This window comes from Colossoma macropomum, unplaced genomic scaffold (genome assembly GCF_904425465.1).
Source record: "Colossoma macropomum unplaced genomic scaffold, Colossoma_macropomum, whole genome shotgun sequence".
NCBI classification, from domain to species: domain Eukaryota; kingdom Metazoa; phylum Chordata; class Actinopteri; order Characiformes; family Serrasalmidae; genus Colossoma; species Colossoma macropomum.
In genome coordinates, this window is record NW_023494792.1 from 29,737,928 (window position 1) to 29,874,986 (window position 137,059).

The following is a 137,059-nucleotide window of genomic DNA, read 5'->3' on the forward strand; positions in this document are numbered from 1 at the left end:
CTTCTTGTCTAAAGATCTAAAAGCATTTACTGCCAGTATGCAGTAATAGTAATAGGGGGATAATGAAATTAAGAAAAATATGTTTACTGGCCCCTTTAAAGAACCAAAAACACCTGAGGTTCTGTCTCTCCTATTAGTCTTACCCTAGCACATAGTGGCAAAGGAAACCTTCATAATCCAGTTAAGCGTAAACATGACCTCAGGGCTGCAATGTACCTAAATGAGCTTCATCATCAGGAGCTTTATGGCCTTTGCTGAAGCTCAGAATAATTCAAATGAAAGTGAGATTAGATTAGATTGTTACAGCTTTGTAATTGTAAAATCGTCCTTTACTTGACTGAGTTGCAGTGAATAGGGTGATATGGCATGCAAGGCCAGTTATACGGCTCATTTACGCTGAATGTCATGGGGACTGGATTGGTGTGTGTCTTGGCTAGAACTGTGGGTTGAAATGTAGCGTTGTGCAGAGTAACTCTACAGGGCAATGAGCAGACTGATAGAAGCACTGACTTTTAGAAGACAACCAACCAACTGTCAGTCTGCAATCTGCAGTGATAGCTAGTTTACATAATGCTTCCAGTGCAGCTATGGAGGGTGGATTGATGATGGCAGGTTACATGGCAGTGATTTTATTTTTGAACTCTGGCTTCTTCACAGTGCATTGCTAAAATGACAGGGTGATAAGCAGCTGTCTCGCTCATGTTTATGTTCAATACTTGCAGGCAATCTGATTGTATTCAGAATTGTAGTAGCTGTGTTTTAGTATTTTTTTTACCCTGGATTTGACCACATGCTCGCTGTCCAAGGTACTAGAGTTCTGAATCTATAGGCTGCTGGGCAGTGGAGGATTTTTTACCTGTAAAGTGGCTCAGAGAAAGAATCCTGACAATATGTTATATACAGCCTGAAACTTTTCATTTGCACTTTTGCAAAGTCTTTTCATTCTTCTATTTTTTTTCAGGGAATCACAGTTGGGGTAGGTTTTTTTCTGGGTACTATTGTCTTTGGTTTTGTAGATACCTGTGTGTACAGTAAGACTCATCTGCACAACTGTAGTCTCACAATCAGAAAAGAAGTCACTTACATATACCAGTCTTAAAGGCGCAATAACAAAAACCTAGTTTAACTGTAAAGGATAAAGAGACGATGAAAAATGACCATGTAAAAATGAACAATGACGGTCATAATGCATACATCTACACAAACCTTATATAATGACATCAGTGGAAAAAATAAAATACAAGAAAATTGTACATGAGCCCGTTAAGAGCTTTAAAGAAAACTCTTGAATAACTTTTACCTGATGCCGTAAACTTTTTTCAAACTAGTATCTATAAAAATAGACAGGGACACATGGATGTGCAGACAGCCAATCAGAATGCAACTCACGAAATTACAACAGTTGAGGCCAGCTTAGCCCACTATAGGTATCAGATGCTCCGTGTATATCAAGGGGTGTCAATACCCGATGTGCATCCTCTGACCAACAGTGCACCACTGTCACGCACACGTAGAGAACATTTACAGGTACTGTTCTACCCATCAAGTGGTCCTACTGAGCATGTGCATATCATTACTATAGCATAGTAACTTAATGTTCAAACATTTTATAATGCTAATTAATGTTAATTCAGTACAGACTCAGCTTAACCCCTTAAATTCTCAGGCTTATTGCATACTTATTACATGCTTATTATTTAGAAACTACAGGGACTTTAATGCAAACTGGCTGAGCTATTCTTAGGTTAGAGCAGTGTGTAAAAAAACTCTGGACCCGTCAGCTGGTCCTGGCCATTTAAGGGGTTAATATTACTATTTAACCCCTGATAAGATAATCTAGGCTCTCTAAGTATCCTAATTATTCTTTTATTGCTGGTAATGTTTTCTGATAAGGACATTTAAGCTATCAAACTATCCTACCTATACATTTCAATGCTGACAGCTTTTCCTGAATGGATTATTTAGGCCATCCTACCTACAGTTTTATGTAAAGTGCTGCATATAAATATGCACTATGGGCACTCCCTGGTCTACACCACATACATTTTAGTATTTTTTGGCAGTTAAAAATTGTAGTTGAGTTGTAACAAAACAGCCATATTCTTCAGCAGTAACTACATGTGGACTTTGCACTCTTCTGTGCTTGGTTGGCAGGGCTATCCTACCTGCTTAAAACAAGTGACAACACATAGTTTTAAGGTGTGATTATCAACCTGAGCAGTTTTGCTTTTTCTAAGGCAGCATTCTTATGGCTTCCTAGTCTCTATGTAGTGCTCACTATTTACGTCATTTTTGGCCTCTAGACATAAACAGTGCATTAAATTTCTAAATAAAATCCATTTGAATTCAATCATAGCTACTTGTCTTGTATAATATTAGGTGCACTATTTGGATGTAGAAGCCATGGTTTCATGACCTATGCAGCGCACTATATAGGGAGTAAGGAGTCATTTAAAATTTAGCAACAGTTTCGCTCTCATACTAAACCAAAATGGCAGTAAAACTGAGCAGGATTTTGTCCACATCCCTCTTGTCTTCCTGTGCTTGAATGTTTTCACACATAGAAAGAAACGCAGTACTTTCCTAGTTAAACTGAAACTGCTTATGTAGTGGTTTCAGCATTAAACAGCCCAAACTAATCCACTAATATGATGTCATAAAAAGATGTGTTCATGTGAGGTACAGATCGTCATAAAATGCAAAGCAGTGTATGCATGCATGACAGTGGTGCACATATGCAGTGCAAACTGGACAGGGGCCACAGATCAGGTAGCGACAGGAGTGTCTGGTCTCATCCGCAAAGGGCCGATGTGTCTGCAGGTTTTATATGCCCATAAAGCAGGAGCTCACATGAAGTGCTGTTTGAAGACAGAGACTAACTGATTAAAGAAGTGGAATCAGGTGAGCTTCTGCTTGTTTGGAATGAAAACTGCAGCCACACCAATTTGGGCACCCCTGGTGCACATGTGGGCGGAGCATCTGAGGCTGAGACCAGTGTGCCTGTGACTCTCTTCATGCCAGATCTAGGATATGCTGCTCTGTCCGTAAACTATTGCCAGAGGTGATTCCATTACTTGACTGTTTAACTCTTAACTTTGAGAGTCCATATACTTCAGTTCATCATACATAAACTATATACATATTAGTTTCATACTAATTACTGAGAAATAAGTTTTAAAGTTAATAAGTCAATAATACGCCTACAGCATTAGGGCTAAATCCACTTTCTGGCTTCATGACAGTGCACTCTGCAAGTTAAACAACTCACCAGTGAGCTTTGCAAAACTTCACGCTAATTAGGCTGAAGCAGTGGTAAGCCCACATATTTTCCTTGTTGCCTTGAAAAGCTGTTGTGTTGGAGCTTCCAGCAGCAGGAAAATGGCCCCGGGTCTAATATACACTGCTCTTGACCTTGTACCTGCAAAATGCTTTGTTAATTTTTCATGAAAACGAAAGAATTGACTGTTTCCCCCCCACTTCCCAACCGTGCCTATTGTTTGGACAGCAAATAATGAATTAAATATAAATAAATAAGCAAACAGCAGTGTGTGTGTGTGCGTACACCAAGATCAGCTCGCTCTGCTTTTTCCAGGATCGTGCTGGATCATCATCCCCCTGAAGAGAGATCTAATGGAGGATGAGGCGGAGAGGCAGTGCTGTAAATAAAGCATGATCTCTGATCTCAGACTGACGCTGTTCAGCTCCACTCTACAAACACACAGGCCAAGATAACAGCAGCATCAGGAGACAGAGAGAGAGAGAGAGAGAGAGAGAGAGAGCGAGAAGGAGAGAGAGAGAGAGAGAGAGAGAGAGAGGGAGGGAGAGAGGAGCGAGTCAGAGATAGTAAGAGGGAGAGAGAGAAAGAGAAAGAGGAGCAAGTCAGATAGAGAGAGAGAAAGAGACATGGACAGAGAGGAGTAAGTCAGATAGATAGAGAGAGAGAAGAGGGAGGGGAGCAAGTCAGAGATAGCGAGAGAGAGAGAAAGAGAGAGAGGAGCAAGTCAGATAGTGAGAGAGAAAGAGAGAGCGAGAGAGAGAGGAGCAAGTTAAAGAACGAGAGAGAGATGAGAACAGAAAGAGAAAGAAAAGAGCAAGAATTGGAAGAGAGAAGACAGTAAAGAGAGAGTGAGCAAACAGAGGCAAAGAGAGAGAGAGAGAGAGAGAGAGAGAGAGAGAGAGAGGGAGGGAGGAATTAAAAAAGAGACAAAAGAGGAGCAAGTTTGTAGAAAGGGCAAAGACAGATGCCCAATGTGAGAGCGAGAGACAGACAGAAAGAAGAGAGAGACAGAGGAGAGAAGAGAGAAACAAAGAGTAAAGAGAGAGAGTGAAGTAGAGCAGTGTGTGTGAGAGAGTAAAGAGAGAGAGAGGGGGAAAGAGTAGTGTGTGGTTGTAAGGTTGGGGATAATGATGGGCTTCGGGTGTGTTGGGTCTGAAAGCACTCTGACAGTGTCCATTTAAAGCCCCCTTTTCTTCCTGGAGCAGCAGAAAGAGAGAGCAGCCATCTGTCAAGATGCCTTACACTGCAATCTTCCAGCTATCTGACATGCTGCTGCAGAGAAAAAGGCCTGACAGCTCAGTGTTACACCAGCATTAGTATTCAGAGTGCACAGAGATCGAGAGCGAGAGACAGTGACAGAGAGACAGAGAGAGAGAGAGAGAGAGAAAGAGAAAGCGAGAGAAAGCAGCGTGGGGTGTGTGTGTAAGGGCAAGTCAGAGTTCCGTATCCTGCTGACATTACAAGCTGACTTTGCGCACAAATTATTCAAAAGAGGCTGCTTTGTGAGAACCCTCCTGCCCCGTCCACTTAGCCTCCAGGGGAGACAAACACTCGGCACTTTGTCTTTGTTCCAAACCTTTATTAAAATGCACATTTCAATATTGTGCATATGAAAGGCAGGATTGATAGTTCGCTTCTCCTTCAAACGGCACCTCCAAGGCGCATGTTGCCAGCCAAGGAGATTAAGTGATGCATCGACCTTACACTCAAAGTTAAAATGTAACTAGGGGTGCATGATCAGAATCACAGCTCCAAACATGCGACCGGCAATCGGTCGGTTTATTACTATTACTTTAAACTTTAAACTGTAAATAATGTGACATCAAAAAGGGCCAGTTCCCTCATATTTTGATGTAACACATTGATTCATATTTTTTTTTAAACTCTTTCAAATCTGAGCCTTGAATCCAGTTTCTGGTCCTGGATTTTAAAGTTATTAATAATAATCATTAATAATACATATGACACTAGGGGTGGATCTCAAACCTCTAATTGATGTCTCCTTGATTCTTCTCTCCTCTGCAGATGTGTTGCCAGGTAGTGTCCAGAGGGGGTCAATGCCACCCTAGCATGAAGCATGCATGGCATTCTGGCCTTCCTAGTACTGGAAAGTGAGACAGCCAGCCATCCTCAATAAGGCATCAATTACACTTTATGATGAAAGTCTGCCATGAGGGTAGCTGCCGATCAGTTATGAGAGTGTGATGATGCGGCATTTAATAATTAGCATATCTTGCTGTGATTGGCTAATTTAAACAGGTGAGTGAATGTGCACTACGTCCTTTAGTGCTGCTCTGTGAGCTACACTTCATGAAGCAGATCATGTGATGGTAAGATAAGTTAACTACCAAAAATGAGTCAGCTATAACTGTTGATCATACTGACTAATCATAGGTTAGCTTGTACAGTGCTATCTGCTAGCTTTCTAATCATAAGTCTCATGTATAAGCCTGTCCATAAGAAATGTTTTACTTAATGTTAATGCTGTCCACTGAAGTAATGCATTTAATTTACTTGATTCGAATACATCATTTCCTCATGCATGACAAAACATGATTACAGTTTTGTCTTTCAGTTTACTTTTGGCAGTGATTGTATTGATGTAATATTTTATTCATGTGTTTTATTCATGTACAGAGAAAAAAACAACACTTTTAACGTAGTTTTAATACAGTAGCACTCTTTTTTTCAGCTTTGTTTTCCCTAGCTAGCTTCTCTGGTCAGCCCATTCTGAAAGATCTAGCTATGTCCTTGCTCTCCTCCCTCTTGCTCCTGACCTGGAAATCAATTGAATCCACCATCTTTAAGAACTTATCAGTTCTTTAAATGCATTTGGATGAACATGCATCCTGCACAGAAGACTTCTTATTGCAGCACGTGACAGAGATCTGTAGTACTGCAGTCTCTGCCTCCCCTTTTTTCAGTTGATTTCAGTTAATGGGAGGGAACTGTGAAAGGTTGCTGAGAGTTAATTAAACTGTAGATGTATTTGAATTTTAATAAAGCAGATGTGAAAAGTGGTCATATAATAGGATGTAAGTGTTTATTATGAGCAGATCCAGTAACAGGTAATAAAAGAGACAAGTGACTGAAGGACATCTCATTTGACAAACACGTTTGGCATAGATTCCTCTGTCCTCACATCTCCTCCTTGCATGCTTTCCTTGTTTCGTCAGTGGGAGGAGCTAAGATGTGAGGAGAGGAGGAAAGGAAAGGAAATGAGGAGGAGTGATTAACGATATGAGATTCACCCTAGGTGGCCAATTACATCTGCACTTCAGTTAACTATGAGTTATCACAAAATCTAGGACTGGAAACTGGATTAAAGGTCCAGATTTGAAGACCTCAGGCTACTGATTTTTCATTTATGAATATAAAATGCCAGTTTGGCCCAATGATGAGCAAATAATGTGTTTTATATTGTGACTTTGGATGACAGAAAGTGCTGGAAATGCTTCATGTGTTCATTTAGCCCAAGCAGTGTGAGCTTCTAGTTAAAAACATTATTTGGCTGTAAATAAATAAGAATTGGACAGAAAATTATAAACAGTGCATTCCCAACTGATACTGATCTAATTTTTCTTTTTTAAATACTAAGCTTTAAAATGAGCATCTAAAAGTAGGCTATCATGTTATCATGCTACTCAAACCGGAAGAAACACACAGCTAACAACATCACATCACACAGGGTATAAGTGGCCTATTTCAGCACAGATTTGTTGCAGTATTTGGTCAAATTCATTCTTTTTACCCTCTGATATTCAATTCAGCAGTTTCTGCTGATATTGGCCTGATACCAATCCCTGCGATCAGATCAGTACCATCCCTAGAAAAGAAGTAAGAGTAAACTGAAGCAAACAAGTAACGAAGATGCTAAGAGTAACAACCTTGAGTTATTTCAGCGATCTTATTAAGCACCAGATTTTTCAGCTGTGTGCTGAGAGTGCATGCCCCTGGCCAGTGAAGTTAAACTGCACTGCAGGATTTAGTGCGTACTTATTAAAAAAGTCTTATTTAAAGAGTCTCCACCACTTTAAATCAGGTGCTGCTGGAGGAGTGCTGCTCTGAAATACACTTTAATGCAGTCTCATTGTCTGACTGCCTTGACACTGATTGATGCCTGTAGATGGACAGCCTCTATCGATAAAAATGACAGTAATGATTAATCTTCTTTTTCCAGAAAAAAAAGACTGACAGGTTCTGACTCTCTCATGAGAGAATAAATCCATATATACAGGACTGGGCTGATCTCTTCCTTAAGCTCCAGCGCTCCATTGTAGAAAAAAAATCTGTCTCAAAGCAAGTGCACATGCTCACGTGACAGTGAGCACAGACAGAACTTGGAGAAATATCCAGAGTAGAGATGCCACTGACTCCAAACCCAGAGTCAGTATCGGGTCGATATCAGCGGAAAGTGCTGGACTTGATAGAAGAAGAAAAAAGCTAAAATGAAATTCAGTTGTCTTGAAATACACTATATGGCCAAAAGTATGTGGACACCTGACTATCACATTTATATGAGCCCTTTGTGCACATTAGCATTGTAAATGATATTGCTGTTTAATGAGAGTTTAACTGAATAAAAAAGCTGAAGTTTGGTATAAATCATGTTGTTAAGGACATACATGAACACATTACACCAATATTAGAGAACTGCCTATAAAATTCTCCTTCTAACTTTTCAATGTGTTCACGGAGCCACACTGGATTATCTCAAGGAACTTCTTACACTCTGTAATTCTAGTCGCAATCTCAGGCCTAACACTAATCATCTCCAGCTTCCCAGAACTGAACTGCATACGATGGGTGATCATGCCTTTTGTTCAGTGGCCCCTCGCCTTTGTAATATCCTGCCTGATTGGCTGAGGGCTCCACTGACACTGTCTTCTTTTAAGGCAAGCTTAAAGACATTTTTATTTAGAAAGGCCTTTTTTAAATGTTATTTTATTCAGAAATACTAATCTAATGTTATGGAGGTTTGCTGTGTTTATTATTTACTAACCACACTGTAAAAAGTGGCTTGTCAGATCAACCTAAAAAAATACTTCATGTGGTAACTTGTTTTATTCAACCTAAATGAATGCTTTGCATGAACGATTCTTTCAATCAATGTAGTTTTTAAGTAAAATAAAACTAGTTCAATTGCTTGTTACCACATTAATTTTTAAGTAGATCTGATGAATCAATTTTTACAGTGTACTGTCTTTTTTTGTCTAAATATTATGCTTTTATTATTGTATTGAATTTACCTTTGTAGCACCTAAATTAAAGGTGCATTGTAAATAAAATGCATTCTTCTTCTTCTTATTATTATTATTATTGTTATTATTATTATTATAAGTAGTAGTAGTAGTATTGTTGTTGGCTGTTTACAGAGGGTGAGAAATTAAAGAAAAAACTGACTGGAAAACATAAGACATGATATTGCATCATATGACTACAACTAACATCCTACCATGCTGTGTGGCAGGTATAAAATGCAGGGCCCAGTTGGCCTCCATTTTGGATTAAGACTGCAACACTGTAAAAAAATGAGAAGACAGCTCAACTTAAAATGATACAGTAACTGATTTCATGGCTTTTCTTGAGTTGACTGAACTTGAGGACACCACAGTTCACCCAACTCAAACTTCTTAGTTGAGTCAAAAATTCTCCCAGCTACTGTTTCTAGGTCTGCATCTCACTTCGATAAACAAAACTGAATTTGCATTCTTTTCCCTCAATTTTACCGCTAGCGGACACTCCTTCTATCACACAGTCCCATCTGGCACATTTTTCTTTGGGGTTTTGGATATGGACAGCTATGGCATCACTGGGATTCAAACTCACGATCTCCGGATGTTGAGATGAATTACTAGACAGTTGCACCACATGAGACTACGCCATGTCTTTAAGTGAAAACAACAAATATTTTTTTCTTCAGTGTATTAAACATATGTAGACACAAAATCTGAGTTCCTTCATGCATTCCTGAGTGGTGCCGTGGACTAAGCCAACATCCCAAGAGTTTGAGCCACAGCAACGGCATAGCCATCCGTAAATGTGTACCCAAGAGGAAGAATGTCTAGCAGTACTGTGTGATGGAATGAGTCCTTGCTAGTGGGGAAACTGATTATGAAAAAACAAGCTCATCTTATTTATCTAACTGAGGTGCCAAACTAAAAAAAAATAAGAGAATTTTTGACTCAACTAAGAAGTTTGAGTTGAGTCAACTCAAGAAAAGCCATGAAATAATTTGCTATATCATTTTGAGTTGATTTTTAACAATGAAGAGGAAAACTTCTAAATGATTTTATGACATTATTGGGGTGCAGATAGCAGCAGCTTTAGTCATGAACGCTGCTCCACTGTTTCAGTAGGAACAGTGACTGAAGTGAGATCGGCATTTAGATTTATGGGAAAGACATCAGTAAACAGGGCTGGAAATTGTGACTGTGAGTGTGATGCTTGTGCATTAGTGTAATATATTTGGAAAAACAATCAAATGACTGTTCCTCAGGTGAGTGACGATATCAATGCAGGATGTAATCAGACTGTCTGCGAGAATGGTCCATCCACAACTACATAGAGATGGACATTATAGTAGGACTGCAGTGCATAAAGCCCTCATACACAAACGGACATGTCAGAGCTCAGTGAGCAGTGGTGCATAGGCACTGCTTTACAGAGATGTAGAAAAAAGTGATCTGGTCATTTGTGTCTTCTTTCATCATATTCTCCACAAGTGGGAGAGCGTACGTGTGGCCTACACCAAGGGAACAGTATAGACCTCAATGTTTGACCCCCGCAATGGTGGCAGATCTGGTGGCTCTGTTATGCTGTGGGGGATATTTTGCTGGCATGATTTGTGTCTACTAGTTCCCTTAGATCAGCACAATGAAAAGATCTTCTTTATCCTGTGAGGAAACACTTCTATACTGATGAGAGTGGTCTCTTCCAGGATGACAATGCTCTGACCCACAGGGCATGAGGAGCCACTGAAGAGTATTAAAATGATATAAATTATATACTGTGGGCTTCTCAGTCACCACATCTTAACCCAGTTGAACCCCTATAGAAGATTTTGCGCCGACAGTGCTCTCCACTACCATTCTCAAAACACTAATTGAGGGAAAATCTTTTGAAGGAATATTTCTCCATCCATAATGTGAATTATCCTTGTATTTTCTCATTTGTAAAGCACGTTCAATGACTGCAGTTTATGAAAGGTGCTATATTAATAAATTTGCCTTAGCTTGCTTATGCAATAAAAGCACTGAAGCATGAAAAATAAATGAAAATCTTGTTTCCTGACACACTAAAATAATTTAACATTTGTCTTTCAATAAAAATAAGAACAAAAACTGAATCAGTCAGTGTCAGCTGCTACTCAAAGTTTCAGTCTCAGTATCAGTGTTGGATCTCTAGTGCTAATCCTTATTTTATGAAAGGTATGCAAGTTGAACAGAGTCTCCTCCTTGTTATATGCTATATTAAAGTGTGACAATGGTACTGTTATTTTATTTTTTCCATCACCTGTAAATATGGAACGTCAGATAGACACGCAACAGAATGTCCAACTGTCAGACACAGAGACTGAAAAAGCCTCTTGAGAGTGAAATAAGAACAGGATTCATGTATGTTAGTATATTGTTTTGAGTTTTCCAAAAAATGCCAGAAAGCACCTTTTTTCTTGCTGCTGCCAGGTTCACTATTGGTATGAAGAGTGGAAACTAACTAAACTTAGCTCCTCTCCTGTTGATGTGCATATTGTTGATATGGCTGTTGGAATAAAAGGAGATTCAATGTACAATTTATAGACACTGATTTATAACCACAACAGTAATGCAAGAATGCATGTTGTGTATGTATTACAGGATAGGTGCCCCTTCATTGCATTGGCTGGGTGTTTTCATTTGTGTTTGCATACTTATGGACATAAAGGGCTTCATTTGTAGGGTAGCTTCCTGTCTATGATTTTCCTGGACTGTTCTTGAATTTGGTTGTATGAATTACATTCCTGGGTGCAGGATTTTTATCCAATCAAACTAAAAAAAACCAAACAAAAAAAAACTAAGAACCGTATATTTACCTTTTTCTACAGCACACTACTGAGTGCTGATTGGTTGGCGAGCTAATCAACTTACTGGCTGAGTTAAGCGGTTCATGCTCACTGACATCATGAATGTACATACCAACATTGTTCGAAAGTCCTATAACTGGAGCTCACAAATATGAGAGCGGCATTTAAATATTTTATGCTGTTCTGTGTCGAGAAGCAGGGTGGCACAGTGGCACAGTGAGTAGCACTGTCATCTTCACAGCAAGAAGGGCCTGGGTTCGATTCCCCAGCTGGATGATCGGGTCCTTTCTGTGTGGGATTCCTCAGGGTGGTCTGATTTCCTCCCACAGTCTAAAGACATGCTAAATTGCCCTTAGGTGTGGGTGTGTGTTAATGTATATGTCTGTCTGCCCTGCGATGGACTGGTGACCTGTCCAAGGTGTATTCTGCCTTTCACCCAATGACTGCTGGGATAGTCTCTAGCTCTCCCTACGACCCAGAAGGATAAGCAGCTTACAGGACTTTTCAGTTCATTTTCTGTATGTTCTGGTTTGGACACAGCCCCTTGTGCACACGTTCATATTATGTGAAAGTACGCTAGCAGACTCCTATGCAAAGATCTACGCGCAATGCTCATGTTCGCAGATACACAGATGCAGACGTATAATTCGGCCTTGACTCTGCTACGTTCGCTAGCTAGCTAAATAGACTTCAACTGCAGAGACATGGCAGGTAGGGATACCCAAACAGAATTCTCTTAGGGCCCCAGGATTGCACTGAATATTCCGAAGTATAGCTTTCTTTGTGATTAAAAGTTCTGCTCTGAGTACACTGCATCCCCCCCAGCCCTAAATTCACTTCACCGACACCTAATACCAATTAGCCTTCAGCTTCAGAAGGGCAAGTTGAGCTATTATAGCTGCGTCTCTCTCCTCTCTTCCTCTGCGCTCCTATTCACCTTCAGCTGAGTGCTTCCTGCATAACATTAATGTCCTGTCACGGCGTCCTCCCTAAAATGACAAACATTTTCATTTGGACGAACCAATCAAAGCCCTCATTTTCTCCCCTGACGGCATGACGATGGAGCTTCTCGCTGCTCATTTATATATTTACGCTGTCGCCAGTGAAGGCTTCCATGCTGCTCTATTGCAAACTGCTCAGTTGAAGTGTTGCTTCTTTGAAAGCCAAATCACACAGCCGAGGAAAGAACATCACGACGGCCAAAAATGAATGAGAAAGAAATAGAAGGCAAATGCTCTATTCAGTGTTCTATTCGTGAAACCCCAGAAGCTGATCACAGGCTTACAACAGTAAAAGATTGGAGCTCAGCAGGTGCTGCAGTATGTCAGTAACTATTGAGATTGGACTAACCATCCTTATATCCTCTGAAGGACACAATCTCACACAGCACTGTGCAAAAGTCAGAGACCACCCTTCATTTAATTTGCATTCAAAATGGCCATTAAGTACAGTTAAGTTATTCAAGCACAAGGAGTGATTACTGAGAAGACTGGATATATGATAATCCACTTGCAAGGAGCAAGTCCAAAGGAAAATAAATGAAGAAAAAAACAAAACCGGAGTTCAAAAAATGGTTAAAAGATGTAGAGAAAATGGGACTCTTAACAACTGTACAAGACCACCAAACCTGTCCCCCTCTAATAAACAGTACTTATAGCTTTCATCTTTGAGAGAGAGGAGAAAATCAAACTCCACTCTTGCTTCAGATCTGAAAAAATCCATATGTGCTTCTGTCCATCCTTCCACTGTGAGAAGAACAACTCAACACTATGAGTCTGAAAAGATGTGTAGCTTACAAGAAGCTGTTACTGAGAAAAGGAGCTAAAAAGCAAAAAGGAAGAAAATTTGCAAATCAAACAAAGAAGCTGCTGAACAATGGACTGACCACCTCCACATCACTGAATGAGTTTGGGATTATTTGGATTGTGGGAAGGAGAAAAACGCAACCAACTTTTAAGACTGAACTTCAGAGGTGTGGAAAAATATCCCTGAAGATTTCTTTGGAAAATTGAAAAATAAAACACATGAAAAAAATCGTGTGTTGTAATAAAGGAAACAGGTGGTACATACTAACTGCTGCAAAAAAATAATATTATATTCAGTTGTAGTTAATTAATATTATTAATATTATATTCAATTGTGCTTCTGCACAATTTTCTGTTAAATATGTTTATGAAAAATGAATTGCTTAAACATGATGTCTGTTTAGACTAGTAAATTAAATGAAGGATGGTCTTTGACTTTTGCACAGTACAGTATGTGTACTGAGTGTATGTGCACATACAGTCTAAAGTTTATCTTTTGCACCCTATAACCTTTCGAAATGCCAGTCTTGCCAATATTTCAAGGCTGACCTATATCGATGAACCACAGCTGAGCACAACCTCCAAGAAAGGACATGCGTGTTCTGCCTCTTGTGTCTCGCATCCAACCTTTGAAGTCCTACCCTTCTGTTGAGAATGCATGAATACTGCTATCACTCATCAGATCAAGCTCATGGACGTCTATAGCCTGCAGGCAGAAACAGTGATGTGCAAAATCGCATGATTTTGCTGAATAAAGCACAGCTCTTCAGTGGCGTCAGCCGGGACCCATGCCTCTTTGAAGCCCAGTGCAAGTTAATGCAAGGCTGCCATAATCATCCAATCATCAGTGCGAGCCCCTCGCATTCAGTTTATTCTGCTGTGTTTTGAAAGCACAGCCTTTATCGTAACCATCTTGCGCAGCTCTATATTCCCACAGGCTCTCTCAGTGCTTGGCCTTCGCAATTACTGTGTTGTAATGATTGATAAGCCTCTACCGCACAAGCTCATTCAGAGACTCAGAGCATGTGGGGGGGGCTCTGCTCCAGTGCATGACTTGAGCTGATTTAATCTACAGAAACAGGAGAATAGAAGGACTCTCATATTCATCGCTGATTCCCTCCCATGTGATTAAAAGAGAGAGAGAGAGAGAGAGAGAGAGAGAGAGAGAGAGAGAGATGAATACATGAGCTTTGGACCTCATCAGTGCTCTCAAAAAAGGAAAGTCAAATCAGTTATTCCTAAAATAAGAGCATGCACCCACTGGCCACTTTATTAGAACCCCCTACCTTGTAGATCCACCTTGCTGGTTTATTGTTACAGATTATTTTTTTTTTCTAATGCACAATTTGTCTTAGTCATCCTCTAGAACAGAACATTCTCAATCCTGGTCCAGGAAAACACTCAAATGGGCAGAGCAGGGGATGCTCCAGGACCAGGACTCAGCACCATTAATCTACCCCTTCATCAGTGGTCAGCCACTCTTGGCTGGTGGACCACTTCAACCTAGCAGTGACACTGACATGCCTGATAATCTTGTACCAGCACACACAAACCACCACATCAGTGTTACTGCTGTGTTGAGAATGATCCACCAGCCCAAAATAATATCCAATGAACAGCAGTTCTGTGGTCAGAAACTGACCAAGGATGAATGGGATAGGAGGGACTGATAAATTTTGCAGCAACAAATGGGCTATGGTAATTTTTATTTATTATTAATTATTATTATTATTAATTAGCAACAAAAGTGACCTATAAAGTGGATAGAGCTCAAAGTGGCCACTCAGCGGAAGAATCGAGGTAGTGTTTCTAATAAAGTAACCAGTGAGTGAAAGTATCATGGCAGTGTTTCTAATAAAGTGGCCAATGAGTGGAAGCATCGTGTTAGTGTTTCTAATAAAGTGTCCAGTGAGTGAAAATACCATGTTAGTGTTTCTTGTACCAAGTGATTCTGAAGCATTTCTATTGGTCTACTCATTTTGAAATATTAACACAATGTAAAGGACAGCTTCTCTGTTCAAAAGACAACATGAATGTTGGCTTCCAATTATTCAGTGTGACCAGACAGCAGAAAATATGAACTGAATTATATCAGTTTAAAGGGCCCAAAGCACAATGAATCATTTTTTCACATTTTTAATACATGAACACTACCTGGAGTAGCCAAGGCCGAGACAAGACCAAGACTTTGTAGTAGTCAAGTCTGAGTTAAGACCAAGATCAGGAGTAGCTGAAGCCGAGATGAGACCAAAACCAGATTAGGGTTTTTCTGAATAATAAAAATTAAAAAGAAGTAAGGGAGGGAAAAAACTGGAATTCAGTTGTAGTTCTTTGTAAATTCATTATTATTCATGATACATGATATATGCTAAAAATAACATTTTATAATGTATTAGGTAAAATATAACATTAAATAAGATACAGCCTAAATAATTATTCATTATTATTATTATTATCATCGTTATTATTATTATTGTTATTATTATTATTGTTATTATTAGTATTATTAGTAGTAGTAGTATTATATTACAATCTTAGTTCAACTGACAGAAACAAGTTCAGCTTCCAGTTACCTCAGGCGTTCAGCTGGTCTCAAAGATAATTTCCAAGCGTACTTTACCCAGAGACTGAGACAAGACGGAATCAAAATGACGTCGAAACCGAGATAAAACAGAAACCATACATTAACGGTCTCAAGACCAAAATCGGACTGGAGTACTACAACCTTAGTAAACACTGTTAGAAGTTTCAAAACGTACCATTCACTCTACAGTTAACTCAGTGTATATATATATAAACTAAGCTAAAAACTGTCCGCTAAACAGGCTGTTTTTGCATGTTAGTTTCCATATAAACTATGTAATTGCATTTACAGCCTTCATCAGTTTAGCTCTGCCCAATCATGCTGAAGCTATTCAGCTCTGAGCGCTTTTTGAATGAGGCACAATACAGGGCATCAGAACAGAGCTCATTTACATATATCAAAAGGTACAGTAATTAGGTACAGTAAAAGGTAGCTTGTGTAATTCTAAAGCATGAAGACAGTTTGGAAGATGGTTGTGTGAAAATGATGACTGTTTTTACATAAAACCATTCAACAACAAACATAATGAGTGAAAAAACAAGATGTGGGTCTTTTAAGCAATTCACGAAATAAACTTAAAATAAGCCTGCTGTCCCTTATTTACCAGAAGAATACTCTACATGGTCCTGCAGTCCTGACCTTGAATACACCGCCAAGGACTGGAACATGGAAATACCAAACATTCTTCAGTCAAATCTTATTAGTCCTGTCATTTCCGACAAGGTCATTCGAAATAAGGATAAAGAACATTCTCCTGATGAGAAATACCTGCAGACAATGACTCTAATTAGTCACAACATCCACATCTTTCCTGCACAGCTCCTTTCATCTAGCCTAGTGTCTCCACTGGACCCTTTATGCAGTGAATTCAGTGGTCTGGCATCAACACGACCCTGCAATCTAAACAGTACAAGGCATGGAGTCAAACTGTGGAACAACTGAATGAGGCAAATGGCATGTAAGGGAAATCTTTCTCTGTCTGTGTCTATGCTGTGAAATGAGATATTGATTTCCTTTTTTTTGTACGCTATCTTACATGGGGAGGAAGAGAGGTGAGAGGTATGAGTTTAGAACAGGGGAACAGACTTCCTGAAGAAAGACCAAAGCTCAGTCCTGCAGTCTTCACTATCACTGCGACTCAAACACCTTTGAAGTTGGACGAAAAGGCAAGAACAGGGGAAGCCTAGAGAGAGAGAGGGTGGGAGGAGGGGTGGTAATGGGTAGAGAGAGAGAGAGAGAGAGAGAGAGAGAAAGAGAGAGAGAGAGAGATTTCACAAAGTGACTTCCTTCATTCAGTTGAGATCAAAGCGGACATGATTCCTTTTCTTCTTTCAGATCACAGCAAAGCTTCGCCTCTCTCGTACAGTAAAGCAGCCGCCGTGCTGGTGAGACCATCACCCTCATTACCAGCAAATGAACATTTTCTTTTTCAGAAAGAATTATATGATCTGAAGCACTGCCTGTGTGAAATTCAAGTGAAAGCTCGACACTCCTCTCACCTTATTACATGCAGTTACACTCTGTAAAACTGCCCCTTACCTAAAGGCCGTCCGAGACTAAGGCTGTCGGTACACAGCAGTTTAGTGCCTGGGTGGCATTTCATAAAGTAGGATTTCTCAGTAGGCTGGATAACTTAAGCCAAAAGCTGAGGATTATCCAACAGAAACATTTCTTAGCTCTTCTGCTATTGGGCAGGCTTACTTTTTTGGCCTAAGTTATCAGGCTAATGGAGAAATCCTGCTGTGAATGAAATCCCCCCTGATCTGTAGCAGATTTAGTTTACAAATAAATCTGATGTTACTGTGTTGGACTTTGAGAGTCGCAAACCTTTCCTGCAGGGCCTGACTGATATGAACATTTTGTCACTGTTAACAGTTAGGAATTACACTGATTTATCAAAAAACCTGCACAATAAATAAAATAAGATGTAAAGAAAGCCATTTAGAGTGGTTTGATGTAAAATGCTCCATTCTAGAGTAACGTACAGAATCAGAATTGCTCATAGTGCTGGTGGTATAAATACACATTCTTATACGATTATTTTTTTTAAGCCATTCATGGTGAAAAGATACATGGAGGGTGTTGTAAGGCAAAATAATCCCCCCAAAAAATATTCTTCCACCACTATTTTACCATTATCAAAATGACATATGAAAACTCTGAAGACAGATATTTGTGTTGTAGACATTGTGGGCCCTGGTTAAAGAAATATGAGTCTGTAAGTTTCTCTACAAATGAACCACACCAAACCACTCTGAATGACTTTCTTTACATCTCAATGACTGAACTATAAAGGAACCTTGAAATATCGATAGAATTTTATAACTGAAAACTTCAATAATCAACATCAGCCAAAATGTTTTTATATTTAAAAATATTAAAACGCTTTACACAGTGCCTTTACTGACTGATTTGATTATCACATCCTAATTGTCAAAGTTCCTAAAAGCAGTAAACAGCAGAAAGTCTAAAATAATGTAAATATTGTAGTGCAGGGGGTGGAGCTCTGCAGAATTCTTTGTTCTTTGTTTGGTGTCCATTAGTTTGTCATTTTTCATCGGTTCTCTTCACATAACGTTTTTTGGGGAGTATACCATGTCTTATGACTATGACTTGTATCTTTATCTTAAAGGTTGGATTTGGACCAAGACCATCTTGGTCTTATTTTAACCATGATGGTGTTTTGCGTTTCTTTAAACTTACCAGTTCAGCTTGCACTGCTGTAAAGAGGTTGAGAAGTTTGTTAGCCTTGCAGTCTTTGTAAAGTTAGGCCCAAAAACACAAAGCCATAAAATCTACTCTTTAGAGCAGCGTGTTCATTACAAAATATAAAACAAGCCACATGTGTTTGATATCAATTTTGCTGTGGAAGCTTAATACTGGCTAATTTTATCAGCAAAATGATATATCAGTCAGGTCTTACTTTTCATATGTATGATAACACTCCCTTTAGAAGCCCTGAACACTAAGCACTTCAAGCTTATTCCTCCTACACCAGCCAAAATGAAAGTCCCTGCAGATTCTCACAGACACATGTATTGGAACTGCTGACAGAAGAACTCTACATGTATTTTCTGAATGCATGTGGTTTGGAGAAGTACTGCAATGATGTTTGGTGCTACTGGCGTCTCCCAGCCTCCCTCACCCGCCTGCTTTTGAAGCGTGGCTCTCTCTGCAGCTCTCTTCTCGCACAGTGGAATTCTTCTCAAAAAGAAAGTGCACTGCATGCTCTCCTGATCTACCAGTAATGAATATCCTGATCTTCCTGCTATTTACAGGAAGTCATCTGCTAGGTTTCAGCGAGAAAACTATAAAACCAACAGACTAAAATTACAGCCAGTGGCTAGTTTACTGGAAAGACTAGACCACTCTAAACACAGTGGTCATGTCCTGTCAGTGTCACTGCACATTGTGTTTTCATGCGCTTTATTGTTTACTGTGTTTATTGTTATATTGTTATTGTTATTTTTAAATATTCATATTCTGATAAACTAATTATTTGTTGATAGCTATTAATGGTGAGTTAATGGTGTTTTAATGAATAAATAAAAACAAAATGTGAGTAACATAGGCATGGAGGCAGGATGCAAGGGCTAGGTAGAGTTTACTCAGATTCACAAATGCTAACAAATGTAACTGAGGTTAATTCATTTTACAAAGACAAACAACTTTCGGTAACACTTTACTGTAGGGTACTGTTCATAAGGCTACATGACACCTACATAAGCATGTCATGACAACTGATATAATCCTACATAAATGTTTACAAATGCTTATTCCAATAGGTATCATTCAGTATAAAGGTTACGTTTGCCAATTTTGATCAAAGTTAGCTAAACTATCTTTATGACAAATGATGCCTATTGGAATAAGCATTTATGAACATTTATGTAAGGTTATGTCAGTCGTCATGACAAGCTTACGTAGGTGTCATGTAGCCTTATGAACAGTACCCTTCAGGAAAAGAATACACAGCTTTCTCTGTTACTCCAGGTTTAGCTACTCAGGCTGTGATTAATGCACATGAATGCGTGGCGTTTATGATGAACAACAAACCAAGGCGTCTAGTGCCTTATTTCTCAAACTACTTAAATATGTATAAAGTAAAGCATTTACAGGTTAAGCATAAGAGCATGAACTGCTATAATTACTACTCCCCCGAAACACCTGAGGTGTCACCAAATTAGCACAACTGTGTATAGCTGGGGATGTCTTGACATTTTGATGTTTGCAGCAAATATCCCGCACTGTCACACACAGTCTTATTTAAATGGTAGGGTCTGTTATTTCTCTTCTGTTACTTTGCTATTATAAATTTATTCTTTCTTTACTGCTGCTGTTTGATGAGTTCATTCTAGGCTAAACAATAAATCTCGTCACAGGATTGGCTCTGCACGTCCTTAGGTGCCATTAATGTTTACTTTTCACTGCTATTGCATGAGCTAAAGTTCTAAATAATGCACGCATCAACTCCTGCTGGGCCACAATAATGGAGTACGCCTTCTCCAACCAGACTGAAATCTTCCTAATGTAATAAATGCAATTTATCATTTTGGAGTGAGATTGATTCATCTATCACCCAAACACATAAAAACCTTCACTGTTTTTCCCCCATCACTGGTACAAGAGAATGCCATAAGGATATATTGAAACATCTTTTGTTTAGTCTGTCATCTACAGCATAGATCCTCATAATTACTAGACTTTTCTGAGTATGCTTCCTCCAAAACACGTGATGTAAGAGAGTCAGTGAGAGGAGCTCTCCTTAGTGCTGAAGAGTGGCACTCCCTGTTCCGGGGGTGCTTAGGAGTCAGCAGGATGTCCACTCCACATGGACCTCTGTCATTTCCCCCTCTCATCTCTTCTCCTCTCCTTTTATCTCCTCCCCTCTCCACTCCACCTCCCCATTCCACTCTCCCCCCTTTCACCATCATTTGAAATAGGCCACTTTCGTCCAGGATTCACTTTCCGGTGAAGTCTTGGACAGGCGCCAGGCCTGTTTCCTGTCCCCGGCCTAGACGAGCAGACAGATACGGTGCCAAGAGCTCTAGCGTCACTGGGGGAAGGACTAAGTGCCAGGGTTTGGCAGGAACCTGATTCACCACTTCAGCAAGACTCCATACTGTGTTGAAAAGGGCAAAATGATTAAAGGATATTTACTCGGCCAGGGAAGGACAAAGGGAGAGAAATAATGAGCCCTTGGCTACAGCAAACGCTGATGCAATAAAGAATTTCACTTTAAACAAGTTACAGACAAAAGCAAACCACCTAGCCATCTATTCACTGCATAGTGTAAAGCCTGATTTGTCATTTTGACTGAAACAGTGCATGGACGTTCAGCGCATGAGCTTATTTGAGCTGTCATTTCAGCTGCTTTTCCACTGCATAGTATGGCTAGACTTTATTCAACTCTTTGGTACCAGTACTTTGCTTTCCACTTCAGATGCAGCCCCCTCAACGTAGATGGTCGTCATAGCGATGCTGGATAAAACTGCCATGACATCAACAAGACAAATATTGTTCAGAAAAGGCAGTAAGAAAAAAGACCTTGAAGCAAACAGAGAGTTAAAGAAATACTACATCAGAGTTCAGATGACAAGATGATTCTGGTTGCTCAAAGGCATCGCAAGAGGCTATGGCAACCTAGTAGCTAATATTAGCATATTCGCGTAGTGATTCTTTCCGACCAATCAGTTTAGCTCGTCTGGAACCACGATGGAGGTGATACAAAAAATAAAAAAATGGTACCCAGTACCAGGTCCCAAATTTGCCTATTGGAAAACCAAAAAAGGCAAGTGAAGTCAAATCGAGTCGAGCCGGTGCCATGTAGTGGAAACACGGCTTTATAAATACAACTACTTGCGATACAATATACTGAGCAAATATAGTGAATTAGAGCAACTAAGGGGAATTCACATAAATCCAAGCAATGGAAAGCATTGTTTACAAAAACCATCATACAAAAAATGAGCAAACCCACGTGTCACCATTATTGGCACCCATAGAAATTCTTGTGAACAAAATGTAACTGAAGCACGTTCCTATTTCTATTTCTATTTCTGAGTGTAAGTAAGTAAGTAAGTAAAGTTTATTTATATAGCGCTTTTTACAACAGGTGTTGTCACAAAGCAGCTTTACAAGGAAATGAGCATTACAAAAAGAAGTCCGGGTCCGAGCCCCCATGAGCAAGCCAGTGGCGACAGTGGCAAGGAAAAACTCCCTAAGAGAAACAGGAAGAAACCTTGAGAGGAACCAGGACTCAGAAGGGGAACCCATCCTCCTCTGGTCGACACCGGATAGTAAACATTGTTAGTATAAAGTATTACAGTACAAAAACAGGGTAAAACGTGAAGGAAACAATTAATTTGAATAGTTCAGTTCATGCAGCAGAAGCAGCAGCATCAGTGGGGTCAGGACCTCTTATGTGGCTATCTATGGCCTTTTTCACTGGGGTTTAAATATGAGGTGACACAGATGCCAAACAGCCTTAATCATTCATAAACATGGGGAAGATTAGAGGAAACAAAAATGAAAAGAGATGTGTCCTGACCTTCATAAATCAGGTGATGGCTATAAAACACCATTCGCTTGAAAATGCCCATATTACACTGTTAGGGCAATAATTAAAAAGTTTAAAACCACCTGTAGCTGTGGTCAACCAGTCTGGAAGAGGATGCTAGAGTATTTCACCCTACGCACAGAGAGGAGGATGATTACTGACGCAAACAGTTCTCCAAGGTTCATGGTTGGAGACTTTTGGAAGATAACAGCATTTTTGGGTCTCCAGAATACAATCAGACAGCACCTCCATGCCAACAAACTATTTGAAAGGTGCGCCAGATTAAAGTCTTTTCTTTTATCCAACCACAAAAGTAAGTAACTTAAGTTTGCTAGGCACTATTGGATCCTTTACTGGAAACAGGTTCTATGGTCAAATGAGACAAAAACTGAGCATTTTGGCAATGGGATGGCTTTACAGTAAAGCACCTCATCCCCACTGTTAAAAATGGTGAGGAATCTGTGATTTTTTGTGGCTGTTTATCCTCAGAAAGCCCTGTAAACCTTGGTAGGATATATGCCCTTAAGGATTCCATGAAAAACCAGGAGATATTAAATGAAAATGAGGCTGCCTTTGCCAAAAAGTTCAAACTGGGTCGTGTTCTGATCTTCTAGCAGAACAATGATCCAAAATCAGGTATACATACAAATCTATACAAGAATGGTTCAATGACCACATTTTCAAGTTTCTGACATGGCCATCCCACTTTGCTGACCTAATCCCCATTAAAATCATGTGGGGTAAGCTAAAGAGGAGAGTACAGAACAGAGGAGCTAGAACCCTGGAGGATCTGCAGAGATTGTGTATTGAGGTCTCAGATTTCTTGCTCTGTGTTCTCCAATCTCATCAAATATTATAGAAGACTCCCTGCTGTTATGTTGGCAAAAGGAGGTTGTACAGAAAGTACTAAATGTGGGGGTGTCAATAATTGTGACACTTCTCATAACTTCATTTTTTCCCCTTTTTTACACAATTTGAAAACACCAGCTGCTTGTTACACTGTGAGAACATTTCACGATGAATGGGCCAATAGAAATGGTGCAATATCCTATAGATTCTGGTTACATACATTTTTTTCTTTGCTTTTTCTATAAATTCACCATTTCTGAGATACAAAGTTATATCTACAGTGACTACACACAACTATCTGTATTTAAAACTAATTTTAAGCCCTAAAAATGCACGCACACACACAAAGGAACTGTGTATGTCAGTTTGTGAGGTCAAGCCTGCACGGTCAATGATCTGAAAGCTGGTTTGCTTCTCCCTGACTCTAGGCTACTACTGTAGAGGAATGTGCTTGGATAAAAACAGAAGGTAAAGAGCACACGTGAGAGAAATAGGCTGAGTCAATCTACTGGACAGTCAAGGCCAGCAACAACCATTTAGCACCCGTAAAACTGTTCCGAAGCAATTTACTAAGTAAATGAAGTGACCAACAATAGCACTGCTGTGAAGTGGCGCATGGTAGCACCACAGATTAGACTCTATATGTGTGTATGGAGGAGGTTTAAGATTGCGACAGACAGCAGGCTGATAGAAGATAGTTTGGCTCAGAGATAAACTGACCTCCGCAGAGAACTAGAGGGCATCAAAGACAGCAGAAAAACTTTAGCAGAAAACATTGTGCTGGGAATGGTGTTGATCATGGCAATGTGTTTAATGGATCCTCTCTCTTGATTATTATGTCTCATTACTTATTTAATCATCACTGTTACTAATCTTCATTCTGCATTAATACATGCTCAGCACTGGACATAATAAACCTTTATTTTCCACAAAGAAAAAACAGCATATCCTCAGAATTGTAACAAAACCTCATATTTCCAAAAGGAAGAAGGAAATAACTTTAAATTTTAATGTGTGTTCATGTAACAAGATTTTAGTCTAAGTCATTTTTGCCCATTTCTACTGACCATCTGTCATGAAATGGTAATACAAATTAAAGACCAGCAGCTGGCACCCCACTTGAAATGAGAGAGTGTTAATATGAGAGCAACAATAAATTGGTGCATGTTGTTCAAATAATTGGACTGAAAACAACATTTTTTTGATTTTTTTTTTTTATTGGAAAAGGACATCTGAGAAAGCACGAGTGGTCAAGATGAGCCAATGGAACTGTTTTGAACCCCAGTGATGTCACAACCACTCATAGCCAGGAGTCCACAAGTGAGAAGACAATGGATGTGTAGCTGTCAAGAAGGTACTGCTGAGAAAAGGACATAGACAAACAAAAGGAAGAAAAATGCACTAGAACATCAAAACTGAACATCTGAGATGTGGAGTAAAGTTTTAGGGACTAATGAGTCTGAAGTTGAGATCTTTGGACGTTACATAAGACTCTTCAAACCATCTACAACCTTCAATCAAGCATGATGGAGGATCAGTGCAAGTACATCAGTACATCAACGTCTGCAGTTGGTGATTTGTTTTTGATTGAAGGGATCATGTTTTCTGCTGTTCTTCCTGAGGTTGTAAAATAAATAACTTGTATTTAGTGACCATCTTGACTGGGAATTAAATAAATAAAGGGTGGTTCTCTGATGTTTGAACAGTACATGTACATGGACACAATTTTGCCTTTCGATTTACTTACTTTGAGCAGCTACTGTGTTGATGTAATATATTTTACGTGAAAATGAGGCACACATCTGAATCAAGTAAATTTAATGCATTTTCTTTTTTCACCGTAGGATGGCTTGGTTCTCTCTCCCTGTCAGAGTGGCACAAATGACGGTAGACCATGTTGGGCATCTGTTAGATCACATATACAGAACTGAGCAGTTAGTGCAGGTTCAGCTGTCCTACGTTGATGCGTGAGCGGAGGCTCTGGAAGATGCAGCGACTGCCTACACACGTCAAGGAGGAAGCACGTGTTACCCATCGCTCTGCCAGGTTGGAAGATATAGAGCTGTAACGGAGGCCCCCAGTGAGTGAGAACTGGCAGTGACTAACATTGGCAGAAAATGCAAAAAAATAGAAGTAGTAATAGCAGAGTATATCTTCAAAGGATTTGAATAATCAACACAAATTAAAAGCAGTTACTTTGAAAGCACAGAATAACTTCTCTGGCCAAAAACAAAAGGAAACAGAATTAGAATTTTAATGGAAATCTTTATTTCACCATCACACGACACCAAGCCACTGAATAAATTAAACATCAATTTAACAAAAAAAATGTACAGCATAAAACATCAAAGTATAGACAGATTTCTGAAAAGACGTGAAAACTCAAACAATGTAAACTAGCCAAACACCAAAGGTCTTTCTTTTCTCTGGAACAGAACGATCTGCAATACTGCAAAATAGTCAACACTGGATACAATCATGCCCATGGAGGTATGTATGTGGTTCATTTACAGTGGGACTGACTGCATGGGACTCTGAAATTTCTTCATAATTAAATCCAAAGTCATTCAGAGAGGGTTAATGTGAAATGAGCTGTTCTAGAGAAACATACAGAGTCAGAATAGTTCACAGTGGTGGTGATAGGAACCAGACATCTGAAGTATTTAATGCCACTAAAAGCTCCCTCAAAGAAAGTTGCTAAATGTAATGGTTATGAATACATTGTGTGATGCTTAAAACACTGTATTAGGATAGTTCTGAGATAAAGTTTTGGCCTGAAATCTATTTTTTTAAATTGATTAATGGAGGAGAGGTACTTACAGGGTGCGCGGCAAGGCAAAATAGTTTCCAAAGAAAACTTATCTTTTTAAACTTAACACTATTTTACCACCATCAACAATACATATAAAAATTCAGTAGCCACGTGTAGGTTCGCTGGTGGTTTTGGACAGTAAAAAAAAAATTGCTATATTTGTGTTATAGACATTGTGACTCCTGGTTCCTGTCATTACCATAGTAAACAAATTTGACTGTTCATTTCTCTATAATAAACCATTTCACATCAAACTACTCTAAATCTCAACCATTTGACCATGTAAAAATGTTAAAAATCAGTGGAATGTCCCATTAAGCCTTCCTGCCTGGGATACACACGCATCAAGCATCTCAGAGTAAGAATGCCAAGAAACTTTCTTTTAGTCTGAGTAATTAGATTTGTTAGAGTATCACAAGCAAAAGCTGTTCCTAGGTCTGCCTACTTAGACTGAGAAGTCTGACATATGCGATCCACTGCTGAGCAACAGCTGCGTCATGTGTGTTCCATTATGGTACATCAGTAAAAAACAACAAAAAAAAACAAAACAAAAAAAAACAAAACAAATGAAATTAATGAAAAAAAAAAAATGATGAAAAATGACACTGTACACCAAGATAAGAGGAGATATTAAGACAGAGAGAGAGAGCAAGGAGCAGTGAGAGTGCAAGAAAAGAGAGAGAGAAAGAGAAAAGAGCTGTAACAGAGAGAGTTGCCTTTTGGATGGCACTAGAGGCACAGAGGATCCACAGAGCAACAGACATGACCATTCTGTAGAGAGAGAAAAAGAGTGAAAGAGAAAGAAAAAGGGGAGAGACGAAACCGAAAAATGTTAGTATAGAAAACTGACCCCAACCTTAATTAACACACTCTCCTGACCTAGGCAACATTTCTGTATCTGTTTTTCTATGCATGTGTGTGTGATTGTAAGAAAGCCTGCACAATTCAGTCTCTCTGCTGATTCCTTTTTCAGCGGAGCTGATACTGGTGTCCTTGGCTAACCATTCAGCTTGTGTCTCAATAGGCAGAGGAATTCTTCTTTTCTGACTCTGGAGACCTCTGCTCCATTTTAAAGCAGCTTCTTAACTGTGGCCTTCACTGCTTCAGTTCAGCCTTAGCTTTTCTCTATGCACAAAGCTTCATCTGCTGCGGGCCCGCATAGCTGCTTTTCCAGACGTGGGTCAAAATCATTTTGAAACTTTCCAGGATTGAGAATAGAAGACTGTACTCCTTGCAGAGGACTTGAACCACTAACTGTATATTTGATATATATGATCTACACCTACTGGCCCTTCCATTAAATACACTTCCTTGTATAAATGTGTCTATATATCAGCTCCACTTACCACAGTAGAGGTGGACTGGTAGTTCTACAATTACACACTGCGGTCCATCTGTTTGTCTGCATACTTTGTTAGCCCCCTTTCACCCTGTTATTCAACGGTCAGGACCCTCACAGAGCAGGTACTATTTGGGTGGTGGATCATTCTCAGCACTGCAGTGACGCTGACATGGTGGTGTGGTAGTGTGTGTTGTGCTGGTACGAGTGGTTCAGACACAGCAGTGCTGCTCGAGTTTTTAAACACTGTGTCCGCTCACTGTCCACTCGATTAGACACTGTTACCTCGCTGGTCCACCTTGTAGATGTAAAGTCAGAGTAGCTCATCTGCTGCTGCATGGTTTGTGTTGGTCATCCTCTAGTGCTTCATCAGTGGTCACAGAATGCTGTTGTCTGGATATTTTTGGTTGGTGGACTATTCTCAGTCCAGCAGTGACACTGAGGTGTTTAAAAACTCCAGCAGCACTGCTGTGTCTGATCCACTTAATGAACTGGCCAGTCGATGTATACACTCATTGGTTGGAACATGCAGCCACTGTTTCTCTCACTATATGTTGGTGATACAAACCGAAAACTGTGTGAAATCATGTAGTTTTCTTGCTCAGGATCATGTTCACATGATGAAAATAATGTTACTGAATTACTGCCAGGACCACTGCCTTCAAAACATGGCATTAGATAAAACAGAGTAAATAAATTGACAATAAAAAAGGCTTTTGCCTGTCAGGTTGTGTATAATTATATTATGCCAACACTGCTCTAGACCTACACTTAATCTTTGCCTGTAAATCTCAAAATGATGTTCTTCTTCTCTGAAAGTATTTGCCTTTCCCCATCACAGCGCAAAGTATTAAGCTGGGACAATAAGATCCCCCTTGTAATCATATTCGAATCTGAATATAAAAGATTCTTCTGCTAAATCTAGTAGTAAAAGACAGCTACACAAATGTTTGATCACCCCGTCAAATGACGTTTTGTTGATTTTCTAAGTGAAAATACACTATATTGCCAAAAGTATTCACTCACTCATCCAAATCATTGAAATCAGGTGTTCCAATCACTTCCATGGCCACAGGTGTATAAAACCAAGCACCTAGGCATGCAGACTGCTTTTACAAACATTAGTGAAAGAATGGGTCGCTCTCAGGAGCTCAGTGAATTCCAGCGTGGTACCGTGATAGGATGCCACCTGTGCAAGTCCAGTCGTGAAATTTCCTCGCTACTAAATATTCCACAGTCAACTGTCAGTGGAATTACAACAAAGTGGAAGCGATTGGGAACGACAGCAACTCAGCCACAAAGTGGTCGGCCACGTAAAATGACAGAGCGGGGTCAGCGGATGCTGAGGCACATAGTGCGCAGAGGTCACCAACTTTCTGCAGAGTCAATCACTACAGACCTCCAAACTTCAGGCCTTCAGATTAGCTGAAGAACAGCGTAGAGAGCTTCATGGAATGGGTTTCCATGGCTGAGCAGCTGCATCCAAGCCTTACATCACCAAGCGCAATGCAAAGCGTTGAATGCAGTGGTGTAAAGCGTCGTCATTTGGCAATCCGATGGACGAGTCTGGGTTTGGCGGTTGCCAGGTGAACGGTACTTGTCTGACTGCATTGTGCCAAGTGTAAAGTTTGGTGGAGGGGGGATTATGGTGTGGGGTTGTATTTCAGGAGTTGGGCTCGGCCCCTTTAGTTCCAGTGAAAGGAACTCTTAATGCTTCAGCAGACCAAGAGATTTTGGACAATTTCATGCTCTCAACTTTGTGGGAACAGTTTGGGGATGGCCCCTTCCTGTTCCAACATGACTGCGCACCAGTGCACAAAGCAAGGTCCATAAAGACATGGATAAGCGAGTTTGGTGTGGAAGAACTTGACTGGCCTGCACAGAGTCCTGACCTCAACCCAATAGAACACCTTTGGGATGAATTAGAGTGGAGACTGTGAGCCAGGCCTTCTCGTCCAACATCAGTGTCTGACCTCACAAATGTGCTTCTGGAAGAATGGTCAAAAATTCCCATAAACACACTCCTAAACCTTGTGGACAGCCTTGCCAGAACCAAACGGATTAAGAATCAGATGTCACTCAAGTTCATATGCATGTGAAGGTAGACGAGCAAATACTTTCGGCAATATAGTGCAAGTTCACACATCCTCTACAGAGAACACACATCTGCACATTTTAGTGCACAAATGATGTTTTAGTTTACTTTCCAATATTTTTTTAAAATAAACAGTAATTGTGCATTATAATGTGCAGAAGTGTGTTTTCTGTAGAGGATGTGTAACTTATTTTCACTTAGAAAAACAACAGAACATGTCATTTGACCGGGGCGTCTAAACTTGGGCATACGACTGTAAGCTGTGAGTGTGTGTGTTACCTTGCACTGGCAGAGCGAGCACTCTGTGCCGTGTTTGGTCCAGGCGGAGCCACTGAAGCGTGTGATGCCATACTCATCCACGCAGGTTTTGGTGATGTCGTTGCGCACTGTGTCGGCCTGGCACGGGTCAGAAACGCAACGGGGACAGCACTCACCCTCAGGAACCACCAGGAACTCACAGTCCAGCACAGGCGCGCACGGCACGGGCCAGCAGTCCACCTCGCCACGCTGAGAGACAGAGAGACACAGTTGAAAAGCTCTATTCAAGCACAAAACAACTTCTATAAATTTACAGTGGAAACACCTCAGTGATGTACTGAATTCCTTAAACACAGCAGACGAGGCGAAACAGGTCCAGCTTATTGACAAAGAAGTTAAAATGTTGGATTTTGCAATTGGCTGTTATTTGTAAAGCACTGGTGACTGCTACTTTGTGCAGTCTTGAGCAGCCTGTCTCTGAATGTTGTAGCATTTTCTCAGTATTTTCTCAGTATTCCTTGCAGTTTTGTTTTCCAGTTCATCCCATAATGTTATAATTAACAGATTTTTGGTAATTGCCACTTTTGTAGTCGTGACAATTGGTATAAGCGCAGTAACTGCTGTAATGCGATGTTCAGTTCATGGTGTGATTGATATACAGTGCTATGCTGCTGTGAAAAATAGCATAACAGTTCTCATAACTATCAAACAGCATACACGAATGCTCAAGCATTTGCTACCAGGAGCTACCTAGACAAATTAGCCCTGTTCGTCTACTTCTTTGCATGTTGTACAACAAAATGTAGTAAACCAGAGGGTCCAGACAGCTGTGGGTGCACATTAAAGCACATATGAATGAGTACTTTAAAAAACTTGAGAAACTGCTGTAAATTACTGTAAGTTTACGCTAATTATTTTTTTTGTAGTTCTGGGTCAGTAATCGTTTTACTTGTCATTTTACTTTTATTTGTTTTAAAATTTTCAAAATTCTTTCCAGAATTTTCCAGGTTTAAATGAAAAAAATACAGGATTTTCAATGTGGCCCCATTATTTGCTATTTAAGTGAATATTGAACAAATAGTAGTTAATACTGGATTCTCTGTTTAAATAGTCACTTAAGTAGCCTTTTTTCCCCACCCAGTGGGCAGCTAAAAGTGAGAGGAATTTGAAATGATGTAAGATTGGATATTTAAGATTTATTTGGGGTTTAGAAAGTAACATAGAAGTAATGAGAATTGTGAGATTACGTTTCCCTGGAATTAATAAGTAAAGTGATCCCATTACAGAGACAGTAACTGGTCAGTGATGGGTCAGCTTCTTATTTTGGAGCATAATCATATTTTTGTTCTTCTTGGAGCAGACTGTGTGTCCAGCTAAAACCCTGAAAGGCTGATTTTGGACTATATGTTTGTGATTTGGCTAACTTCCCCGTGGGGTATGTTTGTATATTGCTGCCCCAAGCACTCAAATTTTTCACTGGATAGCTAGCATTAGCATAAGGGGCTAGCTATAAGGATCAGCAGCATTGTTCTGTCCTCAGTAGTTTATGTTTACAATTAATGAACCACTATTCTTAAAGGGGACATTCCCCCCTTTCTTTCCCCACATATGGGACATTCTTTTATTATAATTACTACATATAAGTAGTTTCTTCTTATTATTAAGTTTATATTATGAGATACGTTTTTCATAAGTTCTTCATGTTCTGTGACCAATATGGCAACATGTCAGAGGGCAAAATGCCTCTGGGACAGCATGCTGCATGGAAAATATGACACAGCACTGGGACTGTGGAACTGTAAACCGGTTATGTGTTGTGGTGGTCAGAGAGATTCAATATGAGGCCTCTGTATCAGATACAGTATCAGATAAAATCTGTTTCTGTTTCAAATCTGATGCTTGTCTCTTTAATCTATAGTCCTTTCATTGAGGTACACATTTTCCACACATGGGACTCTGTGTCTATGGTGGTGTACTAATTCCAGCTAATGTGTTATAGTACTCTCGGGACACACAGCTCGTACAAATCTCATTACATGCTTCCCAGCAAAATCTCATTATTTCTGCTCTCGGCTTTCCCCTTTGCAAACATGCAATGGGATTCTCAAGGACAAAGACATGGACCATTCCGAACAATATCTGGTTTTGGGGAGTGAAATGGGAAGGATCAGGTTGGCTTTCTCTTTTCTACTTTAGGGTTTATCTCCCATTAGAGTAACATGTTTTAGCGCACACTGCAGGGCTTCTCTGGCAGACCTATCTACCAGTGATAGGCTTGCCTCAAAGTCACTCGTTGTATGTAGGGATGTGCATACTGACTTTGCTCATGAATAATTATTGAGAAAAATATGCTTACTTTGAAGTCAGATCACTGGTTCTAGCAGACTAAACATTCAATAGCACCAAGGAAAATATATCAGCACACAAAGGAGTACATTAGAAAGCATGTGTTACTAAAAAAATAGCCAAGGGAAACCTTTTAGTCACTGCAGGTTAAAGCAGATGAGGAAGAACTTTAATAAAAGGAGGCTGCCCCTCCAGATGAGCCACCGCTAACATTCCCTGCTCACGGCATAACCTGCAAGCTGACTGGCTATTTATACTGAAGGGTGGGGGTTTCTCCACAAACAGGCGCCATGTTGAGCGTGACAAGCTTTCCCATTCATATTTCAACCAGTGACCAGTCTCCTCCTTTATAATGTCTCTTGCTCCGCCCTCACACCTACCAACTGAAAACTTGATGAGAGGCAACAACAGGGTCCTCTGTTATACTCTTCAGACACTGACCAAATGGACTGCAGGTCAAATATTATCTTAAAGAGGTTATCTAATGTATTCATGTTGTCTGATGTGGTAAGTAGAAATGCACTAAAGGTTAGCAGTCATTAGTTAGCAACCAGTTGTTTGTGATAACAGCATGGCTAGAACACTTCTCAACCAATCAGATTGTGCCGCCAAAACTAACCGTTGAACAATAGCAAATGATCCCAAATAAAAGCAAAAGAGTCACACTTTACCACCCTGTTAAAACATAAAATCACCATTTCACTTAATTGCAGCATAATTAACACTCTGTGATTTCATTACTAGAATACAGCCAACCAGAAGATTAAAGCAAGTACTCGATTACTCATGCACATCCCTCGATGTAACATGTATGCAAGGGCAGAGATCCCTCTCTCCCTCTCTCTCGCTGTTTCTCTTTCTAGTTCCTGCTGGTTCTGAGGCAGTGTATTTATTCTTTTATTCCACGCTCATTACAAACCCTTTTTCATGACACTGTAGGCCGTGCACATCGCCCTGCACCTCTCCCCCTCTTTCCTCTTTGTCTCTCTGTCACTCGCCCCACCGCCGCCACTAGTCTTTCAAGTTCTGTGTTCCATGTTTATTCTGCTTGCGAGGGAATGATAAAAAAGTAATATAATGAAAAACACAGTTGTGGAGATGGAGAGAAAAAAGTAATGAAGAGAGGCATAATCACGCAGCATGAGAAAGAGAACGAGATGGGAAGAAAGCAAAATCAAAGCTTATCTGATGAAAAAGTGCCTGTATGCAAATATAAATTGCACGAGATGGGTTGCATTAGGCTAGATGCGAGTCTTGCGTCTCCAGGAATGAACAAGGCAAAATCAAATCTGTATGACTTATGTTCATGAGTGCGGTACCAGGTTTGGTACAAATTAAAGCTAATGCCACACAGTTTATGTGCAAGGCTAAAACACTGTCCTCTAAAGCAGGCTGTAAGAGTGAACTGAGAATAGGGCCTCACAAATAACAGCTTGTGACTTGTTTCATATTGTAACGATTTCCATTGTTTCAGACTTTTTTGGTTTTCTGAACTTTTACAGACATGAAAACTCAGTGAAACAGATGACAAGTTCAGAAAACAATCCCCTGTAGCAGGGTCCTGCAGTACTGCTCCTGGGAGAAAAGTTTAGTGATTTTAATATAATGCTCTGGTGCACTCTGAGGCTAAAATACAGGAGTAATTGCTGTGGAATTATTTTGTTCATTGAGTTAAAAATCCATGCAAATACAAGTCATTTCCAAATACTGCACTGTTTTCTAGGTATTTATTTATTAAAAATCTGTTGCTTACCATAGCAAAGTCTATAGGTCAGTGTGTACATAATCTGTGTAAGGACATCTCAGTTTAAGACCCCACATCTATTATAAATAAAATCCATTTTAAAAACTTCATCATCTACTGCCTCCATAAGTAGAACACATAAGAATTACCACTTTGTCTCATTCAGCTCTCACAGTCTTATGACATTACACAGAAATCAGTATGTTCTACATCAATTTCAGACACGAACTAAATGGAAGCTGACTGTGTTAGTCACTAGAAATGATATTTTACACCTATTAAAACCTTTTTACCCATGATTTGAAAGCTACTGCAGAAAGAAAACTGAACTTTCTAAAATGAAACCATACTGTAAAAAATGATTTAATCTTTTAACTTGTTAGCAAGTTAACAGAATGTAAAACAGATTATTGTTGTGTTAACTTACCATTAGAAGTTCAATAAACTCAAAATGTTAAGTTAAAATACTGAATCTTTTTTTTTTTTTTACAGTGGAACTTAACCACTCACAAAACATGCCTCTCTTCTCATATTTTGGTAACATTACCTTAGCTACTATTGGCCTATGAAAATGAAATACTATATCTGTGAGTTAGCTGAATAAAGTCCATGAACTGCTGCTGAGCAGGGATTCTCTCTCTCCACCCCCCTCAAACTCTTGCTTCCAAAAATGAGAAGTCTTCAAATCTGCAGGGCACTTGAATGGCATTTTCGTTGGCCAAATTTCACCAAAATGCGATGAGACTGCATGTATGTTTTAGCTCCTGAATAACTGATGTCGTATTGGCCATAAAATTTTCATACTGGTCCGACCCCTGCTGAGAGGACAGCGGGTGGCTGTAATGCTCCGACAGGTCTGAAACCTCAGCAAGTGTGGTGCGAGATGAGAAAGTAGAAGCACGAGTAGAACCTGTATCTGTGCCCAGATCGATATAACAGCTGAGATTTAGTGGCCTTGTGTAAGCTGAACTTTATGATTCAATTCCGCTCGAAAAGGGAAAAGGTTCCTGGATAACGAGAAAAAAAACGAATCCCTGGAGGAGGTGGTGGCTGAGCTGGAGCGGTCCCAATCTGCAGGAGATCTGAGCCTGTGATCTGTGGTACACACTCTCTCTCCAGCAGCCATGCCCTTCCTCACACATTTTATAACTAATGGCATGGTTTCTAGAGCATTTTACAGGAACCTCCTCAAAGCACAACAATTTTCACATTTTTTGCACAGATTTAAAATGCTAGAACATGTTACATTTGTTGCCAAATCTTGACTGCAGCACTCAATATGCATGCGAGTAGCTTCGCCATGGTAATCTGAGAAAATCAGAGCGTCTATGGCCTCTACACAAACCTAGCCTCCAAAAGGAATTTCTGCACTTGGGTCAGGATTTCCTAAGAAAGGGTATGCTCCATTAATTACTATTATGTGAACCTACTCCTGGTGCATTCTAAAAGCTAACCTGTTGGGTTTTTGGTAGCTTGATTTACGATTGTAGCAATGTAATCAACACTGGAACATCATCTAATGCACAAATGCATAATTCAACATACACTGGCCACTTTATAAGGTATTCCCAAGTTTTATCTATGATAGGGATGTGCATTGTGATTAATTTTGATATTCAAGTTTCAACAAGAGTTGATGAACGAATATCTGGTTACCTGTGAGCAGGAAAAAAGTACTTGGGCCAAAATTAATGTATGACCAGAGACTTACTCTTACACTTACTGAACACATATTCATTCATACAATGATTTCTTTTTTTTAGCTCTTGTATACACTGACCATCCAATCCTGCACTTTTTTGGGGCAAAATGCTGGTTCTTCTTTTACTCTGTTCACATAAAACAGCAATGAGGCTGAATGTTTCCATTAAACACCTTAGCCTTCAGAAATTAAGCTTTTTCCTCTGCATTTAGTGTTGGGCTCACAACACGAGTGCAAATGGATCATTATTTAGTCTCATTTATTTTTGACATAAAACAATTTTTAATTAGTCTTACTTAATTATTACAGATGAGCCTCATATTCGTAGTCTGAGATATTCCACTGTTCTGTGCAAGTCTGGGGATGTAAAACATCTGGTGTTTGTGATTTGTTTTTTGACTAAAGGCACCATGAACGCTGATAAGCACAAATTTTAATACATCATGCAACTCCCTCTTGAAAACATCTGACTGAGAAGAAATTCGTTCTACAGCAAGATAACAACCCCAACCACACTGCTGAGAAGATCAAGACGTATTTATCAAACACAGACTACTACTGGTGTTCCCAGAACAATAGACTGACCATCACAGAGTCAACGACACTACTGAATGTGTTTGGGATTACTTGGAACATGAGAAGAAGAAAATACAACTTCTAAGACTAGAAGTGCGAAACGTTTTCAGTTCTGTGAAAAACTGAAAGGAAGGCTCCTGGAAAGAACAGAAGCCGTGAGACAATTTCTGTTAGAAAATATGAGTTGACATTACTACTACTAATACTATATTAACAGGGTCGCATTATACACACAGGTTTACTTTGGCAGTGTTTTAGGCTATGTAATACATGAAAGCCTACACCTCGTGAGCCTTCCTAACATTTTGTTTGACTATAATTTTTAACTATATGTATTTTTTTAATTAGCACATAGCATGTAAAAACATACTCTAAACAAGAGCTCAAAATGGCTTCTTTACAAACACTGAAATTTATGCTAAAGCCTGAATAGACTGATAAATTAATGTGGTAAGCCAGTTATTAATATCAACATTACTAAGCTGTGCTAAAGCCTGAGTAGACTGATAAATCAATGTGATGATATGTGATTAATCTCAGCGTTACTGAGCTCTGCTAAAGCCTGAGTAGACTGATAAATCAATGTGATGATCAGTTATCAATCTCAGTGTTACTGGGCTCTGCTAAAGCCTGAGTAGACTGATAAATCAATGTGATGATCAGTTATCAATCTCAGTGTTACTGGGCTCTGCTAAATGAGAGCCAAAATAATGTTGAGAATTTTGTAACTTCATTTAAATAGGTGAATTTTACACATTAATAAAATGAATTACATGTAGAAAAGTGCCAACAAGTAATAGTGAGGAACAGTGTGAATTAAATAAAAATTACAACAGCAGTTTTTTCCACGTGAATATTCATATCTATTCTAAATGTACTCTGAATATGTTACTTTTTTATGTACTCTAATGGACTATGTTACGGAACACATTTAGAAAATTGTTTGTAGTATTCACCCATCACTACGTTTTCAAAGAATTCTGCCAAACACTGCTTAGTGTCTATAATCAGAATCACGTGGCTTTGTTGTAGCATAAAGGACTCACCATGCACTGGCACTGCTGACAATTCTCCACCCAGGTGTCTCCATTGTTGTATGTTAGAAGGCCATTCTGGTGCAGACACTGAGAGGTGAGGCGAGGGTCACACTCTGGACAACACGACACATCCACTGTCGGGTTCTCGCAGTCGCACACCATCCGCCTACACATCACCAGACCAGTCTAAAGAGACGGAACGAATGAGTGCGATCATTATTTCCATCTAGGGATGTCCCAATTCAATTTGATATTTTAATGTATCAGTATTGGCTACTTGAAGTCTGATCAAATTCCAATTCTTTTTTACCTCACTGCAATTTATTTACACCATTGTCACAGAACTAAAATAAACAGTCATAATCCACACACAAAAACAAAACAATCATAACACTACCAAAAATGTCTCGGTAGGGACAATTTTAACTAATTTTGATCATCACTCAAAAAAGCTAGCAAACATAACCAGCATGCACGCTTTGAACAGGTGTACACACATAAATTCATATTTTTCAATAAAACCCAACAAAAGTTTATTTAACTGCAGAAACTATGTGATTCATTAACAAATTAAAATCATTCTAAAAAAAAACAAGCGATGATAATAAAGGTGTCCCAAGACTACTTTTCTAATTTCTATACTGTATTCACTACATGTCTCCTAAGTGGGTACTGCTAGCTGCGCTCACCTGGCAGGAGCAGACGGAGCACCTATCGTCATCTAGCACCCAAATCTGCCTATTGTGCTTCACCTTCCCTTCGTGAACGCAGTCTCCGGTGCAGTTCTTCCCATGAGGGCACCGGCAGTCATAACCTCCGTCCATGTTAAAACACACTGTGTCGTTAGCACAGTTGTGCCTCCCCGTCTCACACTCGTCGATGTCTGTGAAACAGCAACAACATACACACATAAATAATTACATAACTATTTAGTTAATGACTATATTTACATTAGATTTACTCTATTTGTTTATGGACACTATTTTCATGCATATATAGCATATATAGATCTTTGAGGGCTTGTAATGTGCATTCGGGTTGTTTTCTGCCCTATGCACCTTAAAATGTGCAATGGTGGCAACCATATGAAGCTCTAAAGAAATGTCAGGTCTTGGGATTATTGTGGGAATAAAGTCTTTGCATTAAAAAACCCTGAGAAGTCTCTCTAACTTTCACACAAGTAGCTAATCTGGTGATGGCAGCAACACTCAAATGAAATTCACACTGAAAACGTGCAGCTCGCTAGTATTAAATTGCTGAATAGTTTAGGATCATTTGGATGTACAGTGGAGGTCAAAAGTCTAACACCACATTGAGAATATGGGATTTTTTTTCAATAATAAAACAAAGAAAAGTTATAACAAGTAAAATGAAGAAAAAATATTCATGATTCTGTACTATTTCTAGGTCACTATTCAAATTGAAGTAAATTCAATAATGCAACACTGACAATTTTGAAGCCTACAAAACCTATAAAATGGTCAACATTTTTTTGAGTCTTATCTCTTCTATTGTAACATGTGTTCTGATGACTCTCAGGTGGATCTGATCTACTCATGAGAGGTTTTTGTCACTTGATCAGCTCAGGGGGCAAACACTAAGAAATTCTTTTTTTTTCTTCTTCTAGTTCAACCACATGATAACATTGCAGAACTTTTGGAAGTTATATACATTAATTTTTATACCTTGTACTGTCTCCATTTATGACTTATTCTATTATGTTCTGACGTTTTGTAACAGCAACTGGCATAGCTGCACATTTCCTCAGGAAAACTGCCCAAAAAAGTAGCTGACCAGTAATCCAATCAGAGAGACTCAAACGTAATACGATGAGAAATTAACGTAAGCCACACTCTAATTTAAATTCTTACTCACAATTAGCTCCTCCTACCTTCACACGACTCCCCGTTGGCTGAAAACATCCCATTGTCATGGTAGCCATCGCGGCATTCACAGTGATACCAGCCCGGCAGGTTCACACAGGTGGCTCTACTGTCACACTCCACAAAGCCATCCGAACACTCGTCAATGTCTGCCACATGAGTGAGAGAGAAGCAGTGATAAGAAAGAGAGAAAGATGGATACATTGGCAAAATTTAAGTTGTTGCTGAACTTACACTTCACAATGTCATTTGCCAGAGCTCTGGCTCAAGCTAGTGCTTTGCCAAAGTAGCACCCAAACTGCCAACACAAATAAACCGTGAGTCTTTGAGCTTCCCTGCCCCAACATAGCCAAAGCCCAAAAGACCTGATTCGCCTCTATTTCCTCCCCCTACACAAATTGTGAGGCAAAATTGAAAACCAAACAAAAGGTATCTTGCCAAATAGCAACACCTTGAAGCTTACAACACTATTAAACACAGATATTCAGGGTCTTTTCAACTTTTCCCTCTGCGTTCCTGATTTTGTGCCATCATAAAGGCCTATGTTATATGCCCTTCATGGAATCCGTCAATTGGGTGACACTTCAATTACAGAGCCTTTCAACATTTGAGAGGAACTGAGTGGTTTCTGGGCAGACCTGGCATTTACCGCAACATTGACCGTGACACTGTTTTTGAATCAAATCTATCCAGCTTGTCTCTTTTCAATAGACACATTCCCTTTGGCTGATTTTAGTCACTAAACTTCAGCAGCTGCCATTCTCTTTGTGCTGACTGAAACAGCTTCAAGGCCATTCGGTGTAAGGTGTACAGAAGCTGAATACCGTCTCTGTGTGTCCTTGTGCGTCCGCGCATGCGTCATCTTTATACTTCTTTAAAGCTGAATGGTGAATATTTTAGTGCATTCCTGGACTTTTAAGTGGCTCACATTGACACAGTCGCTACTGAAGTCACTGCAAGGGCATCCTCATTAACGTTCCCATTATAAAGACCATTCCACTCAGTGATCATATACCCCACGTCTGCACAGCAGCAAATATCAACAGTGGCTTCTGGGAACCCTGGCTGCCTTCGAAAAAGGGGTACTAGCTATGAAAAATCATTAACTGCTTTAAGAAACTGTGCCTGTTTCAGGAAAATAATAGGACAACACATCCTAACAGCACATCCCGAAGCTCTCTGCCCTCAACTGCCGCATATGAATTCTGCAAGTGATGAAAAGCCTTTGCGATCTATAGAGAAGAAAAGGGCATTTTTCTTTAATGAGCTGTACGTTTCCTTTGTAGTGGTAGAAGAACTTCTCTCCTCGAAGATGTTCTCAAAGATTTCACTCCTAGAATGTCAAATCTCCACCAAAACAGAACTGAGCCTAAAAAAAACACCAAACCCAGAAAAAAACAGCACTACACAAATGACACTGAATAATAAACAGATCTAGGAAGTGTAACAGATGACATTTACTCATTTTCCTCCCTCAATACCCTCATCCCACACCCCACCCTACCCCATACCTTTCCTCAGAGGAGAGGTTGGCATTTGCACTGTCAGTAAGCGATAGGGACTATCGATTGGGTGTGCATTCACAGTCGAGCCCCTAGAGCGAGTGCTGTCCTGCAGTCTTGCCACCAATTTGTCAGGGAATGTCACGGTTAGACAGCACAATGCATGATCTTCATCTTAATTCAACACAAAAGGAAGAGAAGCCCACAGGGCCCAGATCAGAAGAGATACACAGTCCTCTATTCTCAGTGAGTAAAAACCAGCTCTGAAGTAATTATTTTGTGTTTGCCTTTGTTCAGGTACCTTGACACTATAGTGACAAACACACATTGCACACTGACCTACACGGCATACAAGACTTGACTACGGCAAACCACCAGCCAGAGGAACTCAAACTAACATCTCAAATGCATGTTTTTAACTTATTATTTCTGAGTCAAAAAAATCTGAAATACGTACTGCGTGTTTTTGATGTTCTACAGTGACAGAATGACACGAAATAGCCTACAGTCACTGGACACAGATACCCAGAATCAGTATCAGGCCAATAGAAAATACTGGACCAGATATCAGAGAAAACAATGAATGAATCAGAACTGATTTCTTAACAAATCTTGTCAGAACTATTACAGAACTGCTTGTAGCACAACATAACTATGGAGCCTTAGTATTGAGCCAGAATTACTATTAATTTACTCTGAAGCTGCGCTTTGTAAGATTTTTTTCTAACTGAAAAAAGTAGCATTACTGACTTGCTAAAAATATGCGAGTGCACTGCTGTGATTTGCCCTGTAAAGCCTGAAGTAATAATTTTAAAGTCAGGGGCATCGGGACAGATTTCTTGGCAGTTTTCTTGGAACGTCATTTGTCTTTACATAATAATATTACAAGCCGAGGCTCAAAAAGAACATCCAGCACGATGATTAGCTCTAAAATGCAAAATCAACATTATATATAATATATGATAAAGATATGATGCCAACAGATAATAGCGGATACTACACTTACATCCTCAAAAGACACATCCTTCACGAAGTTTGGACTGAGTTCTCTTCGAATATTCTTTCTATATGCTTGCAATCATCTGATTCAATTACATGCTTCCACCTGAGAGGGCTCCAAATCCCTAAAAATTACACACTGTAGCTTTAAGCTCACTAGTTCTGTACACATTTGCACTGTAAGTGCAGTGTTTTTGTGAAAGTTGTTGGCTATATATTTTTCCATGTTGAGTAGCAGAATGTTTGTGTGAGCAGTCTGAACATGGTATCATTAAGTGAGGTGCTTCAATTAAAAACAGCCCACTTTAAACCTTCATATTGTTTTAATGAAAAAAAGCTCATTAGTATTACTATCAGCAAATACCCCACTTCTGAGTATTGGTTTCAGAAATTAAAAACAGTGGTATGTACAGTTGTATGCAAAAGTTTGACCATTCCTGGGTAAATGACATGTTTTGTTGTTTTTCTAAGTGAAAATAAGTTAACACACCCTCCACAGAAAATACACATAAACACAGCAAACTTTTAATGCACAATTTCTATTTATTTGCTGAGTTTAACATGTCAGAAACAAATAAAACATAAAATATAATTATGCCCTAACTTTTGCACAGGGCACACTTAGTTTTTATCCCCACATGTTAAAATCAGCAAATAAACAGTAAACATGGTGAAGTATTTTCTCTGTAGAGAATATGTTAAACCATATGCTCTGCTCTTGTTTGTGCTTACAGATGTTAAGCAAATTAGCCTGTAAACATAAAAAAAGCATAATCACCGATTACAAGTGGCAAATGACTGGCATATTACACAACAACGCAGCTTCCTTTGTCTCTATATGTTAGAGGCTGTGGAGCCTCAGGGTCAAATCATTAACATCAGTGAGTATTCTTTAAAGAGCAAGTCCTCTTATTCCCTTTAATGCGGGCGCTGCCTCATCCCACACAGATTTCCTTTATCTGTCCTGCTCTCCTTTTCTCCTCCCTCCTCTCTTCTCTTCTCACTAATGAACAGATTCACACCCGCTGCTCAGTCTCCACAGAGTGAGTGCGGTGCTGGGACCCTCGAGGAAGCACAGGGCCTTTGTTGTGTCACCAGTGTGTGTCAGAGCGTGTATGCATGTGGAAACGCTGACAACCACCTCCTCAAAGGTCAGTCACGCACACACAACGCTTGCACATGTGATCTGCTGTACTTTATATCCCTATAAAGATTTACAGTGAGTATCTGAGCACTTCTCCACACTGCCAGTGATCCAGTGAGCTGCCAGAGGTACACGCACCTGGACCAATGGAGCAAGTGGAGCACCTGGACACCAACATTTTTACTGGGGGGAGCAAACATATCCTTTGCTCTCCATTTGGTATGTAATTAACTGCATGAACATGAGTTTAACCAGATTATTGTAATAGTAAAATAGTGAATAGTAAAACTGAAATATGAATGGCTTAAAATACATTTTATGCTAAAACCTTATCTCAAGACTCTCCTTAAGACATAAAAAAACGATATCTCAGGGATCAAGCATCTCAACTGTTTCATGTGCTAACACTCTTTTTAGACCCTTTTAGAGGCATTAAACATTTCGGGCATCAGGTCTTTTTAAGTATACAGAAAAACATCTTAACTCTGAAAAATCAGTGGAATTCTCCTTTAAAGGTAGACTAATTCTATTATATAGTCTTTCTTACTGTAAACAGTAGCCAACAGTGATTGTTTAGGCCAGGGGTCGGCAACCCAAATGTTAAGAAGAGCATTTTGTTAAAAAATCAAACCACCTTGGGAGCCACAACATTTTATGTCCATTTTACCATCTTGGCTGTAAATATGACTCAGTATGTGCTAATGTACCAGTACAGTATAAAAAATATAAGCGAAAATGCAGACTTACTTCACTTTAAGTTTTTCCTCCGCTATTGCCGCTTTTCCCGCATCTCTGGCAAGAAACTTTTTTTATTAAGTCGCTTCTCATTTCTCAACTTCTTGTTCAAATTTTCCTGTTCCACCTTAAATGGTGCCTGAGGTGCCAGAATGTAACTGCTGCACTATTTAAGGTGGAATGGGAAAATTCCAACAAGATGCTAGCCAAAGAGAAGCTAACTTCAGCTTCGCAACTTTTTAGTGCTGGACAGTTTCTCGTTGCAGATTAAACATGTAAGGAAACCAGCTGGAGTGCTTACAAATGCAAATAAGTCCATTTGTCTCCAAATTTTCGATGTTTGTCTTAAATCTTTCTCTTTGCCTTTTCGTTAGCTCCTAGCTAGGCCAGATCCTTATCTGCATTGCTATGGTGACCAGCAGTCTGTGTGCCAACCTACAGGATTATTTTATGTTTACCTACAAATCTAATTCTGCTGTGGAGCCACATGTTGCCAACCCCTGGTTTAGGCCGTGAACAATCAGTGTCTTGCAGTCAGTAGTAGTGTAAAGATAGCTGTCGTCCTCATCTAAAGGTAATGCTGAACTAACAACTAAACTATTTCAGAAGTATTCTGAAAAAAAATATTCTGAAAAATCTAACCTTTAGACTAGTGCCTGTTTCTTAACTTACTATTTTTGAGTCAGGAAGTCCTACTTAAGCATTTGTAATTGCAAATAAGATAAATAAGATACAATAAGGTTATTACCTTGAATTATTGTGCAATAACCAAATAACCAAAGCTAGATTAATCTACTTTCAGTGCACAAAACACTTTCAGTTTAGTTTTACTTTGGGGAAAAAATGCCATTTCCTTGACCGCTCTTGTGCACTGAGGGAAAATGATTTGAAACAGCCATGTAGTTCATTTCATTACTATTAACTATGCTAATGGTTCTCTTTTCTACAGCCTATTATAAGGTATTCAAAGCCTTTCACTCAGAAACATTTTTCATTTAAGGCTTGATTGGATTGGTGTCTAATTAGACATGTTTATATGAAATCTTTTATGCTCAGATCAGATCAACATTCATTGAAAATCAAAAAACAGCAGATGATGCTTTCATTGTGTCTTACTGTGAGGAAGAGCCTCATATCAAAGACTCAGAACTGCCTGATTACGACTTCTCTAAACCCTGTTTATGCTTTGAGCAAAGCCAAACCACAGAGGACCTTAAAAAGAAGCCGGCCAGGAGCTTTATGAGCTAAAACCTTGTGTCTTGCGCTAAAGAAACCTTGAGTTCACGTTGTTGCCATGTTGTTAGTTGCTAAGCATCCTACATTAGTTGCAAACCAAAAACATTATGAGATACTGAAATAAAGTATAATATACACTTTGAGGTAAGAAACATTTAGTTTGCTTTGCTGTTGAACAACAGCAAGCAAGAATAAAACACCAAAATCTACTGATTAAACACTTCAATCAAATGGAAAACTCATCATTTATGCACACATTAAAAAAATTGGTTATAGTTTTAAATCTTAGAACAGGAGCTTTCTGAATGAAGTTTAGATTGAGTTACCCAAAAAGATTTGCTCCCATAATATCTTATTATCAAAACAGGCTTACTTTTCTTCAGCTGAAAATCTGTCAGTGAAGCAGTGTGGTAATGAATGTTTTATGGTCTGGATTGTGTCTGAGACGTGCACACTCACAGCAGGCAGAGACTACCGCTCTGAAGTACAGGTTTCGTTAGAGATAAAAGATTTCTGTTTTCATGAAGATGAAAATTTTTATGTCTAAGAAACTTTCTCCCCAGCCAGAAGAACACATCTTAATTTTTCACTCTAAAACTCAATTTAGCAGAAATAATTCCTGGAAGAGCTGGAACAGTACAGTTAGCTCTACTATACACAAGGTATTTATATCTACATTGAACTATATGAACCATTCTATTGAATTAGTTCAAACTGCAGTCCCAGTTCCAATATATACAAAATCACCTTTCATAGGGTACTTTCTATTAGGAGGTGGCTGTCCCAAACCCAAACCTCTAAATTTCTTTTTTTTTCTTTTAAAGTGAAGTTGAAATTTGTAAATTTATCATGAATATAATCGAAATTAAAAAAAGAAAACCTTCTAAAAGTGATGCTCTACGTTTTCACTTCACTACCAAAAAGCAAAGAGTTTTAGTCAGTAGGCGGGGCCTTATTTTAGCCACCCCCCTGCATTTTAGAGCAGGAAGTAAGACTGCATCCCTGTCCCTCATGGCTGCATGGTGAGCAGTTAGATCTCATTGTTTTGAAGTAAATGTGTTCCCAAAATCTGAAAATCAGTGTTTAACATTAAGAATTGTCACTACTGAAAAACATTTTCTGCAATTAAGTGAACTTGTGTGTTTTAATAAAAAATATGATTTTATGTGTGTACAACTGTTCAAAGCTGTGTTTGCTAGTCATGTACTGGCCACCATTTGAGTTCTGCTTAAAAATAGCACATCTGATAAAGTTTCAGTAGTATTATGATCGTTTTGGTAGTGACAAAATGGAATATTCCATCATTTATTTTAACAATATAAACATAATTACGGTATAGGGTCACTCAAAGCAAATGGATGTGGGTCTAAGTCATTCAAAAATCTATAATGTGTTTTGAACTCTGACTTTGAACCAACACAGCAGAATGATTCATATAGGAGTCATGCTCCTTTTACAGATATTCAACTCATGAGCAGCAAAAAAGTGACAAGTTCAGAATCCCACTTCCCTGTAAGGGGGGGTTTGGAGGCTATGTCCCCAGGGAGAACATTACAGTGATTTTAACACGAACATGAAGCAATCTGATAAGTTCGGAGAATAAAGTACTTAAGAAGTAACTGTAGAAAGACTCAGCAATTATACTTTAACAACTATGTCAATATAAGTTCTGTCAAAAACTGTACTGCTATTTGTTAAAAACCTTTTACATAACATACCAAGGTCAACTGGTCAATGTGTATGAAAATTGGCAGACAATTTCTCTTTTGAAACACCCACTCAACAATTTTTAAAAGCAGAGGCCATTCTAAAAACCTGCCCATCATTTGTGTTCTATCTGCTAAAAGGCCTGTACTGACTCCTTTTTTAAATGAATGTATGCATCTATCTTTAAGAAGTGGTATGCTTGGACCCCAGTTATCGCTGCATGCAATGTAACTTGTAGATGGTTGCTGAGCTCTCACAGTGGCTATGAAAGTACACAAAAATCAATGTGTTCTACAGAAATTTCAGTCAAACGAAATGGTAGCTGAATGTTGCAAATAAAGATAATTTACAGATATTAACCTTTTTGCACCCACTGTTTGGAAGTTGCTGAAGAAAGAAATATGAATATCTTCACTTTCCTTTCACATTTCAGATCCCTTCTGTTCCACAAAGTTTCCATTTATCATACCGTAAGGCAATGAATTCCAGCAAGGTTTTAACTCATTAAAAAATAAAATACCGTATCAGTGGACTGGCCAAAAACATGACCATGATCTGCTATTGGGAAAGAGGGAGACTTCTTCAGAACAAGACCCCCACCTTCCATTCTCAAATTAAAAACCTCTTCAAATCTACATGATTTACATAATTCAAAATGTAACACATTTACTCCATCTTTTAAAGAGAGCACAAATAACTGGACAAATTAACAATCACCTTAAAGAAAATGGTCAGGTTTAGTACTTGGACGGAAAAGATCACACCCATCTCTTTGTGAAGCACTTCAATGAACACTAATCTAGCACTTACTGAAATGTACTGTATGGCACTGGTTCTACATCTGAATTCTGTGTTTTTTATCTTTCTGTCTAGGTATCAGCTCTGTCTTTTCTTTCTGCAGGGTTTTAGCTCGAGGGTACTTTGGACTCACTAGAATATACTTTTTTAACCTGCTCTGGATGTGAGCATCAACAGTGTATCTTCTCAGATGATGCGGAGATTTGAGTACATGCTTGTTTTGGGTGTTTCCTGTCTTCAGTTTTGTCTCTAGTAAATAAAATACCTCCCAAAAACTCTCGGAGGTCATGCTGGTATATTCTGCTCTTTATTGTAGTTTTTGATAAATCTATGTCCATCTTCCTGCATAATGTTCTGCATGCACTCAACAGTTTTTCTTCATGATTGAAAGTTTTCTTCAGTCATCCACTACCGCTGTCATCTGCGCTCTACCAGGTCATTTGCTATGGCAGAGCATTATTGCTTTTTCATGATAAACCAAACAATTGATTCTGGCTCACCTAATCTTTTAGCTGTCTCTGCCTGATTTATTCTGATTTTTCAGACTTACGATGGGCTGCTTTACTCCCACTGACACTTCTTTGTTCTTCAGGTTGAAAGACAACAGCAACAAACTCCAGATTCAAATGAAGCATCAAATGTCAGCTCTTCAGTAATGAATAATAATGTAATGACCCTCAGCAGCTAATTTTTGGCTCTCTTAAATTAGGAGAATAATATATGTAAAGTATTGTTATTCTTACGCTGTTCACCTGATATGGACATATACAGCACTGTGTAAAAGTCAGAGACTATTTGTTTAATTTTACAGTCAAAATGGCCATTAAGTACAAGTTATTCATTTTTCAATGTCAGAACAAAAAAAGTAGAAACATTTTTTTAAAAGAAAATTACACAGAAGTCTCAACAACCTACCCTTTGACTTGATTATAGCTTTCCTTGCTTTCAAGAGACTTGCTTTTAGTGTTTCAAAGAAATCTGTAGGGATATTTCTCCACACTTCCAAAGTTCAGTCTTACAAGTTGGTTGTATTTTCTGCTTTTCACGATGCAAGAAATCTATTAAACATTCAATAATGTTGAGGTCTGGACTCTGGGGTGGTCACTCCATTGTTCTGTAAAACACCAGCAGCTTCTTTGTTTGCACCTTCTTTTTTGTCTAATGTCTTTTCTCAGTAACAGGTTCTTGACAGCTACACATTCTTTCAGACTCATAGTGTTGACTTGTCTTCTCTCAGTGGAAGGATGGACAGAAACACCTGTGGATTTTTTCAGAAGTAAACATGGGGCTTGATCTTCTGCTCTCTCTCAAAGATGAAAGCTTTAAGTACTGTTTAACTGACGGTGACAGTTTTGGTGGTATACCAGGTCATGCACAGTTGTCAGGAGTCCTGCTTTTTTTTGTAAGTGGGTTTTCTTGTACCTAATCTCTGAAAATGTATAACTTGCATGGCTTTTTTGACTGGAAATTAAATAAATGGAGGGCCTCTGACATTTGCACTCTTGAACTGACAATCTGCATTTTAATCTCAGTTATTGTTTAATTTTAAATCAAGTAAAACTAAACTACTCAACTAAAGCAACAAAAACTGTGACTGTACAATCATTTATAAACTTTGCTATATGTAGACTTTTAGGTATAGGCTGGAGCCTAGGCTATAAAACTGATTCAAAAAGGCTTTTTCAGATAAAAATGTGTCTAGTCCAGAACTGATTTATACTGTCAGAGGTTACAGCACTGAAAAGCTTTTTCTAGCTCACAGCTAGGCTTAATCCTGGCCTGGGAAACCTGCCATGAAATTTATTGTTTGATCAGGTTTGACTGCTGATTCTGAAAAAAGGCAAAGAGCAAAATCTGACTGGAAAAGCTTGTTTGATAAAATTCAAATATAAAATGAAACATGGACTTTGTTGCAGCCCCTGTCAGATCATATTTATCACATGGGGACAAATGTATGTATATACACTATATGTCCAAAAGTATGTGAACATGCCTCCTAATTATTGAGTTCAAGTGTTTTAGCCACACCCATTGCTTAAGCAAATATGAACAAACATAGAGAAACACTGGCAGTAGAATGGGTCAGACTGAAGAGCACAGTGACTTTAAATGTTCCACTGTCATAGGATGCCACCTTTGCCACAAGTCAGTGAAATTTCTGCCCTGCTAGACAATTATATGCTACCAACTTTGTGGCAAAAGTTTGGGGAAGGCCCTTTCTTGTTCCAAAAAGACTGTGTGAGGCCCATAAGGCATGGTTTGATGAGTTTGGTGTGGAAGAACTCCAGTGACCTACAGAGTCCTGACCTCAACCCCAGTGAACACCTTTGGGATGAATTGTGAGCCAGGCCTTCTCCAACATCAGCCTGACCTCACAAGTGCTCTTTTGACTGAATGGTCAAAATTCCCACAGACACACTCCACACTCCTTGTGATGTTAAACAAGCTCATATAGGTGTGTTTATATATATATATATATATATATATATATATATATATATATATATGTGTGTGTGTGTGTGTATGTGTGTGTATGTATATATAGCTGAATCAAATCAAATGTATACCTTCAGGAAAAGAAACAGGAATGAATAATAAGCAAACAAAAGTTATACACTATAGTTGACTTGAAACAAATGTTGAAGTCTGTGAGTTTCTGAAGAGGATTTTTAATAACTCTGCACAGACTGTGACTACAGCAACACTACACCTGTCACCTGGGGAGATTTGTGGAGTAAATATCTCTGCTGAAATGAGATTGTCTTACATGAAACACTGCGTTGAACCAATTTACGGTGCAAAGCATGAGAACGCTCCATCCTCTCTCGTGTTTATAAATGCTAATTAACCAACCTTAAATGAACATGACGGGAAATGCCTCTGAATACATACTGGAAACGAAAATAAATTTTAACAAGCTTAAACAAGTAGAGTGCAAGCTCTTTTCTGTCTCTGTATATACACCATTATCCTGCTTCCTGAGGGACTTTCTTAACTACACAGAGAGATCCCACTTCCAAAGACGTCCTCATTAAAGTTTGATAGCAGTAGCTTTCCATTATGGCATTTCATATGAACAAATGTCTCCCTAAGTACAGCATTCCTAAGAGAACCGCCGTGATTGAAGGAGCCTGAGTGCTGCCCTTATTGTAAAAACTAAAACTTGGGGCTTATTGCATTCAAACCAGATCGGTCTCAAGAGCTTAGCGTGTTTTCCTGTTCACATATCGTAGAAAGCATTGTCCGGTATGCGTGCACAAATGTCTTCTTCAAGAGGAAAGGGAGAGATTTGGCCCCGGGTGTTTAACCCTAGGGACCTACGGTAATTGGGTTTTCTTTATGAGCAGAACGTCTGTTAAGGATCTAAGGCACTCCTCAGGGTTTTTACACGGGCCAATCTCTCCAGCTTTAAAGCCTAGGGTATTAAAGGCACCATGAGTTCCCACTCGCTCGCTCGCTCACTTTCATTTCCTACAGCCTCATAATGAGAGAGAGAGAGAGAGAGAGAGAGAAATTCCTCCTCCAGCCTGTTTTATTCACAAATTGTCTCTGGTTGAGGAGAACATTTGATTGAGAAGATAACACTGTGCCTTGGTAGATGCTTTTCATTAAGCACACATGTGGAATAACAATAATGTTCTCCCAAAATGCTTTTCTTCTTTACCTGCAAATGTAAGATCTAGTGAAACTAATGGATTGCTTTTTCTATTCTAATCTGAGCAGGGGTATTAGCGTGTCGGCAATAAGCACCGCACATTTTCTAGAATTGACAAAGAGGTTCACTGACAAAGGCAGTGTGTTTAATAATGGAATCCCTTCTAATAGAGAGAAAGAGAGGTTTTAGTTGAACACAGATTTGCACTTCATTCTTGAATATTTGCACATGCAGTAGAAATGGCCAAAAATTTTAATCAATTAAATGTACAATTGACATTTTTATTGGCTTTGGTGAATCTCACATCATAATAATAATTAAAAAAAGATGCTTAAGTAAACCTATTTTTGTAGTTTAACAGTGATTTACTACACTCTCAGAAAAAAAGGTAGTAAACTGTCACTGGGGCAGTACCCCTCTTGTCACTGGGGTTATACCCTCAAGGATACATCTCAGTACCTTCAGTCAGGGAACATATATCATTGTATCATAATCCATTGAAATTATATTTTCCAAGCTGTACTGACTCCACACACCACGTTGCATCTCCAGGCTTTTTATTGTATTGTTCTGTTTTAAAACATTAGGTTACGAAAAGGTGCAAATATCTATTTTTCCACTGGGAAAAACATACTTAAGGTGCACAATTGGACCTTCAAACCACTGATATACCTTCGAAGGCACATTTACATTGTTTGTACCTCGATAAACGAAAAATGTACCCGCACAAAACCTTTATTTCTAACAGTGTATTCTGGAATGTCCCTTCACTTTCAATAAGAACTATATTTAACAACTGAAGAGAATCTGCGCAAAATAGCAAAACACATGAAGAAGATACATAAACTAACACTAACACTAACAATATTTTAGTCTAACACTACTAAAATAAAGGAGAGCACATGTAAGTGCATAGTGATGCCCATCCATCATATACTGCTGGAATCTGGTGAATATTACAGTCCTTCGCTCTGTCAGCATTAGCTCAGAAGCTGTAGAGCAATGGTCTTCAAACAATCCTGCTCCTGCAGAGTTTAGTTCCAACCTGTATCCAATAAACTCCCTGGCTCCATAATTAACTCCTATACTTCTGATCCAGCAAATCAGCGACTTGGGAAGAGGTTGATTAGCTGGAGCAGGTGGGGCAAATTGTGTTGAAACCAGGACGAGAGTTGAAAAACAATTACTGTAGAGCCTCTTGACTTGTCCAGAGCTGCAGAATTTTTAACTTCAATACTTTTTAGTGCCTTTTTAGGACCTCAGCATAACAAAAATGATACCTTTCTGAACTGATAGCTTTAGTTTGGGCTTCTTATGTGAAATAACCATCTTTTCTCTTACCTCTAAACAAGCTAATGTTTCCACTAAGCTCAGTCTTAAACCAGAAATGGTGCATGCAGCCATTACAGCACAACCTTTCCAACCGTTCGCAACTCGAAGGTGAACAACATTGCGGGAGGCTATTTAATATATGGATTTAGGACATAACGCACAAATTTTTTGGTTTTATTTTGTCTAGAAGACTATTCTGGATTAGTTTAATATACAAGATGACTTACAGTTTAATTAAGTACGTCCCAATTTGTGTTTTGACCTGCCATTCTGGTACGAGGCCTTTAACAGTGGGTATGAACCGATACTGCGTCCAATCCCCAATTTCTGTTTTCACAGATAATATAGTGAAGTTGTACCAGTATTAATGTATAAGAGACTATAAGAGTAGTTTACAAGTGTTGCTGCTAAGGTGAACCCTTGTGTTCACTTGGACCCTTGCCCCTCAAAGGGCTTATCTGACACAATTCATTTGAGCTAATACAGTAATGGAACAGCTTTTAAGACATCACCGGGATTCCCTCAAGGGAAAATAACAAGGCCAAATGGAGGATGGCTTGTAAAAACTGGTATTGAAGCAGGTGGCAGCTTTTTCTCCCACCTCTTTTCCCCCTTTAAGTCATTACTAATATTCTATATTACATTACATATCTAATGTCAGCTACCTTAAAAATAAACTGGACTAACTCACCTGAGACTGCAACTCATTACACAGGAGATTAGGGCTTTAGCATCTTTTGCACTGTATGTATGTTGAGTTAACTGTGCTTATTTGTGGCAAAACAGTGAACTAGAAACAAATTTCAAATGGTATACCAGATGAACCAGTATACTGCCCAATAGTGATGTGCAATATGTAAAAATAATATCAAGTCATCATTTGAACACTTGAGCAGTGACATTTCCATAATGGCCTGGCATGACAGGAATCACGAGGAAGATAAGAAGCAGAATTGCATTTATTTGATAAAATAAATACACACTGTGAACGGCGTGCACTGAGTGACGAGTCTGCGGGCACACACTTTCCGCCAAGGGTAGAAAAGTAACTGTCACCTTATCAGTGTCACTGTCAGCTCTCTCCAAGAACACCAGAATTACACAACCACAGAGACAGGCAGCCAATCATGCTGGAGCTTCACTAACCAAGCTTCACACAACCTGGCTGCTTTCACACTAGCACTTTGGATCTCTCTCTCTCTTTCTCTCTCGCTCATGCTGCTGTCACTCACACATAGTGGTGAGCGAGTGGGTGTTGTCCTGCCACTTGAAATGCTGCTGAGGACTCCAGCCAGATGTCCTGCTGTGGCACTGTTACGCAATGGGCAACACACATGTACACACATACACATGCACAAAGCATCCCCCACTTTAAAAAAGAGTGCAGGTAAGAGCCTCTACTTCCATTCTGCTGAATGAACAGTACTCTACATTAGGTGTAGGGCTGTCACAAGTACTTAAAAAATATATATATAAATTAAAATGTACCCTCTCAATGAAATGGCAATAATTGGTTGGCAGTTTGCCAACTAACTTTAAATTCTCCTACTGCTATCATTTATATGGATTGTTAAAAAAAAGTGGTTTTTTTTAATGAAGTCTTTTAAAGGCTTCCTAAGTCTCCTTTTTCAAGAAAATATTTTGGAATATTTGAAAAGCTATGCGTGGTTTATTATTGTTCAGTCCATTTTTATTGTTTAGGCTTTAAAAACTTATTCTTGTATTTTATTCTTGTATTGTACTACTTGTACTTCTGGTGTTTAATCTGCTCATCTCTGAGAATCATGTGATTTCTCAGTGCTGTTGCTGCATTCATTTGATATGTAAGCGATCTAACATTTTGGAAAACTCCATTTTGAATAAGAAAACATGTGAATAGGAACAGGAGTCTCATATCTGTCACGTTTTATCGTTACTCTGATAAATCCAGTCAATAATCAAGCTTACTGATCAGAATCGCACTGAGTGAGCTTATGTGCACAGTTAGAAAATATTACAGCGCATCCAACAATAAAGGAAGCCTCATACATCTTTTATACGGAGGTACACAGGAAAAACACGGTACACAGAAAGCTCTAATTCTACATACTGAAATGTTTCACTCTGGCTGAACGTGAACATTTGCGTGTCTTAACTCCTTTGGTGGCAGATTTAAACAAGTTTAAGGGGACATGGACAAATTCTCAGATTGGATCGTGTGGTGAGGCACTCAGTCTGACGCAAAAGTTTGAACACCCCTGGTCAAGTTACATGTTTTGTTGATTTTTTGTTGATTTTTGAAGTGAAAATAAGTTAACACATCCTCTACGGAGAACACACTTAAATTTGCTTTTAACATACAGAAAAAAAAAACCTAAAATATGGCATAACTTTTGCACAAGTCACTTTTTATGTCTTTTTTTGTCAAATATGTTGAATTCAGTAAATAAACAGTAGTTGTGCATTTAAATGTGCGTAAGTGTGTTCTCTGTAGATTAGAGAATCAACAAAACATGTAACTTGACCTGGGTGCCCAAACTTTTGCATATAACTGTAACTTATAGTAATTCTTTTTTATTTTTACCTTACCATTATATGCCCATACCACAACCATCAAAGCAAAACAATATGCATCTGATTGCATTTGTACTGCCTTTGATATGCCATCCACTGAGTCTTTGTTACATTCCCCATAACATATTTTTACATTCTATAAATCTACTTGAGCTCTGGGTTTCAAGCTGAGCCTAGCAGCAGATCATACACTCCTACCTGTTTCACATCTCCTCCCAGTGAAGCCCTGCTGGCAGATGCAAGTGTCAGGAGCCACACAGGAACCTCCGTTATGGCACAGCCCATCACACTGTGCTGCAGAGCAAACAAACATACGCACATATACAATTACTGACTGCAGTCCATCTGTAACTGCACAACTTTTTATCTCCTTCTACCCTGTCCAACAGAAAGAGCCCACCGTAAGAACACCACTGACCAGATATTATTTGGGTGGTGGATTCTCGGCACAGTGGTAATACTAACATGGTAGTGTGTTTTGCGCTGGTATGACCGTATCAGGCTCAGCAGTGTTACTCGACTTTTTAAACCGTGCTCACTTACGGCCCACTTTATTAGACACACTAGACTACCTGGTTTGTGCTCCTTGTAGTTGTACAGTTAATAACTATAGTTTATCTTTTGGGAGATGCTATTTAAGTGTAAATAGAATGATGTTGCTATGTACACATTATAAACTGCATTCAAAGTAACATCATGCTATTTACTTAATTATACGCTTATTTTATTCTATTTCTTGGTATTAATTCAGCAGTGTTAGCCTATATGTCAGCAATAAAAATTATTCTGCTTTTCCTCTAAGCTGTACTGTGCGGATGTCATTCTTACTAAACACTCTCTTGGGTTATTATCCCTGTTTGACTTGTTACTTCTATTGATTACATCTACACTTACTTATACACAGCATGTATGCATTTTTTAAAAAAAATAAATAAATAATTTGTCCAAATGACTATCAAAAGTGCGTTTTCATTTTGACTGCAAAAATTTAAGTTGATTTGAAGGACTAATTTTGTTTAACACAATAACAATGGACACTTCTCTTGACCTTAACTCTCTTTAATTAAAATTTTAAAAAACATTAACTGACAAGCTATAATGCCAAAAGAACAACTATTGAAAACAGAGTGCAAATTCTCTCATTGCCTCATTTTGTACTTTCAACAAAAATCAAACCACCTTAGGAGCCACAACATTTTATGCCCATTTTACCATCTTAGCTGTAAATATGTCTCAGTATGTGCTGATGCACTAGTAAAGGCTAAAAATTATAATATAAACGAAAACACAGATTTTGCTCTGCTTTAAGCTTTAGCTCAACTATAGCAATTTTCTCGCATCTCTGGCAGGAAACCTTTCCTCAAAAGTACGAACAGTGCCTGGTAAAATGTCTCTCAGTATACAACTTTTTACTAGGCTTAAAGCAGCTTCTCATTTGCCAGCTTCTTTTTCGAATTTTCCTGTTCCACCTTAAATGGTGCCTGAGGCGCCAGAATGTAACTGCTGCACCATTTAAGGCAGAACGAGAAAATTCAAACAAGAAGCTGCTGAATGAGAAGTTGACTTCAGCTTTGCGACTTTTTAGTGTTTGACAGTTTCTCGTTGCAGGGTAAACATATCAGGAAACCAGCTGAGTGTTTATAATTGCAAATAAGTCCATTTATCTCCAAATGATCAATGTTTGTCTTAAATCTTTCTCTTTGCCGTTTTGTTATTTACTAGCTAGGTGAGATTGTTGTTGCTGCTATGTGACCAGCAGTCTGAGTGCCAAGCTCCAGGGTTAAAGGTGAATTAGCAGTTATATGTTAACTCCAGCGTTTCAGACCATTTATTGTTAAAACTGTGTTAGAACGACTAGCAGAGCTTTACTTTACTGCAAAGGAGGATTATTTTATTTGTACCTAAAAATCTAATTCTGCTGTGGAGCCGCAACAGGGCAGTAAAAGAGTCGCATATTGCTGACCTCTGACCCAGATGGTGAATCAAACCCTAGTTTTAAACATGAAGGGCCTTGGTGTTACCCACAGCGCTACACCAACTAGCATCACTCTGTTGTCACAAATGTTTCACCTTTAACAATTCTTACCGTTAGATTGATATTTTAATTATTTATTTATTTAATTAATTAATAATAAATATAATAATAAATAAATTTAAATTAAAAAAATAAAAAGATTTATTTACTCCAATGCTATCTTGTTTTTGTTCCTGGAAAATATGCAATTTACAGCTAAAATAAGCTTTTTCTTGTGTTATTGTCACATGATTTACCAGGCGTAGTTAGTACAAATAGCCAAGCTTTGTAGTTAATGCTGTTTTCACTTAGTGTAAATAGACATTGCCTGATCTTTTCCATGCACTATTTCTGTCAGTTGACCTTTATCCTTCCATCAATAGTCATACAGTGACTGCAGGACCACTGTGGCTGGATAGTTTTGGTGGGTGGACTTTCCCAGCAGGGACACATAGATGTTTAAACTCCAGCAACACTGCTGTGTCTGATACTCTTGTACCAGTGAAACACACAGTAACATGTCATTGTTACTGCTGTGCTGAGAACGATTCACTGTCCAAATAATATCTGGTCAGCAGTGGTCCTATAGCGGTCCCTTTCTATTGATGTACGGGGTAGAGGGGGGGCTGATAAATTCTCCATTATAAGAACTGGAAAAACTGGTTGCGAATGCCAGCAGAAGTCAGTGTAAATATAAACTGAGAAAATAAGGGGCCGCAGCACCGCAAGTCATAGATTTAAGAGAATGAAATAGTGGGGATAGTAATGCATGTGCACTCACCTCTGCAGACAGTGCCATTACCCATGTATCCTGGCTTGCAGGTGCAGCTGTGTCCTCCCACCGTATTGAAGCACAGCGCATTCTCATCGCAGCTGTGTAGTCCACTTATACACTCATCATGCTCTGAAAACAAACACAGGAACCATGAGTATGTTTTTCACAGAATTCTCAGTTTTCATAACATTGCTCACATTTCTTAATCCTAGACAAAATAAGGAAAGAAGCGTGAGTGGAGCCAAACTAAGGCCTCATCCAAATGTGTCTGGATATTTTAAAATCCAAATCCAGTTTTTTGTTTTCAAAAAAAATGTTCATCCACTCCAACACACTAAATGCAAAAACAACTTTAAAACACTCACATAAGCATACCAACGAGAATACCTCCTAAAATGTCATGCCATACGCCTCAAAAACATTGTGAGCATGCATACTTCACAAAACTTAAGAGTACGCTGCAAAGCTAAGGCAGAGATTTTCTAATGAAGTGATGACTTGCAGGCCATCAAACCTCTGTATTTCAATACTTAAGACAGATTTATATTCCAATTTCTGCCAGGAAACAAAAGCTTTAAAAAAGCAAAAGAAAGCAGCCATGGGGTTGTTTAGTTGCTATGGCTAAATATCCTCATAAAGTTTTTCTAGCTTTTGTAACTCCGTCTGAATTGCATTATATAAAGTCGACATCCCATTTAGAAGAACTGAACACAGCACATTCTGATGCCTCCACACTGCACTGTAATGAAAAAATAAAGCCAAATTCAATTAGACACAGTGCGCAAAGCTGGTAGAAACTCACCACAACAGACGTGAAGCTGCTATTGCAGCAAAAGGTGGTTCTATCAAGTACTAGTCTAAATACTTAAGCAAACAGTATTTTTCAGTGTTGTACATATTTTTTAAGATGTTCTGACAAATAATGAAACATGACTTTGAAAGTTTGTTTTAAACAAACATATCACCTGGAATAATGTGTATAAATGATATTTGTAATCCAGACAAATCTGATGACTTTTAAGGGCGTCATACAGTTTTGCAAGATATTGGAAATATAACGGTAAACCTGAAATGTAAATATTTCTCCCTACACTTTTGGACAGTTTTTCATCTGCTAGACTTAATTTTAAGAGCAAGAGACACACGTTAGAACTTTTCTAATTTCCACTATTTCAAAACTTTGTGGAATAATTTCATAAATGCCCATTTTCCATTCAAAGATTTTAATCTCACTTCAAAGCTTATTATTCAGAAAAATGATCACATATTACTAACTAAACAGCAAATGAAATGACTCACCTTTAAACAAACATGGATTTTGTTCATTTTGCTGTCTGCATTAAGCTGATGGTGAGGTGTACTACACAGAAAAATCTAAACCAGATGTCTTTAAAGTTGGTTTTGGCATTTAAAATGGATAGAAAACAATATTCAGTCTGTCAGACTGTTAGGTGTCCCTCAGGCACATCTGACCGCATTTTGAGCTTTCCATTCAAAATATATACACACAGGAAACGCCCTCTAAAGAACTAAAACTTCAAGGTAGTCATGGACTGCTAAGCAGTTTGATAGCAATGTTACTAAGCAGTGAAGGAGGACGAAGAAAATCAAGTGAGATCGGTATGCGAGAGAGATCGCTCGGTCAAAGTGAGAATGGTGGGTTAAGCATATGGAATGAATTCACCTTGGCTGTTGTAAAAAAACAAACTGGTCTTTTCATTACTATTCCCGCTGTGTTAACAGATATTTCCTGACCATTTTCATGGGAATACTGTGAAGTGTATCCTCATTCAAGATGTCACTAGGATTGGGTGGTATCCCTTTTTTAAACCGTCTCCAAATACTACCATAATATACGTCATTATACCCATGGTGGGGGGGGGGGCTCGTAAGTGATGTCAAAGTATTTGTGATGCTTTTTTGCTGCATCTTCCTGTGTTAAACACTTACATGGTCACCAAGAGACAGAAAGGCGAAACTGAATCTGTACCATGGTGCTTGGATCTGGCCTTATTGGCAGATTAGCAAGCAGGTTAAAGACAGATCCACACACCACAGTACAGGTTTGATTATGACTGTTGCCTGTGATGATTAACTTCTGTGATGTTTAGGACTGTAACGTTTTGACTAAGCTAATAAGAGCTTAGTTAGCAAGCCAAACGTGCCATACACCACAGCACAGGCTTGGTTCCAGCTAACTAATGTTAAAATGACACTGATTTAGGCTATATCTGAGAGCACCTGGTGTTACAGAGAAAGGCAAATTCAAATGTATTCTGTGGCTATTCTAGCTCTTGGCTATAGCTGAGCTGATGTCCTGCTTAGCGTTTCTGAGGTTTTTCTTGGCTCTGGGTTTTCCCCTCTTTCTATTAGCACCACCTATCTGTGAACTCCTACACCACCAATCAGTGAGGCCCTCTAAAATATAAACGGGTGGAATGTGTTCATTCATCCATTCAGGTGTGGCATAATTTTAAAATGTCACCATCATTTTTAAATAACGGCATCATTTTTAAAGGTGCAGTGTGTAAAATTTAGGGGGATCCTTTAGCAGAAATGGAATATAGTATACAAAACCATGTTTTAACAGTGCATAATTACCTGTAACTACGAATCATTGTGTTTTTGTTAGCTTAGCATGAGCCCTTCATATCTACATAGGGAGTGGGTCCTCTTCCAACAGAGGCCGGCATGTTGCACCACCACATTTCTACAGCAGCTCAGAACAGACAAACCAAACACTGTCTCTACAGAAAGCCTTCCGCATTTCCAAGTTGAAGCGACAGCTTGAATTTTGGGGCTCTATAGCACCAACTGGAAGACGCAGAAAGAAGTAGAATCAATGGCTGCGGCAGGTGCTGGCTAACCAGTCTGTGTTGTGAGAAACATGAGAACCCAAATTATGAGAAATGAGGATCAAACTTATTGTTTAGCACAAGAAAAAGCAAAAGAGGGTAAACCCTCGTTGTCGAAGCAGTGAAAACATAAAGAAGCAAATCGGCAGAAAACGCAACAGGTACTGTAGGTTCTACTACACGCTTGGAAAGGGAAAAGTGATAGAGGGGTACTGAGTTGGTTGCAATCTGCAACCTCACTGCTAGATGCCACTAGATCTTGGATCTCATTCACACATGCTACCGTGGAGCAGAGCAGCGAGAATGTTATACAGACATTCCTTTTTCCGGACAGATAAATGGGCACATCAGTCACTCTGCTCAACAAAAATATAATTTATTAAAGTGCACGGTACATTTGTTTGTCCTTGACAGCATTCTGACTTGTGATTAGGAAAAAGTTTCAGGCCTGGTCGACCAACCGGGAAATCTGTCTGCAGCATGGAATATTTAACTAGTATTTCATCATGTTTTAAATTAAATTAAATTAAAAGTTTGTATATGACACTTTGCTTAATTTTCATTCATTTTCATGACTTATTTCAGTGTATTTTCCTGTGTGATGCGCTAGAAAAAATCTGCGCCAGGTCTATCCTCGAAATACCGTGTTGCTTCAGTGCAGCATTTGGGACACTCTGCCAACACGCAGCCTGTGTGAAAGTGCTGACCAGTTAACGTGGCCACTGAAATGGAAAGCAAGACTTTCCATGTCACTCACGCCATGCAGAAGCAGTATGTGTGAATCAGGCCTCACACACTGCACCTTTAAATACCAGGGTATATATCACCGTCATACAGCCTGACCCTAGTTGACACCATAGGGAAAAAACTGTTACTGCTATCTTCCCGTGCAGCTCTCTAGTCTGAAGTCAGATATGGCTGGGTGTCATAGCTATGGAAGCGATCGGCTGACACCAGCATATCCATAACCCCTCCAGGTCACTGTGTGAGTTAGAATAAAAACTGCTACAAATGTCAGCAACCACCTTACTGCGCCTACTGATGCAGAAGAGCTCATTAACATTTCAACTCGGCAGAAAAGCTCCTAAAGGCTGCCCATGGGTGTAGAGCTCCTCGAAGCGAAATAAAGGAAGAATTCTGGAGGAGTCATTTCTCAAGTGTGTGAAAACAGAAAAGGAACCTATAGATGAACCTAATAAGTGATTCATATTAATAACAGTGAGTTCCCACGGTGCACCGCACGGCATACACAAGTCAATAGAGCACTGATATGAGTGGGCTGATGAGACTCTATCGTTTTTTCAGGGAATAAACAACATTTTTCCTATTTTTAAATAACATCCTACATTATATATGGACATAGAAGCATCTTGTACAACAACAAGATGATCTCGCTGTGTGACAAACAAATGCCAAACAAGACAGCTCAATGCAGCTCTTTTTAAAAGCTATAGACAGCATGCGCTTCATATCAAACAGCTAGCCAAGCAAACGTCACTCCTCTCTAAAAACCCTCTGTTTTTTCTGAAAACAAGACATTTTTTAAAACGTACCAAGAAACTTGCTGCGCCTTTTAGAGATTGTCATGAACCTACCTGCACAGCTATACTCATCTAAACCTCCACTCTTTGCATCAATATTGTAGGGTTCAAACTAGGTCTGGGCAATATGATAATATTTATCATTATCATGATAAATGACATCACAAAAGCTTTTCTGAGCATAGGATATCATCAGTACTTAAAGGACACTGACCAACTGCACAATTCACTACAAATAAAGAATATTTAATTATGTTTAACTGTAATTAGCCCACCTCATTGTGAGAAACACTGAATAAAATAATTTGCATTCATAATTTATATAGTATTTTTATATGTGGCACCACTGCTTCTATTTGGCTTATTAGATGTCAGAAAAATAAATATTGTGACACATCAAGCATTGTGAATTTGTTGCAATCATGTACTGACGAAGCGGCCACAACTTGAGCGTGCTTTTCATGGTCTTACCCATAGTAAAGTAACCTCCACATGGAATGTTTTGGTGGGAAAAAAACTTTATGACCCATCTTTGATTTTTTCTTTTGTCTTAATTTTGTTAATGGCTCCACTGTTGCGCCTCATGAGTAGCTAGTGGGTGGGGCTACACACAGTTTGTGTGATAAGCTGTAGTTTCATTAAATCAAACATTCAATTCAGGTGCAAATGTGAGTGCACACTGCAGTCATATCAACGTCTGGCCCTCAGTGGTTGATGGAAGAGACACAAAACACTAATCATCTGGCTGTGACACTAACTGCCCCCAAATTCATCAGTTCCATCTAATTAAAAGTTATTTTTCTCTCATGAAGTTACGCTGTACCCATGCAGATTAAGCTTAAAAGCGAAAAATGAGCTAAAGATGAAAGCAACGAAAGTGCTCACTGGACTCAAGCTAGCTTTCAGGATGCAACATCTGTCGCCTGTTTAACCGGTACTAATGAAGAGCTATGCAGAGAGCGATCAGAGAGCAGATTTTCTTAACACTCTCAGAGGAGCATGAGTGTGTGTGTGTTTGTGTGTGACAGAGAGAGCGAGTGAGAGAGAGAGAAATGGAAAATATATGTGTGTGCTTCGCTAACAAACATGCAGTCCTTGGAATACAAAACAGATTTGTTTATTTTGTGCTGTCAGGGAGTGTCACACTTGATAAACGGCGCCTCCATTAATAAAAATAAATGCAGTTCATTTCCCTCAATTTCTGCTTAAGGAAACTGTTCTAGATGTTTACGCCTTAGACGTACTGGTGTGTAAATGCACAAAATGTTTAACATTAATACAGCTGTTCTGCTCCCAGTCTGAATTATAAACATTGTGCTGAAGACTTTTCCACAGACACATTTTGAAAATGTAGACTCTTTTATTAAACTCATTTTTTCAAAAATGTATTTATACCTAATTCTGACTGAAGGTAAGTCTCATGGGGCCGGACATGATCTTGTAATGAGAAAGTCTGGGGATAATCATGAGAAATTTTGGGATAAATGCAGGTGGGAACATAGACTTATTATGGTGGGAACAAACTGAGGGCATTTTCACAGCTGCCTATGATCTCATAAATAAATAGCAGTGCTGGCAAATATACTGAAGCAATAAGCCACAAGAGGTTGTGTGTTTTTAGTGATTGTACCATGGTTGAAGTGTGACGGGGGCATGCAGATGACTCCATAACCACACTGAAATGTATATAAAACAGACTTGAGTGGCTTTTCGCTTTTATAAAATGGCAACAAAAAATATAAATACAATGTAATAAATACTGTGTTACTTACAAAAGAATTTTAGATCAGAAATTATCCAACCATTTAATGTTTTTTAATAGCTTTGTGCGATTGGAGTGTTTTACCATGAGTTTGAACATGGCTCAGCCAATCAGGTCATGATGATGAACCAGGTCATTTGCAGCTGCCTCCCTTTCAGGTTCACAAGGCTTCTGTTAGCCCATGGATGTAACATAAACTAGTATGGTTAAAAAGTCTCCCAAAAAACTTGAAAAAAGGCAAGTGTGTAGATGTGTGTCACACGTTTGGAAAATAATTGCATATGTGTCTCTTGCGAGGGAAAAACAGTTCTATTAATTAACAATCCAGCTGGTTTGTTTCACTTCTGTTAGCGGTTGTACTCCAGACGTTAAACAAGCACAGACTAGAGAAATTCGTGGTGAGTTTTGGAGGGACCATAGGTTCGTTTTTGAAAGATTTTATGGCAATCCAGCTCACAAAGTTTAACGATTTGTCCCCAGACATGTATTCTTGTTACTAGATCACATCTGGTCCTGTGAGACTGACTGAAGTGTAGCAGCTTTCCAGTGTAATACAGTGTCAAAAATCTGAATGAGTGATGACATTTTCTGAAACTGCTGAACTCACTGCACTGTCAAGCACCTCAACACACTCAGTAGGGAAAACTAAAAGTCAGATACTGCCATGCCTTCATGCAGATACCCAGAAAGTAGGCTAAAGACAGGGGGAAAACACCCAGCCTTAATGAACTGATTACACCGGGGTGGCCAATCCTGGTTCTGGAGATCTACCACCCTGGAGAGTTCAGACCTAACACACCTGGCTGTAAGATGCCCCTGAAGGCCTTCATTACCAGGATCAGGTACGGTAGATACCCAGGACCAGGACTGGGCCTTGTGGATTATACAGACAAGCCAAGGCAATCAATACACAAACACACACACACACACACACACATATACAGTGGTGTGAAAAAGTGTTTGCCCTCTTCCTGATTTCTTATTCTTCTGCATGTTTGTCACACTTAAATGTTTCAGATCACCAAACAAATTTAAATATTAGACAAAGATAACACAAGTAAGCACAAAATGCAGTTTATAAATGAAGGTCTTTATTATTAAGGGAAAAAGAAATCCAAACCTACAGGGCCCTGTGTGAAAAAGTGATTGCCCCCTGTGGTTTATCACATCTTTGGAAAGCAGAGTTCAATTTCCCTAGCCACACTCAGGCCTGATTACTGCCACACCTGTTTTCAATCAAGAAATCACTTAAATAGGACCTGCCTGACAAAGTGAAGTAGACCAAAAGATCTTCAAAAGCTAGGCATCATGCTGCGATCCCAAGAAATTCAGGAACAAATGAGAAACAAAGTAATTGAGATCTATCAGTCTGGAAAAGGTTATAAAGCCATTTCTAAAGCTTTGGGACTCCAGCGAACCACAGTGAAAGCCATTATCCACAAATGGCGAAAACATGGAACTTTGGTGCACCTTCCCAGGAGTGGCCGGCAGACCAAAATTACCCTAAAAGCACAGCAACGACTCATCCAAGAGGTCACAAAAGACTCCACAACAACATCCAAAGAACTGCAGGCCTCACTTGCCTCAGTTAAGGTCAGTGTTCATGACTCCACCATAAGAAAGAGACTGAGCAAAAAGAACATAAAGGCTTGTCTCAGTTTTGCCAGAAAACATCTTGATGATCCCCAAGACTTTTGGGAGAATACTCTGTGGACTGATGAGACAAAAGTTTAACTTTTTGGAAGATGTATGTCTCTTTACATCTGGCGTAGAAGTAACACAGCATTTCAGAAAAGGAATATCATACCAACAGTAAAATATGGTGGTGGTAGTGTGATGGTCTGGGGCTGTGCTGCTGCTTCAGGACCTGGAAGACGTGCTGTGGCAAATGGAACCATGAATTCTGCTGTCTACCAAAAAATCCTGAAGGAGAATGTCTGGCCATCTGTTCGTGACCTCAAGCTGAGCACTTGGGTTCTGCAGCAGGACAATGATCCAAAACACACCAGCAAGTCCACCTCTGAGTGGCTTAAGAAAAACAAAATTAAGACTTTGGAATGGCCTAGTCAAAGTCCTGACCTGAATCCGATTGAGATGCTGTGGCATGACCTTAAAAAGGCGGTTCATGCTCGGAAACCCTCAAATGTGGCTGAATTACAACAATTCTGCAAAGATGAGTGGCCAAAATTCCTCCACAGCGCTGTAAAAGACTCATTGCCAGTTATCGCAATCGCTTGATTGCTGTTGTTGCTGCTAAGGGTGGCCCAACCAGTTATTAGGTTTAGGGGCACTTTTTCACACAAGGCCTTATAGGTTTGGATTTCTTTTTCCCTTAATAATAAAGACCTTCATTTATAAACTGCATTTTGTGCTTACTTGTGTTATCTTTGTCTAATATTTAAATTTGTTTGGTGATCTGAAACATTTAAGTGTGACAAACATGCAAAAGAATAAGAAATCAGGAAGGGGGCAAACACTTTTTCACACCACGGTGTATATATATATATATATATATATATATATATATATATACACATATATATATATATACACATTAACATGCACATTAATTCAATTATAATGGCTGTTCTGTTCTACATTAAAAGTTTAAGAGTAACAGTTCATTTGAGATTAAGTTGCAAATACTAGATGCAATCATTAAAATAGTGTAGCAATGGAAACAACTCATTATGAGAGCACGGCCTGGGACTACAGTTTATGTTATGATATGAAATATCAGTATGCCAATTAAGGATGTTGTCATCTACTTAACAATATGTAAACATGTGGAAAATAATCATCACTTCAATGTTTCAAATTACAATTTACACTAACCATTGGAGCAAATAATATGTTACAGGTGATGCTATTTTAATCCATTAAAATTCTTCTAATGGTTTCCAGTCTAAAAAGCAATGAAATCCTAGCCTGTGGATTACCTTGTTATTATCCCAGAAGAAAAATAGACATCATTCACTGTGGGTGATTATGCACATAAATAATTGAAAATGCTAATGTTTTCCTGCTTCTTGCACAATGTAATAAACACTGTCAGTGTTACACTGGCTGTAATTAGTGATAAACTGCCTTCATCTGTTCAATAAAGGAAGGAGAACAGAGAGCAGAAGAGCAGAGTAAGAGAGGAGAGGAGAGGAGAGGAGGAAATGAGAGAAAAGAAACAGCGGACGAAAGGAGAGGATGAAAAGGAGAGAGACGAAAAAAGAGAGGGGAGGAGAGGAGAGAAGAGGAGAGAAAAGAGGAGAAAAGGAAAAGGCAGGAGAGGAGATAAATTAAAAAGAAGGGAGGAGAGGGGAGGACTGAAAAGAAAAGTAAAGGAAAAGAAAAAAGAGGGGAGGAGAGAAGAGGTGAGAAAAGAGCAAGACAGAGGAAATAAGTGGAGAGGAGGAGAGAAGATAAAAGCAAATGGGAGAAGAGAAGAGAAGAGAAGAGAAGAGAAGAGAAGAGAAGAGAAGAGAAGAGAAGAAAAGAATAAGGTTTAGTCCTATTGGCTGTTCTACAAAGACTGATACTACAGTGCAAAAATGGAAATGATCTTAGATCAATACACCTAATATAAGTTTTACTTAAGTGAAAGTATCTAATTGTTTTGGAGGACAGTTCCAAAACACAAAAAACATCTCAAAATACTTTTCCACTGTAGCAGGCGAAGGACTATATCTGCTTCCTGAACACTTAATTCACCTACTCAGTCGACTCCATTAAGGGGTAACATATAATACAAAAAACACACCAACAGCATCATATGCTGAATGCTCTCTCTGACCTGCGTGGGCCAAATGGTGTAAACAAGTGGACTGTTTGCTTCTGAAAAGCTCTGAACTGATCTGCTCACCGGAGCTAATGAGCAAACGCATGTCAGAAGAGGTCTGCAGCATCGCTTGCTGCAATTAAACTCCGCTGCACAGCAGAAAACTTACACTGCATACATTTTAGCCTGTATGCAGTAGGGATAGGCATGAAAAGATGAAGGATGTATTTCACTAAAAATTCGAATAAAACTTAACAGTATATTTATTTTTTTCTACAGCAAACAGGTTTAGGGCAGTAGGATGCTAGCATTACTGCTACTAGGTTAATTCTCATTAAGTATACATGATATATATTCACACATATTCATTAATATTTTATAATATATTTCATAAAATATAACATTAAATGCTTTATAGCCTAAAACATTATTCATTATTATGATATTATAGTCTTAGTCCAACTTTGCATTGTAACTGGAAGCAGTGGTTAGTTTATTCTCTGTCCTTCTTCTTTACAATTTACTAAGAATCACATAAACTAAAATTAACTTACACCAAATAACATCCATTTTTATTATTAAATGAAAATATGTGTAATAATATGTAATAAGATTTCAGTCTGCCCTCAGGGTACGTTTGAACATCAACAAACAAATTATACCCGGAGAAGATCAGTTAGATCCTCAACCAAGAGATTTAATTTAAACATGTACAACACCAGTGGGCCATGGTGGTACTGCTATGGGGCCACTGACCATGAGTTTTTCAACCCCAAATATTTGTTACAATACAGACTATTAAGCAAATAATTCTAAATATAACAAATACTGTTGATTATCTGTGCTGTTTGCTCAGGGGTCTTTTAAAGCTCTAAAACCCAACAATTTACACCGTCACTTGGAGACTAAACATATAGGTACAGGTATATGAATATATGAATGGGTATCTAAACCTGTCAGGAGCCAGAACTCCTCAGCTTTCCACTCTTAAGCCTGACATGCAGCACTTGGTAGCTACCAAACATCAGTCATCACATGGGGCGAGTCAGAAAAAACAATTAGATCAGTTAAATCTTGTGGATCATGGAAGTTTCTGTGTGCGAGCAAAGGTTTGGGAATCCCTGATGAAGGACTGTTTTATTCTGTTTATTCTGGTTTTGCTGATATTCAGTAATAATTCAGTTTCCAGTTACCTCTGGTCTCAACAATAATTTCTGAGTCCATCTTATCCCGAGGCCAAGACAAGACTGGGTCCAAGTGAGGTTGAGACCAAGATGAGACTAGTTTATGAGAGACCGGACCCGAGTTTTATAACTTGAGTTCAAAAGCGCTCAGAAATACAACAGTAGTGTTGAAATATTTTATGCTGTTCTTCCAGAAAATGTTTTCTATATAAAAATGATAAGGCATTTACAAAACTGTGATTTTGCACAAAGGCTCCATAGGAAAACAGCCATTTTGGACTCGCTCGAGCGCGCCCTCTAGCAGGTGACAAACTCTGAAGACATTACTGTGTGGCAGTTCTCCTCACTACACATTCTCTGGTAGCATGGCCAGTTGTCTAATAGCTGTGCTGCATTTATTTACGAATATTTTTAAGTTCACAAAATGTTAGGCCCATACCTACTTATTCCTTTTGAACTTCCTCCCAGAGTTACTGATCGATGAGCTCTAATTTATATATTATGATATGAGGACAAGCATGTATGATTAAACTCCACATTGGCTCTGTCTAGGGTTAGGGTTAGGGTTACTGCTGGTACATCATCCACTGAAGAGAAAAGACCACTTGTAAGAAGAAGACGAGCCTCTATTAGCATCCAGCACTGCACTGGTTAGCTCTGTTGGCTCGTTAGCTCATCTGAAGAGGCAGCCTCTGTTACTCATCCAACAGAAGAAATCTTGGCTACAGCCCTACATTAATGTCATCCCAAGCCTTTTGGTGTGTTTTTTTTTTCCTTTTGTGTTAACTCATTATCTGTTCATTAACCTCATGGATACTCGAATATCAAAATTAGTCTAAACACACATCTTTAGTATGCAAAGTATAACTGTATCAGAATCAGAATCGGTTATATTGATAATCCAGAAATGAAAAGAAAAAGAAAAGGAGCGTAGGAAGTGCTCACATGTTAAAATCCTGCAGCATCTGCTCGTATAAAAAAGCAAGCAATAACCAATTCCTTTAATAGAAATGAATCATATGTATGTGCCATCTGAACCTTCCAGTTCCATTGAGACTCTCTGAGTCTCTTTCTCTCTCTGTCTCTCTGGGAAGCTCACAGAAACGACCCAGCAAAGCCACTTACCAGTGCAGGAGTAGTCATCAATCCGGATGTAGCCAGTTTGGCAGACGCACATGAAGGATCCTGGCGTGTTCACACACACGGTGTTCTCCCTGCAGTAGTGTTTCCCCTCCGCACACTCATCAATGTCTGCAACCCAACACCCAAACACGGACAAACTCAGACAAGTCTGACAAGAATAATAATCAAAATAAATAACATTTTCATACTGTCCACAGTGTTGCCAGCAGCAGTGCTGCACTGCACACGAATTCCCATAAACCTTTTTATGAGAATATTTTTACCGAATATTTGTTACTAAAATTTAGCCATCATCATTTTACAAGCTAGCAGTGGATTAGCTTAGAAATCCATATGTTCAAAAAGGAGCGTTCAGCAATATGCTATTACGCAAGCAGTATGACCTTCACTGATGTAACAAAGTGACTGAGAATTGACAGAGTAGGACAAATGGGAGAAAAAGCCTTGAGAACAACGGTCATTTACTGTAAGGCTAAACCATATCTGTACGTGTTCTGCATATATAGGACGACAATGCATTAACCTTTTCACAGTAAGGGGAAAAAAACTGAAACAGCATTTTGGTACAACAAAAAAGGAAATCTTGAAAGGGTTATCCTGCTGCACTCTCAGGGTAGCTGGGCTAAGAAGCCCCCCTGGTTAGTTAACCTTGCATCAAATCATCCAAGTTTAAGAGAATGTATAATTTATATGTGTCATCATATTTTAAAATGAAATGTATGTCTCCAAGGGGTGATTCACAGCTGACACATACAGTCCAAATATTTAGACTCCCTGAACCACAGTTTGAGAAATAAACATATTTATTCCCAGGTCTTGTGAGCTTTATTTCTGAAAACAATCATTTTCATGATATATTGCAGCAGCCAGCTACTTAGACACTCCCAGGTAACACCCCAATGCTCCAAAGGGGGAAGAGGTGTTTACCTCTGAGTGTGCAGAGTGAGATACAGGCACTGAAAAAGAGCTTGTTTTGCAATCTTTGATAATTGCGAACTATCCCTGAAAACAGTGCCGACCGTTTGTGCAGTGCAAAAGTTACCAGAGTGTGAAAGTGAGAGGCATAGCCTGACATTATTTACCAAGTTACAGTGGCTGCAGGCTATTTAAACCTAAAATCCAGAGTTAAACAGTTGTCCCCCATTTGTAAAGTGAAAGAAACTGCTATTCCCACACTGTTTATGGAACGTGAAAGGTCCACCCACTGGCATCCCTAACACTGCTTGAAAAAACACACCAGTCTGGAGAGCAAATTAGCTTGGACTACTTTTTTTTTTTAATGGTTGACATTTAGTTGGCCAACTTTATCAGCAGCAAGACTAACATTCCACATTATTAAGTATTTTTGAGCATCTATCCATCTATGCTGTGTTGCTATGTGCAATGGATGCTATAGCAACAGTTCATATTACAAGGTTTTTTATTTTCAGTGAGTGATGACTAACTACTTGTTTAACCTTAATTTCAGAACTACTAAGAGATGTTTGAGAAACTTCTGCCTGGGTAAATTCGCTGCAGCACATAGATCCTACCTCTGCAGACACTGGTGCACAACCAAAATAGTCAGTGGTTGCCTGTTGCTCTTTAGCTGGCTGGTAGTTGCCAGATACCGTTAGGAAACTCAAGGGTTCTGAGTGTCTTTTGGGATATTTTTCAATCAGAAATGTTCTGATAATGATGAGGTTATAATGTGTAAAATCACAAAGGATAGTCAAACTATCCTTTTATGATTATTCTTATTACTATTATTATATCAAGGAACAATTTAACTAAGCAACAGCATTCAACATCTAATAAAAAAATAACAAAACAAATTAGGTGTAGATGTAACTCAAATGCAGATGAGTATCTTAGCATTAGGGGCTTCTCCCCCTATGTGAACCTATATTTGTATTACTTTCCTAACAATCTAAGTTTTACTGAATTCTGTAGTCATAACTTTAAAGTTATGAAAGTTTACTTTAAAGTTTAAAGTTGCTATGTTTAGTGCCTCACTTGTTCTGTGAGGGTGCCCAAGGGCAAAGAACACAATGAAAAGATACTGCAAGGCCAAAATTAGCGCTGCTGTTCCTAATCTGGTCTCCTTTGAATGATTAAAAAAAATCAGACCTCTCTTGTTTATAATTACATTTTTCCTTATTTAGTCCTGATGGAAAAAGTGGCAGTCTTATTTAGTTGGTCAGCGCTTGAGCTGAAAGTTGGGTTAATTAAAGTCTGTCTCTCTCCCGCTTTCTCTGTCTTTCCTACATACACTCTCTGATACATCTGTCCTCCCACTCTTTTTTTCCATCTGAAGTGTTTATCAAATGAATTTCTCTATCAAATTTTTATTGCTTTACCAAGTCAGTCTAATATTAACACCATATCAGCCTCCAGACAGCACTAGCACAACAATCAAGACACTTGTTAGTGTTCCAAGTGTCTGAGAGAAGTGTTGTTTTGTTTTTTGCTTAGTTTGCTTGATACTACATGTATGTAAGATGCCTGTGCATTCTAATTACATAAATACAAACTCTCTAGGACTCCGTGACTTTCAGTACATAAGGATTCAGCTTCCAAGCATATTATAGAACAAACAGGGGCACTACACTCTATACATTCTAATGTAAGAAGTCACAAATACAGTAAGACAAGCCCTGGCCTAAACTCCACAGAGGAAAAGAAAACCAAATATCCCCATAATCACCTGGACACCCTAAACAATGCACTACTTACACTTTGACCCGAAATCAAATACTAGGGTTATATGGTATTGGGAAAAGTCACATTGCAATTTTGTAGGTTTTTGTGACAAATATTTGTTGCCTTATTAAAAAATAAAAAAAGAAGTCAAAAATGTACTCAGACAAACTATTCTCATGTGGAATTAATTACACAATATGGACAAAGTACCATTTTATATATACCAAATTTGACCAGGGCTTCTGTTACATGGTTATTACAGGCATTTTGCAGGTAAAACATCTGCAAGACATTTTAAAAGTCCATGTAAATTTTTAAGTAAATACAATTCTGCGCCCCTCTGCTGTTGTATATACAACCCCATTTCCAAAAAAGTTGGGACACCTTGCAAAATGTACATAAAAACAAAATGCAATGATGTGCAAATCCTTTACACCCAACATTTCATTGAAAATAGTACAAAGACAACATATCAAATGTTGAAACTGAGAAATTTTACTGTTTTTTGGAAAAAGATATGCCCATTTTGAATTTGATGCCAACAACATGTTCCAAAAAAGTTGGGACGGGGGCAAGAAAAGGCTGGTAAAGTTGTGTAATGCTAAAAAAACACCTGGTGGTTGACTGGCAACAGGTCAGTAACATGACTGGGTATAAAAAAGCATTCCAGAGAGGCTGAGTCTTTCAGAAGTAAAGATGAGGAGGAGTTCACCTGTGAAAGACTGCACGATCACATAGCGCAACAATTCAAGAACATAAAATAGCAAAGAACACTTAGGAACACTTCTGAAAACCACTGTCTGTGAAAACAGTTTGTCGCTGCATCCACAAATGCAAATTAAAACTCTAAAATGCAAAGAAGAAACCGTAGCTTGTTATAAGTGCACAGTTCAAAAGCCAGTATTCATGATGGTGTAGGGGTGTATTAGTGCATATGGCATGGGTGACATGCACATCTGTGAACGCAGCATTAATGCTGAACGATATATACATGTTTTGGCAACATATGCTGCCATTCAGACATCTTTTTCAGGGAAGGCCTTGCTTATTTCAGCAAGACAATGTAAAACCACATAATGCACATATTGAATCCAATATCAAACAAGAATGGGAAAACTAAAGCAAAACTACAGCAATTGGTCTCACGCTTTCAGAGTGTTGTTAAAAGAAGAGGTGACGAAACACAGTGGTAAACATGCCATCGTCCCAATGTTTTTGGAACATACTGTTGGCATCAAATTTGGCATATATTTTTCAAAAAACAATAACAGTTCTCAGTTTCAACATTTGATATGTTGTCTTTGTACTATTTTCCTTTAAAAATATGGTTTACATGATTTGCATATCATTGCATTCTATTTTTATTTACACTCTGCACAGCATCCCAACTTTTTTGGAAATGGGGTTGTACGTTTAAAAGACTGTTGGACTGCTAATGTTTAACCACTCCACTGTTCAGTCACTTCAGTAGTTCAGTAAAAAGTTCTATTGCAATATACAATGAGTGGCTACTTCATTAAGTACACCTCTCTGTATCTACACTCTTTGTCCATTTTATCAGCTCTCCTGACCATAAAGGTGCACTTTGTAGTTCTACAGTTACAGATTGTAGTCCATCTGTTTCTCTGCATACTTTATTAGCCCCCCTTTATCCTAATCTTCAATGGTCAGGACCCCCACAGAACAAGTATTATCTGGGTGGTGGTGGTCTGTTAGTGCATGTCGTGCTGGTACGAGTGGATCAGACACAGCAGTGCTGCTGGAGTTTTTAACACTGTGTCCATTCACTGTCCACTTTATTAGACACTAGTACCTTGTTGGTCCACTTTGTAGATGTAAAGTCAGAGACAACAGTTCATCTGTTTCTGCACAGATTGTGTTTGTCATTTTCTAGTCCTTTATCAGTGCCCACAGGACGCTGTTGGCTGGATGGTTTTAGCTGGTTATTATCAGTCCAACAGTGACACTGAGGTGTCCAAAAACTCCAGCACCACTGATCCACTCAGACCAGCGCAACACACACTAACAGGAACTCTGTAGTGAATGATGAAACAGGCATAGGCATTTTTTACGCAATATGCACTTCAGCACTCGGTAGCCCTACTCTGTGAGTTTGCATGGTCTACCACTTTGTGGCTGAGCTGTTGTTGCTCCTAGATGCTTCCATTTCACAATATGAAAGTTGACCGGGGCAGATCTAGCATGACTGAAATTTCACAAACTGTCCTGTGGCAAAGGTGGCACCCTTTGATAATGCCATGTTTAAAGCCATTGAGCTCTTTAGTACAACCCACTCTACTGTGTTTGTCCATGGAGACTGCATGGCTACATATTTGATTTTACACACTTGTTAGCAATGGGTGTGGCTAAAGTCAGTAACTAGGAGGGGTGTCCAAATAGCTTTGTTCATATAGTGTATGTTCCAATACAATACAATGTAAAACTTGTCAGTGAATCCTTGGCATCACACCCAGAGAACATGTGTGATTGGTCAGGATGCTGACAGCACACAGCAAAACATTCAATGACTGGAATGACCCATCTGACTACAGAGAAAGGCTCTATAACCAGTCTGTAGAGGTTTGTTCTAAACCTTCTAAAATAACACCCAATAACCTGTTGCTCACCAAAAACTCTGAATTAGGCATTTGACTGGAGCTGAAACTAAATTATTTAGGTAGAATTCTTTAGTCAGATGGCTAAAACATGATATTTGTTGTCATTTTCCATAAGATATCATGTCCTTAACAAAATAAGTATTGCTATGTTACATATTACACTCTGTAATCTATTGAGCAGTTAATTTATCCACCTTCTCATGTACCTAACAGAAGCATCTGGTGACTTTAAAATAAACTCATGGCTGCATGATATTATACAGTCTATTTATACCATTGCAGCATTCATTACACCTGACAGGCTGTAATGTAACTCAAAAACAAACCATGAAATAATTACCATCTTCTACATTTTAATGAAAATCCACCCACAACACTGTTTTATAAGTTAAGCTAAAGGCCAGAAAGGAACTAAGGACTATCACCTTGACGGAAAACACTTGCTATTCCTGTACATAGTGCCACAGAGGTCCTGATCTCAAGGCAAGTATCTATATTTTGAAAACACTCACTGAAAGTCAAGTGTTGTGTGACCTTGTCACGATTTCTTAAACCCAATTACTCGTTAAACAAAGTCTACTGAATTTACATTCTCAATAAATCAGCAACAATTAGTTAACAGTTTATAGGATAATGTGTTTTTTAAATTGCTCAACTACTCAAGTTACCTTAGTGTACATATAAACATGTAAACTCAGAATTAAACTATATGCAGGGATTAACAAAGCAGCAGCCCCAGACCATCAGACTACCACCACCATGTTTGACTGTTGGTATGATGTTCTTATAGTAAAATGTGTATGTTAGCTTTACACTAGATGTAACAGGACCTACGTCTTCCAAAAAGTTCTACCTTTGACTCCTCAGTCCACAGATTATTATTCCAAAAGTCTTGGAGGTCATCTAGATGTTTTGTGGCAAATGCAAGATGAGCCTTTGTTTTCTTTTTGGTCATCAGTGGTTTGTGCCTTACAATACTCCCATGGATGCCATTTTTGCCCAGTGTCTTTCTTCTTGTGAAATCGTGTACATTGACCTTAACTGAGGCGCATGCGGCTTGCAGTTCTTCAGATGTTCATCTGGGTTCCAGTTCGTCTGGGTCTGGATGAGTCGTCAATGTGCTCTTGGTAAAATTTTGGTAGGCTGGCCACTCCTGAGAAGGTTCACTGCTGTCCCAAGTTTTTATCCATTTGTGGATAATGTCTCTCACATTGGTTCGCTGGAGTCCCAGAATCTTAGCAATGGCTTTGTAACTCTTTCAAGACTGGTAGATTTCAATGACTTCACATCTGTATTTAAATCTCTTTAGAACGTGGCATCATGTGCTGCTTTTTGAGGAATTCTAGCCAGCTTCACATTGCCAGACAGGTTCTGTTTAAGTGATGTTTATATTCAACAGGTCTGGCAAATTGAGCCTTGGTTTGATGCTACTCAAGGCAGATCATACAGCACATATATAGTAAATCATACAGCAAGTGCTTTAATTCAAAGCCTGTGATATGGATGGAGGTGTTATTCAGCCTGTGAGCTATCTTTTTGTCTGTTATCTAGCTAATCAGCCTAATAAGAGTTAAGAAAATAAGTTGTTAGTTCCTCAGTTTAAACAAATCTGGGTTCTTACTTCATCAATGCACTTGGTGGCCCGTGTGAGCACCATTTCAGTCAAAATTTATTTTATTTACAGCACAAGGATTTTTTGTGACTTGGTGCAGTTATACAGAGCTCAACTGTTGTGAGGCCATCATAGATGTGTGTACAGCAACTATTTTACAATGGCTTCCAGCCAGGCTCAGCCAAACAGATTTCAGGACAAGAATTATCTGTTTTATAAGAACCATTTTAAATATGTACCTCTCAGAACGTTCCACAGTTTGGAATGATAGTGTACATACTAATTTCCATGAAGTCTACTGAAACGTGCATAGCATATCATTCAAGTTCTGTAGGTCTGTGCCCAGAGGAGTCTGAAAGCTGCGAAGTACCTTGACAGTAAGCGCTGTCATCCCGCAGCGCTCGGTAGCCGTCTCTGCAGCTGCAGCAGGCTCCTGCCTCCAGATTCACGCACTCTGAGTTCTCGACACAGCTGCTGCTGTAGCCCTCCGCACAGAAATCATGTCCTGTGACAGACACACAGACATAGGCAAAACACATCGCACCTCTGTGTCTTCCTGGCATCTCCCATCAATGTCCCATTAACAGAGAGAGAGAAAGGGGGAGAGAGGAGAGTGAGTGAGTGAGTGAGTGAGAGAGAGAAAGAGAGAGAGAGTGTGGGCTTCTGTATGTGTTATAAAAATAGCTCGGAGGTGTCAGGGAGATGCATGGGTAAGTGTTGACCGAGTCTATTGTTTATGTGTATAATGAGCAGAGGTAGCAACCTTAAGAGAGAACTCATTAGCACAGGAGACAGTGATATAAAGTACACCTTTTAAACTTGGGAAAGTGTGTGTATGTGTGAAACTGTTTACAGTAATGCTGTGCTCCCTGGTATACCAGACATCTATTCTTAGCTCCGTCATAACAGGACTCTTCGTTAATAGAAGTGAATGGACGGACTCCCAGTGAGGAATACACTGATTAACTGGTTTCCTCTCTTGAACAAACCGAACACGAAAGAAAAAATACAACAGAGGCCTCCTTAATATCTCTGTACACTGTAAAAAATGGCTCATCAGATGAAGCTAAAAAATTACTTCATGTGGTAACAAGTAAATTAAACTAGTTTTATTCAAACTAATAAATACTTTGCACAAACAAAGCAAATTATTTGAGTTAAATAAAACTAGTTTAATGGCTTGTTACCGCATTAAGTCATTTTTTAGGTTGATCTGATGAGTCATTTTTTGCGGTGTAGGTTCTCTTAGACATCAGTGAGATCAGACAGAAAGACCAAGGAGACTTCAGCTCAAGTCTCCTGCTGCTCAGATATTTCAGTAATATCAAGTGTCTTTCACTTGGGTTTTGGTAGAGATCTTAATAAAGTCACACATTGCTGAAAAAAATACACTCACTTATCTGCAACTGAACTCTCATCACTCCTTCATCTCTCCTGTATCTCGTGTCTTTTTTCTGTCTAGTGCAGGGGCTGGCAACCCAAATGTTAAGAAGAGCCATTTTGTCCTATCAACAAAAATCAAACCACTTTGGGAGCCACAAAATTTTATGCCCATTTTCCCATATTGGCTGTAAATATGTGCTAATAAAGTATGTGCTAATGTACCAGTAAAGGCTACAAAATATAATATAAACGAAAACGCACTTTCGTTTGCTCTGCTTCCAGCTTTAGCTCAGCTATAGCTACTTTCCTCGCATCTCTGGCAGGAAACTTTTCCTGAACAGTAGAATTTCTTCTTGTAAATGTCTCTTAACGTTCAACTTTTTATGAGGTTGATGTCAGCTTCTCATTCACCAGCTTCTTGTTAGAATGTAACTGCTGCACCATTTAAGTTGGAACAGGAGAATTCTAACAAGAAGCTGGCGAACGAGAAGCTGACATCAGCTTTGTGACTTTTTAGTGTTTGATAGGTTTTTGTTGCAGATTAAACATACAAGGAAACTAGCTGGAGTGTTTATAAAAGTCCATTTGTCACCAAATTATCAACGTTTGTCTTAAATCTTTCTCTTTGCCTTTTTGCTAGCTACTAGCTATGTGAGATTGTAGTCTGCGTTGCTATGGTTGCTATGCTATGCCCCTGCACGCCAACCTTCAAGGTTAAAGGTTGGTGCATTAGTAGTTCTACATTAACTCGTGTTTGAGACTATTTATTGTTAAACCTGTGTTAGAATGATCAACAAAGGTTTATTTTACTGCAAAGGAGGATTATTTTATTTTGTATCTTAAAATCTCAAATTCTGCTATGGAGCCACAACAGGGCAGTAAAAGAGCCGCCCGTGGAAGACCCCTGGTCTAGGGCTATTTCTTCTATAAGGACATTTAAGCTGTTCCTACCCTACAGGATTTCTGGCCTGATTTGATCCTTGATTTGGCCTGTCTGTTAAATTTTCACAACCTATTTTTTTTTTACAATCCAGGTTGGGATCTTGATTGGAAGCTGTGTAGATGATCTGTCAGTGTGAGAAGAGAAACAAGGCAATCTTTAGCCTTCTGATCCAGGTCCAGAGTGACCGGAAACCTTCCAATATTTTCAAACACGTCTGATCTTTATGACTTTTTATGACGTTCACAAGTCCTGGAGTGTGAGATGATAACTCAAAAAATAACTCATAAAACAAATGATTCAAGCAACAGCGAACGAGAGAGCTAAGAGAGAGAAAAAAAAGCATGAACGCATGCAGTGTGACAAACGGATTGTGGAGGCAGAAAAACTTATGTGTGTGATAACCGCTTTTTGCCTTACTGTCTAGTGAGCGTCCTCACGAAAAAAAAAGGCAAGCTATTCTTTAGAAGACTGATATTAAATGTTTGGTTTAATCACCATTGAGTGTCCTGAGCTATCAAAGAACAACATTTGAGCAATGACATTTTCTCTGGAACAGCTTCGTTATACTCACTGCGATTAGCCTTAGATAATGATCAGTGAGCACAAATAGAAATAACAATAATTAGTGTTCTTAATATTCTGATGATAAATGTTAAATTTTGCTCAGTTTTGATATTTTTGCTACTTGTTCCAGATTTACATGGGCTTGGACCAGATCCTACCTTTCTAGTCCAGATCCTTCCTTTCGTGATTTTTTTACATGATGTTACACGGCAGGGCAAAGGGCCAGTGTGGCTGCAGGTTTTCATTCCAACCAAGCAGGAGCTCACCTCATATACCTAATCAGTTGTTTGAAGACACGAGACCACCTGATTAAACAAGTGGAATCATGGGTGTTTCTGTTTGATTGGAATAAAAACCTGCAGCCACACCAGCCCTACGTGCATAAGACTGGTAACCCCTGGTAAGTAGCATCACCCATGCTGGAACTCTTAATTGTGTCTTAATTGTGTATGCAAATATGTATATGTTCGTGTCTCACCACGGCAAACTGTGCAGCAGCGGTCCGTGAGGGTTATTTGCTCTGACTCAGGGCAGGTCAGCTCTGGACACGACGTGCTCTCAACTCTTCGCATGCTACGATCCTGTCCACCCACATGCATGTCCACACACATACATGAATAAATGAGACAGAGGATTTTTTTTTTTTAAAGCAAATGTTCTATATTATTGTGCCACACTGTACCCTGAGAAAATGTGAACAATTCCATTAAAATATCTTCACCAGTCACTTTATCAGAAACCCCTACTTTGTAGCTCCATTCTGCTGGTGTACAGTTAGAGACTGCTGATATAATTTGTCTTAGCTCTCCTCTAGCTCTTCATCAATGGTCAGTTTCTGACCCCAGTGCTAACTGCTGTGCATTGGAATTATCCACCCCCCAAATATAATCTGGACAACAGCAGTCCTGTGGTCAGAAACTAACTGATGATGACTGGAGTGGAGGGGGACTGAAAAATCATGCAACAACAGGTGGGCTACAGCCTGTAATTGTTCAACTACAGAGTGACCTATAGGATAGGTGTAGCTCACGAAGTGGTCAGTGAGTATTACAAGGCACATGTTTCTAATAGAGTAAATAGTAATTGTAATACAATACTGTTTAAACCTCTCCTCTCAAATCAGAACCATAAGTTAAATCTTGTAGCACCTCCCAACTCAATGTGATATGAATCAGGAAAGGATTAGACACAATCACTTCAATTGCCTTCTGCTTACCCTGCACTCAAAAAGCAGGCAGTTCCCTGTAGAGTCACGCACACTCTTACGATCACCTTCCACATAAACCCTCCCCCTGAAAAGACACACCGCTAGAGAGAGAGACAAAGAGAGAGAGAGACAAAGAGAGAGAGAGAGAGAAAGAGAGAGAGAGAGAGAGAGAGAGAGAGAGAGAGAGATTCAGGCAGAGACAGAAATATCTGATCAGCATACTAGATTAGTTAGCACTCCAGTTAAATAACAGATTTAGTCATTAGTCAAACAGCCATTAGCCCTGCTTACTGAAACATGCCACTGCTCAGCTCGCAATCAGCCTTGAATTATTTATGATACAAGTGAATGTGTCTGTGTGTGCGCTCGAATTTGCATGAGTGGGTGGCTGGGGTTGTGGGGGCACTCCCATTTGTTGCCAGGATAGCCTTGTAACACAAGGGTACGATCGGACTGTTTTTAAAACGAAGTGTGTGACTGGCCTTGGGTTTTGATTAGACGGCTTAGGCAGAATACAGAGAAACACAAAGGGGGTGAGGGGATTTGGAAAGCATCAAAGGGTTTGGAACAGTTACAGAGAGTTATAAATGAAATGGCTAAAACTCAGAAAGTACGGACTACATTAAAACATGTATAGACACATTTTTTTATTCAAATACTTGTTGACTAAGACAGGTAGTTTGACCAATGTCCAAGCACAGTCTGTAAATTTGTTGGTCATCAATATATTTCAATATAAAGGCATGCATTTACATATTTAAAAATTGCACTTTCAAATATATTTAGCACATATATTTTAAAACATCACATATACTGCACTTATATTTTTAATACAAACACATATATTTACATATATTTTTTAATCATCTCCTGCTCTCTTGTTCTGGATGAACTAAAAATGATCTTTCTGGATGAGCAAAAACATCAACATAGACATAGTTAGCATGCATGTATCTGTGTTTGTGTTTACTCACGCTGACACTCTTTACAGCACGCTCCAGGAATGTAGGCTGGTGCAGTGTTCGTAGGGCACTGAGGTGCAGGGCAGAAGATGCTCTCGCATTCAATAGTACCATTCTATAAGACAAACGGGAAGAAAACACACCTCCGTTAGCTCAAACACATCATCTCAGTTAGCTTAAACGAACACTGCTACAGTGTTGTGTGCACTAATGCACAGCTGAAGGCAAAGAAGCTCTTGTCTCCTTTAGATTGCCGGCCTAAAACTCTTACCGAACACGTGCAGTTCTTGCACCCATCTATCCAGACCTCCTCGTCTCTGTAGATCTCTCCATTCAGAGAGCAGGTCCTCTCACAATAACATCCATCGAGAGCCCTCATCCTCTCCTCTGCTCGCGCAAGCTACAACCAGAACACACAAAGACAGATGTGGAGAGAGCCGAAAAGAGATGAGAGAGTGAAGAGGAGAGGTAAAGAAAGAGGTAAGGAGAGAGGAGAGGAGAGGAGAGGAGAGGAGAGGAGAGGAGAGAGTGAAGAAGTGAGGTAAAGAGAGAGGTAAGGAGAGAGGAGAGGAGAGGAGAGGAGAGGAGAGGAGAAGAGAGGAGAGGTGAAGAGAGGAGTAGAGCAGAAGGGAGTTTATGACAGCATGAAAAGAAACAAGGTCACAGATTTGATTATAAGGCTTTTACATTAATTGCCTAAAACTGTAACTGATGTGATTTTCTAACAGTTTCAGTCATAATAAGTAAAATTATATGTGACAATTAAATGACATTTTTCTTTGCTCCAAATTGTAATTCCAGTTAAGCATGTCACAAATATGAAATATTAGCTGATGATTAACTGCAGTACAAATAATTGTGATTAACAACTGAATTGTTCTTCATTATATGCATATATAAGTCTAAAGCTGATAATAACTAACCTTACTTCCTAGCTGTCAATATTGACTAGCATCCAATGACATAAACAGCTCAAGCTTAAATAAACAATCATTACTCACTGCTGCACTCTAAAGCAGTTATTAACAAACATTAGGTAAACAAACATTACTTTATCATTGCTCTCTAAACATGTGATAGCACCAGTCAGAAGTTAGAACTTGTTGTGCTCATAAGACTTGTGATGGGTCTCAATGAATGGGCTTTCCTCTTTCTTTTATTTATATGCATTAAATGCAACAAATTCACCTTCTGTTTGTGGCAACATACGGTTGTGAAAGCTAACGACTGAGGATAATGACTGAGGTCACCTTAAATAACTGCAATCAGGAGTATGTAATAATTATGACAGGCCTAATTACAACATACCTGCACCTTGTATTAGAGTTTTACAAGCATGACAAAATAATAAAGTCTGTTAAGTTTAAGGTTCAACACTCATACATCTGGTTTTCACATTCACTTTTTTTTATAATGTAATGCACAGCTTACAGTTTCACATACCTTCTCTTCAATGCTCAGTACAGTATAAACTATTACCTTTCCAGATGTTTTGGCCAAAATATCCTGAAGTTCCATGATCTTCTGCACCAGACCGTGAAAATCGTTGCATGTGGGACAAGCTGAAATGGAAAGAAATCACTGAGAGGACAGCTTAATGAACATTTAGAATGAATTCTTATTCATTTTAATTCATAACCATCTAGGCGACACCTTAATCCAATATTAATAAGATGTCTAATATATGAGTGTGTTCTTGGCTGATGAACTGCACTCACTGCGGTTGAGGTCTGGACATTGAGAAATGTACCCCTGAGGCATGAGCAGCAACTGAACATCCTGCATCATGCCCTGAAGAGAGAGAGCAAGAATTAAACATACAGACAGATGAATCAAACTAGTAACTATTCACCACAGGTCTAGCAGAATTTTGTTCATTTATTATCACCATCAGTTTGACAGAAGCAGACTCAATCACAGCCCCTGATGAGCAGAACAAATGAGCTTTCTTTGAAAGGACAGCAGTGTTCAGCCAGAGCCATCATGTCTGAACATGAGACGTAACAATAACATATCAGTGCAACGTTCAAAGACACACTAACCTTGAAGAATCCATGAGCATTATTTCTTTGTCCTAGCCACACAGTTGTCCCTGCAGGAACATCCATAGATGGCGTTTCCACAAGCCTCTCGTAGATTCTAAACACAAGAAGCATTTAAAGAGAACACAGTCTTTTGTAGTCTATGTGTACTCAAATGTAGTCAATTATGTTCTCTGACATGAGAATAAACAAGTCCTTGGCCTAGAAAAACTGGCTGAGCTACATGGAAAAATGCAGTAGTCTAAAGGTCTTTCTTACCTGCTACAGTCCACATACAGCACCAGCTGTGAGGCACTAAGTGACAGGGCCACTCTGTGCCAGCGGCCGTCTGCCAGGCTGTAGGGGAACACCTCAGTGTGGGTGCGCTTCTCTGCTGTCCAGTAGTGCAGCCGGACCTCACTGCGCTGCCCGCTGCTCTCCAGCTCCAAATACCTGCAAATTCAGTTCAGTTCCACTTTACTGCATTATTACACAAATACAAATGAAAAGCTTGCCAGACTCATGTGGTTCAAACAGCAGGATCAGGCAGATGACAACAGTGACTGGCAAAGCATTACAGAAGCGGCTGAGTCATAAAGGGTCCTCCAGAATTATTGGCACCCTTGGTAAAGATGAGCAAGAAACACTTTGTAGTTTATCTCTACAAAGGAATGTCTTTGTAGACTTATCAGCTTGATCTTGCATTGGAAATATGAGAGAAATCTGAGAGATAATAGTATTAAAAGAAAAAACTCCTTACATAAAATAAACTTTTTTTTTCACTTTCACCTTACAAGTAAGCAGATAAAAAAGTCTACAGTTGATCTAGAGCACTTGCATAAGGCACTTGGAATGTGCTGCTGTTAACTATGAATATGAAGTCCAAAGAGCTGTGAAGGAAGCCATCACTAGCTGAAAAATCAAAACAAATCCATCAGAGAGATAGCAGAAACATTAGGTATGGCCAAATCAACTATTTGGTACATTCCTAAAAAGAATGAATGCCCTGGTGAGCTCAGAAACACCAAAAGGCCCAGAAGACCACTTAAACACAACTGAGGTAAATGACAGAAGAATTCTTTCCCTGGTGAAGAAAAATCCCTTTATACCAGTTGGCCAGGCTAAAAACAACCTCCAGGAGGCAGACACATCTGTGTCCAAGTCAACAATCAAGAGAAAACTTCACCAGAGAAAATACAAGATGTAAACCATTTGTAAGCCTCAAAAACAGGAATATCAGATCTGTTTGCCAAAAAATATCTACAAAAGCCTGTACAGTTCTGAAACATCTTACGGAGACAAGACAGATAAGACAAGGGTCAACTTGTACTACAAGGTTGGGAAGAGAAGAGCATGGTGAAAAGAAAGAAGCTGCTCAGGATCCAAAGCGTATCACATTGTCTGTCATGCTTGGTGGAGGTAGTGTTATACAATGGACATGTATGGCTGTCAGTGAAACTGCTTCCCTTGTATTTACTGATAATGTGACTGCTGACAAAAGCTGCAGGATGAATTCTGAACTGTGTAGGGCTGCTCAGATTTAACCAGTGCTTTAAAACTCATTGAACTGTGCTTCACAGTGCTTCACAGTGCTTCACAGTGCACAGATGGACAATGACACAAAGTATACTGTGAAAGCAACCCAAGACTTTTTTTAAGGTAAAAAAGTAGAATGTTTGCAATGGTCAAGTCACCTGCCTCAGCCCAACCGAGCATGTCATTTGCTTACTTAGGGGAGAACTGAAGGTAGAATGCCCTAAGATCTGAAGACAGTTGCAGTAAAGGCCTGGCAGAGCATCACCAGGAAAGAAACCCAGTGTCTGGTGATGTCTATGGCAAACTTCACAAAGTCATTGACTACAAAGTATTTGCAAGGGGATTTGCAAGGAAGTATTAAAATTGATTATGCTTGTTTTTATGCTTACTTCTGAGCCCCCAAAAATGGGTGGCTATGTACAAAAATGGTTGTTATTCCTACACCCAATCTGGATGTAAATACCCTCAAATTAAAGCTAAGCATCTAAAGTTTGAGCTCATATTAATTACTTAATTTCAATTCCAATATGCTGTGGTAGACAGCTAAAATAACAAAAACTTTGTCAACATCCAAATGTTTATGGACATTACTGAAGATTATCATTAAGTATATGCAGGACAAACACTTTTATATAGCCACTGACAGAAAAAAGAGAATACACAGATGAAATGAGACAAAAGACCTTCCTGAATCAGGCAATGGCCATAAAATTAGTTTCACATCTGAAAACACTCATTTTCTGGCTTGGCCAGTGGAGCAGAGACATAGCGGGGTAAAAAAAGGAGAATAGGTCAGTTATTATTTAAAATATGTAAAAGCGGATTCGTGAAACAGATATGAGAGTCAGTCAAATCAGGCAGGGTTGTAAACAGAAAAAAAACAAACTAGGTAGATTAAACCATAATCAAAAAGAGCAGAAATGATAAACCAAATTATAAACATAAACCAGGCGAAATAAACCAAACAGGAGACTCCGAAGCATAAATGCAACATACAAGACTTCACAAAAAACAAACACAGGGCTTATAAATAGTTGGGGAAAGAGAAGCAAATCAAGTCAGATGTGAGCCCTTAGTAATCAGGTGACAGAGGAGTGCGTCGATTTTTGATTTGCCTTCCGTTGCTTTCTACAGAGATCAGCAAACTTTTGTCATGTGGTTTGTCTATATTCAAACAACACGCTGAGAAGATGGAGAAGTTAGCAGAAGAGTTTCATAGTGGTTGACATTTTTAAAACAATATAAGAACTTTCCTGAACTGCTTTTCATCTGATCACAGAACTACCCTAGAACTCAGCATTCATTTTCCCCTCTAGATAGCGAACCTTCTTCACTACCCACTCACAAAGTGACCAAAAGTTTGTGAGGTAAGTGATCTGCTTCACTGTGACATAAACAGAAACATGCAACATTCTTCTAGAGCATTACTGTATATTCTTTAAAGGGACGCATGTTAATATATATATATTTTTTTGATACAGGGGTAAAGACGATATGCGTTGTGAATCAAATAAAATTAGATTTCACGCTAACTTATTTGACATTTTTTATATTTTCCACTCCACCTTAAACGATGCAGCACTCAAGTGAGAAGCTAATTTCAGCATTGTCTACCTTGGCTGGTTGATTAGCCAAGCTGTTTGAAATGGCCAGCAGAGAGAGCAAGCTTTAGCTGGACTCCTGTTAAAGAACTTCGGTTTCCCAGTCGAGCGCAAAAATAACGGGCAAACTTTGTCACCTCCTCTCCCTGGTATACCAATGAACTCCTCTCCACGAAGCAAAGTGGTCGCCGGTTGGAAAGGCTTTTCAGGAAAACAAAGCTCTCTGTTCATGCAGAGGCTTACAAACAACACCTATTAGCTTATAGAGATGCCCTGCATTCAGCTAAATCAGCCTACCTCTCTGGTCTCATTAATAATTCGAACACAAACTCTCGTCATCTTTTCTCAACAGTCACCAAATTATGTAAACTCATATCAATAACTCGCTTCTCTATGGACAGGTACCCTCTGCTTACAAGACTGCTGCTATCACACCCAAAATTAAAAAACCTGGCCTTGATCCACTAGAACTCAGTAATTAACGCCCAACTTCTAACCTCACTTTCCTGTCCAAAGTACTTGAACGAACTGTGGCTAGCCAACTCCGGTATTACTTATCAGCTAACTGCCTGTTTGAACCATTCCAGTCCGGATTTCGTCCCTCTCATAGCACAGAAACTGCCTTAATAAAGGTCACTAATGACCTCCTGGTGTCTGCAGATATTGGTGCTCTTAGCATCCTTCTGCTACTTAAATGCAGCCTTTGATACAATGAGCCACTCAATCCTCCTATCAAGGCTGCATGATCTGGGCATTAGGGGCACTGTCCTGGAGTGGTTTAAGTCATATCTGACTGGCAGAAAACAGTTTGTCACCCTCGGTGGCCGTACTTCTCATATGTCTGTGGTTACTCAGGGGGTCCCTCAAGGCTCAGTCCTTGGACCTCTTTTGTTTATTGTGTACATGCTTCCTCTTGGCCACATAATACGTAGTTTTAAGCTGAACTTTCACTGTTATGCGGATGACACACAGATTTACATTAGCGCTCAATCTATTAAAAATCCACCCCTCACCCAGCTTGAAAACTGCATAACAGAAATTAAAACCTGGATGAAGCACAACTTTCTCATGTTAAATAGTGACAAAACAGAACTTATTCTTATAGGATCCAATTAGACTCTCTCTAAAACTTCTTTCTCTCTTTCCATCGACAATGTAACTCTGTCCCCTTCCCCTCTGGTATGAAATCTGGGCGTTCTCTTTGACTCAACTCTCTCATTCAGTGCACACATCAACTCTGTAGTTAAAACGTCTTTTTTCCATCTCCGTAACACTGCAAAAATTCGATCGTCACTCTCTCAGTCTGCTGCAGAAACCCTTGTTCATGCATTCATTTCTAGTCACCTAGACTATTGTAACTCTCTACTTGCTGGTATTAACTCCTCCCATTTATGCAAACTCCAGATGGTACAGAACTCTGCTGCTCGCCTTCTCACCCGCACCCGTGCACATCAGCATATTACACCCATGCTGCAACATACACTGCCATACACTGGCTTCCTGTAAAATACTGCATAAAATTCAAAATTCTTCTCCTCACATACAAAGCTCTACATAAACTTGCTCCGTCTTACCTGTCTGATCTCCTTATTCCCTACAAACCAACTCGCACTCTCAGGTCTTCCTCTGCTGGTTTACTCACTGTCCCACCTTCCAACCTACATGGGTACGGTGATCGTGCTTTCTCTAGGCTGGCTCCCCGACTCTGGAACTCTCTTCCCTCACATATTCAACAGACCAACTCTGTTTCTACTTTTAAATCTAAACTTAAAACCATAAGTTTTAAAAAAACTGATCCCTTTTGTGTTGCTTATAACTATTCTCAATCTTAAACCAGCCCTTTTGCCAAGTCCTGCTATGTTTTTGCTTGCAATGTTATGACATGTGCTTCATGTTCTCATGTTTGTCTTTACTGTTCTGTATTTTGAAAACCTGTAAGCGTCTTTGAGTTCTTGAAAAGCACTATATAAGTATAATGTATAATACATTATTATTATTATTATTATTAAAGAGTGGTAGGCTGAACAGTGCCGACACTGCGCTAGGGCCAATACCTCAATTATCTTAACTCACACGGTTGGGCAAAATACTTTGAAAAAGTAGTGATGGCTGAATATTGAATCCTAAATGTATCCAGTAATGTGTTTCATTTACAATACATAAAAAGTAATGTATATAAATCACATTCAGAATACATTTACAACACATCTTGGTAAGGAATATAGGAAAATCGTTAATACATTTCATGTTAATTTGATCATCCCTCAGAAAAGCTCATTAACACTGAGACTAATAACTCATCTCTTTGATTTATCAGTCTGCTCAGGCTTTAGTAGGAACTTCAGTGTTTGTAAAGTGGCCGTTAATTGAGATCCTCTTTAAAATTCGTCTAATGAGCATGTTCGCTACATGATGTACACTGACATTAAAATAGAAAACAAAACATAACTTGGACTGAATATAAAAATTTAATTTCTGTATTCTGAATATGTATTTCCCAATACTTGTATTCTGTTACATCCCAACCCTGTTAACTCATTTGTGAAGACATCACCCAAACGTCTCAGTTACCAGAGCAGATGAAACATCATCAAGTAGCTGTTGTGTGCTGCTACTGAATGGGCAAAAGAACTTACAGGCATGTTTATAGCTTCTGATAGCTGCTCGGCTATAGAGAGTTCTGGATTTGCTGGGAGTGATTGAGCCACATTAGAAAATTCCCTCTCACGCACTTCACCCCGAAGGAAAGAGCCACACTTTATATAAACACAAGATCTGACTGTAAATGAACTGGTAAAGCTCAGTTTGTTTAATTTTGAGTCTTACAGTCTATACATTTTTTTTGTTTACTTTTATTGTGAGCCATAATAACATTTGCCAAATGCCTATGTGCAACATGTAATATACATCTTGCACTTTTGTTTTTAGTTTTTTAATTACTGCATGTCTTCTAAGAAAATGATAAACAAACAAAACAAATGAAAACATATTATTTTGTGATGCAAACGGCAATACGTATCAAATATACATATTGTCGCACCGCTAATATCTTTAATGAATACACCACATACAGTACTACAGCCCACAGGTTCGTTTTTAAATTTTATATGTACAAGTATTACACAATTGGGTTTTAAGTTGCATCCAAAGTAGTGTTAGTGTTTATCTCATCTGCAGGAATAAGAAATTACTGGCACTAATAATGGAAATAACTTAGGATTAAAAGTGAATAGTCCTTCTTGTCGGCAAGGTATATGTCATAAACATTCTGTATCAGAACATTAGCAAACAGAGTTCAAACTCCACATTTAGAGATCAGCAGCAATATTTTCACCATGGAAATTAATCTACCAAGTTTTCTATCCATGTAAATGAGCTATGAGTAACACAATGAGATGGGATAGAAAGGGCAGGGGGCAAAAGCAATTAACATTGCTCAGGGTGTTCACACGCAACTGCCTTCACCATAGACACATCAATCAGTGCCAGCTTCACATTTGTGATTGCATTTCCAGAGCTGAACACACAGCAGTTTTTCACTCACTCAAGGATGGAACTCATCATCAACACAGAGAATGTGGAATCTCTTGCTGTCTTACTATTTATTAATCCTCTATGTGCAAATCAATTACATTTGCCATCTACTAAAAACTGACTGTGCGTATCTGACTATTTAAGTATGCATCTGTTTGATTTGGCTATCCATCTTGACTACAGCAAGTACGTAATCCAATAAGATAACCCATCATAATCAGATTATCCATCAAACTCACAATCAGCATGAATATGTGGCTAATTATCTGTTCAACTTTTGCTTCATTTGCAAATGTAATGATAAAAATAAGATATATGTGTTAGAAACATGTGGTTTAGCTTTGTGCAGCAATTTTAAGCGTCTCCCAGTATTGCAAGAGGATTTAGTGCTGTGTATGCATTACAACTTCAGGCCTAAAAGTTTTATCCAAACCCGAATACAGCCTCAGAACTACATCAGTTACATCATCAACTTTTGAGTCCGAACCTGATCCCAAGAATTTTGTCTGAATCTGACCCAACTTGACCTATGTGATCAAGTTTCGAGTCCGAGACTGACCAGAGCTCAATAAAATTCAGTTTGAACTGACCCAAGCCAACTCGTCATCACCCAAAGTGTCAAACAAAACCAGACAGGATAGCATAGGTTAAATTACACCACAGCGACAGGTAGTAGTAAAAGTGCCATAAATGATGTAAAAGTTTTTATGTCTCTTTTGCGCCGTCTCATCCTGCAATGTTTTAAAATAATTAAAAGATCTAGTTTGCTTATATGGTCACAAAACAAGATTTCCAAGCCATCATTCAGTAAATATCAAACCATCTATTTAATAATTGCTAAATATTAAATAGTGCTGATAACTAGGTGAGAGGAGCTGGTTAGCACTAGCGTCTGTGAGAGTCAAGTGACCGGTGTTGGAGCGACAGAATGCTGAAATGATTTGTATTGTTTGGGACAAACAGTAGCTAATGGTAGCTCAGTTAGCAGGCCAAACATTAAAGCCAAAATCGAATGTTTTCTGTGGCGTGTAGCTCTTCACCATCGCTGAGCCACTATTATGCTTGTTTTTGTAATAGAAATATGTGGCAAGTGTTTATTTGGTCATTTTAAAATGGAATGTAAATTTGACATGTCATAATTTTGAAATAGTGTCATCATTTTTCAAATACCATGGTATACTCATTCACTTAATGTCTGTTATACAGCCCAAACCTTTTACTCATCCATTTTCTCACAACATGGAACTTGTTGATCTCAGTGCTAAACTCAGAAGTGGGTGACTATCATGCAACATTAAAAACCAGTCTAAGATCTAAGGTCAAGAAAGTAGGGTGGAAAAATAAAGTAAGGAGAAAAACTAAAGCAGGGGAGAGTGTAAACTAATATAAGCGCAGGCCGGGAGAACCCAACACAAAATTTGAACCCAACCCAAGCCCAACAGATATCTTGAAAATGACGTCTGAACTGGATGTGAGCAGCCAAGTCAAGTCAGGTTCGGATAAATGTTTAAGCTCTAATATATGTGTGTTGGTGAGAAAAGCACTGATCCGTAAGCCCCCTCGTGTTGTGAGCATGCTGACCTTAAAGGGGAGACATAATCAATACAGTATGTGTTTAAGAAATGTCACCGGACACTCAGTGGCATTACACACACGCCATCAGCAGGGTGGCCCATGCATCAGCACGCATTCTAAAGATGATGGAGTGACAAGTCAGGGACAGCAAACACATCTACAACGTTTCAATACCCTGATGGATTTTCACAGAACGCCTTTGTGGATTATCTCTTTCTTCTCTTTAGGATTAAGATAGGTAAAAGCAAAAGGAAATGAAGAGGCTGTCATTCATGGCTTTTTTTCATATTATGTGGATGAAAATTCCAATATATGATCATGGCTTTCAAGATTGTGCTTCTAAGTGCACCAAATGTGGTGTTGTGTGTGGAAGAGATAAACAATGACACTTGTGTTATAGCAATACAGCTTGAACTTTAGCTCATAATTAATATGCTGTGGCTTATGCCTGATCTCAGTGATCTATTCAGGGGATGCCAGCTGTTGACATTATGCTGTTGATATGCTAGAGATTATCATGGCAAAAACGTTAGCGCCGAACAACCTTCAGATAAACGTGGATTTATGATGATTAAAAAACCCTTGAACTGGACAGAACCATACATTTTTTTACAAGGAAGAACACTAGTAATTCTTATGGGTTTCCTGTGAATCCACATGAACAAATAGGTCTTTAAAGGAATGGTTCCATAAAAAGTCAAATGTACACAATTTTCCACTCACTTCCAAATTTAGCTTCTTTCATTTAGTGCTGGAACTAAGAGGCTAACGTTGCTAACAAACACTAAAAGTCAATAGTCACCCAAATCTTTTCTGTTCATACATTTCCAAAAATTCTCTTAAGACGCTTAAACCGCAACCCAGGTATCTATTAAAGTATGACTATATGTTATAGTTCACAGTAAGTCACACTGTGTCCTAAACCATCTACAAGGACACCAAACATGCCTAAGTGGAAGATTTTGCCAATTTGATTTTTTGCCAAACCATTCCTTCAAAGAACAAACAGTCTGTTCTGTCAAACCATGTTTATGAAAAGTACAATACTATGTGTGAAAGAGAATCAGTAAAAAAATGACAAGACTGTTCCTACTTCTGTTCACTATTCTGCCAATGTGTCTCATTTCAGTCCCGTGTGTACCTCTGCTCTCCATGATGGATCGACAGCATCACCCCAGAGTTGAATTTGTCCTGTTTGAGGGTCAGCAGGAGGGTGAACTCCACCCTGCCCCTGAGCTTCTGCAGCATCCGTTCGGAAACGCCTGCTGAGGCTCGCACACTCCTCCACATGTCTGTAAGAGAGAGAGAGAGACAGAGAGAGAAAGAGAGAGAGAGAGAAAGAGAGACAGAGAGAGAGAGAGAGAGAGAGAGAGAGAGAGAGAGAAAGAGAGACAGAGAGAGAGAGAGAGAGAGAGAGAGAGAGAGAGAGAAAGAGAGACAGAGAGAGAGAGAGAGAGAGAGAGAGAGAGAGAGAGTGAGATCCATGGAACACCACAATTCTATTCTTAGCTCTGCCATAGCTGGACTCCTGGTCAATGCAACTAAATAGATTTCCAGTGAAGAACATCCTGATGATCTGGTTTCTTCTCATTCCATCAAACAACCAGGCTGCTCCCTCAACACAAGAGAGAGTGAGAGAAAATCGATGTCATGGGCAACAGTCTAAAACAATGCCTCTTTTTCTCTGTCACTCTCTAATGCCTATTATAAATCCCAGGACCAGTTATCAATGTCTTATAAAGAGTAAATCTATTTCACACTGACTTTTATTCTGTAAACTTCTCTGAACTAGATTAAGCATCAAGTCGCCTAAGTTCAAGGTCAAATGGCTATTGACTTCAATGAACAAAATGCTGTGGCTTTAACACAAAAGTGATTTAACTGACAGCTAGAATGCAGTTTTTCTCAATAACAAAGGCTTAAAGCTGGAGTAAATAAGGGCTCAGATGAAGGAACTGCAGCAGATGGACAGATATCAATAGCAGCTCTTGGCTCTGATGAGTGAAAGGAAGTGTGTTTGAATTCATGACTCACTGTTCAAATTTTAAATGTCAACACTCTAAAATCACCAAACAAACCGGACACATGAATTCACAGCCAGCATAAACAAACCATTGGAACAGACAACACTCCTTCTTTAGCACCAACTTTGTTTTCTTAACCAAGTGTATCAAATATGATACATTTTAGTGAGATCCAACTTTGGCACCAGTTCATTTGTGGTAAAAACCAGAGCAAACATAAAACTTAAGCAAACAATGGCACTGATTAGATACCACATAGCTATCTGGATTATGACAATATCAGCAGAAAACGCTAGAATGGGTATTGGAGGAATTATACTACATGCTGTATATAAACCTTTAGGCCTACAAACTGTATTGGAAAAAGAGCTAAATAGTGACCATGGTCAAATCGATTGGCGTACTATAGGGAATAACATCACATCAGCCTCTAAAAATCCTAACCATCAGCTTATTCATTATAATTTTATCCACAGATCCTATTTAACTCCCTGCAGACGCTACCATATGCGTCTTACTCCATCTCCTCTTTGTAATTTTTGTTCTGATGGTACATACGGTACATTTTTACATATGTACTGGGAGTGTTTAAATGTGCATACGTTTTGGACTAAGGTTTCTTTTACATTATCAGATATTCTCAATAAAACTATGCCAAATACAGTCCAAACTTTGCTCTTGATTGATGACTCAATGTAATTTAAATTGTGCTGAAAAGCGAATCTGGCTGGCTGGTCTCACAGCTGCAAAAAAAATGTTAGCCTTGCGCTGGCAACCTCCACATTCTCTGTGCTGGCGGCAATGGATCCTCACCTTTGTGGATATCATTAATATGGAACTTTCAACTGCAAGGATCCATGGAGCTAGCGGGAGGACCTTGAGCTCAAAGTGCAGCTAAGAAAATTGGCAATTTATTGTGAAACCTGTTTTGTATTACTTGATATGTCATAGAGATCATTTATTTATTTATTTATTTTTTCACTATTATTTTCTTCTTTGACCAGCGGTGGGTTTATGGGTGCCATGTGGGTGTTGGGGTGGTTGGGTGCTTCATTTGTTGCTATGTCTTTTGTTGCTTACTGTATTTTGTATTACATTGAAGCACTATCTTAAAAATAAAAACATATGATCACAAAAAAAGAAGAATGGGTATCGGAGGGAAAAAGAAAATGAATCTGATTCAATCCTGTAATGAGTCTGAAATACTCACACGCACATTGCGTGCTGTGTATTTCTTTTTGCGGGGTAGCAGAGTGTTTTTTTGTAGGTTTTAAAGAAGATATATTGGATTGGTATCGTTGTCGGGCGATATTTAAAATTTTAAATATAGCCACCAGCATCAGAAAAGAAAAAGTGGTATCATGCCATGTACAGTATATAGCCTTTCATCATAATTATAATATTAGCTTCTGTATTTAAACTGAATCAAGTGCTTTTCCCATGTGTTAAACACCAGTTGAACATTTGTCCGGTATCCTAAACATGTTCAGCTGGTGTTTAACACATGGGTGATGTTTAGGATACAGGACAAATGTTCAACTGAATCAAGTGCTTTTCCCATGTGTTAAACACCAGTTGAACATCTGTCCTATATCCTAAACATCACCCATTAACTGGATCCTCTCTGGTATCTCAGTGGATACTGTAGAGCACTGGTTCCTAATCTAGTGCTCAGGGCTCCCCAGACAGTCCACATTTTTTTGCTCCAACCTGACTCACAGTATTGGGTTGGGAACCACTGCTGTAGAAAGATCAATAGCATAATAACAGACATTTCTATACGTAATGAAGTTCATCAGCGAAAACTGCATCAAAATGTTTTTAGTAGGGATGCAAAAATCACATTTTTTATGGCTGATTTTATTTGCCTTTTTTAAAGTTCACGTTGTGTTGGTTAAATTAATATATGAAACACACCAACAGTTTTTTTCTATTAGGCAGTCACAATAGAAATAACATTATTATGTCCTCAACGGGCCAGATTGTCATTTTAAAAACTTTAAAGAACATGAATCAAATAAAGTGTTACATCGAAAGTAGAAACAAAAGTAATAACAATATTTTGGCACAGGTGTAGCCCCAACATTCTGGTACAGTGTGAGATCTGTGCTTCACATTATTTACCTCATAAAACTGTCACACAGATTCACACAAAGTCAAAGTAACAAATTGGCTGATTGCCGATTGCGTGTTTGGAGAAAAAAATCTGCTGATTTCAGTCTTCGCCGATTCCTAGTTCCTGTGAGTGACATCATAGAGTGGCCCGTGAGGATGTTTGATTTGGCCCACCAGAAAAATAACCTAACCCCACCTCTTCGCCAAGAGAACAAACATATTTTATACAGTATATGCATCATTCTACTGAATTAGTTCAAACTGTTGTCTGACCTATTTATTACTTTAGATAGTAATGAGCTAAATATACAAAATCATAATTTATAGGCTACCTTCTGTTGTCTGTCCCAAACCCTAATCCCTAAATTCCACTTCCAACATTTTTTGTATTTTTTTCCAATTTATTTAAAGGCCTTCTTCTCTTCTAAAGTGAAGACGTGAAATTTGAAAGATGTAAATTTATCATGTGTTTAATTGTTTAATACACTTGTATTTAAAAAATGCTGTCCTATGTTTTCATGTCACTACCAAAACATAAAGAGCTTTAGTCCATAGGCGAAGCATTATTTTATCCACACCCCTGCATTTTGGAACAGGAAGTAAGACTGCATCCTTGTCACTCTGAAAATCAATGTGCAACATTAACAACTGTCACTAAAATAAAGTAAACTATTAAACTGTTTTAATGAATAATATTATGATACAAAGCTGTGTTTGCTAGTCATGCACTAGCTATTGTTTCTGAATTCTGCTTTAAACTACCGCAAGTCACTACAGAAACATTTGTTAAAGTTTTGGAGGCATAATTAATTGTATTTGTAGCAACAAAATTAAATGTTCAATTTGTTATTTTAATAAAATGAACATAGTTGAGGTATAGAGTCACTAAAAGAAAAATGATTTTAGTCCAAAGTCAAATTCAGTTAAAATCCAAAATGTGTTTTCAACTCAATTTAAACCAACTTGGCAGAATGATTCATTCATCATTCTTATTTTAAAACGGTATCTTATGAAGTATTTTAGTGAAATATAGTTATATATTAACATGTTATAAGATTTTCTTTAAAACCCATTTGGAAACCTATCTATCTTTTTTTATTTTATACTGGCCCTTCCTCACCACAAGCATTGCACTTTGGCCCCAAAACAAAAAGTTTAACGCATCCCTGATTTAGAGTCCCCAGCTACAGCAAAACTCTTCGGTCAAATCATCACACACCCACAATCTTGTCACACAGAGAACACAAACTTATGTGAGGAAGAGAATAAAGACACACACACACATTCAACACAAGTAAGGCAGCAAGAAAGGAAGAAAGAGAGGCAGAGAGAGAGAGCGAGAGAGAGAGAGAGGTAGTAGAAGAGATGAGTTAGCCTGCAGGATGCTGACTGTCTCTTCAGGGAGATGTGTTTGAATCAGGCCTGTGAAAACATCAGATTCGTCTGGCTTCTGCCTGTCCCCACACACACTTACACACACAACGGAGGCCTGAAATCCTGTAAATACACACAAGCACAAAGTGCAGTCTGTGCACACACACACATACAGAGACACACACAGAGGCCTGCCAGTGCATCCTAATGTTCTCTGGCTATTGTGCTGTGAACTGCAGGGGTGCTGTAAGCTTCAGTGCTAAGCCTGTTTTATGAAAGGGATGAAGACTGCTCTTATTAGTCAGAGCTCATCTAGGCTGGACTGAATTAACTGTGTTCTAGACTGGCTACGAGCTGAACGCAACACAACTGAATCTGTTTCTTAGTGTTGTTATTGACAGCTTTTATTATTGAATAATCCTAGCTTAGGGCTCTCTGTTGAAAATCTTTTTAGAGTATGACTGCACCATTGAATGCACCCAACACAATGGAGTCCATTAAATCCAGTTACATCTTTCCATTCACCTCAGAAGAAAACATGTGCAGACCCCAAAATTTAGAGTGTACCTAAAAGATGGGCTTAGAAGAGACATGTGCTGTCAAAAAGCTCAGAAAGCTGCGGTAAACCTTTCAGGTGAAGCAGTGAGATTTTAGGTTATGCTTCAATCACCCATAGTACAGATGGCACCCATCTGATACAGGGTATTGGTATCAGATCAATATCAGCAGAAAATGCTGGATTTGATACATCAGAAAAGAAAAAACAACAAATCAGATCCAGTCCTGTAACAGATACATCCTGAAACAGCACACACTCACACTGTGTGATAGGGGTGGGGGGGGAATCAATTCTAAGATGCACTGCGATATGGATGTGGACGATTCTGAATCGATTCGAATCCGATTTTTGAAATATTTAATTTATAATTTAATGTTGATGGAACGCAAAAGAAAGTACTTGGAACGTGCACATAACAAAAACACATCTGGATGAGCGAGAAATCCTAAAAGCTAGGTTAGGTCAGGAGTCAACAACACAAATGTTAAGAAGAGCCATTTTGTCCTTTCAACAAAAATCAAACCACCTTGGGAGCCACAACATTTTATGTCCAGTATGTCTCAGTATGTGCTGATGTCCTAGTATAGGCTAGATTTACTTTGCTCTGCTTTAAGCTTTAGCAATAGCCGCTTTCCTTCCATCTCCACCAGAAAACTTTTCCTCAAAAGTAGAGCAGCTTATTGTAAAATGTCTCTCAATGTTCGACTGACTTACGAGGCCGAAGTTGCTTCTTATTCGTCAGCTTCTTCTTCGAATTTTTCTGTTCCACCTAAAATTCTGCCTGAGGCGCCAGAATATAAATGTGACACCATTTAAGGTGGACTGGGGAAATTCGAAAGAGAAGCTGACTTCATCTTCGCAACTTTTGAGTGCTTGACGGTCTCTCACTGCAGACTTAACGTACCAGGAAACCAACTGCGCTGCTTATAAATGCGAACAAGTCCATTTGTCTCCAAGTGCTCGTCTTAAATCTCTCTCTTTGCCTTTTTGTTAGCTACTAACTAGGCGAGACTGCGTTGCTATGTGACCTGCAGTCTCAACCGCAGGTTCTCAGTCGTTAAGAACCAGGGCTTTCGCGCTGTATTGCGCACTTTGGAGCTGAGATACAGCGTCCAGTCTTGAAGATATTTTACTGACAAAATATTTTAGTGACCGCAGCGAATGAGAGCCTTCTAGTTTCCTTGCCACATCACTACCATTTATTTTATTAATAAAAGATGTTGGAAGTAAATTCATTATGGATCATTACAGATACTTTGCTTTAAAAGTACCAAGTCCTCAGACAGTAAGAAAATAGAGATCATGTGTAGAAAAAAAGATGCATCGAGATGCATCGATAATTGTTTTACAATCGCATCGCAGCCTCTGAATCGTAATCGAATCGAATCGTGAGGTGCCTAGAGATTCCCACCCCTACTGTGTCATGTGATGCTGTCAATTGTGCACTTCTTCTTTTGTGATGGTGCAGTGTCTGAGTAGTGTAAGCATGATAGTACATCATTAGATGGGCTTCAATTCAATGGCTCATTTAAAGCTTAACAATTTTGCAAAAAAAATTGTAAAAATGAAATAATATCAGATCTATATCAGTATTGGCCAAGATTTCAGAGAACAAGTCCATACCATACTACATACCTTAATGAATCCGTGTCTCAGAGGTTTCTCAGGCTGACCACTTGAGTGGTGCTACCATTGCTGTTACCATAAGCTGGGAGTAGACTATATGACTTTTAATCCATTTCAAAAATGGAGAGTATCACTTAATATCGGAATTTCTTGTTATTTTGTTGTGAGGGAGTGCATACTAGACGATACAGCAAAAAGAGGGTATAACACATTAGTTTCGGCTGCAAAAAATCCTAAATCTCCAGCGATAAAAACAAAGATAAGCTGGACTGGACCTGTTAGTGCTTTTATGCACTGGCTACAAACTTGCAGCTCACTTGAAATTGTAAAGACAGTAACTCTTTGCCTGTGTTCAAGCAGCTCCTCTATCTTCACGGTCCCCTGTACATGCAATGTGTTATTTTCGCAACTCTTCTAGCTCTCACATTGGCTGTTGCCTGAATCACTAGTTCAATTACTTCCTTGACCATTTCACACTACAGGACTTTTGTAAGTAGTGAAAACCAAACATTTGAAAATATCATTTCTCTCTCACACTACCAGAGCATCTATGCCGTCAGTCGCATCAGATCGAGCTCCCGACCTGGAAAATTGATTCAGATTGTGGAAATTTGTCAGCAGGGGTAAATCAGGGTTAAGTAGGCCCAGTTCTAGCAGGGCCAAAAAAGTGTGTATAATATCTCCTTTCAGACCCCACATCTATTATAAATAAAGACCACTGTAAAAAACACAGAATTTGTGTTCCACTTGCTCCATAAAGCACATGGTGCTTGGACCCCGATGGTTGCCATTTGAGATTTAGACGGTCAGTTTAGCTCTAATAGCAGTTACAGTTCAAAGAAATAAATGTGTTCTACATCAATTTCAGGCTAAACAGAAGTTGACTGTCTTGGTTGCTAAGAAGAATCATGCTAGGAAGCTATTGCAAGAGATCTGAACAAGCGATCTGTTGGTTGGCCTAATAATGACTACTGAACTGCTATTCTTTTGTGTTTGAACTGAAAATAAATTTCCTGTATTAACTTTATTCAAATATGTCACACATTTCTATTCAATTAAACAGACTAGAATCAGTACATACAGACTTTGTTACTTCAACATAAAGTTCCACTGCTGATGGAACAAACCTAAAAGATTTCAGTTCAGTTTATTTGGGTTTCATTGAAACAGTTTTTAGTCACTGATCCGTTGGTTTATTTTTTGAGCGTCAGGGAGGTGAGGGATTCCCTCTCAGAACTCTCTGCTTGCAGTCCCCCCCCCCTTCCTAAATTTAAAAACCTCATCAGATGTACACAAGTCACATGAATGGCTTTTCAGCATTCAATATAGCAAATTTCACTGAACGGTGACGAGTTCGCATGTATGACTACTGTTTTTTTGAGCCAGCCTTAATTGTCTCGATCACACTTTTCCAACTCAGTCTCATTTTCCAATTCATCCACAGCATCAAGTGAATAGTGTGAGCGCACACTAGCTATTGAGTCACCAGCTTTTTTATTGGCTGAATTTGTGATCAATCACCTCTTGTCACCACGCACAAAAGCCCATCCAAACAGAACAGGACTAGACAAAAGAAGGCTGGTGACTGGGATCAAGATAAGAGCAGTTAGATGCTAATCTAACTGCTCTCAAAGAATGCTGTTCAAGAGGCCTGCATCTCTTGGGTGTGATGAGTACTGCCTTACCCGCTCCGCACCAGAATGATGTACTTCACAGCATCTCACTAGAACATTTTTCTTACAGTTTATTTTTTGATAAGTTATTAAAGAATAGTTCAGCTAAATAATTCAATTTACATGATTTTCTACTTACCCCAAATGCAGTCAATGAGCCAAGACTGGTGTCAAAATATTGATTCTTTATTTTAGCACCGGCAATATGAGGCTAATGGCACTAATAAACTACGCAAAACTGTTTCCGTGAACACATGCATAAAACTTCTCTCAATTTGCTCAATCCGCATCCAGGTTTTCATTCAGGTTGCGCAAACACATTGAACACAGTAGAACACAGTACGACTCACTAGTGCCTCAGGCACCAGAATGTGACTGCTACATCATTTAAGGTGGAAAGAAAAATTCAAATAAAAAAAAACTGCCTAGCAGGAAGGAAGGAGGGAAATTCAGCAACAGTCCGCCTAGCTATAGTAAACACTGAATACCTTGGATTCACTTCTTTGAGGCATCATGGGAAAAAATGACTTGGTACAGCTGTAGATTTTAAAATATCCCACTAGGGATCCTCATTGTAATTGTCAGGTGAAAACTGATCACCACATACACAAAGATTCTGCAGGGAAACTCAATGTCTCTCTTGCTAGGTGGTAGTTTATTGCCAAAAAATGCAGTCTGCATGTGAATCTATCTATAGGAAATCAGTGTTACATACCAGACCACTGGTATATTTCTTTGTTCTGTTTTTGAGTAATGGAATTCAACACTGATTTTTGCAGGTTTTTGTAGGTTATTCAAAATGCAACTTCTAACACTCTTGCAGAAAGTAAGCCTTAGGTATTACTGCTAATTAGGTATTACATTAACTGCACTAACACTACATACCTGTGTTTTACAACATGTCCCTGTGCTTCAGTCTCCCAGAGTTTGACGGTGCAATAGCACCGGAAAGTGGGACATTATGCAGACGATAACGTAGTTCCAATTCTGAATTAAACATGTAAAAAAGACATCATTCAAAGCATATATATGAAGATTCTGGCATTTATGGCATGTGTGGAAATGGTTTTGGTGACTGTTTATTTCCAGTGTTAGCTCCAGTACTAAACTAAAGAAGCAAAACCTAGATCATCATGTAAATTTGTTTTTTCACCAAACTGTTCCTTTAATTTCATGCATTCATTTATTTATTTTAATTGGAACTGAGTGTTGCTTGCAGCATCATTTCAAAAATAATTAGTCGAAGATAATACGGCATCTAGGCAGAATTTTCATCTTCATATTTATTTATTTATTACTTACTTACTTTCCAAATTAATACCAAATTAAGAACTTTGAAGTAAAACTCACAAGGTGGTGCTTAATGCAGTTAGATCATTAAAAGCTATTAAAGCAGTTCAAATCTCGGCATCGAGCAAAAAAAGTCACGGTAAAAAAAAAGCAGCCAACTAACACCAATGTTGGTTGACAAAGGCTGTGTCGCTGTGCTTGACTGACCTGTCAGCTGCAACTCACATGTAAAACAGTGGGACCCCCACCAATGCTTTCACAATCTACCCATAAAATTACACTCATTTACATTAAATGAATAATTCATGCATAATTACAATGACACAGCGAACAAGTGTCTCAGCTCCAATTAACATCACATTAATCACAAGATACCAATGCTACATGTTCCCTGTGACTGCCTTGGAGCTGTGTAAGAGAGGAAAGCTACTGCTCTGTGTGTGGGTGTTACCTGATGTTGCAGTCTCGCACTCTGAGAGGATGCAGCAGAAAGTGGAACCTGACTGCAGGTGAGCAGACGTAAGGTTGAGACAGGAAAAGTCTCAGACAGTCTCAACATAGGGGAAACACACTCAGCTAATGTCCTGCCTCAGGGTCAGTGTGCTCAAATAGCTGACGAATTAGCAGCAATTCGATCCCAGCACTTAGAGCCAGTCGAGCGGCTGCACTGAGTATGAGAGAGGCAGAGTGGAACAGCCAGACAAACTTTCTCTCTCCTTTACCTTCTGTGATGTACCCACTCAACTCAGGTATACGTATAACACACCAGCATATCACCGCTGCTGTAAGAATGCCCCACATCTCCAAAACAATAACGTTTAATAATGTGCATCCCTGCTAATGTCGATATCAAGCAACTGTAAGACTTCATGGATATCGTCAGACTGCAAATCTGAAGAAAAGCTGAAAATTAAGACCAAATAATATCAGAGAGAAAGTTAGAGACATGCACAAAATAATAACACTTTTGGATCAATTGTGAGGAAATAGAAGCTGCATCATACCACCCAGGCATTGCCTACACAAGGTTCTAACCTCAAAACTCTTGCAATCACTTTGAAGGAGTTCAGTGGCTGAGAACAGAGGGAAGGTGCACCAATCATTAATATCAAGAGTTTGCATATGACCACCATGTAAGGGAGGGTAGCTATAAAGACACCATTAGTTCAAAACCCTATGTGTGACTAACCTAACACTGCTCATTCCTCAACAAACACCATCTCAACAGTGAAGCATGGAGGTGGCAGCATTATGCTGCAGGGACGCTTTTCCTCAGCAGGGACTTGGCATCTTCTTAAAACTGAAAGACGGATGGCGCAAAATACAGAGAGATACTGCAATGACAACAAGGCTTGGGAGAAACTTCACCTTTCAGCAGGACAATGATTCCAAGCACAAGGCCAAAACAACACAGGAGTGGCTGAACAAAAAAAGGTGAATGATCTACAATGTCCAAGTCAAGGTCCAGATCGAATTGAGAATTTGGGGCACTATTTCAAAACTGTGGTACACAAGCGTCAACCAACCAACCTGAACAACCTGAAACAAATCTGCCAGGAAAACTGGGTGAAAATCACTACATTACTTTAAGAGCATATTGGTTTGCAATCAAAATACTGTCTGGAATCATCTGTGTCATATGTAATTCAGATTTATCTTAACTTTTGAGGAGGTTGAATACATTTGCAAGCAATGTAGGTGGCAGCACAGGTGTTGCACAAAAATATAGCCGCATGCATTGCAATACACATGAAAATATGTTTCAAAAAGAGCCAAGGGACATCGGTAGGTTTCCCTACCGATGTCCCTTGATGAGTAACAGAGGCTGCCTCTTTACATGAACTAAGGAGTTAAAAGAGCTAACCCAGTGTCACACTGGATATTGATGGCGACACGCTGTCTTATTTTCTCTGCAGTGGATGATGTGCCAACATGTTTTTTGCCCGAGAAATATATTTTCAGTGTTTATGGATCCATAGCTAGATCCATAAACTAGAGTAGCAAAGAATTACATAACATACTTATTTGCAAACATAAGCTAAACCCTCTTGTTTCACTGAATTGTTAGTCTGCATATTTTCTATGTCTTCTCATGATGAACTGTGACAAGTACCCAAACAGTCATTTCAGTATTTGAACCCGGCAACTCAAACAGTTATCAGAGTACTCGAGTAACCGTACACATCCCTCTCTTTATGGTAAGGATGAGCGATATGGCTAATATGCAATATCATGATACTTGAATGCATTTTTCACAGGTTTGGAACATTTGCTCCAGAAAAATAGCCATACCACATCACAAAAAAGGCTTAAAAAACTACAAATACTGTTCAACATTAACCAAGTAGGAACAATACAGAAAAAAAAATCAAAGAATTGGTAGAAATAACTTACAAATTATGAAAATATTAATGAAATATACTAGCATAATGGGCTGAAATCCAATCAGCTAGTTGTTATTTTGCAGAAATTGCTGTATACTGGTTGTTGTTGTTTGCAGTCTCTCTATAATTAGTCTAAATCTATTTCTATGATATATGCACTTGGTCATAGTTCTAAAATTACTGATGATACTCATACTCAAAAGAACTGGTAATACAACATAAAGAAAAAGTGAAAGGTCTGCTTTTCGAAATTAATGTGAAGGAGCCTAGTGTTTCAAATGGTTTAAAAAAGTAATATGAAAAAAGTAATCTCTATGAAGTTACAAGTTTTTTTTTTTTTTAATGACAGCGACGATATAACCCTCTAACTCACAGCCTTGTGTGCTGTACAGCTCAGTCTCCACTCTCTAGTCAGAAGCAGTCCAGGAGCTCATCTTCTTTCCTCTTCACACTCTTTCCCTTTTCATCCACTCTCCTCATGCATAAGCAGGACACTAGGACACCTCATCAGGGAGGGGGCAACCACTGGTTGTCTCTCATTTCCATTCTGCAGACAGCTGACTTCATCCAAAGCCCGTGTGTAATTCTGCCACCAGGCCATCCGTCTCACAGCACGGATCAATGCCGTAATCCTCCAAGGCCCCGTTTCTGGCGCTGCCACTTCCACAGTGACGTCCAGAGTGCAGGGAAACTCTAACCAGGAATATAGACTCAGTCTGTACAAAGTCTGTCCACTTGGCAGCTATCTTAGCACTGCTCCTGGCAGTTATTTCCAGCCTTTAAGACCAGGATCCTATCTACTTGGGGAAAGACCTACAAACCTAAAACTGTCAGGTGAGTGTTTTAAAAAAACATTTTTAAAATCACATCTGACAATTTTGCTGTTTCATGTTGTTTTGGCTATGACACATGTGCATATGTCCACAACAGAGATGGCCTGTCCTTGTGTATGCCTTTAGCAACAAGATGACTGGCTTGACTTTCTGTTACATAGTGCTAAACGAGTAATTGTTTTACTGAAATCGCACTATGAAAGAGTGTAATTTTTTTAAATTGCAAGAGTTGCAATTGTAATCATATCCTACATTATTCATATTTGTCCAAACAAGTTTTGCACTGGTATGAATCGATCAGACACAGCAGTGTTACTAGAGTTATTAAACACTGTGTCCACTCACTGTCCACTCGATTAGACAGATCTGTTGGTCAGTGACAGTAACTCATTTGTTGCTGCACAGTTTGTGTCGGTCATCCTCTAGTCCTTCATCAGTTGTCACAGGAACATGACCACTGAATACAAGTATACTCTGTGTTTGTTTACTTACATAGAATATGATTCACGTCTTGTGTGTCATACACTACCAAAAAGAGATTGACAATGACTGAAAAATATAAATTTATGAGACCCTGCTGGTGTGAGTTCATGCCAGTTTTCTTTCTTTCAATGAGGCACATAACACTGAGTGCTAATAGCACATTTTTGGGAAGAATCTTTTACTTCCTACACATTAGCGAATGTGAGCCATGAATTAACTGATTCATTATATCCTAAAATGTTCTTGTTGTTACTGAATGTTTTTTCAATATATTGTTTTAGTGACTGTATTAGATAAAAAGAATGTACAGAGTCATTTCACTGTTATTTGTGTCATTTTACACCAACTTTCCCAAAGACAAATGAGTAAAAATCCAAAAAATCAACACATCAGAAAATGGGGAAAAAATAAAACAGATTTCATTGTGCCCTGAATGTGTCTAACTTACATGTCATCTAATTTACATGCACAAACAATGAAGGTGTCCTAAATCTGCCTTCTGCTCCCTATGCACTTCATTTCATCCCTAATGTAAAGCAAAAGGAGTGGCCCAATAATACATAAATAAATAATACATCAGCCCTTAGCAAACACTGTGCACCTGTAGTGGAACCTTTTCACTGATTACAGAAAGCCTCGTCTGTATAAAACAGCAAAATGTGTGTTCACAACTGCAATGGCAATCTCACATGTCTTGGGAGAAAAATATATGACGGCTCAAGATGGAGTTTATGGGCTAGACCTGCAGTACCACATGTCCTGCATATGGTAGTGGTTACTGAGTGCATTAATGGATGGGCCTTCTGGAGCAGCACGGGCAGCTGCTAACCTGTTTACCAAGCTGCCTGCTGTTTTGCTGTTGTTTTGATCCATTTTTCATGAGAGATTAAGATTAAGTGGAGGGCGAAACTATGCCGTTCCAAGCAGCTGCACACCGCTGCCTGCCTGGCAGCTTTTCAACCAGATGTTCGCAGTGGATTGACCACTTCAATCTCATTTTAAAATTCATTTTTAAAATGAAACAGTGACCTCCCTCAGGACATTTCTACAGAGAGCAGCGCTGGCTTGTTTGCTAATAACCACATTATGGGGAAGAATTAAAACTCCAGGTCCTACCTTTAAACAGAAAGGCCCTGCTCTCATTGTGGAAGCCCTGGACTTGAGAAACTCCTGCATAAGACTCCTCAATATTCAGCTCCTCAAAGATGTCAATGCGTAGGGAAGGCTCAACCCCAAAACCTGAAACTGAAGAAATGAAAAGTAGGGTCAACCACCAAACCTAAAACCAAAAAAAAAAAATCAAAAGAAGGGTCAAACCTTGAAACTTAACACTGAAAAAATGAAAAGCAGGGTCAACCACCAAACCTAAAACCAAAAACATGAAACAGAGTCATCCCTGAAACCTGAAACTGAAAATTAAGGAAACTGACAAAACCTATGACTGAAAAAAATGAAAATTAAGGTGAATCCCCAAACCTTCAACCAGGGAGAAAATGTAAAAAAAAAAAGTATGGTAAACCCAAAAATACTGAAAATGAACATGAAAAAATCGAAAATGAATGAATGAAAGCAGGTTCAACCAGGAGGCAAACCAGAGCAGATTCAGCCCCCAAACCAGAGACTGGGAAAGACAACACCACAAAGCTGGGAAACAAACAGAGTGAACTTCAAGACATTACAACACACATTAAAATGGAAAAAAACAGGGGCACAAAAGGTGGAGTTCTTAAAAAAAAGACAAACGAAACCCCGCGTTAAGACGGCAGGTTAGAGAACACTTAAAGCCACTCAAACATGTAGAGGACTAAACAGAAGACCGTCAGTTCTCCACAGATGGTGAATAACCCCAACTCCACCTCACATCAACACTGACAACAGCCTGTGTGACAGACAGAAGCCCGATTAATGTGGGACTCACCCGGCAGCACACCGACTACGAGGAGAAAAGAAAGTTGTAACACTCCCATGGTGAAGAAGAGAAGAGTAACGGTTAGTCCATTTGTTCCTCCTCGCGAGTGTGCTCGCATCACTGACACATCCTGAGGCGCGCCGAACTACGCATGACCGAACGGTGGGTCTTTACAGGCGGCTTAAACTTTAGAAATCACAGACGGGACGAAGAAAAAGAGGACAAATGTATATACTCCACTTCGGCGCAACAGGACAGACGTGTCCAGTTTACACAGACCAGTCAGAGCAGCAGGGCGGCAGGAGCATCATCTCTCTCGGTGAGAAAGAGAGAGGGAGAAAGAGAGACAGAAGGAGAGAGAGATGGAGAGAGGGGGATTGAGACGCCACAGCTTGAGACGGTTAGTTTTCCCTACCCGTATTGCAGAAAGCCCTGCCTTCTGTGCTATGATTGGTCCGTATCATCTCGCCCTTTGCCTTCGGATTGGCTAGTAATCCATACTCCCCGCACAGTATCTTACACTATTGGCCAATCACGGCGCAGAGGCGTTGTTTGTCGGAATAGCGGTGGGTAAAAAACAACGCCAGTCAGAGGGAGTCGTGAGAGACGCGCCCCAAAGCCTGCTCACTGCTGCCCCCTTCTGGTGGACACTGGTACAATCATTCGTCTTTTACGGACAGAAAATTTAACCGAATTTTTTTTTCCCTCCCAAGTCACCAAATTCCACATTCACCGAGTTAGGAATATGTGTTTTCTATTGCCATTAACGTTTTGAGTTTAATGAAAGCAAACCTGGTTGTGTAGCTTTTAAATTTATAGGGAAATTCCACCAATTTCAAATGTTCTGCATAAGCAAATGATTAAGATTAAACACATTTTATTCAGAGTGGTTTGGTGTGAAAATGCTCTGTTCTAGAGAAACTTACAGATTCAGAACTGGTGATAGGAACCAGACGTTTAATGCCTTTAAAAGCTTCCTCGCAGAAAGTTATTACATGAAATGGTTATAAAATGCACTGCCTGATGTCTGAGACATTTTTAATATGGTCGGGATGAAAAGCAGGTTTTGAGTCAAAAGGTAGCCCAGATCATCCAAATCTGCCTGTTTCCACAATAAAATACACAATTCACTTTCAATTAACCGGAAATCTGATTTCCTGTTCAGGGTCTAAGCTGCAACCGACTCAATTTAAAATGCAAAACGCTGAAAAGAGCAGTTTGGCAGATGATGCACATTGGTGTGTCAATAGTGATAATTTGTGTCATTGAATTTCGCAACAAGGAAAGGCATCCATGTGACGTTGCTCTAGGCTGTACGCACAGTGCTGATAATACGGCCTTGAAGAAGCACTCAGGGGCGGATGTTATTCACGGGCTGATGTTGCTTTGGTATCAGATGTCTGGTGTGCACATATGGAAGAGACACAGACGAGTCAAAGCAGAATGGTAACTTTAAATTTGAAATATTTAGGAACCAGTGGCTGAAAACAAACATGCACGCAATCAGAGATTTTCCTGTAGTGCAGCCTCGTGTCAATCATGAAAAAAATGTAGTGTTCTAGATGAAGTTTGAGAGCAGGATGTTACACTTTGTGCCCAAAAGTAAGTATTAAGCAATGGGCCTAAGGTTTCCACGTCCAATGCCAAGTGTTGGCTAGAGCACAGGTTCTCAACCTGCACATTTTAGTATTTAGCTCCCAGCACACCCATTTCAAGCCATGAAGGGCTTGTTAATGAACCGATTAGTTGGCTTAGGTGTGTTGAGAGCAGAGGAAACAATGCACTACAATGTGCAGGGCAGAGGGTCCTAAAGGAACAGGGTTAGGAACCACTAGGCTAGAGGGGTATCAAGCCCCCCTGCTAGGTTGTGGAGCAGTGGAACTACATTCTCTGAAGTGATGGAACTCCATTCAATACCTTTGGGATGAGTTGGAGTGGAGTTTGTAATCCAGAACTGATCATCCAACATCAGTACCTGACCTCACCAATGCTGTTGTGGCTGAATGCAATCAAATCCTCACAGCAATGCTTCAACATCCTATATAAAGTCTTCTCAGAAGAGTAGAGGCTGTTACTGCAGCAAAGAAGAAGAAGCTCCCTATCAGTACCCTTGATTTCGGGAGAAACACCGGATGAACAGTCGTCTACAGACTTTTATATAACTATCAAGCCGTTTTTCCTGGCGACCATATTCCTCCAGAATATCTTGTCTTCTTTTTGGCTCTTCAGTCTTCTGAATGGCTGGTTCATGACTGCTCTGATTATATCCATCCATCTTCTTGCTGGTGGTCCTCGTCCTTTTTACCTTCAACACTTCCAAGCATAATGGTCTTTTCCATTGAATCAGTTCTTCTCAGAATTTGTTCCAAAATAAGAGAGCTTCAGTTTGGTTCTCTGGGCTTTGAGTGAGAGGTGAGGCTTGATTCGTCTGAGGATCCATTTGTTTGTTTTCTTTGTCATACTCTAAAAAGTCTTCGCCAACACCAAAGTTCAAAGGCATCAATATTTTTTCTATAATCTTGCTTGTTTATTGTCCAGCTTTAACATCCATAAAGAACCACAGAGGAGACCACAGCCTGGACAATTCTGATCCTTCATCCTTGTTCTATCAAGCGGCAATCTGTGTCCTATTTCTTGACTGCTGGATACTCTGTTGTTAATAACTAATCCGAGCAGGCACTTCCACATCTTCTCATTGGAAAAGTTAGAAGTCTTTCTTGCTGTCACAGCCTTAGTCTTCTTCATATTGAGCTGAAGTCCCATCTTTTCACTCTGTTCCTTAACCTTCCTTATAAAGGCCTTCAGGTCTTGCAGATGTGTGTTGTATCATAAGTTTTGTCCATTTTCTGTCCTGACCATGGCTTGTTGCACAGTGTGGAGATTCCTCATTAGAATGATGAGGTGCATTGTATTCCTATTTTCCTGAGGACATTCCATTAGTTTTTTGTGACCAACACAGTTAAAGGCTTTGATGTAGTCAATGAAACACATGTTGACTTCCTTCTTGAACTCCGCAATGATGCCTCTTGTTCCTCTGCCTTTCCTGAATTGTGCTTGTACATCTGGCAGTTCTCTTTTGATGTAAGGCTGTAGCCTACAGTGAATGATCTTACGCATAATTTTACTAGCTTATAATATTAAGGAAATTGTGCAATAGTTTGCACTCTTTCTTTTCTCCTTTCTTTGGTTTGGAAACAAACTGACGTCTTTTAATCTGCCTACAATTGAGCTGTTTTCCAGATTTGTTGACATAATTTGGTCAGTACCTTAATGAAATCTTCTTCAGAATCTTGAAATAACCTGTGGCTTTCTTCTTTGGAAACGGTCTCAGGGCCTGTCTGGCTTCATCTCCTAGCGCTAAAGGTTCTTCTGTGTAGCTGACCTCAACAAAAGTGTCTTTGCAATTGTCTTTGCAAATCTTTTTTGTAGTGTTCATCTGTATATGCTTTCCACCTTTTTTTATTTTTTTTTCATCTGTTTTCATTTGTCCATTGATGTCTCATAGAGTATCCATTCATGGCTGAAATTTGTTTCTGATCTCCTGTATCTTCTGAAAAACAGTCCTTGTTTTTTCCATGTTTGTTCACCTTCTCAGTATCCTTACAGGTATTTTTGTAGTGCTGGTCCTTGTCCTTCCTGGCACCACGCTGAAATTCACAGTTTCGTTCTCTTAAGAGGTCTTCTTGGTTTTGTTTTCTCTTCTCTTTTTTGCGGTTTCAACTGTAACATGAGTCATCCACTTTGATTTCTTTCTCCTTTTCATTCTTCTCAGGTTTTTCTCAGATTCTTTTTCGATGACCTCTTTGAGTCCCATCCTTAGCTCTTCAGGTTCTCTGATAGTTGTGTCCAGCATTTGAAATCGATTCCTGATGTTTTCTTTGAAGACAGATGACATGTTCTCCAGGTCATATTTTGGAGATATGATGGTTTGATTGTTTTTTCTCAACTTTAGTTGGAGCTTGCACATTAGAAACTCATGATCTGTTCCACAATCAGCCCCAGGCCAAGTTTTGGCAATTAAATGGAGCTCTTTTATCTCTTAGTGCAAAGAAATGTGGCCTATGTGGTTTCTGTGAACGCCATCTGGTGATGTAATACAGGTGAACAGACGTTGTTTTGGTTGCTTGAAATATGTATTAGTAATGAAAAAGTAAATGTACTTGCAAAAGTTGATTAGTCGTTCTCCTGCTGTATTTCTCTTCCAAGGCCGTGTTTCTCTCCTTCTCATTTCTGACCTTAGCATTCCAGAAATACATCTTGTTTGCAGGTCTTGTCAATTTCAGCCTGAGCTTGATCATAAAACGTTTAGATTTCTTCATTGCTTATTGGGGCATAAACCTGGATGACTGTAATGTTGAATGACTGTGCATTAAAACTGGAATGATCATTCACCATATCAATTACACTCTTGTTGACGTCCTTGTTGACAATGAAAGCCACTCCATTTCTTCTTTGTTTTTTATGACCTGAGTAGTAAATGGTGCATTCCCCTGATTGAAAGTGTCCTAATCCGGCCCATTTTAGCTTGTCGATCCCAAGAATGTTGACAATTAATTTCTAGCTTCACTTCTTCCAGCCTGCCATTATTTATACTTTGTACATTCTGAGTTCATACAGTAATTTTGTTTTTGCAGCTTTGAATCCTCTTTTCTATGGAGCCCTGCTGGTCACATCCCTTATAAATGAAAATAATGCCATATTAAAGCATTGGAATGAGATCCTAATGCTTGGCCATGACTTAGTAAGGTGTGGGAACAAGATAATTAAGTCATGGCAACGACTTAGTAAGGCATAGAAAGGAAATCATGCCTTATTAATCTGTGGTCGAGGCTTAATTATTTCATTCCCATGCCTTACTAAGTCGTGGCCATGCATTATTCTTATTTACACAGGATGTTGCTAGCAGGGCTCTGTACTTCTTTCTTGCCAACTTCAGCAACTAGATATGGTGAAGGCTTTGGTCAACATTGTGATACACACAAGCTGTACTACTCCATTTTCCTCAGTAACAGGTTGAGTACCCTCCGAGTTGAGGGTCCCATCTCCTGGCTCTATCTATCAATCATTCTGTTCTGTCTATCTAGGTGGTTTCCTTGGTAAAGTACAGAAGTGGTTTACCATTGTCTTCTTCCCTCAGCAGTTGAATTGATGTCTTTGCTATTGTCACCTCTGACATCGTCCTATATTGCAGCTGCCTAATATAGGTGGTAGGATTAATCTGGCACCTCTGGCACCTTTGCGACAACCATGCTAAGACCATGGAAGACCCTGAAAGAAAGTTTAAACTCCAGGCCGCATAGCTCTCTGCTTCTCTGATGCACGCAAGCTTCATATATCAATATATCTATATATCTTTATATCTTTATTTCATGGTGAAGGGGTACACGCAGGGTGTAATAAGGTACAATAGTCCCCAAAGAAAACTTATTTTTCCAGTTTTACCTTTCTAATTTACCTTCATCATCATTACATATTAAAACCCCACAAGACGTGTAGGTCCACCGATCAGTTTTGATAGTAAACAAAATGTCTATATTTGCGTTCTGGACATCATGACTCCTGGTTCCTATCACCACCACTGTAAAGAAATCACAGTCAGTAGGTTTCTCTACAATGAACCATTTCACATCAAACCACTCTGAATGACTTTGTTTACATCTCAGCGAATGAATTATGCAGAAATTTGGAAAAATCAATGGAATTCCCCTTTAATACACGTTTAAACATGGTACAAATGTCTTAATACAATTTGGGGCCGATGCATATTTAAGTGAGAGAGAGAAATTCAGTATAACAACATCAACACTATGATATTATCTGACATCATATATGACGTGTCCTTGCTCCGATGGCTGTGACCTTTGTGCCCTGAAGGCCTGCAGTAGATCTTTAGTGCATAGCAAAAGTCATTAATGTACAAATCCATATATTCCACATGATTGATGAAGCCTCAACCCAATCTAAAGAAGATCTAATACATGGCTCGACTGTTGGCTTCCAGCACTGTCAGATGGCATTAAGCTCACATCTGTTACCTGCTGATGATCTTGCAGCAGTAACACACCAGCCTCATTGGCATTCCACAGGAGACACACACACACACACGCACACACACACATACACACACACACACAACTTGTCCCTCCAAACAACTCAACACTTCAACAGCAAGGCCTCCAGAGGAGTGATAGATGAGGGCAGTAGAGCTTTGCCCCACCCTGTGACCTCTCTCACACTGTAATTACGATATCCGTCCACTCTTGACCCGCACAGAGCGCAGAGGGATGGAAAAAAAAACCCTAGAGTGATTATACTATACAGTGCAATATCCACTAGATTAAGCCCTATGTTAAGCGACAATTGAGCTATATCTTTAAACAATCTCATATATTCGTCAGTAGGTCCATATTTTTGTAATATTGTGTAGATGGCATTGTTTCCATATTTGTTTTATGATGTCCTTTGAATAAATGAGGTGATGTACACTGTCTGAGGATTCTGTATTTGAAGGTGCTTCTAATTCATTATGATCTGTAACTTGTGTATATGTTGAACAAAGAGGACAAAGAGAATTAACCACGATGCTGACAGTGATGAAGATGATGGTGCTAGTGAGTGGTGTGTGCATGCTTGTGTAGGTGCAGCTTCTGTCAACACTGTGTCTGCACCTATTTACCACCAGAGACGGGCAAGTACTACACTTCACACACCAATTCAGACTACTATCTTACAACACTGCAAGTTATTATATATTTAACACTGTGAGCAGAGGCATGACAGCTCTAATATTTACAATCACACTGCACTGGCAAGAGAGAGAGAGAGAGAGAGAGAGAGAGAGAGAGAGAGAGAGAGGAGAGAAGGAAAAAATGAGGTAAAGGAGACTGGCAGAGGAAGCGAGAAAGACAAAGAAAGCAAAAGAGAGAGAGAGAGAGAAAAAGGAAGAGAAGGAGATTAAGGAGACAGGAGAGCAGACAAAGTAAGAGAGAGACAAAGGAAAATAGAAGGAGAGACGGAGTGGTAGAGAAAGAGAGAGACAGGGAGAGAGAAATATAGAGAGAAATAAAAAGAGAGAATGATAAAAGAAACAAAGTCAAAGGGACAGAGCAGAGAGAGAGGAGGAGAGTAAGGAAGGAAAGTAAGAGAGACAGAAAGAGAGATAGATAGAGAAAGAGACATAGAGAGAGGGAGATTGAGAGAGAGGAACAGAGAGTGATATATATATGTATCTATATATATATATATATATATATAATATATATATATATATATATATTTAGAGAGAGAGAGAGAGACATAAGTCTTGTCCTGATCTCTAATCACTGGTCTCACCAATCTGTAGCCTACAGCAGCTGCCATTATTGCTGGAGGCGCTGCAGTCAAACAGATGGCAACATAAAACTCAATACACAGGGGGAGCCGTGTCCTCCATTCTGGCTGGAGCTCTTCATAAAGCAGCACATGGAGCAGCGCTGTGGAGCACAGGCTGACTGAATGAAGTGTGCGTCTCTGTGATGTATGGCTGCACAGCAAATCCACAGAGAGGCCATTTGAGAGCTGTGTGATTTTCCTGTGATTTAACAACCTTCTCTGCATATACCAGACCAAATTAACCCTTATTAACATTAATTATCACCTGTGATAACAAACAGTGATGTATATTTATTGTTTCTCAGGCACTTATAGCTCTTTGAAACAAGCTAAGAAATTATCTCAAAAGTATGGATACATTTCCACAGTACCACAGCTGGGTTTGCACAGAAAAAAGAGGAGATATTTTATTACAAATTGAATATGATTACATAGTTGTTGTTGTGTATACAGTATTTTTTGAGCAAAGTAAAACACCTTTTTTTTACATTTTTGTCATTTTTTCACTTTTAAAACAAGAAAAGTTGGGAGTGCAGGCTCACATCAAACATAAGACTTCTAAGGCTTAAACTCTAAGGACCTGCTGGTCAGTCCACTCAGTTTCTTTTGCTCAAAACTATAGACAATAGATAACAGAGTATAATATATATATATATATATATATATATATATATAATATATATATATATATATATATATATATATATATATATACATACACACATATCATTTGACGATTTCAGCTGAACAAGTATAGGAAGAAATAAATGAGGCAAAATGAAGATGTGTAAAGCAGGGCTTAGTGTAAAGCCTTTGTAAGTTCATGCTTAGTGAGAGGAGCTGCAGGTCACATTCATATTACTACACTTTCTTAAATGAGGGCACTTTCACACCTACTTTGTTTGGTGTGGGCCTGTCAAACTTTTTCTTTAGTTCAGTCCCTTTCGACATGTGAACACCCATACTCAGGTCCGCACCAAAGAACTAAACCATTCCGGCAAAAATCTTGCATTTCAGTGTGCTTAAGTGATCCCTGCTTCAGTGCATTGCTGGTGGAATGGTTCACACCAAATGACAGAATTCAGCAGAGAGTATGCTTTTTTTAGTGCACATCAATGCTGAATTGTCTGTTTTAACATTTTACTCTCATATTGTTCTTTCAGCAGAAGCTACTGCTAATATCAGACAGAGAAGCGATAAAATAATAGCAAAAGATAGGCAGCTGATTTTGGCACATGGACCGCAGAGTGTATTTGATAACACTTTATTTGGAGTGGTCCTTTGTAGGTGATTAATAAACTCTTAACAGATCATCAGTAACACATTAACAACATATCAGTGAAGTAGCAGTAGTGAAGCATCTGAGTTCATTGAAATAAATATCTTGTAGATGTTCTGTTGATACATTATTTATATTAAGTAGATGTGTTGTTAATATGTTATTTTCATTATGCAAAACCTAACCTTACTCAACCTAACCCAAAACCTAACCCTAACTCTGGTCCTAATCCTAACCCTAACCTTAACCTCAACCCGAAGTGTTCTTTCATCTAAAAGCACCACTCAAAATCTAGTATTTTTGTCCAAGCATCAGAGACCTTATTTAAATTCTAATTGGTAAACCAATCATAAAGAAGCAGATATCAAGTTTATTATTATGGGTATTATTGCTAAGTTTGTGATAAATGTAGACGATTAGCACCTCTATGTTCTGTTTTTATGGTGGCAAATGTGAAACACAGTGCTTGTATCACTGTTAAATTTCTGACCAGAGTTTGTATAATATGGTCCACCCCAGCTGTTGCAGTGTGAATCCAACCAAACCAAATGAAAAAGATATAATATTACGCAAACCCAAACTCTGAAGTAGACTTAAGAAAATCAATCTGATGTCATCAGATGCTTGATAACTTCATTTGGAATTCTCTGCCAAGCCTTTACAGCAGCCTTTCTTAGTGTTTGCTTGTTTTGGGGGTGTTCTGACAGTTCAGTAGTTGAAATAGATGCTCATTTAGATTTAAATTTGGAGACTCAGTTTTTCTTTCAAATGAACTCCTTGGTAGACTGCAATATGCTTCATGTCAGTATAAATATTACATGTCATAAAAAAGGTTCAATGGGGAAATGTTCATTCAAAGCATGGCTTAAAATTTCATCACTCTAGAGCAATTTGAGCAAATTCTCTACACTGTAAAATGAATAAAATGTTTTAAGTTAGAAACCTGAGTGCCTTAAAATTTTGAGAGGATACAACCAGTTTACTTTTAGTGAAACACAATGTTTTTTTACAGTGAGGCAGTTTTACCATCATACTATATTTAGTTGTTCAACATGAATGGGTTAATACAGTAACATGCATGCTGATTTTTTAAGTGAAAATAAGTGAACACCTCCTCTACAAAATCACATTTCAGCACATTTTAATGCACAGTTACTGTTTTACTGAAATTAACAATTAAAAAATAATAACACATAAAATGTGGCCTGTGCAAAAGTTATGTGCATTTTATATTTCATGGGTTTATTTTTTCCAATATGTTCAACTAATTAAAAAGGAACTGTCACTAAAATTTGCAGAACAATGTCATATTAAAGTGTGTTCTCTGTAGAGGATGTGTTCACTTATTTTCACTTAGAAAATCAACAAAACATGTCATTTGACTGGGGGCATTCAAACTTTTGCACCTGACAGAATATAAAGACATGATAAGAGTGTAAAAGAAAACGAAGGTGTGCTTGCCTGTCCATGAATTCCATCAAAATGTAAATAGTTTTTGTTCCTTTCTTCTAGTCTTTTAGAACAGCAGGAGGCGGCTGGTGACACAATTGCAGAAGCTTCAGTGGCTTGTCTATGTTTTTAATTAATCTACTTGATGGCTTCTCCACTTCACCACCTGCTGGAAGAAGACAGCATGTCTCCTTATCTAACAAGCATCCTGCTTACTCACTCACATAGTAGCAGCCAGATACGCCCTGCCTATGGATTACAGTGCAACAAACAAACGCTGCTTTAAAGAACATCAGAAGCACGCAGGATCTGTTGTGCGGGCTGCTGAGCAGTAACAAGAGTGATAAAGTGCCTTTTTAAATTGAATTCAATGTGAAACAGAAGCTGTTCTGAAGCCCTCACCCTTTCACATTCTGATGAATCTTATGAAACACATGAAACCTTTTCCCAACCTGGGCAACTAAAGTAAAGAGAAATATGTTTTGTGGCTTTACAGAAAAAGAATCTGTCATGATTTACAAGGAGTTTAATGACTGCCACCCCCAACACGAATTCCTGACCTGTTCCTTGATGTTTCAAACCTACCCTACACTCAAACTGAACTTCTGTTTTAGTCCTCAGGCTTCTGAATGGCTGGTTCAAGCCAGCTCTGATTGTATCCATCCACCTTGTTGCTAGTCATGCCCATTCTCTTTTATCTTCAACTCTTCTCAGCATAATGGTCTATTCCAACGAATCAGTTCTTCTCAGAATATGTTCCAAAATAAGATATTTGGTCATCTGGGCCTTGAGTGAGAGGCGAGGAATGATTTGTTCAAAGATCAACTTGTTTGTTTTCTTTGGTGATCCATTTGTTTGTTTTCATTTCCTTTGAGGAACCCTCAAAAGTCAACACCAAAGTGCAAAGGCATCGATATTTTCCTCTTGCTTGTTTATGGTCCAGCTGTAACATCCACAAAGAACGACAGAGAAGACCACAGACTGGACAGTTCTGATCTTTGTTTGTAGAGACAATCGTTGCATTTGAAGATCTGTTTAAGCTCCATTATTTCAAAATGTTTAGCCAACTTAGTAACTACCTTTAAGTTAAAACACTGCATAAAGATATAGAGGATCAAGCTTTACCTTTTGTCCCACTTTACCACAAGGAGTCTAATCATTAGAATGAATTTCTATGAGCCAATAAAATCCCAGTGACTGTAGAAGACTATTAAAGGTCATCTAAAAAGAGTATTAATGAGAATGAAATGATCAGATTCAGTTCAGTTTACTACAGTCTCCTTGACACCCAGCCGAGGCTTTGAATCATATCCAGTACTGAAGGCTTCCAATCACATCAGGAGGGTGAATGGCGCACGCAGGTGAGGCTTTCTGGTTCAACAGAAGGGTGAATGGCACAAGCAGGTGAGGATTTGAAGCACTATGGGAGGGTGAGTAGCACATTCAGGTGGCTCTGTGGTGGTAAAGGTGGTCCAGAGAGTAGGCCAGCAGGAACATCATGATCTTACACTAGCATCAAAAGCACAGGAGGATCACTTGAGCTAATTGAATTGACTGAGTTGTAATCGTAATTGGACTGTCACAGATCTTTCCTCTGATGCAAGTGTGCATCCTTCTTATATCCTTATTATAAACTTGCACTACTCTCATTTCTTCCTTGTGCTCTTAGATAGATTCTCATGCTACTGTTGCCCTTAGTTTGTTCTTTATGTGTTTGGACCCAGATTTCTGTAAAGCTTTATCTGTTGAAAAAGGGCTTAATTGAGTACTCCATCATTGTGCTACAGAATTGCATAGACAACATGTACAACACTTAGAAATGAATGCCTAACTATTATTATTATTTTAAAATATCAAATAGCAAAAACTGAACTGAATCTTGATCTCAAAACTGTGTTCTTTAGAGTGAATGGAGCTCCATCCAGTACTTTTGGGATGAGTTGGAGTGACGTCTAAGATCCAGACCAATCACCCAACATCAGTACCTGACCTCACTAATGCTCTTGTGGCTGAATATAATCAAATCCTCACAGCAATTCCAATATCTAGTGTAAAGCCTTCTCAGAAGAGTAGAAGTTGTTACTGCAGAAGGGAGCACAAACTCCCTATTAATACTCTTGGTTTCAGAAGAAACATTGGATGAACAGGCGTCTATAAATGGTTTGTCACATATCGACTGGCCACTTCATTAAGTACACTTACCTTGTTTCTACACTCATTGTCCATTTTATCAGCTCCATTTACCATATAGGAGCACTTTGTGGTACAAGTGGATCACACACAGCAGTGCTGCTGGAGCTTTAAACACTGTGTCCACCGACTGTCCACTCTATTAGACCGTCCAATCTTGTTGGTCCAACTTGTAGATGTAAAGTCAGAGAGGAAAGCTCACATGTTGCTGTACAGTTTGTGTCTAGGCCTTCATCAGTGGTCACAGGTTGCTGCCCACAGGATGCTTTTGGCTGGGTATTTTTGGTTGAGAATGATTCACTACCCAAATAATACCTGCTGTTGGGGTCCTGGCCGTAGAAGAACAGTGTAAAAGGGGGCTATCAAAGTATACAGAGAAACAGATGGGCTACAGTCTGTAACTGTAGAACTACAAAGAGTATAGAAACAAAAAGGAGCACTTAATGAAGTGACAGGTTGGTGTAGAGTGTATGTCCATCATTAAATGCCTTATAATGACAGTCACAATAATAATAAATAAACATCTCAAAAGGCATTAAATAGCATACAAATGGAGATCTCATAGGAAGCCATTCTACTATTTCATTTACATTCTATTTACAGGGGAGTTTACAGTGATAAAGTCAACTCAGTAATTATATCAGTTGATACAGTCCATGAGCTTATTCGCAGTGAGGACAGTGCAGGCATGGGAAATAGAAATAGAGAGAGATTGTGACAAACCCAATGTTGTCATCTTGTGGTGAAGCAGAGCCATTACAGCTAGACAGATGATGCCCCTTAAATTCTGGAAAACATGCATTTTTGCAAGACTATTGAAAAAAAGAAAAATACAAGTAAGTTTTTATTCATTTATGTCACACTGTGCCCTCCATAAATACTGAGAGTCCAAATATTTACTTTGGCTGCAAACTCAAACTCTTCAGATTAATGGTAAAAGATGCTTGCTGTTCTTTAATAGGTGCCTGTTCTCCATGTTTGTTATTGCCTACTAAGAACAAGACAACAACAGAAAACCCAAGAGTGCACAGCGCTGTAACCAATCAGTGCAACTGGAACCAGCTTTACCACTTTAATTAAAACAGCACTTTAGCCAGCCATCTCAGTACTGGTGCTTTACTAAAATGGAGAGTTTGGACACAAAAGGTGCTAAACTAAAATGTATATACAGTGATATGCAAAAGTTTAGGCACCCCTGAAATTACATGTTTTGTTAAAAATTAAAGTGAACACGTCCTTTACAGAGAACACACTACTGCACATTTCAATGCACAATTATTGTTTATTTGCTGAGTTAACACAAAACATAAAATGTGGCCTGTGCAAAAGTTACAGCACATTTTATGTTATTTTTTGTAATATGTTAAACTCAGTAGAAATTGTGCACTAAAATGGCAGCAAAATGCCATTTATGTGTGTTATGTAGAGGACATGTTAACTTAATATTCACATTTTCACACACACACACACACACACACACACACAAAAACGTGATTTGCCCACACTTTGCATACGACCGTTTGCCTAAAATATCCATATCTTCTTAAATATTACATTAAACAGCTTATAAAATGATTGAACTGGATCCAAATACATTACAAAGAATATTTCTCTCTAAATCAGCTGGTTTCAGTACATTCCAGGATCATTTACTGGAGGATATATTTTTATGTTAGACAAATTTTTGTGCTGCATTTCACCTTTGAAATTTAATCTTTCAGTCAGTTTTCAAAAAGATGTTGTCTTCTCATATTTTTATACATTTTTCCAACAGGCAGTGAAGTACAGCAGGCAATGTTACTAATCAAACCCAGAACTATCCCAGTAAACCTGCCTGAGCGCCTTTGTCCATTTCCCATCGCATAGCTGTGAAAGTAGGCCTCAGAGAGTCCTCTGAAGGTTGTGGGGTGGTTGATTTTATGCTTTGTCAAGGGACACTTGTGTTAACAGTAGCTACACACAAACAATAGTTGCCAATATAGAGGAGCTTCTAGATGGTTTATTCTGATTTTGGTTTTATGTGAGAGTCACCGACAGCGTTTCTATCTAGCGTCTGACTGCAGTGACAACTAGGACTGGGAGTAGATCCCCAACTCTTTATTTTTGCCAGATGTCCTTCTTTATGCATTGGTTTGGGGATCAAAATATTTGTGTGGAATCGGCACCATTGATTCATATCACTTGGAATCAGACTCGGACCCCCAACATTGCCATTGACCAATCATTTTTGCTCCACCTATACATTCTGACTCAGCTGGGCTTGGTATTCCAGCAAGAAGGGTAACAGAATTCATCATCCACTCAAATCATTAATATTTTTTCATGTTCATTCAACATTCTTTAACTGTGCCATTATCTCCACATTCACAATAAACTGTAATAGCAGTGTGCCACCTGGAGGAGGGGCTGCTGCTGCTCCAATGCAGCGCTGCCTCAGCTGAGCAACCAGAAACAGCTGCTGTTTAGCATCTAGGAGAAGCGGAACACCCAGCCCAGCCAATCATATCACACCTCGTAAGTTGTTAGCCAATCATATCAGACCTGCGGGAGGGGCTCAGGTGGTGTTCGCCCTGCAGTCAGTCAGTAATGGCTGAAGTTGTGAAAACAAACATTCCGCTTTATTTAAAATACATGATATACAGAGTGAAACAGTAAGTAGTTACAGAATGAAGATAACTACCTAGGAAATACATTTATGACAAATATAGCCGGTCAGAATAGCTGGCTATCGAGTTTTACCCAGTTGCTTGTTAGCTTGGTTAGCTAACTTCAGGTGTGCGTGAGGTAGGCTATGTAACGCTAATGTTAACGTTAGATAAAGCTAGCTGACGGGCCAGCTATGTTAGTGTTGTAGGCATGAATAAGCTTATCACCATCAGTTTGCGCCTAAGACCCATTCACAGCTCCGATATTATTCATGGAAACACTCCATCGTGTGTTTTATTGCTTAAATTCAACCTGTAGATAGGTTTATGTAAAGAAGTGTCAGTTCCAAGAAACGTCGGTCAGGTAAGATTTTGCCTGTTCAAACAAAAAAAGATTCATTACAAGCCTTAAGTTCAGTGATAAAGAAAAGAGTAAAGAATTCATGCTAAAATGAATACTGAGTTTGTTGAAATGTTACTGTTGTAATACATCCTCATTTGTGAGACTAAATGACATTTTAATAGAGGAAAGTTCAGTGTCACTCTGACCATTAAAGTATGTCAGAAATCCTGCCCTTTAAACATTTTTTACAGTGAACTGGTAGAGATAGAATGATGTTTGTCTTTTCTGTTGAGAGATTTTTGAAATGACTTTTTTTTTGCTGTTTTCTTCAGTCTTAAAAAATATGCAGCTCACTTGAGCAAACTGTTAGCTTTGACCCTGCTCAAAATGTCTCCTATACAGTATGTCACGTATGTCACTATCACAGGATTTATTTAATTAAGTTCTGAAATAGAGATGACTGTGTTTGTGACTGAGGCCGTTGCCATATCTCATTATTATTTGTGCTATTAACTATGATATGAATATTTTTCAGGCTTTGGGCAGAATGAGAGAGAGTAAGACAGAGTGAGTGAGAGAGAGAAAGAAAGAGAGAAACAGAGAGAAAAAGAGAGAGCGAGAGAGAAAGAAAGAGAGAGAGAGAAAGTGAAGGATATTTATCTTTCTTTAATGAAGCAGAAACATATCCACACCACAGCCTCAAGGATCCTCAAGCATAGTCATGCAAACTGGGCATGAGCAATTTCTCTGGCACGTGTGTGTGTGTGTGTGTGTGTGTGTGTGTGTGTGTGTGTGTGTGTGTGTGTGTGCGTGTGTGTAAACGAGAGCGTTTCTGGTGGATGCGCATGTAAGCAGATGTCAGAGGTTAACATGTGGTATAACTCTCTGGAAATTTCTAAGATGTCTACTGAATGTAAAAACGCTGTATGTTAATTCAGGGTGCTGTCATGAAACATCAACATCATTTGGCTCTAAAAATGATGCAGAGAACACGGCACACATGCAAACTCCACAACTGGTCATTCACAACAAAAAATTACAGTATTATTGCTTTACATAGACACATAATGTATGAGTTAAACATGTGGACTAGAGCTCACAAACAGGCACACACACCACTTGGATCTCTCCTCCTGTCTAAGTGTATCACATCTTCAGGCAGCTATGCCTGCATTACTGTGACATTGAGCATTTGAGGGGTCGAAGGTCAATGCCAGCATCTCTTTGCTCTCGCTCTTACTTTGCCAGTTTCACGTCAGAACACAACACATGGCTTCTATGTGAAGATTCAGAGATATGTATCACGTTCTAAAGCCTCTCATAGCAGACGTGGTATAAAAAAGCCCTGGAATACTGGTATTCTTTCAGTTATAGATATTGAAAATAAGGTGAAAGTGAGAAAATAAAAAAGAAACAAAACAAATAACGCCACTGAACCCAAATGTGTCCTCTTAGTTTTTATATGTAATATTGATAATGATGAAATCTGGTAATAGCAAACTGTATGTTTTCTATGGGTACTATTCTGACTTATAACACCCTGCATGTACCTCTTTACCATGAACATACTGTAAAAAATACATATGAGGCCAAAACCTGTCCAAAATGATCACAAGACAATGTCTCAGGCATCAGGCTGCATATGCGTATGTTCTAGTGATGCAGGTTTTAGAGGCATTAAACTCAGAAATCTGATTCCTATCACCACCACTCTGAACAATTCTGATTTGGCTAGTTTGTCTAGAAGTAAGCATTTTCACATCAAAACACAAAAAACAGTGGAATTCCCACTTAACTTTAAAGTGTTTAATGAACAGCATAACAGGCAGTATTAGCCCTATAGCTTGCGTTAAATGGCTACATCAAACTTATGAAAAAGTGACAGTATTCCACAGTAACACACATATCTAGAAAATAAAATGAACATTATGTACTTCTGCTTCATACTTTAATTACATGTACAGCATAAATAACTGTTATTTTTACTTCCTAATAACACTAATAGTAATCTAAGGAATCAATCAGCTTAAAAATCTAAATCATCAAACTTTTTCTACTTACTTCAGATGTAGTTGATCGGTCAAGACATGTTTGGTGTCCAAATTTTGCTTCTCTAGTTTAGCATTAGAGCTATGAGGCTAACATTGCTAACAGACAGTAGAAGTCAATAGTCTCAAATATTTTTTGTAAATACATCCTTAACACTGCAGTAAGTATGTCCTAAACCACATCAACAAGTCAGGAAGTCCAACCTTAGTAAACAAAAAGAAGAAAAGGATGTATTTACATGTCTTGGCTGATTTACTACATCTAGGGTAAGTGGAAATTGTGTAAATTTGATTTGTCACTGAATTATTCCTTTTAAAAAGTATTATGCGATTTCATGAAAGCAGTACCGATAATGAGAGACACACTATACATTTTTATACAGATTTTGTGTTTGTTATGAAGGTCTTGGATTATCAGTCACATAACCGAAGTGGAGAGATGGTAAACATTTCATCTTACTTGTTTCATTCTGTGCCCCTTTTAGATGTCTGTGGGATCTGACAGGGATCTTAGTAAAGACCTCGAGACATGTGAGATTAAGAAACATGGCCCAATATCTTGAAGACCTCAGGCTTTCATCAATTAGAGGCTGATTTGAAGTCTTGCAAAGGCCATGTGCAAGAGTGGAGAGAGAGATGAGAAAATATTGCATAATTTGTGTTTGGTGCATCAAACGCTGGAAGACATTTAAAGCAGCTCATTCATCCACGTTGTAGCGTGTATGGACAGACTGAGTCACATTGTTTCTGCCAAACCTTCACGTGGAGCATTCTATCACAACACCTAAAACATGACTCGAAACTTTATATTAGCTTCCAGTGTGGAAAATGCACGTAAAACTCCCTTTACTGTGAAAATATATGTGATATAAACTGTGAAAGCTGAAATGAGCTGAAACTTTTTCAAAATAAGACCTTTGGCAAATATTTTTGTACACTTGTGAGTAGGTGTTCATTAATTTATTTATTTATGTAAGTGTGGTAGAACTCAGGTATGGATGTCTATGTCACTGTAAAAGTGTGGTAGACCTCAGCTATGGAGGTCTATGTCATTCCATACAAGTGGTAGAAATTAGGTATGGATGTCTATGTTACTGTAAAAGTGTGGTAGAACTCAGGTATAGATATCTATGTTACTGTATAAGTGGGGTAGAACTCAGGTATGGATGTCTATGTCACTGTAAAAGTGTGGTAGAACTCAGGTATGGAGGTCTATGTTACTGTACAAGTGTGGTAGAACCCAGGTATGGAGGTCTATGTTACTGTATAAGTGTGGTAGAACTCAGGTATGGAGGTCTATGTCACTGTATAAGTGTGGTAGAACTCAGGTATGGAGGTCTATGTCACTGTGTAAGTGTGGTAGAACTCAGGTATGGATGTCTATGTTACTGTACAAGTGTGGTAGAACTCAGGTATGGAGGTCTATGTTACTGTATAAGTGTGGTAGAACTCAGGTATGGATGTCTATGTTACTGTATAAGTGTGGTAGAACTCAGGTATGGAGGTCTATGTTACTGTATAAGTGTGGTAGAACTCAGGTATGGAGGTCTATGTTACTGTATAAGTGTGGTAGAACTCAGGTATGGAGGTCTATGTTACTGTGTAAGTGTGGTAGAACTCAGGTATGGAGGTCTATGTTACTGTATAAGTGTGGTAGAACTCAGGTATGGAGATCTATGTTACTGTGTAAGTGTGGTAGAACTCAGGTATGGAGATCTATGTTACTGTGTAAGTGTGGTAGAACTCAGGTATGGAGGTCTATGTTACTGTGTAAGTGTGGTAGAACTCAGGTATGGAGGTCTATGTTACTGTATAAGTGTGGTAGAACTCAGGTATGGAGGTCTATGTTACTGTGTAAGTGTGGTAGAACTCAGGTATGGAGGTCTATGTTACTGTGTAAGTGGGGTAGAACTCAGGTATGGAGGTCTATGTTACTGTATAAGTGTGGTAGAACTCAGGTATGGAGGTCTATGTCAGTCCATACAAGTGGTAGAAATTAGGTATGGAGGTCTGTGTTACTGTATAAGTGTGAAACTGCTGTCGTCAGTTGCTGTGCAGTATTTGTTTTTTAAGTTGAACTGTCAAGGGCACTGCCATCCCAATGTGGCCTTGTCATCTACATACACATGCAGAGCCTGAGCGTGGAGTGGCATGTGGGGGTAAACTGAATGCAAATGCCCCAAACCTGCACACACATGAAACTACAAATACAAGAGATCTGCCAAAAGTGGATGGCCACGCAGAGTCCTGGGGACATGCATGCACACAAAAAAGATCATGCACACGCACATTCAGTGACGCCGGCACTACGCGTCATAGGGCAAGGATGACATATGGTTCACGACACTTAGACCCTTCTTCAGACAACGTTCTTATTCTGTCTTTACGTTTAGATTACTCACCATGAGTAAAAAGATCTAAGATGAAAACATTCTCACATTGAAATCAAATGGAAATTATTCTGGAATGTTTGGATATTGGCTAAAAATGAACAATAGTGATAAGTTCCAATTAGTAAACAATAACAACTAGACAATAATTTTTAGTACTAAAACATTCAGTCCTAAAGATGGGTTTCATTGAAGAAAGATCACTTTAATGTCAGAATTCTCAAAAATCCTGATGTTTATACCAAAATGTTGGCACCAAATTTTGCACCAAAATTACATGGCCAAATTTTGTAGAAAAAAAGACATTAACTAAAATATACATAGTAAATGTGCAAAAAGTCAGCTTTCATTTATTTAATTTCCAGTCAAAACAGCCATTAAGTGCAAGTTCTTCATATTTCCGGAGACATTTCTGAGCAGATTAGATATAAGATAATCCACTTGCATAAGGAAGGAGAAAGGAAAATAGGTGAAAAAACTGTACTAAAGACTAAACTAAGACTGTAAAACAGGACTCAAAAACTAAATGGTCAAAAACTTATTAAAAAATACAGAGAAATAACAGTCCTAACAACCACAAAAGGCCTGGTAGACCACTAAGTCTGCCACCATTAGACAAACAGTACTTAAAACTTTCATCTTTGAGAGGCAGAAGCTCCATTCTTGCTTCAGATCTGAAAAAATCCACAGGTATGAAAGAATGTGCAGCTGTTATGAAGAAAAGAAAACAGACAAGAAAGAAGAAAATTTGCAAATCAAGCAATGAAGCTGCTGGTGTTCTCAGAGGAATGGACAGACCACCCCAGATTCCAGACCTCAACATCACTGAATGTGTTTATGATTATTTGAATCATGAGAAGCAAAAAATGCACCCTACTTCTAAGACCTTACCCAAAGCATCAACTAAATATACTAAATGTTTTTTTTTTCAGTATTTACTGTGTCGATCCTTTGCTTTTTCAGAAGACTTGCTTTCAGTTTCTCAAAGAAATCTGCAGGGATACTGTGGAAAGTATTTGCTAAATGTAACTTTTATAAGTATTTAAGTCTGTTTTGACTGGAAATTAAATAAATGAAGGATGTTCTCTGACTTTTGCACTGTATGAAATATATCGCTTTGTGTAGTCTGCTTATTTCAGATGTCATGCCCATTATTACATATTCATTATTAAAAAAACATTTATTTAACCTTTAGAGCAGCAGCCTAGCATTTCATTATTTTAAGTAAGTTATTATGCATAAAACACTCACCTTATATCTATGTAATCGATATCATTTATGTAATGTAACTATGAGTGTGTTAATTGCCTGTAAGCAAGTGCATTCATTTTTTCTTTAAGACGCAAAATTGTCATTTAATTGCAAATTGCTGGACTGGTCACCAAGCTACTATGTGGTAGGCTTATGTTTTTATGTGATAACCTTTAGCCATTATGGACTAATCCAAAAGAGTATGAATTTAGCAGAAGTTTGCAGAGTATAAAACTACTGAGATGTAATTCTTTGGACTAGATCAATATCTAGAATGAGCTTGAATGGTGATAGCTCTGGGTCGTGACAGATGTCATCGCAAGTGGATATCATACATGTTACTGTGATGCAAGAGATGTTCTGGGGCAGAGGTCTGAGAGTTGCTGAAATGATGTTGATGCCCTCCAGCATGAAGCTGAAGGGTGTGGAAAAAAATGTTAGTCACAAGCTGATTCAAGAAGAAGACATGTCAGATTATGACGCCGACAGGAGCATGCATGCATACGTTATCTGCCCACCCCTCCCTTTGCTCTGACCCGAGTATATCTTTAATGACCAGAGTCACCACAGACGACACTTGCCTTGAACCCGGGCCACTTTAAATAGCTGCCCAACCCTCGGCTGCACCACAACCACCACGCCAGTCTCAGAATGTCTAGGAACCGAAAGCAAGGTACTTCTAAGATCTGACAGAGCACGCAGAGAAAGGGAACACTGGCTGGATGAAATGCTTTTTCCAAGCCAAGCTCACTCATCCGCCTATGGATGCTTATATTATTCCTTTTTCTCTAAGCTTTAGGACTTTTTCCTCACTCTTTTCCATCTCTTTATGCGCTCTTTACATTTGTTTTCTAGCTGCTTAATCTCATCCCTCTCCCTCTTTTTAATCTGTTTCCAACTCTGGAACCTCAAGAGGGACTCACTGGTTTCTTCTCTTCCCATCTTTCTTCTCCTCTTATCTGTCTGCCTTCACTCTGTAGCCGTGCTCTTTGTGGCGCTGCTGTGCCTGGACCTGCGCACCCACGTGGGCTCCGCTCCGATCTGTCCCCATGGACACACCGGCTGCCACATCCTGTCTCTGGCCGATCTCTTCGACAGGGTCATCCAGCACTCAGCCAGACTGCACGGGCTCTCCAGTGATTTGCACTCAGAGTTTGTAAGTATTTATCACTTTTTCTTGGATCCTTTTGATTTGAACTGGCTTCTAGTCATTGATAAGCTATTACGTTATTAAGAGCACTCCAGCAGTTGTTGTAGTCAAGCCTGGCACTTAAAGTGCAATCAGCAGTAAAAAGCTGGACAATGTTGGCTGAAGGACTGTTGTTATTATTAAACATACTTATTGAGATTAAAAATGAAATGTAGCATGATTGGAAATCAAAATCAATTTAGTTTTATTCACACATGCTGTCCACTGCATAGGTCACAGTCTCTTATGGTGTAATCCATCCATTCCGCACAGACTGTAAATACCAGATTGCACTAATAGTATGTAGCTAATTATTGACACCAGGTGCAAAATTCATCAGAGGCAAATAAAGAGGAAGGAAAAGAATAAGAAAGAAGCCATTGTTCAAATAGTAATATAATAAGTGATAATATGAAACCTTTACTCTGTTTTTGCCTAAATAAATATAACAAACAACCATAATATGGGAAGAACAAAGAATACCAACTCCAATTGTGTTTGTTTTTCACTTCAGTTTAAACATTTAAAGTATTTCTGGAACAACAAGAATGACATGTTAAAAAAGAAACTAATTATTTATAATAATTTCTTTGAACAAAATAATAAATAAATAATAAATAATTACACACAGCTCTGTTCATTGAAAATGTATTGAATACATTTTTACATTTGAAACCTCTAGACTATTAGCATCGTATAATCAAATGACATGTTTTGTTGATTTTCCTACTGAAAGTAGGTTAGCACATCTCCTACAGGGAAGAAACTTAAATATGCAATTTTTCTGCAAAGTCTGCACAACCCTCTTAACATTCTGTGTTCTTTTTCCTCTCTCTTAATTCATAAGGAACAGTACTTCCTCCCCAGCAAAAACCACATTGGCAGAGTCTATCGCAAGTGCCACACATCCAGCATACTGACTCCTAATGGCAAGGAGAACGCACAGAAACTAGCCGTGAGTTCACTGTTCAGACAGATCCTCTCTGCCTCTTTGCTGTATTTGCTTTTTTCAGTCAGTCTTGTCTACCTAACAGTGAGTCATGCTTGGGCTGTGTCGCAAGCCGATCCTCAGTCTGCTGTGTGAGAAATGTCATGATGTTCTGTGACAGTCTATGGCCTCTCTGCTGCTTTGTCTATCTCTAAAGGCTGAAAATGTCCAAATAACTGTGAAGCGCGATGGTCCAGTTGCTTCGGCTGCTCATTTTTAGAATATGTCACAACCTTATTGCTCAACGTCCATACTGAATACAGACAACCTGTTCTGTTTGTATTAAGTTACTCATGAAATATTTTCCTGAACTGAATGTTCAAACTCTCCATCATTTCCTTCTCTCTCAGCGTGAGGAGTTGACAGAGGTGATTCTGAAGCTGCTAACGGCCTGGAGGGATCCCCTGTCCCAGCTGCACCAAAGCATGGCCCACCAGCAGGACTATAACAGCTTCAGCAGCAACAAAGCTCTGGAGATGAGTGACATGGTGCATGAGCTCAGGAAAGGAGTGGAGAAAGTTACAGAGAAGGTACCAGACTCACAAAGTCTCATTACATTGCATGTGTGTTATTGCTGAGTTTGTAATCACTATTTTCTATCCGCTTTACTGTTCAAGATCACTGTATTTCAAGATTTTGGCTGGATGGGAAAAGAAGAGTTATTCATTTTTGTTTTTAGCCAGATCAGACAAAGAGTGACTGCTTTAAAAATGATCTGGTTATTGTTTCATGTCCCATTAAATGTCTCTAAGACATTCTGGGACAATGTACTGTTCGCAGCTGTAACTATGAAAGTATGAAAGGTGAAAGTACCGCAAAACAGCAATGTTACGAGCATAAACCTCTCAAAAAAGCGCTATGCTTTAGAAGACAATGTGGCTTCAGAATGACTCCTTAAAAAAGCTAGTTGTTATCGCTGAAATCATTAAATCTGACAAGATGACCAATTGGAAGTTGAACTTAAGTGGTTGCAGCTAGCAGACTCTCTTTAACTTTATATTCTCTTTATAACTGTTTATATTCTGCTCTCCCCAGAGTAGGATGAGCATGTCAGCGGAAAGCAAGCAAGCAAGCAAAGTTATAAGTTATAAGTTATAATAAAGTTAGTATCTAGAGTACCAAGTATTTGAAAAATGCCAAGTTTTAAGCCTGAGCCTGACCACAATCTGACAAAATCTTGTGTGAGCGCAGCTTGAAACATCACTAACCAGAGATCAAGTTAAACTCCACACTCTTAATGATAGCACCTGTTAATTAGCAGCAGTGACAGCCAACATCATATTTGCCACATATTAGTTTTCAAGAAAGCACATTTTAGACCGGAAGTGGTAACTGTACCACTGCTGCAGTATGCTCTTTTGTTAGTCAGCAAAGGTTTTTTTACAGGCCACGTACTAAGCAGTAGTCATGGACAGGGGTCTTGCTGTGAGTGACATTCTTTAGAGGCGTGCTCAAAGTACGTTTGTAGTGTTAGTCATTACTGGCATATGTCAAAGTAACATTTCACTTTGCTGGCTGTGCAGCTTCTGGCATTTAAGGCTAAACACATAAGTGAAAATAAAGCAACCTGAACAATTTATTTCAAGTTTGGATTGGTCATCTTTATTAAACAAACAAACCTTTGATATGAAAATTATTTCACTTCTTTTGTAGTAAATGCATATAGTGATAAGAAATAAGGAATGTGCAAAATAATTCAGTCCCTGGTCAAATTACGTTTTGTTGATTTTCTAAGTGAAAATAAGTTAACACATCCTGATTCTGGAGAACTACAACCCTGGAAAGTTGTAGTTCTAATGCTCAGAAGATCCCATAGGACTTTATTACCTGGATGTGGTGTGTTAGGGTAAAGGTTGGAGCTAAGCTCTGCAAGGTAGTAGATCTCCAGGACCAGGATTGGACACCCCTGCTCTATTAGGAAAAGACTTCTGCATGTTTAAATGCACAAATATTTTTTTATTTACTGTGCAAAAGTTATGGCACATTTTTTATTTTGTGTTTAATATTTTTTCCAATATGTTCAGCCCTTAAATGGCCAGGGCCTGCCAGTGCGTCCAGAGTTTTATTACACACTTCTACAACCTAAGAATAGCTCCACCAGTTTGCATTGGAGTCCCTGTAGTCAGAGAATAATAAATCTTAGTATGTAATAAGCCTGGGATTTTAAGGGGTTAAACTCTTAAATAGTAAATAGAAATTGTGCACTAAAATTAGCAGAAAAATGAGAAGTTCTGGTTCCAATGTTCACATTACCCTGCAGGATATTACCCTGTAGCACTACCTGGATCTGGTGTGTTAGATTAGGATCTGTGCTAAACTCTGCACACTGTTAGAAATAAAGGTACTGTGCAGGTACATTTTTCATTCATCAAGGTACAAACAACGTAAATGTAATTGCATATGACTGTATATGTATGTCTGTTAATTATATGCAAACTGAGAATCTGCACCCTCCACCAAATGCAGATGCAGCTGCTGGGGATGATCAGTAACTCAGTGAATGGCCTCTCATCTTCTGAAGCCCTGCTTCCTGCCTCTGAAAGTGGAGAGGCTATGAGCGATTATGAGCTCGTCTACTGCTTCCGCCGCGATTCGGACAAAGTCCAGAACTACCTGAAGATCCTCAAATGCAGAATTGTACCTGAGCACGGCTGCTGAGGACCATCTATCTGCACTGCTGGACTGCACATGTGCTTGTTGCACTTCACGTATCAAGTCAATTCTTGATCTTCCACCAATTATGTGTACATTTGATTCTTATAGATCAAAGGAAGGAAACCGGGAACCTGTTTTTTAAGGCTTAATGTGATAATCTAAAGCACTTGAGGTCGATTAGTTTTACCTCAGGAGCTTCTGTAATGTAGTTTGTAACGGCTGACTGAAAGTATCTGTGTAATTTCTCCAAATTACTACAGCACAGATGGAAATATGTCATAGCCTGGATGTACCTGTTAGCGTTACATGATGGACTTGCACGCTTGCTCTGAACTAGTTTAAGAAATGAAAACAAAAACAGTCAGAAAAAGCTTGTTTGTTGTTGCGCTGCTCTTTTGAGAATGAGAGAAAACAACTTTGCAAATCTACTGTTTTCTTATACCCTCTTGAAACGTGAAGGTTTACAGTGGTCCTGTGTTGGACTTATGGTTCCAAAAAGAATTTGTAATTGGTATTGAACCTTTATATTACAGCCCAATTCCAAAACGTTGGGACAGTATGTGAAACCTTAATAAACACAGAAAGCAAATTCTGTTTGACCTGTATTAAATTAAAAATTATACAAAGGCACATTTAATGTTTTACATTATAAATTTAATTCTAAATTTGATGACTGAAATGCATCCAAAAAAGCTGTTTACCACTGTCTTACAGTACCTATCCTTTGAATAGCACTTAAAGTTCAGACTGAAGACACAAACAAATCCTGATTTTGAAAGTAGAATATTTGCCATTCATCAGTTATACAAGTCTTCAGCTGTGCAATGTTACCAGTAGCAGACAGTTCTGGGCTGCAGGCAGGCCAGTCCAGCACCCACACTCTCTGATCATGCAGCCATGCTGTTGTAACACTTGCAGAATGTTTCTTGGTGTTGTCATGTTGAGAGCATCTAAAAGGCAGCATATGTTGCTCCAAAATGTATTCATTTTTAATGGTGATGTCACTGCTTTCTGTTTTGATTTGTATTTTATCTACTGTCCCAACTTTTTTGCAATTGAGTTTGTATGTGGAGGTTCTTTAAATATTAAAAAGGTTCTTCACAATTATCTCAGAATTCTTTAAAAAATGATTCTTTGATCATCGATTTAAAGGTGCTTCAGACACCAAAAGTGGTTCTTCCATAGTATCCCTCCAATCTTTCTGGTACCTTTGTTTATGAGAGTTTATTGCACCAACATACAGCCTATGTAAGAGGAACTGAATAAAATAATTCTGGTAGTGTTGGACTGCAAGAATGTAAATAAAAATATTGGTTCTGCTCAGAATAGGGTTGCCATCTCAGTCCTGTAAAATTCCTGAACTCCCGATCAATGGCTTGATTGACCTTTCATAAGAAATTAGAAATGGTATTAAAATGATAATGCTCATATTCTGGGATAAGGCATTCAAGATGGTCTAGGAAAATCTCAAGCTTGGAGTCAACTAGTTGTTTCCTGTGTTCCGTTTCTGAGTCCAGCTTCTAGTACTGGATTAAAATCATGGATCTTGTTGGAAATCACTTCAATTACAGTACTTTCCCTGGTAAAACTAATCCAGCTCAAACAGGTCATCACAGTAATTTCTTTCAGACCTCCTTAAGCTTTGATACTGTGAAGAATTTTGAGAAATTTGAGTTAAAAAAGGGCTGAACAAAATCAGAGAAAGACTGAAATGACACTGAGCTAAAGAAGATGTTTGTTTTTATTTATGACAATAAAATGCACTGGAAATCAAGTAAATAAAAATGGTCAATGCTTCAGCAGATAAATACTGTCAGAGTGCATTTTTTTATACACATTTTCCATCATTTAAGAACCAGAAACCAAGTAAATTGTTGACGGGAATGCAAGCTCATTCACTGCACGATTTCTGTTTGCTATTAGATGCTTTGATTAAATATTAATTTGGAGATGATTTAGTTCCATTTAAATTTCTGAAGGCAGAGCTTTGTGGCTGGAATAGTGCAGTGAAAAGCTTGCAGAAGACAAGGGAGGTTGAACCGCAGTTCAGCAGCGGCCTAAGGCACTGGTCAAACTTCCAATCTGCTCCGTCTGAACCTTTAACATTTCTAGCACAGAGTCAGAGCTTCACGTGTACAGTTGTTTCACCACAAGAAGTGATGGTCGGCATACAGAGCCAGTCATACTTTATTATTGGTGGAAAATGTAACATGAACAAAACAATCACAGTGAGGGGAAACAAGCATTCAGACACTTTTTTGTTATTTAGTATACCTTAGGTGCACATGTCTGCTTCAAATTTACACCCATACTGTTTCTTTGGCTTTGTACTTATAACTGAACAAAAAAGTATAAATTCATAAACAAAGTAATTGTTAAGGAAAGAACTATTCAGACACGACAAATTAATAACATTAATACTTTGTTGCCAAGCCATTGTTGGCAATTACATGTCTACAGTAAGAAGTAATTAGCTTTTTGCAGTATTGTGGTTTAAATTCCTTTTTGCAGCATCGTGGTTCCCATTACCTTTTTCTTCTTCAATTCTCCAGGGTCCCAAGGGTCCCTCTGATGGACTCACAATTTCAAAATCCTCCATAAATGTTCAGTGGGATTCGAGCCAGAAGACTGGCCAAGCAAACACCTTTAACTTTTGTTTAGAAACCAGTCTTGAGTTATTTTGGCTGCATGTTTGGAGTTGTTATCTTGCCCATCTTCTCCCCAGATTCAGTTTCTTGGCCAAAGACATTAAATTTTCTTCTAATCTGTCCCAGCGCATCACTCCATACATTTTTCCTTCCATGTAATGCCCCAGTACTGTTTGCAGAGGAGCAGCAGCATATCATGAAGCTCCCATCTCTGTACTTCACTGTGGGTGTGGTGCTCTTGGAATTATTATTATTATTATTATTACTAGGCCCTTTCAGGCACAGATTGCCCATTGGGAGTACCAGAAATTGTCCAGCCGGTAGTCTGACTTGTCAGTAAGGTTAGCACAAAAGCTGAACTAGCCATTCTGAACTGCGAAGCCACAGCCATTACTATGTTTAGTTGAGTGGCCGCTGGCTTCTCTCTAACCTTCCTTATTATTAGTCTGAGAGCATGTTGTGAAATCCTGCAT

At 38.9% G+C, this 137,059-nt stretch overlaps 2 protein-coding genes across 2 annotated transcripts; one reads left to right on the top strand and one right to left on the bottom strand.

Moving 5' to 3' along the window:
• Positions 1 to 25,381: 25,381 nt before the first annotated feature.
• On the bottom strand, positions 25,382 to 108,618 carry nell2b (neural EGFL like 2b). Its single transcript, XM_036576820.1, has 20 exons — positions 108,150 to 108,618; positions 107,348 to 107,476; positions 93,012 to 93,162; positions 83,904 to 84,077; positions 83,646 to 83,742; positions 83,322 to 83,394; positions 83,083 to 83,165; positions 81,875 to 82,003; positions 81,616 to 81,718; positions 80,651 to 80,742; positions 79,913 to 80,015; positions 76,915 to 77,049; positions 69,615 to 69,740; positions 57,385 to 57,507; positions 54,788 to 54,883; positions 38,937 to 39,077; positions 37,735 to 37,928; positions 37,055 to 37,231; positions 29,662 to 29,889; positions 25,382 to 26,719 (listed from the first exon to the last, which is right to left on the bottom strand). The coding sequence occupies exons 1-20, from the start codon at positions 108,256 to 108,258 to the stop codon at positions 26,678 to 26,680; spliced, it is 2,505 nt and encodes an 834-aa protein (XP_036432713.1). The 5' UTR covers positions 108,259 to 108,618; the 3' UTR covers positions 25,382 to 26,677.
• A 21,139-nt stretch (positions 108,619 to 129,757) lies between these two features.
• prl2 (prolactin 2) lies at positions 129,758 to 133,941 on the top strand. The gene is made up of 5 exons (XM_036575509.1): positions 129,758 to 129,779; positions 130,087 to 130,262; positions 131,143 to 131,250; positions 131,634 to 131,813; positions 133,750 to 133,941. The coding sequence occupies exons 1-5, from the start codon at positions 129,758 to 129,760 to the stop codon at positions 133,939 to 133,941; spliced, it is 678 nt and encodes a 225-aa protein (XP_036431402.1).
• Positions 133,942 to 137,059: the final 3,118 nt, after the last annotated feature.

Excerpts from the sequence above, each read along its gene's own strand:
- nell2b (XM_036576820.1), bottom strand. The coding sequence starts at position 108,258 with ATGCGAGCACACTCGCGAGGAGGAACAAATGGACTAACCGTTACTCTT. Across the intron at positions 69,741-76,914 it reads TGACAGCGCTTACTGTCAAG|ACATTGATGAGTGTGCGGAG; the intron begins GTACTTCGCAGC and ends GTTGGGTTGCAG. Across the intron at positions 54,884-57,384 it reads TAATGGCACTGTCTGCAGAG|CACAGTGTGATGGGCTGTGC; the intron begins GTGAGTGCACAT and ends TTTGCTCTGCAG.
- prl2 (XM_036575509.1), top strand. The coding sequence starts at position 129,758 with ATGTCTAGGAACCGAAAGCAAG. Across the intron at positions 129,780-130,086 it reads GTCTAGGAACCGAAAGCAAG|CCGTGCTCTTTGTGGCGCTG; the intron begins GTACTTCTAAGA and ends TTCACTCTGTAG. Across the intron at positions 130,263-131,142 it reads GTGATTTGCACTCAGAGTTT|GAACAGTACTTCCTCCCCAG; the intron begins GTAAGTATTTAT and ends TTAATTCATAAG.